General features: G+C 40.9%; 2 protein-coding genes across 3 annotated transcripts; one reads left to right on the top strand and one right to left on the bottom strand.

Annotated features, from left to right (window-relative positions):
* The first annotated feature begins 32891 nt into the window (after positions 1 to 32891).
* On the top strand, positions 32892 to 45638 carry PDIA3 (protein disulfide isomerase family A member 3). The gene is made up of 13 exons (XM_072148398.1): positions 32892 to 33187; positions 34719 to 34797; positions 35210 to 35327; positions 40094 to 40201; positions 40298 to 40427; positions 41211 to 41330; positions 41961 to 42086; positions 42233 to 42415; positions 42545 to 42653; positions 43908 to 44036; positions 44636 to 44715; positions 44932 to 44989; positions 45187 to 45638. Exons 1-13 carry the CDS (start codon positions 33042 to 33044, stop codon positions 45295 to 45297), a joined length of 1497 nt encoding a protein of 498 aa, XP_072004499.1. The 5' UTR covers positions 32892 to 33041; the 3' UTR covers positions 45298 to 45638.
* A 123-nt stretch (positions 45639 to 45761) lies between these two features.
* Positions 45762 to 119292, bottom strand: ELL3 (elongation factor for RNA polymerase II 3). Of its 2 annotated transcripts, XM_072148396.1 has the most exons (12): positions 119091 to 119292; positions 102315 to 102368; positions 77985 to 78112; positions 75587 to 75750; positions 65562 to 65821; positions 62226 to 62350; positions 60868 to 60982; positions 59309 to 59741; positions 55110 to 55167; positions 50729 to 50900; positions 49577 to 49621; positions 45762 to 46841 (listed from the first exon to the last, which is right to left on the bottom strand). In XM_072148396.1, exons 1-12 carry the CDS (start codon positions 119226 to 119228, stop codon positions 46734 to 46736), a joined length of 1800 nt encoding a protein of 599 aa, XP_072004497.1. In that variant the 5' UTR covers positions 119229 to 119292; the 3' UTR covers positions 45762 to 46733. The 2 variants fall into 2 exon arrangements, with proteins under 2 accessions (XP_072004497.1, XP_072004498.1); XM_072148397.1 differs by lacking the exons at positions 77985 to 78112; positions 102315 to 102368; positions 119091 to 119292 and adding an exon at positions 76887 to 77001.
* Between the last annotated feature and the right edge of the window lie 2604 nt (positions 119293 to 121896).

A 121896-nucleotide genomic window follows, 5' to 3' on the forward strand; every position in this document is an offset into this window, starting at 1 on the left:
AAGTTTACCCCATTGCATGCACAAGCTCTGGTCCTGATTAGGAGCATTTCTAAATTGCTGACCTTTGAAATGCTCCTATTCAGGCTGGTGGAGGCAGACCACTTTAAAGATCTGATGGTGGCTGTCCACAGTCTGAAGTTCCCAGCAATCACTACTTTTCCCATCCAGTAGTCCCTGCCCTGCACCAACAGGCCGTGTAACATCTATTTTACTCCATGTTTAGGGGACAACAACCAAATGAACAATGTAACAATCCACAATATATTCAAACCTAAAAATTATTTATTCAGTATAAATTAATCACACCAATTAAAAAAGATGCTGTCCCCAAAAGTGGAACACAAGAATACCTAGAAGTCACAAATTGCTTGCGTATACAGTAAGATACCTATTAGCATGAAAGCCATATGATAATGTATATAAAATTAAAACCATGCTGTACAGCAGAATTTCTATAGATCTAACGGTCACAATACTTCATTATAAAGCTATTCAAAACACTCATCCACGTTCGTAAGACTTCTGGTGCCTGAAATGACAGCGGTACCGTCACAGGTTTCGTCTGGGGGTGTGGACAAGATCAAATGTGCACTAAGCATTTTTATTCCTATTGCGCACCTCACAATTGACATATGAAGTAAGAATGGGAAGGGACCTTACATCTCCTTAAAGTGGTATTTTCACGAAGACCAGATTCTTAAATATACTCAGTATAATAAAATAACACACTCTAATTCACTAGTAACAAAAATACGGCATTCCTGTTGTATACAATTTGGGTTGCCCTCGGATGCGACAGGACGGGTCGGGCAGGACATATTAGAATAGATTCTGTCTCACGCTGCAGTGTCTTTGCATTTCCCCTACCTCCTTGCATTCCAACACGAGCTCACACAGACTCTCACACTTCCTGCCACCAAACAGCAGTGTAAGGAGAGTAAATGTACAGGCAAGATAAGATCTTTATATCAGGGGAAAGGAGGTACAGCAGAGCTCACTGTGTGTTATATAGCTGAGTTAGCAGAGCTGACAGTGTTTGTTATGGCTCAGATGTAGCAGGGCTGGAGAGTGTCATTTTGTGTTCTATGCATCTTATGGATCTCATAATCTTCATGTTCAGAAGCTAAATAAAAATGTAGATAAAACTGGACCCTGATAATGTAACCAGATTGTCAGCACACAGGGATTATAATGTATCTGCTTAGAGAGTCCCTACCCAGCCTCTGAAACTTGAGTTACAATGGCAAAATTGGGGGTAAAAATTATGTTTATTGTGTAACTTTCTTTCATGGGTAAATCCCTTTAACTCCCCAGTGGGTTTATGCAGTAGTGGCTGGTCCGGAGACAGGAGGTGTTCTGGCTCACATTCTGCCACCACCCAGTATTGCCGGACATCACTCCTTGACTTCTACTCTGCTTCTTCCTCTCTTGCTTCCTCATCCAGTCAGCACAGTGCCCACAGTACCACTTTAAAAAAAGCCAAACAGCAGGTCATGCTAAAGCTCATCTGTCTTGGTGAAAGACCACAAACCGTCTAGGAGCCGTGGACTGGTATCCTGGAGCAGACAGATGAGCGTTTGCTGCCACTGGGCCTCATGCTCGGCAAGATGGTGTGCAACAACAGCAGTAGCTTTAGGGTGCTGTCACAGTGCGTTCTTGGACCGTTTATAAATGCACTGAAAACGTATGCTTGCATGTGACAGCACCTTTAGGTTGAGCCAAGTTGAAGCTTGTCCAGTGTATTGCGCATGTGCGGAACTTGGTGGTGCAAAGGTATGTGGCCAAATATACAGATTTGCCATCGCTGGTGCTTGAGGTGCTTGCCATGTGTTTGCATATTCGCCATTCACATCACGCTGCTGCTCACCTATCTACACTGCGGAGAGACTTTGGCCTGCCCAGCCACCGCCTATGTTATATACCAACTAGGTGGACTTCCACCTTAAATATGCTGGAAAGGGTTTGTCTGCAGCACCAGGTAATTGTGGAATTCCAGCTCCAGAACACCCAGGTGAGTCGATCAGCACTTTACCACCGAAGACTGGGCCTCCATGAGGGACATTTGTTAAATGCTGCACTGCTTCCAATAAGCCATCAATATCTCCAGTGGTGATGAAGCCATAGTCAGCTCTACCACCCCATGGTATCCCATTAGCCACCGTGACATTTTCTTATTATATTTCAATATTTCTCAATTTTTTTGTTATTTTAAGTACTTTCCCCAGCCTATTGTAGACAGGGCAATAGTCTAGTTTTTTCCCACTTTTTTCAGCCCTTAGTAGCCCAATTTTACAGTCATTTTTGGTGTTAAAATCCAGGTCCCTATTGACTTCAACAGGGTTTGTATTCAGGTTCTGGACCCCAAACCAAATTTATTTGGGAAATTCGGACAAACCCAGTGAATTTTGACCAACCAGCTCAATATAATACTTCAACCAATGTTAAAGAGAACCTACCATCACGAATCTACCTATAAAGGTAGATCGGGTGGTAGGTGGATGTAAGGGACGTGAGGATAGCTCTTTTTAGAGCTAATCCTCACGTCCCCGCTAACTTTAGGTACACTTTATTAACCTAATATGTAAATTCCGTTATGCGGCTACTGGGGCGTGGAGTAGCCGGCACGAGGCTACACAGCGCGGCTACTCCACGCCCCAGTAGCCACATTACTCCTCCTACCCTGTTGTGTGCGGCGCGCAGCTCCTCGTAGCTGCGCGCCCTCGTCCGACAAGCCGGCTATTGCGCATGCGCAGTAGCTCCGGCCTCGGAGCTGGGACTGCTCAGCCGTCGGCCTGCGTTCTGCGCATGCGCAAAACGCCATCATGACGGACGAGGGCGCGCAGCTACGAGGAGCTGCGCTGCACGCAACCGGGTAGGGGGAGTAATGTGGCTACTGGGGCGTGGAGTAGCCGCGCTGTGTAGCCTCGTGCCGGCTACTCCACGCCCCAGTAGCCGCATAACGAAATTTACATTTTAGGTTAATAAAGTGTACCTAAAGAGCTATCCTCACGACCTACAATCCCATGTTCTATTTCATAATGATCCTTTTTAACAAATACCGATCTGCATGGATCTTAGACTATGCTGGAGAACAAAGTCTGCAATTAAACAGCATATAGAGTGTGTGTGCGACCTCTAGTGGTAAAATTTATACATTCATATGCTTTGACACAATAGAAAAAAATAAATAAAAACACTTTGACAAATAAAACTGTTAGGAGTCTGCTGCATCTGTATTCCAGGCAGGAGCAACCAATTAAAGGGAACCTACCACCACGAATCTACCTATAAAGGTAGATCGGGTGGTAGGTGGATGTAAAGGACATGAGGATAGCTCTTTAGGTACACTTTATTAACCTAATATGTAAATTTCGTTATGCGGCTACTGGGGCGTGGAGTAGCCGGCACAAGGCTACACAGCGCGGCTACTCCACGGCCCAATAGCCACATTACTCCTCCTACCCTGTTGCGTGCGCATGCGCAGAACGCAGGCCGACGGCTGAGCAGTCCCAGCTCTGAGGCCGGAGCTACTGCGCATGCGCAATAGCCGGCTTGTCGGACGAGGGTCCGCAACAGGGTAGGAGGAGTAATGTGGCTACTGGGGCGTGGAGTAGCCGCGCTGTGTAGCCTCGTGCCGGCTACTCCACGCCCCAGTAGCCGCATAACGAAATTTACATATTAGGTTAATAAAGTGTACCTAAAGAGCTATCCTCACGTCCCTTACATCCACCTACCACCCGATCTACCTTTTTAGGTAGATTTGTGGTGGTAGGTTCCCTTTAATTGGTTGCTCCTGCCTGGAATACAGATGCAGCAGACTCCTAACAGTTTTATTTGTCAAAGTGTTTTTATTTATTTTTTTCTATTGTGTCAAAGCAAATGATTTAATATCATGTATAAATTTTACCACTAGAGGTCGCACACACTCTATATGCTGTTTAATTGCAGACTTTGTTCTCCAGCATAGTCTAAGATCCATGCAGATCGGTATTTGTTAAAAAGGATCATTATGAAATAGAACATGGGATTGTAGGTGACTACATTTTCTGTATTGTTTTACTAATGTTCTATGCTACCCCTGGCCTGGCTACGACATATTTCCCAAACTAAATATAAAGTTCTAGTTCCATTGATCTAATGTGTATTTAGACCCTCTAATCTTGAGTAAAGCCATATTTATCATATTGAAGGGGTTGTCCAGCGGTATAAAATAATTTCTGCTTTCTTTCAAAAACTGCTCTTTTCATGACGATGGTTGGCTCAACAAAGAACCATGCATTTCTATACAGCAGAACTGCGATACCACCACAAACCATGGTCAGATGTGGCGCTGTTTTTGAAAAAATTCTGTCATATTTTTCAACCTCATATCTTGCTTGGTTTTATATGACATATTTGTATGTGCAGCTAACAGCTTATTCATTTCTGTGGCTGCATTAAGGCAATCCTAAACCTTGAGCTGCATTTTTTTTTTTTTTTTTTTATCTTTAACCAACATTCCATCAGTTTATCTGAGCAGCAGTGTTCCCAAAGAAACAGTACAGCACTGTAATGAGTCCATTGTACTTCACTCATTTGGAAATAAATGTGTGAAAATGTATTTTCTCAAAATAACATAAAACAGCCAGTCTTTGGGAAGAAATACACATATCTTGGTCATATATTGGGGGGGGAGGGGGGCGGCGCCTTAATATCTTATTTTGATTAAATTGAATCCATAAGGTTTACTCATGCTGTAAATGCTCTTCATATTTCTTGGTGACCAATAGGGGGCAGTGTTGCTCGACATAGTAATAATTTGGCTGGTAGCAAAGCAAGTATTCTCAGCGTTTGTCATAAAGAATGCAATAGTATATGTTTTCATTCATAAATTAAATTTTTCATCTTGTATTCCTTTGCTATATCTTTTGAATACAGGCTGTCCCTGGGTTACATACAAGATAGGGTCTGTAGGTTTGTTCTTAAGTTGAATTTTTATGTAAGTCGGAACTGTATATTTTATCATTGTAATCCCAGCCAGAACTTTTTTAGTCTCTGTGACAATTGGATTTTAAAAATGTTGGATTGTCATAAGAATCAGGATTAAGACTAAAGCTTCATTACAGACACCTGTGATAATTGTTACAGCTGATCATTGTAGCCTAGGACTAAAGTACAATAACTTACCAATATCCAGAGGTCCGTTTGTAACTAGGGGTCGTATGTAAGTCAAGTGTTCTTAAGTAGGGGACCGCCTATATAAGTATTTTATTCCTCCTCCAGGTGGACTTGATGTGCCCGATGGAAATTTATTTGTTCAGCAATGTATACAACACTTTATAAATGTGATAACAAAAATTAGAAGGTTGCGGTGCCTGAAATTTGTCGTGCTAGGTAGAATTTCCATATTTTAAGATATACCATATATAGTAGATCAGCAGAAGTCTGATACTCTGCATAACTACTAATACAGTAGCTGCTCTATGTGTACTGGCTTTTCCTGACTTACAGTTCTGATACCCTTTATGTGATTTGGACCTGAGCTGCAGTTACTCATTATGGCCATTATACAGTGCATGGCCCTCTACCTTGCTGCTTACAGTACTGTAAATTGCATAGTTACAGTGCCAAATCTGCTGTTCTCACCAGATTTGGTGTCAACATCTATATCTTGGCAATCTTAATAAAAAAAAATAGGAGAAAAAAAAAATTACTATGGGTCTGCTGGATTACTAGGTTAGAGGACACTTCATTACATGTGTAACATTGCTATCTGCTTTGCCTTTACCAATAATTTCAACTACATGTTCTGCTAAACACACTTGCAGAACACTTAGGCCCCTTCCACACTAGAATTTTTCACGCGCGAGTTCTGCGCGTGCTTTTGATGCGCAGAACTTGCATTGCACTCTGTCCCATTGTTTCCAATGGGCTTGTCCTAATTTGGTTTTTTTTTTCACATCCGTGCATGCGTTTGTTTTGACGTGCGTCAAAATTGCAGCATGCTCTACTTTTGCTTTTCACACGCGTTTTTCACGCCCCATTCAAGTCTATGGAGACGCATCAAAAACGCATTACACTCGCGAGCATTGCAAGTGCAATGCGTTTTAAACTGATGGGTTGCTAGGTGATGTGAAACAAAGTCATGACGTACCAATTTAAAAAGGATGTGATTTAAAAACCGCAAAAACGCTAATGACTCCAAATAAGTACCAAAAACGTAGCCAAAAATGTCAGTTTTTCACGCATTGCACCCTGACGTGAACTGCAACGCTAGTGTGGAAGGGGCCTTATAGAGGGTATGGGCTGCTACTCCCTGCTCACTCTGGAGGGAGGAGGGGGAGGTTATGTGACTGTGGACTGGATTATTTGGCTAGGCTCACTATAGAGGGCTGGATCTTCTGGCTCCCTCTTCAATGCTTGGTAGGGAGTCTAATTTCAAGTAGTAAACAATCTCCATATACTTTTAAACATTATAAAAGGGTTGGGGGTTCACCACAAAGAGGGCGGGTTTAAGAGAGTGATCACCTCACTGACAGGATGAGAGTGAAAGGTCTTTAAATGAAATCTACCATCAAAATCAATGATAAACCAGGGGTACTTGCTCATAAATCCATGCACTGTGATTGTGGTAATCCTCTTATACTTGTTATCCATGGCCTCCTTCCTACTAAAATCAGATTTAAACATTATGCTAATTAGCCAAAAAGGCTACTGGAGTGATAACTGGAGCCCCTCCTTTCGCAGATTTACAGGATGTTACACTGTTCCCGCCTCCCCCTCTGCTTTGCTTGGCACGCCCTCTGCCTGGTGTAATCTTGCTGCAGCACAGGAAGCTTCAGCACACAGTGGGAGAGGGAAGTGCTCCTGGCATACTGTAACAACCCGTGAAGCTACAGCCTGAAGGGGCTCTGGGAATAACCTTTTAGCATAATTGTAAAAGCTGCTTTTAAAAGAAAGGAGGCCACAGATAACAAATATAACGATATTACCATAGTCACAGTGTCTGGATCTATGAGTAAGTGCCCCAGGTTTATCATGATGGATTCTGAAACTAACTAGTTAGAAACTAATTATCATCCCCCGAAAAATCTCCAGATCACTTTGGGTCTGCTCATCTCTAACTTAAAGGGGTATTCTCGTCTGGGCAATCACATTCAGTTTCACTAATCTGCCATATATAAACATTTCTTCAATTGGATGTTATTAAAAAAATGTTCCTGTGTGAAGATAATTTCTCATAAATGTAGTGATTTGGTCCCTTAGAAACCAGACAGCTTCCTCGGATACGACCACGTCACACTCTGGCAGCAGTGGCCAGACTTGCGCTATAGAGTCCTGCCTGACCTCCTGGATTCAGCAATCATTACCACAGGACGGCTGTGCGACATGCAGTTACTCCCGGACATTTCATATACAAAACCTTTTTGTTTATTTGTGCAATCTCTCAGGCAGAGGTGGCCGTATCCGAGGAAGCTATCTCGTTTCTAAGGGACAAAATCACTACATTTATGAGAAATTATCTTCACACAGGAACATTTTTTTTAATAACATCCAATTGAAGAAATGTTTATATATGGCATATTTATCAAACTGAATGTGAATGCCCAGACGAGAATACCCCTTTAACGCTGCCATGGCTAGTTGTTAGGGGTGTGTGACTTGCTGGATTGGCTGCTCGGCAGCCAATACTGTAATATGTCCGGGTTTAAAGATATGTGCCTGAAAGCTGAACCTACGCTTCATGTCTGCGCATCTCTAGTCATAGCCCTATATAGTGACACGTTCCTGATTTGGAAACAAGAGTGCTGTGTATTAATCCTCAAACTGGCTGTGTCTTAAAGGGGTTTACGTAGACGCAAAAAATTGGACTTCCCTTATGTAACCATGAGGCGGTCTGGTCGTTTTGGATCCCAGTAGTAATGTTATAGGTCAATTTCAGGGACATGGCCTATAATACAATTGTCAGTGACATTACTATTAATATATTAAAACTATAATACTGTAATCTATAGTATTATTCTTCCTTCCTAGTTTTGAAGAGCATTTACAACTACACCAAAAATGTCACCTTCTTGGTTTCTCTGTGAATAGCTGATCAATGGTACTGCCATGTGTTGTGCCTCTAATAATCTGTTATTCATGTCCTACTCTGAGCATATGTTATCTGTTATATATGTTATTCCGATTTTTTTTAAAGCCGAAACCCCCCTTATAGGGAGAGCACTATGTTAAACATTTTTTATAATAACCTCCAATATCCTTGTATCCCACAACTTGTTGCTTACTAAATTTCACCTCTGCTCAGGGTCCAATCCACTTGTACAGCAAATTCTGCCAATAATTTTGTCAAAGGAAATCTGCAGTTTATGTGAAACTTTTACATATTTCCCATTGGCTTTGTCATGCAATTCTGTAGTGTAGTCACAATGCTGATACCTGGATAGAACATGAATCATAAAATGTGACTACATTTTGTTAAATGAGTTACTTACATCTGACATTTTCACTAACATTAGTAAGAGAAAGCCTCTTACCTTGTGCTTAAATCCCAGCCTGTAACTATCTCAGATTGTAGTCATCATGTGTATAGAGTTACAAGGTGACAGCTGTTCAGATCTGGAAAACAAACTCTGATTATCCTCTTCTGATGCTGCCTCTATCTTTGTCCTTCTTCTTTCATACCCTTTTTGTCCTAAATTCTGCAGTTAATGGGGGAGATTTATCATTGGGCAGGATTTTGAGCAGTTGTCTATGTGTTAGACTGGCAGATTTCCAGCAGTTGGATTTATAGTCCGGTGTATGGGCAGTGTTAAATCCCTTCTGTGTGTTCTCTATACGAATAGACTGCACCAGTTGCACGTATATGTAACATCTGCTCAATTTCTGTCTTTTTGCAATGTTTTTGCACAGGAAATTCTCAGATACCTCAAACATAAAATTGAGCAAAAACTTCCCGCTGTAGTATCAATGGGCCCACATACACCACCTTCTATGTGGTGCAGTTTTGCGATTAAATTTGTGTTCTTTTGGAAATTCTCGGTTGATAAATGTGATGTATTTCTTCCACCATTGTGTGACTTTAGAGCATTTTTCTCGCTAAAAAAACCCACAAAAATGTTAGCGCAAAAAAATTGTGACAATTATACGCCAAGAAGCTGCATAGGACTCATAATAAATATACTCCATTGTGTGTATGTGTGGATTTTTCTCGGTGCTGATAAACCCCTTTTATATCTATTGGATATGGGGCTTAAAATATATAACCAATTTCTGTAAGATACCCGCATAAATGTGCCATACATCTGTAAAACTTCTTCCTCATTTGCCAGAAATGTGATGTCTTCTTTGAAAAATATATACATTTGTATGCAACTCACTGATCATAGTTATAAGGAATAATGAGATTAACTGTTTCTGAAAATATCTTGTGTGTAAACATGAATATAGACCATTAACTTTTAATAGTTTATATATTGTGTATAGGGCTCTTTGGGAAGAAGATTTCTGGGGAAAGAAAACTGAGATGTAGCCCGATTCTTTATTGTAACTATTAGTCTCTCTTTAATGAGAGGAAGCTAACAGGTGATCCAGCATTTGGTTGATACCTCTATTATATATATGGACAGTCATATAATATTTCAAAAATTTTACTATATGCACATCAATCTTTATAAAAGAAAAATTGCTCAGCCTAAGGGTGCGTTCACACATTGCCCTTTGGTTGCGTTTTCATTGCGTTTTAAAACGCATTACAGCAGCTGAGGAGAGGTGATTTGCTTAATTACATACATTACTGTTAACATTTGTGTTTACAAAATGCATTTTGTTAACACATGTGTTAATACATTAACAGATGTGTTTTGTTAACACATACGTTAACATCGCATTAACAAATGTAAATAGTAATGTAATTAGGCAATGCACCTCTCCTCAGTTGTTGTAATGCATTTTAAATGCAATGAAAACCAAAACACACAGTGTGACTGCGCATTAAGAGTTTTTACTGGTTCTTGCACCACCTCTCAGAATGGGGTTCGGGTCTACATACCTGGTGACCCCAGTCCTGTAGGTCGATCCGTTACGTTGCTTAGCCATATGCTATCACCATAAAATAAGAAAATACCTTATGTATCATGTATGAGTATGACGTTTTACTTATTTTTATTTATTTTTTTTTTAGATATGTGCACTAAGGCGGTACAATAAAGTTACACAATACATACTATGAAAACATATCTGCAGGTGCACACCTCCCATCTGTCCAATGCTGGTTATAATTAGGAGTTGTACCTGTTCCGCACATGCCCAGGGTTTAAAAGTCTTTGCCAGTGAATGAAAATTCTCAAATTTCAATCCCCTAGTGATGTTTACATAATAAAGATCACTTTTAACCCCTTACTTTACAATTTTACTCAGTTTTATTGTTGTTTAAGCTCCTTTCACTCAGGGATGGTTAGTGTAATAATCCAGAGTGTGGGTGGGAACTCTCTAAGCAGAAACTTTATCATCCATCTAGTTCTGTGAGCGGAAATTGTGGTTCGATTATCAAGGTACAAGGTTTATATATAATTCATATATAGTGTTTATATACACAATATACATTTCTGAACATTATACTAGTATCTGACACATAGAGAGATGAGATAGATCAGAGATGAGATCCATAAGATGCATATTCCACACAATGACAGACAGCTCTGCTACATCTCTGCTCTATCACACTATCGCCTCCATTATCTGCCTGTAGTATGTAGCTCTCCTCTTACTGCTGCTGTTGTTTGCTGTCAGGAAGTGAGTGTGTATCAGTGTGTGAACTCGTTCTGGAATGCATGGGGAAGAGGTTTCTATACGGAGCAGAGAAGAGCTGGCTGAATGAGTGAATGAGATCATGTGTGTTATTTTGTTTTCCTGAGTATATTTAAGAATCTTGTCTTCATGGAAATACCCCTTTAATTTATATAAACTGTAACCCAGCAGAGCTTTGTTTGTTTAAGGACCCATCTAATAGAGAACACCTTATCCTGGCATAGTGGTCTCAAATTTTCATCAAGCGATACACTAAGAACCACATATTTTACACTTATATGTAAAATATTCATAGTTTTAATATATGCAAGTATCTTGGTGCTCTGCAGGGTTTTTGCATTCTTCTACACTCAAGTACACTTCATTCTGATAATAACAAATACAAAGCATAGAAAAATTAAAAAAAGCAATAAAAATAATACAGACCCCAGAGCAGGCAGTAAATATAGCAGCCAAACCATTAACTTCTCTCTAACTGCCCACTAGCTTTAGACATCTGTGAGCGCACGTCCAGAGTAAAGACTTCGCAGCAGTTTTCTACTGCTCCCGCTTCTCCCTTGTCGACTCCTCACAGCATCGGCACTGCTGTCAGCTCTATTGACTTTGGTTGTCACGTGACAAGCCAGGTCTAAAGGGGTTAATCAGAGCTGCTGGGTCTAATCAGACACAGTTCAGTTCTGATCAAAATCAGCAGTCACAAGAGGTCATTTGCCCCTGTCACTGAGGCTCTTCTAGATGCCCCAGTTACAGGGGAAAACTTATAAAAAAGAAAAAAGTGAAAATGGCCCCCAGGTGATCTTTTATGACCTCATGGGGGGGGGACATATAAAGTAAAAACACACATACACACATAAAGTACAAACAAAAATACTTTCGCATTTCCCTAAATAATTAAAAAAAATCCCCCGCTAAACTATAGACTATAGATATTATACATCTAAATAACTACACTTTCACTGCACTGTAAGAGCTTGACATTTTTTTAACAGCACAGATGATGAACAATAAATATATGAATGTTACAGAGCTGTACTTGAGGAGCTGCCAAATATACACCCCGTTCTTTGTGTTCCACAGCTATTGGATGCAGCTTCACAGTATAGACACCTGTTTCCATCCCTTGTGCCCCGTTTTAAATGGATTTTCTAGCATTTTTCCCTAAAAGCAATTATAATGTTACATTGTAGGGCAGTGATGGCTAACCTATGGCACTAGTGCCAGAGGTGGCACTCAGAGCCCTTTCTGTGGGCACTCAGGCCATCACCAGAGATGACTCCAGGTATATTCCTGCAGTCCCAGACAGCCCAGGACTTGCTGTGCACAGAGCTATTTTAAAGTGACCGCTCTACCTGGGACTATTTTCTGCTTTATTGGTGTCCTCAGGGGGCTGGTATCAATGAAAACTGTGACAGAGCAGGGAGTATAAATCACAAATTACATTTCTGTGTTGGCACTTTGCGATAAATAAGCGGGTCTATGTTGTAGTTTGGGCACTCTGTCATTAAAAGGTTTGCCATCACTGTTGTTGGGTGTCAAAGGGGGCCTGGCAGCTTGGACTAGATGGAGGATGTGCTGCACTAATCGGTGCAATGTGTAATCCTCCACAGACCTCTTTTTCTGGCAAAAACATCTGTTAGGGTGGTCAAAAAGACAACCTTACCGGTGTGCTTTAAAACATTACATTACCAGCATGTGATGTTTCCCTCTGGAGATAAATGCATTTAAATTATTACTAAGGCTGAAATATTATTTACTATTGCCTGGCAGGATGCAATTAGGCATCAAACTTGCAAAAAAGTGCATTTCTGCCTGGCTCCACCTCCACCACAAGCAGGTTACATCTGAGGATTTCCACTTAAAAAAGAGGTCTAAAGTTGTCCCTCAAATGCTTGCCTAAAGTATGACTTCCAACCCAGTGACTCCTTACAGCTCATTTGAATACAATGGGAGATGTATCATACGTGTATCATGTATCAAATTTTCCTTTTATTCTTGATCTAAGTATGAATTCCAGGAATGAACAATATTTATTTGCCAAGGACTATACTATAATCCTGCTCAACTTTAAGGGGATGCACAAGCAACCACAGTACAACCTAGATATCATAAAAGCCACAGTATAGTAATAGATACCACCCCAGCAATACTACATTCAAAACCGACAATAATAGTGCAGACCCCCAGAGCATAAAACTAATAATACTAGAGACTCCCAGTGCAGACAAAAGGGCTTATTTACTAAGGGTCCGTGGCCGCACTTTCGCCGGACTTTCTGACTTTTTGGGGTTTTTGCATGGCTGTGAAAGGTATTTAACAGGGTATTGTGTCACACACGATCGTATTTTTAGCGCAGCTGCACTGGCTTTCATGTGACAGAAATGTGGGGGGTAGGCAGACCTGAGCGGGGAAGCAACACATGCAGGATATCGGGCGCACAATCTTAGTGTATCGCGGCAGAGTGCATTATACACGGACAATGCACTTTCAGTAAACTCCTCCGGACCGGTAAGTAAATGTGCCCCAAAGAGTCTTTCCTGGCTCTTCTTCTCCTCCCCCACTGCAGCGTCTTCTCTCCTCTTTGTGTTGCTCTGCTCTGTGTCCTGTGCTAGTTATATGCTGCGGCATTAGCATCTGGAGCAGAACTGCGCCAAGAGCAGTACAGTACAGCTACTGGGGCCACTCTGCCATGGGTCCTGACCTTGACACATACAACCAGTGTCAGAAGTTAGCACACAGAGCGGATTGGCAGGAGAAGACCCTGGAGCAGTAAAGACTTCTCAGCTGCACTCACCGCTACCCGACCTCCTGCACCAATGATCGCTTCCATTAGTTATGTTACATCAGTTATGGAAGTGCTCATTGGAGTCTATCTTTCAGCAGGCTGTGGACTGCAATTCATGGCTTGAGATGTGGCCTGTCAGAGCGGCCTATGCACCCCTGATCCCCCTTTTAGTTAAGATGAATGTGGCTGCACATTATGTACATGCTCATGAGTGAAGCTCCTCTGCTACAAATTAGAGGAATAAGGCACTGGGAAGGAATATCACTATTTATCTCAGCACTGCTAGAGTGACCAGGAAAACAGGACCATGGAGTCCAAGTTTGGGAAATTAAGGATTCAGAGTCGGAAGTTTGGCTTACCACAGACCTGATGGCAATCAAAGAGTTAAATTTTGCTCGCGTGTGACCAGCTCACTCATTCTTGTGTGGCACCTAGGTAATCAGACACATTTTTGTATGCCATCAGTTTAAACAGATCATATGATTTTTTACTATTAATGACTGATTTTAGTGTCATGATTTTTCATAGTGCTATTTCTCATTATTACACAAAATTTATGAACATTTGTGGTTTGATTTCTGTGGATCTCTGATTTTGTTTGTGGAATGGATCGGTTGATACCAACATCTAGTGAGAATTTCAGGTTAACCCCTTAAGGACGGAGGGTTTTTCGGCTCATTTCTCGCTCTCCAACTTCAAAAATCCATAACTTTTTCATTTTTACGTGTACAGACCTGTGTGAGGGCTTATTTTGTGCGTAACAAATTTTGCTTTCCCGTAATGTTATTTATTTTAACATGCCATGTACTGCGAAGCTAAAAAAAAATTCCAAATGTGGAAAAATTGAAAAAAAAACGCACGTGCGTTACGTTCTTGTGGGCTCAGTTTTTACGACTTTCACTCTTCGTTCCAAATAACACGCCTACTTTATTCTTTGGTTCAGTGCGATCGCGGTGATACCAAATTTATATAGGTTTTATTGTGTTTTAATACATTTTCAAAAATTAAACGAATGTGTACAAAAAAGAAAAAAAAATTTTTGCCATCTTCTGACGCTAATAACTTTTTCATACTTTGGTGCATGGAAATGTGTGAGGGGTCTTTTTTTGCGAAATGAGGCGACCTTTTCATTGCTACCATTTTGAGGTCTGTGCGACATTTTGATCATTTTTTATTTCATTTTTTATGTTATGTAAAAAGGTGTAAAAGTCGCATTTCGGACATTTGGGCGCCATTTCCCGCTTCGGAGGTCACCGCCGGCCGTAGCGGTTTTTATATTTTGAGAGATCGGGCATTTTGGGACGCGGCAATACCTAATATGTTTGTGATTTTTACTGTTTATTATGTTTTATATCAGTTCTAGGGAAAGGGGGGTGATTTGAATTTTTAATATTTTATTAATTTTTTTTTTTTTAACTTTTTTTTCTTCACAATTTTTTAGACCATCTAGGGTACATTAACCCTAGATGGTCAGATCGCTGCCTCCGGCTCGTAACGAATCTGCAGATGCCAGATAGTCTCGGGTCAAACAAAGACCGAGGCTACCATGGCAACCGATCGCCACCCCCCGATGACATTCGGGGGTGCGGCGATCGCAATGCGGCAATGACATGGTTAATAGCCGCGATCAGTGCAAGCACCGACCGCGGTTATTAGCGGTGGGGGTTTTCTGCAATATGCAAAAAACCCCACCTTTGTATGAAGAGGACTCAGCCCGTGAGCCCTCTTCATACATCCCTTATACCTCTGTGCCGTAGAGCTACGGCGCAGAGCGTTAAGGGGTTAATACTATAGCACCTTTAGAAATATATTTACTTCGCAATTTGGTGATGTGTCTAGTACTTATTTCTTTACACTATGCACCTAGCAGTTGTAGACTGTGTACACACAAAAACCTGTTTTGGATTTTACTGAGGAGGATGTGCCCCAGGGAGTATATCCTTTTCTAATATATAACTCCTTGGATCAACACAGATATTTATTATGACAATAAACCAAAGAAATTCAGCATAAATGTGTAAAAATCTTAATTGTCTCCCATGAGCTTACATAACCAGTTCCTGATCGCCCGCCGTGTCCCGGTGCATGGAGAGGACTCACGGGCTGAGCCCTCTCCATAGCCGATAAGTCTTTGCTGCACATTGCAGCAAAGACTTGCGGGTGTTTTCCCTCCGATGGCCGTCGGCTCGGGGAGCAGCGATCCGTCACCATGACAGCCTCGGGTCTTCCAAAGACCCGAGGCTGTCTCGTTTTAACCCTTTCATTACAATGTGCATCAGCATTTGGGCGGCATTTCCCGTCTCGGAGGTCACCGTCAGCAATGACCGTTTTTATATTTTGATAGATCGGGCATTTTGGGGAGCGGTGATACTTAATGTGTTTGGGATTTTTATGGTTTATTATGTTTTATATCAGTTGTAGGGAAAGGGGTGTGATTTGAATTTTTAAGATTTTATTAATTTTTCACATTTTTTAAACTTTTTTTTTTTTTTCTTCACTATTTGTTAGACCTTCTAGGGTACATTAACCCTAGATGGTCAGATCGTTCCTACCATGTACTGCAATGCAACTGTATTGGAGTATATGACTTTCGAGGGAGTGATGATCTGAAGTAATATGGTGGCACCCATGCACCGCCACACTTTAATTTCCGCCAGCTACTTTGCTGGCGGCAGAGAAGAGTTTAGCACCCGGGATCGGTGCAAACACCAACCGCGGGTGATAGCGATGGGTCTTCGCTGCAATATGCAGCAAAGCCCATCTCAGTATAAAGAGGGCTAAGCCCGTGAGCCCTCATAATACACCCTTCATAGCGTGAAGGGGTTAAATGTACAGAGACATAGTGGCAGGCAGGCTTCTTGGGACATTCCTATGTCTATTCTCGGAGCTCCGTTGCCCATCAGATTCATTAAAGTGGTTTTGGTCCTTTAATACATGTTCTTATGGTCTTTCTGTCTGGGTTTTTTTTTTAAGTCCCAAAAAATCTCAAAATGCAGAAGTCTTAAGTCGTGAATCTGGCTTTGCCCAGTGTTGTACTAGCAGCAGTGCTATGTATGAAGTGGCATAAATAGCCCTGTGAGACTTTGTAGCAGTCCCAAAAATCTTCAATGCCCCAAGCATCTCCTCATATTGTGCCCCCCAGCTGCTTCCCCTCTTATTGTGTCCCCACAGTAAAATATTTAACACATATACTCAGATACACAGATATTACATAACAAAAGGGTGTGGTTAAGCACCAAACCAAGCAAAAGTAATCAGGCCCTCATACGGACCTCATAAAGTCTGTTTTGGACAGGTTGGGAAAATACATGGATAGTAGTGGCCTGCAGGCGCTCATTTTGCAGGCCTCTAGCATTGCTCCTCCTGTTCCACCTTGTTGGGTTGTTGTTTTCCTATGGTCCCCTCCACATGTCTGGTGTATTGGTCTGTCTCCTGATATCTGCTACATTATATGGACACTGTGCTGGAAGACCAGGGGTAGCAGCCATAGCAGCTGCCACGGGCCCGCAGTGTCAGAGGGTCCAGCCACCCGACCTGTCACACTAAAGAATGGAGGGGGTGGATATTTATGTACATACAACATTGCACATCTTCCACAGTACACACCTGAGCTGGTTGCACAGATGAGAAATGACGGGGGAGTGGATGGCAGGACTAAGAATCTCTAGGGATGTAGCTTTCTGATGTCTACAGCCACTGGTCTGCATTAAATCATATATGTGGAATCTGACACCCCCTGGGATAAGATGACTGCCTGATAGTGAATATATACATGTATGTGTGTGTATTTGATGTATGTATGTGTGTGTATATGCCTGATGTCAATTTTACAACATGAATAGCCCTTTTAGGACTGCCAAGGCAATTACACCTTATTTACAAAACTGTCCTAAGACAGAAAAAGCCTTATTGGTCAGGCCTAAAACTTAACTTTTATTTATAATATAAAGTAAAACGTGACCTGAAATTAATCACTCAACTTTTTTAAAAAAAAAATTGCATGTTGAGACTGCTATAATTCACATATTATATATGATTTGGAGGTGAGTGTCTACTCAATATGTTAGACTTGAATAGTGGATCTCTGCAGTGATTTCACTGATTAACAGCCTCAAATATGTCACTTAAAAAACAAACACAAGCCCCCTCTCGTGTTTGTTTTTTAAGTGACATGTTTAGGGTGAAAATTTGGGTCAAAACCTATTCTATGATGTTCCCTAACAGAGAGCAGAAGTGCAAAATGCACACACTCAGCCTTACATATTAAATGTGTATATATGGTGTGTTTGTACTGTATATACTGTATGTCTAAGTTTATGATCTTAAGTATATGTGTACAATGTGTATGTATCATAGAGTACCTGTGTATATAAATGTATGGATGTGTACATACAGTGTGTATATACTGAATGTATAAATGTATATACAGTATGAGTGGACAAATGTGTGCCTACGCGTCTATAATGTAAGTATTTGTGTATAAATGAGACTCTCCTAGTTATATCCTGGATGGATGCATTACCTGAGCAACTTCTGTGGGCTCTAGACACTGCCTCAAGTTACCTCTAGGGGTGAGAGCAATATTAAAATGCAAAAATGACCAAAACAAACCAAAAAGAATGAGAGCAGAGACATAGTATGTGGTCACCACCTACAGAACCACTCATTTATACGGTTTGTCTTGCTAATTGCTCATCATTTCTACCTGTAGTGTGTTCCATTTGTACAGCAAGAGAATTAGGTTCAGTGTTTATTCATAGCTGGACAGGTTAATTTAACACAATTGTGATGGATTGGGAGTTACATTGTGTTGTTTAAGTGTTCCCTATATTTTATGAGCTGTGTGAATGGCTAAAATTCTTCAATGACTCTGCCAAAATCATTCTGAAAAGTGACACTATAAGACTTATTTGTCTCTTTTTGATGGTTGATGATAGCACAGAATAATTCCTCCTCCTCCGAGATCTGAGTGAACATGACATCTGTCAACTACATTATTAATCTTCATCTAAAATGCTCTCAATTTCATTACATAAGAATTGTTGAGACATCAGAACTTATTATCAAGAGACAGTAGCCAAGTACCATCATTGAATTCTAACAATATATATAGTGTGCATTACAGTCTATTTATAGGTCTTTCAGTGTAACACATGTGGTGCATATAATTTGAGGTCCTCCGGGAAACGAAATAGTTCTGAAATTATTGTTCCAGGTCGCTGTTGGCAGTGATTGTATTGTGTAGAAAAGTAATGTATCTATATATAATCTTTCTATAATCTACATCTATTTTTTCAAATAAGAAGGGTTAGAAACCATTAAAGACTGTCTAACTTTCGTCTTTCCTGTAAGTGGGGACGTGCACCATACTGATTGGTAGCATCTATTATTACTAGACATAGGGAGCCCTGGCACAGTACCCAGTGCTGACAGGTAGAACGTACAATGAGTAAACAACCTTCTCCAACATCCCCTGGAGAAATCTACTTCTTGGACATGATCCACTGTATGTTATAATCTTGATCGGGAACTCAATATTTATTGTGGCATAGCCTGTAATTATTTTGTCTAATTGCCAGAGAGATTTTGTGCCTTGACAGTTAAAGAATACCATATGCCATCTTTACACGTCTCAAAGCCAGTCCCTGTAGCACAGATTTCCCTATGGAAAAATAAATACAAAGTATAGAAATCAACACTTACAGTACACAGTATATAGAAGTAAACTATTTAATAAATTCTGCATTTTCTCTCCACAAATAAAGGAACAGCCAAAGCAAAAAAAAAGTTCCTATCTTCTCCATTATTGTATTCCATATATCAATGTTTTTTGTCTATTGTTATATGTTCTGTTTTATATGTCATAATGGAAGGATTGTGTCAATTGAAATTTATGTGTTATCCATAAGAGACTTAAAAGACATCTATCACCAAATCAAGGATTGTAAACCAAACATACAGACATACTGGTATGCGCCCCCTCTGGCATAGATCCAGGCACCGTGGTAATCTTCTTAAATTTGTTACCCATGGCTTCCTTCCTTCTAAAATCAACTTTTAAAATTATGAGGAGCCTGAAAGTCTACTATAGCGTTTTCCAGAGCCCTATGTGCTGCAGATTCACAGTCTGTTACAATGTGCAAGGAGTGCTCCCCGCTCACATTATGTTATGAAATTTCCTGTGCTGCAGTGAGATAACATCATGCAGGGGGGGGGGAGTGCTGAGGGAGCAGAGGGGCAATGTGAGACAGCCTGCGAAGGAAGGAGACCGTGGATAAGAAATAAAAGAATATTACATAGTCGCGGTGCCTGGATCTAGGAGTAAGTGTCCCCGGTTTATCCATTTTTTATTTTCATGTTAGACTTCCTTTAACACACTGGGGGGGATTTACTAATTCTGGTGCAAGCACGGCTGTCGGTATCAGAGATCAGTCTCCAGAAAGCACAGCCCGATGTTTTAAAGTGGCGCACGGCTGTAAGTAAATAATGTGTAGACGGTAATAATCAGCTGTGCGCCATAAAAATGTTGACATCAATGAGATGTGCACCAAAAGCTTACATGGACTGTGTCTTAATTTTGGTCTCTGACCATTTTTTTCCTGGTCTATTGTGCGCCAAAAATTGTGCCTAAAAACGCGGACAAAATACACATAAATGTGACGGATAATGTGGAAAAGTTAGGCCGCGTCCACCTGCGCCAAAAAAAGACAGAGGGATAGTCGGAAACATCTGTTCTATCTGGCGCAAACTCATTATAAATGATCCGCAACAAGTCTGCGCCCCCCAAAAAACAAAGATCCCAGCCTTTTTTTAGACACAGATACAATAATACATGTCCCCACTGAATCGCACTGAATCACCCATAATAGCAACCACTGCTTATTTTTGCACAGTATGTATGGCTGCTTCAGCAACTAGTGCTTATTCATGCATAAATACTTCTAGTTGCTCTATAGAGACGTATGCACATGATGGTGCTTTTAAAAGTTTTTAACATGTTTTGGCAAATATTCTTATACAAATTACAAATAAAGATGTATGAACTTTTATTCATTCTCGCATTGTGTCAGTCACATTGTTTGGTCGAATATGACACTGAATCTACCCTTCATACTTCTCCCATTAAAACGGCTGTTTTACAGTAATTTGCAGAGACTTCCATATACAAAAACATTTGTGATTTTTTTTATTGTGCCCCAGTGATGCTTTATGGTAGAAGGGATCTTCAGTGATACTGTAGGAATCCTGTGTACTGAGTGTTGCACAACCCCATATAGGATAGAGGTCACATATTACAAAGAAAAGGAAAATTGTACAATCCTTACCTTTTCACATAAAGTAAAGTATGACAATATTACTTTTTGGTTTTCTAGTGCTGGTTTCTACATGCCACAGGCATGGGAGGACTCGTGACATTCAACCAATAAAACACACACTTGTCTTGTCTGACTAGTCATCCACTTAGTGTTCTTTGGCTCTGATCGCACAGACATGATTTTATATTGAGTAATTACTTTATTATATAAGGTAATTAAACTCATCTTCACAGCAAAAAGCACAAAAGCGCATTTCATTGAGACCTCACATAACAGAGAAAATATTGGGAAAAGCCATCTATATAAATGTATCCAAGAATACTCAGAGACAGAGAGAGCTCTATTCCATTATAAGTTTAATGTAAACTCTATTTATTAGAGATCATATAAAAACATGCTTCACAAGACTAACCATATAGAAGAGGAGAACAATATTAAAAAAGCAAAACGCACATCGGGGTGATATATGTCAGGATTCGGGGGTTGTGGACCCACTAGACCACCGCGGACTATGACATAAACCGACACCTGGGACCCGAATCTAAGTGGTACCCGGTTTTCACCAGAGCCCGCCGCAAAGCAGGTTGGACTTGTTGCAGTGGGACAAAGCTTTCTCTAGGGCACAAGGCACGAACATGCGGTAGGGTGTGCAGGGAGAGGCTATAAAGGATTCTGGGATCGTCCTGCACCAATCAACGGTGCGCTGGCCCTTTAAATCATATGAAGCCGGTGCATGCATGTCCTAGGGGAGCAGCAACGTGGACCGGTAAGAGATGCTGTGGGACCACTGGAGCATGGAGAGGGGCACGGGTGAGCCCGCGACCTGAGACAAGATATACATATTACTGTTTATTCTTGGGCTTTTCTTAATATCCTGTTTTGAGTTTCTGCTATATTAATGTGGGAAAAGGTGCAATAATTACAGATAAGAAGATTACCAGTGTCATAGTGTATGGATCTATGAGTAAGTGTACCTGGTTTATCATGCTTGATTTTGATGGTAGATTTCCTTTATTTGTTATAATAAAGTCAATAAAACCATTTTTTTTTTATTATTCTAATGAGTCAAGGCCTCTCCGTGCTCTGTCTTCACAGAATATTACACTGTCTGCCTCTGCCTGATGCAATCTTATTGCAGCAGAGAAAGTTTCAGCACACAGTGGGAGGAGGGAGTTTAAAAAGTTGATATTAGAAGAAAGGAGGCCATAGATAACAAATATAAGAAGATTACCACAGTCACGGTGCCTGGATCTAGGAGTATGTGGCCCTGGTTTATTATGATCGATTTTGATGGTAGATTTGCTTTAATACAAATGGTGCACACTTCCCACTAAAAGCAAGTCCTGATTGTATCCCTTCTCTTTGATCCCTGTGGTTCTGGTCCGTCTATAAAACATATTGTGTCCTTGTTCTTCTAACATATCGTTAATCCTGTAAAGCATGTTTTTATGCCATTTCTAATAAATAAAGATTAAAGGGGTATTCCAGGAATAAGCATCATTTATATTTAAATGGGTCCTAAAAATATAAGCTAATATTTAATTGGTTGTTGTTTAAAATGTTGCTCCCATTAGCAGAAAAAATGTTGTGGACATACACTGTAATGGAGTGTAGTGGCGGCTGGCCACATCACATGTCCTGCACCTGTGATCACCACTATGTTTGGCTGAAGTGGGTAGGTTGCAGTGCATCCAATATGGCTAGTGTTGTGGTGAGACATCATCTCAGTGTGGTGATGTGCAGTGATGGTAGTCACACATCATTACTATGGTAAGAGAGCAGGACAGTCTGTTACATCATCACTGGGAGCAGAGGTGGGAGGAGTTACTGAGAACTAAAGGATCATGGAACTTATAGTTATAGATGGCGGCCATCTTGGAGATAACTCCGCCTACTTTAGAAATCCCATAAAATCTGGTGAATCATAAAAGAAACTTTTTAAGCTCTGTTTTGGGATTAATGACATTGAGTTCTGTTGTATCCATTTACTTACATTATTATGGGGTTTTGTATCAGCCGTTCATACTCCTTTAAAAGAAATTCACCATTGGGAAGACAAGATTTAAATTAACTAAACTTACTGGTCATCCTGTTGTCGTGGACTCTGGAACATATCTTGATTAGTCCTGAAACACCTTTATTATGCTAAAAAATGATTTTAAAATATGGTAATTAGCGACAGGCATTCCTGTGTACGTCACACGGGCAGCCCACCACTCTTTCAGTTCCTAATTATGTACACCTACTGCGTGCTACCCTATCCACCCACTCCCATCCCCCTGCCCCGAGAGCTGGTGATGTCACCTGGCTCTTGGGAAGTCTCGCCAATACGCGGTCCTCATCCCTGTTAAGCAGTCAGCTCACGGAATGGGAATGGGGATGATAGCGCACGCTGTAGGCGTGCACAATTAGAAAATGCAAGAGCAGTGGGCCGCCTGTGTGACGTCCACAGGTGCAACGGGTGCTAATTAGCATATTTTAAAATGTCAATTTTTTAATAGCGTAATAAAGGTGTTTAAGGACTAATCAACATATCTTCCCGAAGTTCATGACAACAGGGTGATTTAGTTTAAATCTTGTCTACCCAAGTGGTAGATTTCCTTCAAGTTAAATTTATAGTGGTATAACGCTCTTTTTGCGTTCTTTTATTGGTTTAGCTACCCAATAAGTATATAGGTTTTTGGTGAACTTTTTGTTATTTGGTCATAACCATATAAATGTGCATAGGTATCTGTCCCTTTAGTGGGCAAACCCTTCTGTTTTGAAATCCTAGGGCTCACAAAAATAAAAATGAGGAAATTGAAGGGACACAAAAGGTGTTTGTTTTGTACAAGGTTCTAATAAAACAGACATTAGGAAATATGATGTTTTAGAGATGAAAATTGGAGATTCCCATGATGAATGGCGCCTATGATGTTAATGTGTCATTAAGACAAAAAATTAAAGAAGAAAAAGAGAGAAAGAAATAGGAAAGAAAGGTCTGAAAAGTTTATAAATTGTTGTACACAAGGCTGAATTTATGGGGTGGTTTAGTATCTCAAAGTATCTTGCTAAGATTTCTACTTCATGGAAGCTTGTTGTTCATTGTTTGTGCTTCCTGGAGCATGGTGACTACTTATAAAAGATGTAGTGATTGGCAATAGTACGGCACAGTGTCATTTAGGGCGAGTCGAAAAGGGGAACCACCAACCATCACACTTATAGATTAGCGCATCAAAAAGCTTTAAATAAACGAAAAACCATAGAAATAACAGGGAAATATATAACAGTCTTACCCCCTCAGTCTTCAAAATGTCTCTGTTAGTAAAAGTCCTGTTTGGAAGCTCGTGCGGGCGCATGCATATAAGATATACCCTAGAAATAACCAGCGCTCTCTCCTAAACCCCAATAAGAATACAAGGGCAGTCCCAAGGTTTATTATTTCCCTAGGGTTTTGCTCTAGTACTCCCTAATGGATGTAGATAAGCCGTTACCCCGGGAGTTGTCTCAGGATATGATGGTTGGTGGTTCTCTTTTATACACATATGTTCAGTGGTTCCTTTGAGAACATTTTTTAGACTTTGTATAGTAAAAGTTACGGTAAGATTTATTCACAAATTGCTTGGTCTACTGTGTAGGAGCAGGGGGCGCCAGATTCATGAAGAATGGGCACCACAAATTATGAATCTGGTTACATAATGCGTTTTGCACTGTTTTTAGTAAATTTAGGCCATTGTATACTCACCCTTTCCGGCGCTGCTGTTCTCCTACAACGCTGAATGTCAATACTGGGCCTGTTGTTGTTTATTGAGGTCGGTGGTGCCCAGTACTGGTGCGTGCCTGCTACAGCATTAGTTTCAGGATGTAACAGGCAGGCACAGAAAGAAGCCCAGCATTGACCATCCTCGACAACCCCTTTAACATTAAGTCATATGGTATCTCTTGGAGCAACTTCTTATTGAGCTGCACATGTAAAAGGAAAATAATTTCGATGTCACTAAGATGAGACTTATTAAAATGAGAATTAACAACACAAAATTAAAAATGAGTAATCCATACTATGATAATATAACTGAAAAAAGTACAGTCTGCAAACTATAAGGAATCATATTTATGATTGTTTGATACAATAAAGTTTGTATCATCCTATTCAATGTCCAAATGGTAGGGACTTTGCCACTGTTTGCCAGTGTAAAAGAAATGTTATTGTTAAAGATATATTTACAGCCTCTTCTACCGATGACTGATTAGTCTTCAGGAAACTAAAAATACTTACAAATAGAGATAAAGGCACCAACTTCATAACAGCATGTGAGATATATCACACTGTAATATTTAACTGTGAAACTGCATTCACAAGTGTGATCAGGGGTCAGGAGGAAGATGCTTTTCCTCCATAACACCATAACCACAACTGTATCTCAAGTATCCTCTGATAAGGTCATAAACGGTCCGTGAATTACAGACCTGCAGTGGCCCGAACTGCAGTCAAACTGTAAACATGATAATATGCCCCCATCACAGTTTACTTTAGTGGAAAAGAAGGGACCCCTTATATCACTGTGATGCTGGGAGTCCCATCCTCGGCACTGTGAGCTTCTGTAAAATTTGGCCAGGACAAGATTCACGGACCAATCACGGTCATCTGAAAGAGTCTGAGAAAGACGGTCAGGTTTTCAGACAGCTAATCGGTAAAGTTTCCAAGTGATATCGATTGCATATCTGAAGGACAGGTGACCTGTTTGGTCCATATGAATATTTTTAAAAAAACCATGAAAAAATGTTACATGTAGGATAGCTCTACAAAAAAAGGATTCTCATTGGTGGCAAATAAATGAGCTCATCACTAGCCGGTGCTGCAGTGTGTGTTGTAGTCTGTACGCTTCTAGAATGGCTCCAATGTGTTTTCTGGTAATAGGTGTAAGAATAAACACTTTAATAACTGCTGAGTGCCTCCTTTTTTTGTCACCACTGGTGATAAATATCTGAGTCACACTTTCTTGCACAATTATAGTGTAGAAACTTATCCATGGACTGTTTTTATTTATTTTTTTAAATCCCTAACATGGCAGGTTTTCTATTGCAGACTGGATACAATTTGTCTCAAAAAGTAAAATAAAATTGTACAAAATCCCAAGCATACGCTCTTGTCTGACCTGGCATTGGTGCTGAGAGATGCAGCTGACACTTGATGGGTAAGGCAACTACCTGACACCCACATACCTCCCAACCGTCCCGTTTTGGGCGGGACAGTCCCGTTTTTTAACCCTTGTCCCGCCTGCACGGACCGTTAAGTGAAAGTCCCGGTTTTTTTGCGGTTTCACGGATTTTTCCGTTTTGTCCCGCCCCCCCCCCGAGTCCCGCCCCCGAGTCCCGCCCCCGTCCTGCTCAGGATACAGAGAAGCCAGGGGGCGGGGTACAGCGTCCTCCTCCTCTCCAGCTCCCGGGCTGTCTGCTGCAGAGCCGGCACCTCCCCCATCCCCTCCCCTGGGAGGCAGAGCCCTCCCTGTCCTCAGGCTGCCACTTGCAGGCACATGGATGGATGGATGGATGGAGCAGTGCAGAGTGTCATGTTCTCTGCACTGCCCCTGCACAGCAGCCCCAGGGGATCATCCTCCGTGCAGGCAGGAACTCTCCAGCACTGCTACATCAATGGCTCCCTGCCCCCACCTCCTCCTGCTCCTCACTGAAGTTCGTCTGATGAAGCAGAGCCGAGTGTGTGCAGCTGCTGCAGTGTGATAACAGGTACTCTACAGTGACTGCAGGCAGCAGCTAAAGGGTTAAACACTTTCCTCCATAGACCCCCTGCCCCCATCCCTAACCCCCCCAGTGCCCTTCTATTCTGCTTTTATTGTACCATATACTTAATCCCTTAACCCCTTAAGGACGCAGGGTTTTTCTCTCATTTCTCGCTCTCCAACTTCAAAAATCCATAACTTTTTCATTTTTCCGTGTACAGAGCTGTGTGAGGGCTTATTTTGTGCGTAACAAATTTTACTTTCCCGTAATGTTATTTATTTTAACATGCCGTGTACTGCGAAGCTGCAAAAAATTCCAAATGTGGAAAAAATTTTTTAAAAAACCGCACATGTCACGTTCTTGTGGGCTCAGTTTTTTCGACTTTGACTGTGCACTCAAAATAACACCTCAGCTTTATTCTTTGGTTTGGTGCGATCGCGGTGATACCGGATTTATAGGTTTTATTGTGTTTTAATACATTTTCAAAAATTAAACGCATGTGTGCAAAAAAAAAAAAAAAAAAAAATTTTTGCCATCTTCTGACGCTAATAACTTTTTCATATTTCGGTGCACGGAGCTGGGGGTGGGGTCATTTTTGGCGAAATGAGCCGACGTTTTCATTGCTACCATTTTGAGGTCTGTGCGACATTTTGATCATTTTTAATTTCATTTTTTATGTGATGTAAAAAGGTGTAAAAGTCGCATTTCGGACATTTGGGCGCCATTTCCCGCCTCGGAGGTCACCGCCGCCCGTAACCGTTTTTATATTTTGATAGATCGGGCATTTTGGGACGCGGCGATACCTAATATGTCTGTGATCTTTACTGTTTATTATGTTTTATATCCGTTCTAGGGAAAGGGAGGTGATTAGAATTTTTAATATTTTATAAATTTTTTTTATTTTTAAAACCTGTTTTTTCTTTTTTTTCCACTATTTCTTAGACCATCTACGGTACATTAACCCTAGATGGTCAGATCGCTCCTACCATATACTGCAATACTTCTGGCTCATTGTAACGAACCTGCAGAAGCCATGTAGCCTCGTGTCAAAAGAAGACCCGAGGCTACCACGGCAAACGATCGCCGCCCCCGATGACGTTCGGGGGCACAGCGATCGTAAAAAAGACTTTGCCGGCGACAATGACCGACTGCGGTTATTAGCGGTGGGGGTTTTCTGCAACATGCAAAACCCCCCACCTTGTATGAAGAAGACTCAGCCCGTGAGCCCTCTTCATACACTCCTTATACTCTCTGCGTCGTAGAGCTACGGCGCAGAGCGTTAAGGGGTTAAGGGGGTTTTCCCACAAATACAAGTTAGGCCCTATCCATAGGACAGGGCTTAACCTGCTGATGTGTGGGGGTTTCAGTGATGTGACCCCCATAGATCATGAAAACAAGGGGTCTGTTGGGGTCCACATAAGGTCCATGTCATCGCTCTATGACGGTAATGGAGCAGAATGGTCATACACGGCCGCCTGCTCCATTACTCTGACGGAACAATTTTTGCGTTTCCATATTTCACTCCCCACTTTCAAAAATCAATAACTTTTTTATTTTTCCACGTACAGAGCTGTGTGCGGCCTGTTTCTGCGTAACAAATTATACTTCCTAGTGACAGTATTAAATATTCCAGGCCCTGTACTGGGAAGCGGGAAGGAAAATATCAAATGTGTTTTTTATGGCTTTCACTGCGCGCTCAATAGGACTCCTCCCCTATTACGTTTGACTTTTTTTGACTTTAGCAGTGCATTTAATACGATCATTCCAGCATTGCTAGAATCGAAGCTGCAGCTTATGCAGATAGAACCGACTATGATTAAATGGCTGATGAGTTATCTGCGCTGCAGACCACAGAGGGTTAGGTTGGGTGACACATGGTCTGATGAGGTGGTGTGCAGTACGGGGGCCCCCCAGGGTACTGTGTTAGCTCCCTTCTTGTTTATTCTATACACCTCTGATTTTAGGAAAAATGATCCGGCCTGTTTTCTACAGAAATACTCGGATGATTCGGTACTGGTGGGCTGTATCACAGAGGGGGATGATAGTGAATATCGAGAGTCAGTGAATACTTTTACTGAATGGTGCAGCTTAAATGGTCTCGTATTAAATGTAAATAAGACGAAAGAATTGGTTATAGATTTTTCAAGGAAAAGGGGCGTTATGCCCAAACCGCTCATTATAGCAGGGACAGAAGTGGAGCAGGTTGGTAGCTATAAATATTTGGGCGTAATCATTGATAATAAATTAAGTTGGCATGAGCATATTGATAAGGTCTCTAGACGTGCTAATAGTAATCTATTCTTTTTACGTAGACTAAGAGCATTTGACATCCAGAGGACTATGTTGGTCAGTTTTTATAATACGGTTATGGTGAGCGCATTTGCATTTGCCCTAGTGGCTTGGGGCAACTGCATTTCTAGTAGGGACTGTCAAAAGATGAATAAAATAATTAAGAAAGCCTCCTCGATAGTGGGTTTACAATTTGATCGATGGGAAAAACTCGTACAGTGCGGGATATTAAGGAAATTGGAAAAAATTAGAAATAATAGAGACCATCCAATGCATGGTGTGCTGCAGGCACAGGTCAGTGGTTTTAGCTCCCGTTTTATTCTCTTGCGCTGCAGGTCGGAGAGATTTAAAAAGTCGTTTATACCGGCCGCTCTCGAGCTATCAAATACCGCAATTAGGGGTAACATAGGAATGCTTTAGAAATTAAGATTATTGGAAATATGGGTTCCATTTTATTACTTTTATAATCTATTTAACTAATTATTTACCTTGTGTATTGGTGTTTTTACTCTGTCTTATTGTATATGTGTTCTTTTTATGTGAGTTTTTTTATATATGTGCTGTCTGTCAATTTTATGTATTGCTGAGGTGACACTTTAAATGCCCTTCTGGGATAATAAAGTATTATTATTATTATTATTACTGCGCTCCATAGGACCCCTCCCCTTTACTGCGCTCCATAGGACCCCTCCCCTTTACTGCGCTCCATAGGACCCCTCCCCTTTACTGCGCTCCATAGGACCCCTCCCCTTTACTGCGCTCCATAGGACCCCTCCCCTTTACTGCGACAACGAGCATGTCCCCCCCCTAGACAACGAGGATTTCCCCCCCTAGACAACGAGCATTTCCCCCTGCTAGACAACGAGCATGTCTCCCCCTGACCCCTAGACAACGAGCATGTCCCCCCCCAAGACAACGAGCATGCCCCCCCCTAGACAACGAGCATGTCCCCCCCCCCAGACAACGAGCATTCCCCCCCCTAGACAACGAGCATGTCTCCCCCCGACTCCTAGACAACGAGCATGTCCCCCCCCTAGACAACTAGCATTTCCCCCCCCCCTAGACAACGAGCATGTCTACCCCTGACCCCTAGACAACGAGCATGTCCTCCCCTGTGGCTGCGTGCCCTTTTTTGTGTGTTTGTGTTATTTTTGTCTTCCAGGACCGTGCCTGCTGTGGACTGCTTCGGATTCGAAGGATTACGTCTATGACCGACATTTCTAACAAATAAAATGGTCAACGAGGGTGTGTCTGCGTCTTTTGTTCAATAAAATTTTCTGAAAACGGTGTGATTATTTATTTTTTTGCGACACTCTTCATAGTTTGCCGTAGTAGTGGTGCCGGCTAGGTGACGGTGCTCATTACTAAGGGCTGGCCTTAGTGTTTGCCTTAATTTTTTTGGCAAATTTACACTAACGCCCATACCATTACCCCGGTACCCACCGCCACCAGGGGTGCCGGGAAGAGCCGGGTACAAACCAGTACCTGACCGTCTATAGATGGTCAGGTGTTGGGGCGGCTGCAGGCTGTTATTGTTGCGCTGGGATAGCCCCCTAACAGTGGCCTATCCCAGCTCAGTAATAGCAGGCTGCTGCTGCTTTTTTGTATCTGGCTGATTTGAACAATAGGGGGCACCCCATGCCGTTTTCCCCCCCCATTTTTTTGTAAAAATGGGGGAAACAGCCTGGGAGCCCCCTTTAAAGGGGGGACCCCACGCATATTTTTGTCAAAAATTTGAAGAAAAAACGGCATGGGGTGCCCCTATTTTTCAAATCAGCCTGATACAAAAAAGCAGCAGCAGCCTGCTATTACTGAGCTGGGATAGGCCACTGTTAGGGGGCTATTCCAGCGCAACAATAACAGCCTGCAGCCGCCCCACTACCTGACCATCTATAGACGGTCAGGTACTGGTTTGTACCCGGCTCTTCCCGGCACCCCTGGTGGCGGTGGGTACCGGGGTAATGGTATGGGCGTTAGTGTGAATTTGCCAAAAAAATTAAGGCAAACACTAAGGCCAGCCCTTAGTAATGAGCACCGTCATCTAGCCGGCACCACTACTACGGCAAACTATGAAGAGTGTCGCAAAAAAATAAATAATCACACCGTTTTCAGAAAATTTTATTGAACAAAAAACGCAGACACACCCTCGTTGACCATTTTATTTGTTAGAACTGTCGGTCATCGATGTAATCCTTCGAATCGGAAGCAGTCCACAGCAGGCACGGTCCTGGAAGACAAAAATAACACAAACACACAAAAAAGGGCACGCAGCCACAGGGGGGGACAGGCTCGTTGTCTAGGGGGGGGGGACATGCTCGTTGTCTAGGGGGGGACATGGTCGTTGTCTAGGTGGGGGTACATTCTCGTTGTCTAGGTGGGGGTACATGCTCGTTGTCTAGGGGGGGGTACATGCTCGTTGTCTAGGGGGGGGTACATGCTCGTTGTCTAGGGGGGGGCATGCTCGTTGTCTAGGGGACATGCTCGTTGTCTAGGGGGGGCATGCTTGTTGTCTAGGGGGGGCATGCTCGTTGTCTGGGGGGGACATGCTCGTTGTCTAGGGGGGGGCATGCTCGTTGTCTGGGGGCGGACATGCCCGTTGTCTGGGGGGGACATGCTCGTTGTCTGGGGGGGACATGCTCGTTGTCTAGGGGGGGGCATGCTCGTTGTCTGGGGGCGGACATGCCCGTTGTCTGGGGGGGACATGCTCGTTGTCTAGGGGGGGACATGCTCGTTGTCTAGGGGAGGACATGCTCGTTGTCTGGGGGGGGCATGCTCGTTGTCTAGGGGAGGACATGCTCGTTGTCTAGGAGGGCATGCTCGTTGTCTAGGGGGAGTGGAATATGCCCCCCAATTATATACATAAATATACATTGGTGCCAGTGGATGCGTTGAAGGTATGAGCAGTGGCGTGGCCAGGGGGTGTGGTTAGGGGGCGTGGCTAGGGTGTGGCTTCTGTGGGTAAAAAAATCGCCGCGGCGCGCTTCGCGCGCCGCCATTTTGTCCCTCTTTCTCCTCCACAAAAGTTGGGAGGTATGCACCCAGCATCCTGTACAATATACCTGCTTGGAACATATGGCTGCTTCCACACCCTGACCTGCCACTATTTTGTCTCGTGTCTCGTGCCTGAATAAATGAACGAGAGCTGTGAAAACCTGTGTACAGAAATGCATGATTGGATAGGACTAGGGCTGCGTTCACATGTGGTGTTATAACATGCGTTTTCAAATGCTGAGAAGAAAAGATTTGTCTAATTACATCTCTGTGAACATTGCGTTTATAAAACACGGAAGCGCCTTTATTCTTTGGGATACCAAGAAGTTTTTAATGTATTCTCAATAAAGAAAGTTTTTAACAATTATTTTTCTTATGGGCTGCTGGATCAACCATTTGTGCATTGAACCTTTGCATACTGTATGTCACCCACGGGCGGGCTCCGTGCTGATGCCCATAGGATCTGCTCAATCTTTGGCATCTCTGTGCGCCTCATACACAGGGCTTTGAAATCTGCAGCCGTGTGCATGAGCATATGTATTATATACACCGTATTTCCTTGTCCTGCGCAGGTATTCTTACAAGCTTCCGTATTCCTATGCAGAGATCGGACTCATATAGACGCGTGTTCTAAATAGATGGAGACCTCGGCCTTATAAATACAAGGTTTTTATTATTATGTGAAATGTAACAATGACAACTGAGCCCACATCGCCTGGACTCCCCCTTTAAGCACACTTGTACATCGCTCCCCAGTGTCTACTATGAGCTATGACTTCTCTGAATCCGGCCGTGATTTTGGCCTAGCTCTCCATGTAGTTCAGGGGTCGCCCCCTTTTGATAACCTCTGACATGTGATCTTCAAGCGTCACACCCCTATTGGCTGACAAACTTTCCCGCCCCTGCACGGCCACACCCTCTAGTTCGTTGGCTTCGTAACGACTACGCCCAACTGCGTTCTGAGGCCTCTGCCCACGCCTCTGCCTCGTGACGTCATCGCACCGCAGCCAATAAGCGGCTGCCACACTCCGGCTCCTGGACCAGCCGCGGCTACTTCCGGCAGGTTTTCTCTCTTTTTCTCCCCGGCTTCCCCCGTAATCCAGTCCTGGCCGCGCTGCTGAGAGCTCCGCACCCGTTCCACACCGACTCCCAGCGACATGGCGCGCAGCCTCCTCCTCAGCGCCCTCTTCCTTGTGGCCGCCAGCACCGCATGGGCCTCGGATGTCATAGACTTGACAGACGACGACTTTGATGGCACCATCTCCCAGTATGAGATGATCCTGGTGGAGTTCTTTGCTCCATGGTAAGTGCACCACTGCCGCCCCGTGCTGACAGGGGCGGTACCGCTGTGCCCCATAGCTTGTGCCCCATAGCCTGTGCCCCATGTAATATCATGTATTCAGGGGGCTCTGAGCTTTCTAACCCTGCTGCCAGTATTGAGATGAATAATTTCTGAGTGGGCTGATAGCAGAGAATAATAACATCCTCCTATACATCAGACGCTCCAACCCTTATATAGCTGTGTATAGCTCAGATAGCCTGTGCACCTCCTCTGTCTGGTCGGTTATAATGTTGTGTAGTGTCCTGTCTGCAGAGTAGTATAGAGGTGCTGCCCTTCCCTATAGCTATAGTGTTCTCCTGTGGTTATAGGATGCCCTCTGCTGCCATGCTCTGTGTAACCCTTTCTGCAGGAGGGGTGTAGCTGTCACTTTCTATTTGTCAGGATGATCATGGGCTTCTTGTAGCCACTTTCAGTTTGCTCCTTTCGCTATTAGTTGCAGCGAGCTTTGTCAGTGATGTGCGGCTCCCCCCTGGGCTGCTGGGACTTGTAGTCCTGGGGCTGCTCCCTCCCTCCTGTCACTTTGAGGACTACAGCTCCCATCCTGCCTAGCTCTGCTGCTGGACAGGGGCGTGTCCTTGCTGTGGTGGCTTCTGCTGGTTGGCTGTCAGGAACTTGGTGGCTGCTTCTGATTGGTTTGGTGCATGGAGCAGCACGTCATGTAAGCAGAGTCTACACGGATATCCTCCTGTATCCTTGCCTAATCAGATTCACTTACTGTGAGCACCTCAAGGCAAATGTGACATCACCGTGTGCAATAACTTGGTGCATTTTATCCCATATTTTTTTTGTTTGGTACATTCAAGGAATCATAAGTTCGGGCAATAAAGGGGTCGTCCTGTGATGGACCTCTCCACAGGACTGAGGATAAATGTCTGTCCACTATATATCTGGAGACATGCGGGTCCTGTGCTAATTCTGCACCATTCCTAGAAGCCTTATAGAAGGGAATGAAGTGCAGTAGAGTTTGTGATGAATTGGGTGTGGAGCACTTTAAGGGGCTTTTTCTCCCATGTTCACCTATTGCTGGAACCCTGTGGGCTGACGCTTAATGATTAGTAATGTGCCCCCTTCCCTTTAGCTTTGTGTAATACATACTGCAGCCTATTTCAGTCACTTGTGACTCTTCCGCCACATGTCCGAGCATTAGCTATAGCCTGCACCACTTCCTACTACAGTATATAGTGCAATTCTACACCAGGTCTGGCATAGAATAGCGGGGGTGCCTGCTATACTCTAGCATAAAGTGCTAAGATAGATGCCCCCATGATAAGTGGATGGCACAAGTGATGAGTGACGGCTCATGAGATGACCAGCGTTTATATCCTTGCTGATCTGCACAAAAAAATCAAGTTCTAAACTCAGAATCTGAAGATTCTATAAATATTAACTTCCCATATTGGCCAAAGGAACTTTCAAGTCCCAAGAAGGTCTGTGTTTGGTTACACCTTGGTCCAATAAGTATCTGCTGACTTGTAGTTGTGTCACTTCCCAGGTGTGGACACTGTAAGAAGCTTGCACCGGAATATGAGGAGGCTGCCACCAAATTGAAAGGAACCGTCTCTCTGGCTAAGGTACGATATTCTTTGTTCCTGGTCAATGACCTGGTTAGTAAATAACTGATACAAGCTGCAGAGTGGTTGCCTGTACGGGGGGGCTGGAGTCCTCCATAATGAAAGGTGTTCTTGCACAGTTGTCTCATTTTGTTTTTTCTGGGTTTTGGAGGACTCCGTTTAAAAAAAAAAAATTATATATATATATTTATTCTCACGGGTTATAGGAATAAAACATGTATTTAATTCTTAAACGTTGGACTTGTGTCTTTTTCCAGCCTTGTATACTATGACCTACCTTTGTCCATATACCGTAATGAGATGGCTTTTTAAAAGGAGTCAATCATGGTCACATGGCCTTTTGAAGGTTGTCTTTTCTACCTCATATTTGCTGAGCTGATGACCAGATTTTAACTTGATATATTTTTGTTAGGTTGACTGTACAGCAAACTCTAACACTTGCAACAAATACGGAGTCAGTGGTTACCCTACTCTCAAGATCTTCAGAAACGGAGAAGAGTCTGGTGCTTATGACGGCCCTAGGAATGCTGGTAAGAGGCTCTAGTGGATGGTAAAAGGAGGGACTCTATAAAGTGAAGGGATGTGGGCATTTTTAACATGGTTGTTCATATTGTGAATCCTACAATTGCTGCATGTTATCGTGCAGTTCTGTTTTGTAGAAAAGTGCCATCCCCACTTAAAATTTTCTAATGAATGCAGGCTGTAATATATGGGGGTATCACAGCTAAACTGACAGCTGATGAGGGATCAGGCTTGTGGGATTTCAGCAGGACCAATTTATTCTAGCAGTTTGGCTGCTCCAGATCAACAGGATTCCTCTACATAGATCTAGTTGGCACAGTTCCAGCCATGTTGTAATGGTTTTTAGAACTAAAAAAATTAACTTTAACCCCTTCCCGATGCGCGCCGTACTAGTGCGTGTCTGGTCCTGGTGCATGGAGAGGGCTTGTGGGCCGAGCCCTCTCCATAGACGGTAAGTCTTTGTTGCATATTGCAGCAAAGGCTTACCGGTAACACCCGCGATCGGTGCTAGCACCGATCGTGGGTGTTTTCACCTCGATCGCTGCCGCCATCTTGCCGCGGATCATCGCTCCCCGATGACCTCACAGGGAGCGGCGATACGTCGCCATGATAGCCTCGGTTGTTCCGAATACCCGAGGCTACTTCGTTTTAACCCATTCATTACAATGTGATAATTGCCTTTGGAATTTTTTTTCCCGCTTCCCAGTACACGCCACAGAATATTAAATACACTATGAAGTGCAATTTGTTATGCAGAAAATAAGCCGTCACACAGCTCTTTATGTGGAAAAATAAAAGTTATAGATTTTTGAAGTTGGTGAGTGAAAAATGAAGTGAAAAAACTAAAAAAGGCCAAGTCGTTAAGGGTTTAAGGTTCATTCAGATGGCTATGGTCAGTCTGTGAATGCCAGATCTTCTGGTGACCTGTTTTCATGGACCAACAATATGAGAGGATAGAACAGTTTCCCTTACCTCTCATTTGAGAAATGGCAAGAGGGGAGAGGGGGGAGGGGGGGGGCGCTCTATAGGGTACCATCAGAATAAAAGGAAAGCGGTTAGATAATCCCATTAGTCTCACTCATCATTTTCACCCTTGAGTGTTCAACTGACTATAACCCAAAGCTTACTATGATTGTTGTGTCCTGATATGGTCACATGTCTTTGTAATTAACCCCTTCCTGACGGTGGACGTAATGGTGTCGAGCCAACGTCCCACTTCTGGCACCGGGTCCCAGACCAAGATGGTGCCAGAAGCTGCGGGTGTCTACTGTATATTACAGCACACACCCACCTGTAACACCCACAACTGGAGGCTCCTCTGATCATGGGTTTTAACCCCTTATACACTGCGGTCAAACATGACTTGGTGTGTAAATGGCTTCTGATGTTTTTTCCTCAATAAAATTGTAAAAACATAGAAAACTATATAAATTAGTTATCACTGTAAACGTAGTGATTCATAGAATAAATATTGACATATTAGAATTGTACAGTGAGTAGCTCAAAAAAATGCACAATCTGAAACCTGAATTGACTTTCTTTTTCCTCTATACATTCGAGTAAATAAAATGTCATCAATAAATTAGACTCGCAAAAATGAAGTATTTGTAAAGTGCATCTAATCTCACAAAAATAAGCCATTATTGCCAAAATAGACTGTGACATTGCACATCTGCCTGAATGGTGCACCATGCCTTCAATGCCCTGGCATGTGCCCATACAGCAGTTTACCACCACATTTGGGGTATTGGCGTACTCGCGAGAAATGGGTATCAAACTTTTGTGGCGCCAAAATTAAAATGACAAAAAACATACTTTGATGTAAAGTGAAACCATTAAAGGGTTAACAAACTTCATAAAAGTTGTTTTCCATACATTGAAGAATGTAGTTTTTAAAATGGGGTAACTTGTAGGGTTTTACGATAGGGCCTCTCAAAGTGACTTGAAAGCTGAACAGATCCCTCGAAAGTATGATTGGAAAAAGTAAAAAATCGTGAATTTCCAAATTTTTGCATATGTCAAAGTGTTCCAAAGTTATAACCACTTTAAAAAGGACCTGCCACCTGTGAAAACGGCACCAAGAACTGCTTACTGAGGAAGAAGCTCCTAGTGCTACAATAGATGTAGCCGTATCGCAAACCTCCGATAATGCTAGCAGATACTGCCACGCTGTACAATAGAAAATTCCGGATAGTGCTGTAAGTCGTCAGGTGTATCCATGAGGGTGCTGTCAGAGGCGCAGCTTCACCCCCGGACCGCCCCTCACACTCCGTAGGCCGGCGGTGACTGCAGAGCGTCATGCGGCAGTAACCGCCCCTAAACCCGCCCCCTCATGAATACACCAAATGCTTACAGCACGCGGCCCAGCGTTTCTTAGGTACAGTGCGGCAGTGTTTGGTAGTGTTATCAGAGGTTTCCGATAATGCTAGCAGTGTAACACTGCTACACTGGTTGTAGCACTAGGAGCTGCTTACTTTAACCCCTTAGCGCTCTGCGCCGTAGCTGTACTGCGCTGAGTCCCGCGAATAGCGCTCAGCGCAGTACAGCTACTGCGCAGAGACTATGCCGATTCGGCTCTGCACAGGAGCCAAACCGGCATCTGGGGTCGCGGGATTACAGCGGTAATCTACCGCTGACATCCCCGGCTAACACCCGCGGTCGGAGTGGGCTCCGATCGCGGGTGTTTAACCCATTAAATGCCGCGGTCAACGCGTCCGCGGCATTTACCATGCCTTCCGGGGGTCTTTACCCCACGATCGGCGCCCCCAAAAACGGCTCGGGGGCGCCGATCGTGGGCTAAATCCGATCGGGACCCCAGAGAAGCCTGAAGGCAGTGCCTTTAAGATGGCATCTGTGACGTCATCTTAAAGGCAAGTGTCAGCCTATGCATCTGCATAGGCTGACACTGCTAATACCTTGCAATACATGAGTATTGCAGAGTATTATCATGAACAAGCAATCAGATGATTGCTTGTTCATGTCCCATGGTGGATCAAGTAAAAAATGTAAAAACAAAATGTTTTTCAATAAAAAATAACTTTATAAATCGCTAAAATTGCCCATAAGCCCCAAAACATATAAAGAGACATATAACGCTCAAAAAAGTCTAAATCATAACACAAACCCCACATATATAGTATCACCGCGTCCGTAACAATCCATAGAATAAAACAAAATAACTATTGAACCCATATTATGAACGTCGTAAAAAAAACTTTAAAAACCCGTCAAAAATTACGATTTTTACCTATTATATCCCACTAAAAATGCACTAAAAAGTGATCAACAAAACATATGTACTCCAGAATGATACTGTTGCAAAGTACAACATGTCCTGCAAAAAACAAGCCATCAACCAGCTCTGTAGCCAAAAACGTAACAATGTTATGCCACTTGGAAGACGGCGATGCAAAAATGATAGATTTTTTTCCCCACATTAGGGTTTTATTTGGCAAATTTAGTAAAACATAAAAAAAATATTCATGTCTGGTATCCCCGTAATCTGATCGACCCATAGAATAAAGATAACAGGATTGTTAGTCTATACGGGGAACACGAAAAAAAGTAAAAAATCCAGTACAGAATTGGTGCTTTTCTACTCGTGACCTCCAAAAAAGATCCTAAATTTTCAACAATAGGTGATACCAACCCCAAAATGGTAACACTGGAAAAAGCATCTCATCCTGCAAAAAAAATGCCGTCACATGGCCCAAATAACGGAAAAGCAAAAATTTTATAGCCTTCAAAAGGGGGCAACGAGAACTAAAATCCTGGCAGCTGCAGGGCGCTCCTTCCCTTCTGCGCCTCCATAACACAAGTAATGTCCACATGTGGGGGGTCGCTGCACTCGGGGGGGAAATTGTAGAACAAATTTTATGGTGGGTTTTCTCTTATCTTATGGAAATGTGTAAATTTTAGTGCTAAATGAACGTATAACCGACAAAATTTGACCATTCTAAATTTCACCGCCATTTTGATTCAATTACTATGAAGATCTCAAGGGGTTAACAATCTTTGTAAATGCTGTTTCTGATAGCTTGAGGGGTACAGATTTGAAAATGGGTTGGTTATATAGGGGGGTTTAATGCTAAATATGTAAAATTTCATTCAAAACAGTATTTATCCCCAAAATAGTCAATTCTGAAAATACAGAAACTCGATTCGATTTGTAAGCCGCGTGACGTCAAAATAAATTATCCAGACATTTCAAAAATTATGAAAAAGTAAAGTAGACAAATGGGAAATGTTATTTAGGTGGTAAATCTATCTGCTTGAAAACGCGGTGATTTCGAATTATAAAAATGGCAAATTTTTCTAAAAACTCATCTTTTTTTTTTTTTTTTCTTTGTAAATAAACGCAAAACTTAAGTACATCATGTGGGGAAAAAACAATCTCAGAATCGCTTTGATAAGTAACAGTGTTCAAAAGTTATAACCATATAAAGAGACGCAGGTCAGAATCCAAAAAATGGGAGTGAGCCTTAAGCTGTAAAATGGCTGCGTCCTTAAGGGGTTAAGCAGCTCCTAGTGCCGTTTTTACCAGTGACAGGTCCTCTAACCCCTCAAATTAAAAAAATAAATAAATTAAAAAAATTTGGGCTGTGTCAGGAAGGTGCAAAAATGTCACATTTGGGTTTGTAGACTAGATGTTAGAATCTAGGGGTAGGCGCAGCTTTAGCTGGCAGCACTTGAATGCTGCATGTAAGTAAATTATACTGTGTTTATGTTGTAATGTAAACATTTTTTAGAAAACCTGTTGTGTTCTATTTTCAAGATGGTATTGTCAGCACCCTGAAGAAACAGGCCGGCCCTGCATCTGTTGATCTGAAGTCTGTAGAAGAATTTGACAAATTTATCAGTGACACTGATGCATCCGTTGTGGGTGAGGAATCCTGAGTCCACGTTACACTGCGATAGTTCAGTAGAATTGGGTGAATGTGAAGTAAACGTGTTTCCTTTCCCCCCCCCCCTCATGTAGGCTTTTTCCGTAGTCTATACGACACTGCTCATTCTGAATATCTGAAAGTTGCCAACACGCTAAGGGAGAAATACCGCTTTGCTCACACAGATGAAAATGAGTTGGTGGACAAATATGACTCCAATGGAGAGTGAGTACATCATATCCTGTAGATGGAGACTTGTAGTGGAAAATCATGGGAGTTTTATTTTGTCAGGCGAGACAAGTTAATATAGCATTCACTATACAGGGAAATGTGTCCAAAAAGGTGGTCTGCCTGACAGGAGAATGGCACGGCCTATATAGTTTGTAGGGTTTATTTCTTATACCTCCCCCATCCTACTGCTTGGCTTATTATAAAAGATGTTACAATTAACTTGCATAAAATATTGTGTAAGGCACTGAATACATAAAAGGCTTACAGAAGCATTGTTACTCCTACTTAAGGAGGCCTGTTTAGGCTGAATGACATTTCCTAAACTTTGGACATCAAATCTGTGTCCCGTCATAACACAAGGACCAATCTTAACTCTCAAATAACTGTTACAGATGGCCCCCCCTACTTAAGACGACTTAGACGGGCCCCTCTGCCCACTGTGACCTCTGGTGAAGCTCTGGATGCTTTATTATAGTCCCAGGCTGCAATGTTCAGCTGTAAGGTGTCTGCAATGAAGTTTTATTAATCCTGGTTCCCATGACGGCACAACATTTTGAAAATCCATTTGTCACAGGGACACCTTGCTTTTTTTTGAGTTCCAATTATACAATCTACTTATTTTGATTAGCGTACAGACCTAAAGAACCTATCCTGTACATAACCAGGGGACTGCCTGTATTTGGTATGCTAATCTTTCTTACAGGACCATAGTAGTAGTATGCTCTTCAGCTATGTATTCCTCTAGGCACGGTTTACAACCTTCTGTTTATGTTAAAGGGGTGTCGTCTTATTCCGTCCACCACGTCTTGCAAACAAGTTTGAAGACAGTTCTGTGTCTTTCCCTGCCGATGAGAAGATCACCACTCACAAGATCAAGAAGTTCATCCAGGATAACATGTGAGTAGTTGTGAGATGCCAGTCTCTGAATATTGATTTGAGCAGCCACTAAGTGGATGAAGTGAGTCTTAATATTTGCCTCATTTGCGCTTGAGACGTCTGTTTTTACTGTCTTGTGAATATCGCGCCACTCTCATGGCTATTGTCCAAAATAGCACTCCAAGCCATTCACCTCTTATACTGCCTACCATGTTCTGTATTGCCATTGATTCTGCGATGTCACATCTCAACCCTCTGTCTGAAAGCTAAGATTCCATAAGCAAATAAGCCTTCTCTGAACATGATGAATTGGGATGGCTTAACACGTGTATATGGAGGTCTTTTAATTACTACCTGTTACAATCAGTGGTGTTGCAGTTTTATGTATTGCAAGATGAGACCTTAATCTTGGTCAAATGCAAGAGCTTCAACTAATCAAAAACTTGGAGAAACCTTCACTGTCACATATGGCACACAGCTCTGATATCTGTGTTTACAGCTTCTTTGAATTGATTAATTTTATATAGGAATGTTTGTATTGCAGATATTCTACTGCACTTTACAGTGCAAGGATGTTGCAGAGTTAAAACTGATATTTAATATAGACCTTGCAAAAAATATTTTCTAATTTCTGTTTCTATTGCGTCTTAGATTTGGCATCTGCCCTCACATGACTGAAGACAATAGAGAATTAATCCAAGGAAAGGATCTGCTTGTGGCCTATTATGATGTGGACTATGAGAAGAATCCCAAGGGCTCCAACTACTGGAGAAACAGGTGAACTACACTGTTTTGTCAATTGTAGTAACATCAGAAGTCTGCTTTAGAGCAAGATTTTTCGGTATTTAAGCTGCTGAAGTACCGAACATTTAGGGACATGTATTAGAATATAACTTTTGTGACACACAATTTGTCCATTTCAGAGTAATGATGGTAGCAAAGAAGTTCCTCGATGCTGGTCACAAACTCAATTTTGCTGTTGCCAACCGTAAGTCCTTTGCACATGAAGTGACTGAGTTTGGCTTGGATGGCAGCGCTGGAGACATTCCTGTTGTTGGAATTAAATCCGCCAAAGGAGAGAAATACGTCATGCAGGAGGAGTTCACGTAAGTATATGTTCTATTATACCTATAAAGTTACCTGCATAGCATACCTGTACTGATGGGTTAGGCTGCCTATATCTGTGGAGGATCTAAAGTAACAAGGAATCCTTTGTTTCTCATTCTGTTCTTCAGTCGTGATGGAAAGGCACTGGAGCGATTCCTCCAAGACTACTTTGATGGTAAACTGAAGAAATACCTGAAATCTGAGCCTGTTCCTCAAAACAATGATGGCCCAGTAAAGGTAAAAACATCCATACTATTCCTGAGGAGTCAAGTACAGTTGTAGTTTTATAGCTTTAGTTCCCAGCATGTCCTCTGAAATCTAAAGTATCTCTATCTGTATCTAATGTTTTGGGGGAATGGATCAACAGTCTTTTAACACTAAAGTCAAAAACGTTTGTGTACACCTATAGAGTACTGAGGAAAGATGGGGTAAATAGATCTACCAGTGATGGGGACCTACAATAATAGTATAGCTATTTTCATAGATTTTGTGGGTAAAGATGGCACAGTCTGTGTTTAGTACAAATACTTAGGGTGCCAAAAACTAGTTAAAGTTGGTTTAGGGTCCCAAATCAACCTTTTGGAATTGATGCTGGGCCGTATCTGCATGTGCCATACGTACACTGCGCGAGCTCCATAATACTCTGGCTTTTCTTGCCGAAACATAGGATGGAAAAATATTGGGTCCGAGTGTTTCCTCTCGGGGGAGGCTTTCCACTCGGGTAAGGCAGGATAGATCACAAAACAGAGAAGAAAACAAAGCGCAAAGAGACTCAAGTGGTTTTTGTTACATGGGGTGTAAAATAAATGATGGCGACTCACACTCAGATCTTTCTGCTACCAGGTGAATCGGCGAGCGAGGTTGCTCTTGGGTGTTTATGGGCATCTGAAGACACTGCTGGCCACGAGATTCTATTTTGGTCCGTTCTCCCAGGCAGATGGACCAACAAGGTAGATGCAATGCACATGGAGTAGAACATCTTGTCGGTATAGGCGCTGCAACTTCCACAAGAAAAAAAGTGCTTGAGCTGTGAGCTTCTCCTTCTTGACCCCACAGCAGCAGGAAGAGTAGACAAGCGTGTCTGATGTGCTTCACATCAGCACATCACACTCTTGTCTACTCTTCCTGCTGCTGTGGGGTCAAGAAGGAAGGCGAAGCTCACAGCTCAAGCACTTTTTTGCTTGTGGCTAATGGACGTCGCAGCGCCTATACCGACTAGATCTTCTACTCCATGTGCATTGCAACTTGCCGAAACGTGCAGAGGGCAAGGTGGATAAGTATGGTTTAGTGTCCCAGATCACCCAGACAGGTTCCCTTTAAGGAGATGAAATAAGTATTTAAAACTAGGAGTAGATTGCGTCCCTCCACCTTCTTAAATTCCATTTAAAAATATTTATCCAATGCAACATGCGTAATGTGCTTGTTAAAAAAAAAAAAATTCTTCTGCAAAATAAACCTTATGAAATGTTTGGTTTTGGGTTCCTCACTTAGGTGGTTGTGGCTGAAAACTTTGATGAAATTGTAAATGATGAGAGCAAGGATGTTCTGATTGAGTTCTACGCTCCATGGTGCGGACACTGCAAGAACCTGGAACCCAAATACAAAGAACTTGGAGAGAAGGTATGACTGACCGCTATCACTTGGCAATAAACCTAATATGTTGAGGTTCTTATCGAGGGAGTTGCATTAAAATTTAAGTTAAAAAAATAGTATGTGCAGGTCTGAAGTTCTGTGTTCTACTCAATTGGTAGCTGCTTATGGGCTTGGGATAGGATGTGGATTCCTAAAAATTTCTAGATTAACTCTTAATTCAGGACCTACAAGCCATCTGCAGATACCAGCAGGAGGGATTAATTGAAAGTAGTGGGGATCCACTGTCTAGTTTACACTGATCCTTCTGCCCAGCATCGGATCTGAACTTGCATGCCTTATATTGTAACTGAGTTTTTACAGTGTATAGAAAATGGTTTTTCAGCAGCAGATTACAGAACCAATGGCCTACTTTTGTTGAAATGGGATTGTAGCATTCATTTCCCCAGCAGATTCCCTAATCTATGAAGATATTCTTGGATGGACTACTGCATCATGGGACCTGTTAGTAAAAGGGATTGCAAGAGAATTTTTAAAATTGGGATTACTGTATGGACTGCTCTTGGCCTCCTGGCTCTCTAGACTGCCTGTCTACCTTTAGGCTGTAATGCTGTATTTCTATCTTACAGTTGGGCAATGATCCAAACATCGTTATTGCCAAGATGGACGCCACTGCAAATGATGTGCCTTCCCATTATGAAGTCAGGGGGTGAGTAGAATGCGTCTTATGAGGGTGTGGGTTTTTTTCTTATGATTTTAAGCATCAATATAACCATCAAAAGTAAAACTTATTAATTGCACAATACTGAAATACATGATCCATCTGCTATACTGCTTACCACAGTGTATTTCGGCATATATTCTGCAGGGTTTGTTTTTATTTATTGGTTTTTTTTCTTCTGAAAGAGATTTATGTATTTTTCAGGTTCCCCACCATTTACTTTGCACCAGCTGGAAGTAAGCAGAGTCCAAAGAGATATGAGGTGAGTTGAGTTAAGGTTTAACAATCAAAGTAGACTGTCGTGTGTCCTGCCTAAAGACATGGCATCGCTATTATGCCTCTTGCTTTTGTATAGGTGCGCATGCCTGGATTGTATTTCTTAGTACTGGTAGAAGTTCATTTTGCTTCCAGAAAGAGGTTTGTAGAGTAATTAATGACTTCTGCTTCTTCTGCTTGTAGGGTGGCAGAGAGGTTAGTGACTTCCTCGGTTACTTGAAGAAGGAGGCTACAAACCCTCCAGTTGTCAAAGATGATGAAAAACCCAAAAAGAAGAAGAAAGAAGAATTGTAAGATCTTGCAAGAGCAGCACTTCTACAAGTTGGGGCGTCATCCTGACATTATGTGGGATTTAATGGGAACACAACATTGTGGACACTGAAGCAACTCTTTACTGAAGGGAGTATGACCATTGGATAGAGATTATTTCTTAGATGCACTGCTGGAAAGATCCAAGGACCTATGAATATCTGTGGCTTGTCTGGGGGGGCACCACTTTTCCATCTAGGTTGGGAGGGGCAGGGTTGGGTGGGGGCTCTGAAATCTGATGGTATTTGTTTTTGTTACGTTTTTATTTTTATTTTTTTGTACATTTGAACCAGATATGACAATAAACCCCCCTCCCCCCACCTTAACCATTGTTTGACTCCTTTTTCCTGCTGTAAAGAACTGTCTTCAAACAGGCCTGTAGTCCATTGTTTGCAGTCCCTCTGCTCTAGGTGTGAGGACTGCTAAATATTAATCACACTGAACAAAAGTAAATAAACAGACTTAATTTAATGTAAAATGTCATGACATACTGCAACAATGTAACACAAAGAACATAATATCAAGAGTTGAATTGTAGATCCCAGGTCAGTGTAAAGATCATCCATGTCTTGTTACAAGTGACGTTCAGGGTCAGATTGTTTCCTCAAGCGCCATCATTGTGTTGGCTACGTTATAAGCCGTGTCAAACTCTCTACTGATCCACTCTGCAATTCTATGTTTCACATTCACATGGAGTGAGTTGGTTGGGGAGGAAAAACCTCTTGTGTGCAACAGCCTAAGACATTACGCACAAAAATATGCAGATTCTCTGCTGTATTTTAGTTGCTGCAAATGACCTGCACGGTCCTTCTCATTCACCTGAGTCCCTGATCTGTGGGAAAAACAAAGCAATTCTCATCCACCACCCACCCCTGGCTCACTTTTTTCTTGGATCTCCCAAAGGAGAATTTGTACCTCTAATGAAATATCCTGAACACAAATGTGCTTAAACCTGTATTCTACCTCTTCCATAATGCACCTGCACTTGGTAGAAGTATCACATGTAAGTGCTGATAATGTACTGCCCTGTTCCTCTTTAATATCCACACATAGTAGTTGAATCTTGCTGGATAGGGCTCCTTATATACTGCTCAGAAGATCATTACATTGCACAGGATTATGGGATTTCTGCATCTTTCTTCCTGCTTGATCTTTGAGGGTCAGGTGGCCACCATACAATCTATTACCTAGTCATGCTCCCTTAAGGCAGTGGCTGATGCTTTGATGCATCAAGGCATTTTTACGTTCTATCATAGTTTGCTGGCACTTTTTTTTTTTTTTTTTTTTTTTTTTCCTTTTTTCTGTTTCGTTCATTTTCAGTTGCTTGATTTGCTGAGAAGTCTTTCCATCAAGGCTCATAGTCGTTGTACTGTGCTGATGGTCTTCTGGTACCAGTGAGATGTCTCCTTGACAGAATCTGGCTAAGTTGGGGTATTCTTCTCATACTCCAGTATCAGATGCTTAATGTGTGAGAGTTTGTGGTGCAGGTATTCACACCGTGTCTTCTCTTCCCTGTAGCCAGGATATGTCTGCATGGAGAAACGGGGCAGATTTTAGTCTTCAAACTCATAAAATTGGGGGGGAATAAGTGAACTTTTAGCATGTCGTCAATGTGTATGTAAAACATGACACATACTGCAAATTGTCATGTAGTGAGTATGGATTACACAGGGACTTCTCTACTACTGAGAGTGGTGAAGATCCTCCGCAGCAGGAAATTAAGATGCTGTAATTCATTAAATGCATGTGGAACTTCAGACTTCTAAAAATGTTGTAATTCAACAACCGATTTTCCACTCAACCCTGACTGCATTAAGCCTAAAGGCATGTTCATATTGAGTTCTACCAGCACAATCTCCCATGGACTATGGAGTAGAAACAAGACTGGAACTGTCTCTCCTTAAGCATAATGGGGCAGACTTATTGTATGATGGAAGCCCCAACAGATGCATCAAGAGGCTTGGCCCTCCTGGGTTCATTTGGGCTGCTAGCTGGCGTAGTTTTGCACATAAATCATACATCCGTTCAAGGTGAACACTACAAAGACCATGCATGGAACGCCTTTCTCCATCCCACTCCACTGCCCACTGGTGGAAAGGGTGTAGTAATCGTCAGGCGCTTCTATGCCAGTGTTTTTTTTTTTTTTTTTTTTTTTTTTGCGTAGAAGCCCTGATAAATCTTAAGGTTTCTGTGGCTGGAAGAAGCACTTATTGGTTCCCCTGAGCAACTAGAACAATTTTTCTCTTGGACTCTTCTGATCTCCCCCAATGCGTGTGAAACTACTACTCTATAGTAACTATGGGAAGAAATAAATATAAGTTTGAAGTGTTTCCTGCATTTTTGTACAGAGCATCAAAGTTGTACTAGAGAAAGAGGAGCTCTGCAATTTCCAACACTCCCATAGTATTGGATGGAGTGGCAGGATAAATGCTTAGTGGTAATATTTATTATCCATTGCCTCCTTCCTTTTAAATCAACTTTTAAAATGTTATGCTTAATCACATTCTTATGCGATTACAGAGTTTTTGTACATGGCCAGATGAATATGTAGCAGAGCTGTTTGTTTTGAATGTAGTAGAATTGTGTATGTGAGGAAGTTTGAATGCACAAATACAGCACTCCCCATCTGTTCTAATGAATGAGCTCCTGCACACAGCACAGTATATATACAGTGCAATCTCTTTGCACAGGAACGTGGTCTGCAGGTACGTGGCAGTTTCCATAGAGTATAATTGGGGGAAAAAAAAGTGAATTTGTTTTAGGTTTCTGTGTGTGTGTGTGTGTGTGTGTGTGTGTGTGTATATACTGCTCAAAAAAGGAAACACTCAACACATCGTAGATCTGAATAAATGAAATATTCTCAATGAACACTTCGTTTTCAATAAAGTTGAATTTGCTGACAACAAAATCACTAAAAAAAAAAAAAATTGTAAATGGAAATATTAAGCTATGGACTGGCCCACTCATCCCCCAGACCTGAATCTGACTGGGCACATCTGGGACATCATGTCTGGCTCCATCCACCAAAGTCACGTTGAACCACAGACTATCCAGTAGTTGGCGGATGCTTTAGTCCAGGTCTGGAATGAGATCCCTGAGGAGACCATCCGCAACCTCATCAGGAGCATGCCAAGGCGTTGTAGGGAGGTCATACTGAGCCTCGTTTTTGACTTGTTTTACGGACATAAGAACAAACTTGGATCAGCCTGTAGTGTATTTTTCCACTTTAATTTTGTGGGTGACTACAAATCCAGACCTTAATTGGTTAATAAATTTGATTTCCATTAATATTCTTTATTTTCTATTTTGGGCGGGGAAGTTGGAAAGGAAGGCTTTTTTTTTTTTTTACATTTACAAATTAACTCAAAATGACAATTATAAATTCCTTAGAGTGTGACGTTTTGTGTCAATATATAATATGCAGTCTCGGCAACTATGGCGATGTTTTTTTTTTTATAGTGTAGCAGGGGATTTTTTAAAAATTTTATTTGGAAATATTCATGTTTATTTTATAATAATAATGTGTGTGTGTGTTTTTTATTTTATATGTCCCCCAGGACATAAAAGACCCCTGGGGAACATTTTTTTACTGTTTTAATTTTTTGCCTTATAAGATTTCCCATTAGGGCCTGCACCACCTGCTGTCAAAAGACAGTGGGCGTTCAGGATGGAGTTAAAGGTGTCATATTTAGCATGAGACAAGTAGCGGCATATAGGAACCAGCTCAGATTTTTAGAACAGAAACGTTGCTTTTGGCAATGCCTTCCCTTAAGCACTAGCTAATGAGATAGACGGCTTAGAACAGTGATGGCGAACCTATGGCACGGGTGCCAGAGGTGGCACTCAGAGCCCTTTCTGTGGGCACTCAGGCCATCACTGCAGGACGGAGTTCACCAAACAGGACCAAATCCACCAAATCTTCCTGCAGTTCCAGGCAACTTAAGAGATGCTGCTCTCAGTGCTATTTTAAAGTGACACGTCATTGGCTGTTTGGAACTGCAGGAAAAATGGGAAGGTGTGGACCCACCATTCTTCCTGTACTAAAATACCCTGGAGAGAAGCTATCTGCCCTCTTTCTTTCAACTGTATTGGTAGCCTTAGGCTGCGGATACAATTGAAAGATGTGGAAGAACAGGTAACAATAAGTTACTGCTTAAAATGCCACATTGGCACTTCACGGTAAATAAGTGGATTTTGGTTGTAGTTTGGGCACTCTGTCTCCAAAAGGTTCGCCATCACTGGCTTAGAAAGTTAGTATACTCACCTTCTTGAACTTCTTGTATTCCGACAGAATCTTATTTTCAACCATCTGAAATAAAACACTAATTTTAGGGCAATATTCTGTGAACTGAACAGTATACATATATGCAGCGTATGTACGCAACTGTAATGTTAAAGGAAACCTATCAGTTGATTTGATGCATTGTGAACCAAACATACCTTGAGAATGCTGTAGCTACACTGATGCAGAAACATAATGTGTTTAATCCCTGAACTGAGTGGTTTTGCTGAAAAAACAATTATTAAATTATGATAATGAGGCGCTGTGGCTGGCTCGGCGCTCTCCTCACCCTTATTATGCACTGCTCCAGAGAATGCTGTATTCACTGTGTTGTCCCCGACAGGCAGAAGTAATAAATCTCTGCACCATTCCCCAGCTGCTGTGTATGAGTCATCCAGCTAAGGTTGATTAGCCCTATCTGGACAGTTCAGGAAGCTTTCCCAAGGTCCTGAATTTTATAATTGTTTTTTGAGCAAAACCACTGGGATCAGGGATTAAACAAGATATGTTTCTGCATCAGTGTAGCTACAGCATTCTCAAGGTATGTTTGCTTCATATGTTTACTTCTAGTGGACAGAAATCTGACCATGGTCAAACAGGTGCACATCTCGTTATAAACACAAAGCTCTGATTAGGGTGATGCCACACATGGCGTTGTGAACCCGTTTTTGGTCCGTTTTTAAGCAGTCCGTTCAAAAACGCATGCGTTTTTGACCAGTTTTATTAAGATAATTGGTAAAATCTGTCAAAAACGGATGCATTTTCAAAAACATGTGTTTTTTTTTAACAGACTTCCATAGAATGACAAACAGCAGAGATCTAGAAAACTGTTAGGAATTGATACAGAAAGTATATTGGAAAATTGTATAACTTTTTATCATAAAACAGTAACTATAATTTGCTGAAATGGGAACACCCCTTTAATTCCAGACTCTCTACATATGTATAGAATAAACATGAGATGGGTAACAGACTGCACCAGACCCTGTCTACAAGGGTTTTCAGCAATATGCAGCGATTCATATATATATACAATGTTATTTAAACAATATAATCAGTTGCATTAATTTCTCTGCTATCTGTGGGGGAAGCCTGAAGACACCAACGTATTTGGGGAATATATGACACCCCTACCTTGTGCTCTACTGTTCCCTGCTGATATTTCTTCATTTTGGAGCCAAGATGCATAAACCGCTCCAGCACTTTGGCAATCTTGGCGTGTAGCTCTAGATATTCTGAGTAATCAGAGGCAAAGTCATTTTCATACAATTTCCGCTGTTCTTGGGATGTAATTGTGGTGTATTTACTGCAAGTAACAAAAGAGAGGAAAAACAGTCTATTAAATATAGGACAGATTCATCCTTCTGTTTCATTATGATGAATTTATTGTGTTTAATGAACAATCCCTCATGATTTTCTATACCTGACACCGATAAAAGGACCTAGGGTATGCGTTACCCTAACCAACCACTAGGTGGCAGCATTGTCCTGAATTGCTGAACCCAGTGCTGCAGTATTCACAGGGGGAGGTCCTGTCCATCATCACTGTAACTGTGTGTAGGAAGCAATATCCAATTATATGGCATAACATATATACTAAAAAAAAAAAAATTCTGAAATTTCTCGCCTGCAGCTGTATTTATTTTATTATCTGATTTGGCACACAACGTAGGATAAACAGGGTGGCTTAGCCTGCTATGAAACGGGACTAACACATGTCACAACTGATACAAGAATGCAAAGAATACACACATTTAGTCCTAGAATACAAATGATTATTGCTGTGCCAGTAATGCCTCAATTCACACAAGTTCGGACAATAGAATTCCCATCATTAGACTCCTAGTAGCAATGTTTGTTATTCATGGCAAAAAATCAATTGTGACTCAATAATTCTGGTATAAAACACGTATCTGTATAATGCTACAGCTACTGTATAAGATCACCCCACCTGAATCCCACACACGTTCCAATGTGTTACCCAATCAAATTGCATGTCACAAAAGGCATATACATGAAAATACAAGTAATTACCCCAATGACATCTAGTTTAGAATATTCCTCTATCCCAGTGGTGGCGAACCTATGGCACGGGTGCCAGAGGTAGCACTCCGAGCCCTCTCTGTGGGCACCCAGGGCATCACTTAGCACAAAGGCCATCATTCAGGACTCAAGACCTCCTCCTGCAGTCAAGAACAGCCCAGGACGTACCACATTCAGCGCTATTGTAAAGTGACTGGAAGTGCAGGAGGAGCATGGAGGTTTGGACAGATGTGGATTATCATTGTAGTCCATTTTCCAGACCTGTGATTCATCCTGTTAAGGGAACCCTAGAGGGAAACTACAATAATAATCCAAATTATTCCTTCTTTCTACTGTATTTGTGTCCTCAGGACACTTATACATTTGAAACCTGTAAGTTACTTTAATTTGGCACTTTGTGAAAAATATGTGACTTCTGCTTGTAGTATTGGCACTCAGTCCCTAAAAGGTTCGCCATCACTGCCGACATCACATCCTTTTACCTAAACTTCCTGGCCTTATCAATTGTAGAGTACGAGCTCACACATGTGTCCTCATTTAGACTTCTCCTCCTATTCTGACTTGTGTAGTACAAGATAATTATTTGCCAAATATCATTTGGCAATAACTCGTTGGGCGATGAATAATGCTTTACGTGTCAATAGTTGGGGTGAGAATTGCTGTCTATGAAGGGTTTTGCTCTATGGATTAAAGGACATCTACCACCAGGATGAAGGATTGCACACTGTCAGCACACTGACATACTGGTGTGCGCCCCCTCTGGCAGGATCTGATCTTCTTTTAGCTTATTATGCCTTTGTTTTTAAGAAAAAAAAGGCTTTACAATTATGCAATTTAGTCTGAGGGGCACCAGGCTTATTAACACTTTGGGATCTGGAGCCCCTTGGGCTCATTTGCATAATTTTAAAGCCATTTTTTTTTGTACAATCCAGGACATATGAAACTAAAAGAAGAGCAGATCCTGCCAGAAGGGGTACACACCAGTATGTAAGTGTGCTTGGTGTACAATCCTTACACCTGGTGGTAGATGTCCTTTAAGACTCAATTGGGTCCTGGGTTAGTTGACAAATGTGGGCCTACTTTTCTTCAATTGTTTGACTTTTACTGTTTTCTTACTGTACCTGCACAAAGCTTCTTGGGAAAGGAGTGGTCTCTTTACAGTCTACTATTACCTACTAGTTTTAGGACCTGTGAAGGACCCTTTTGTATACATGTGTGTCTAGTGCTGGCATGTCAGGCTCCAGGGGTAGTGGACCCACTTGGCACCTGGGACCGGAATCTAAGTGGCACCCTGTTTTCAGCAGAGCCCGACCGCAAAGCGGGTTGGACTTGCTGCTGGGTGGTACCACCAGGTTGTTCCACAGGTGCGATTTTGTCTGCAGTGGCTGGCAGCCAAGGCGAGATACAGTGACATTGAGCAGAATTGTAGTCGGGGACAGGCAGGAGGTCAGGACGGGCAGCACGGGATCAGAGTTGGGGACGTAGCAATAGGTCAAGGCAGGCAGCGGAGGAGTGGAGTCAGGAACGGAACCGGGGTCACAACAGTAAATCACAATAACAGCACTGGGCATGAGACAAAGCTTTCTCTAAGGCACAAGGCGAGAAGATCCAGCAGGGGACACAGGGACGGTGTGGAATTTAAACAGAAAGGGGCGGACGGCCAGCTCCAATTATGGGCACGCTGGCCCTTTAAATCTCAGGAATCTGCGCTGCCGGAGTCGGCCCTGGATCAAAGCAAGGTGAGTGAATCAGCAGGGGTCTGGGACAGCTGAGAGAGGCACGGGTGCGCATGTGACCCGGGACGTGGGTCGCAGGAGCACCCGTGACATGGCACACATGTATGAAGATTTCAGGGCTGGGGGCTCTTCTACTTATTCCCTATACAGGGTAGTATCAAACAGGGAAGGTGGTTTGGGTGGGAATGTAGTGGATTATAATATAGGCAATGTGGTGGGTACCCCGGGGCCCATGACCTCCCAAACCACCCACCAATTCTCTCAATGCACATGTAGACAAGACACCTTTGAAGAACCTCCTAAGGTGTTAAAACCATAGATTGAAATCAGACAGAAGGGTCGCATCATTCATTCCCCAAGAAGCTTGATTCTAGTACCAAATGTAGGAAGCAATTGGGGTAGACTTGTAAGGGTAATAATATTCATACAGCCCAGGTCCCTGGCAGCCTTATTCCACCCCTGGGACACGGTCCACATAGAAGCATTTACTTCTTCAGAGTGAAACCTGAGGTGAGTTTATAACACTATAACCACCATATTAAAAGCATAATCTATATGTAAGAACTAATATACTGCTGAACCTGTACTGATCCCTATGGATGTCTATGACTGTGCCCCATCTGTAAAGCTCTTCAGCAAAGAAGGAGTTAAGCCTCTGTCTTTTGTGCCAGGATACCTGTCTTCTTATACATTGTGTACTTAACCTTGGATATTACTCCTGTGAGGGGGTCTCTTAGCGGGAGTAATGAAGACAGTCAGCAAGGGACATGGAGGCTTTAACCTGCATATGGTATTATGTCCTTATTCTGTGGATAAGGTGCAGTAAATACTGTCTGATCTGTGTCTTATATGATGGAGTAAGCAATACAGACAAGCCCCGACTTACAGACGACCCCTAGTTAAAGACAGACCCCTCTGCCCACTGTGACCTCTGGTGACTTCTCTCGATGTTACTATAGTCCCAGCCTGCAATGATCAGCTGTAAGGTGTCTGTAATGAAGCTTTATTGATAATCCTTGGTCCAATTACAACAAAAACTTTTTAAACTTCAATTGTCACTGGGGCAAAAAATGTTTTTCTCTACAACTACAATTCTAAAATATACAGTTTTGACTTACATACAAATTCAACTTAAGAACAAACCTATGGAACCTATCTTGTATGTAACCCGGGGACTGCCTGTATATAAAAAAAACTACAGTAGTCATTTTAATTGTTTCAGTTAGTATCGAGTGGATATGTCTCTATAGTGTTTTATGGTCAGTGCCACATGTTTAGAAAGTATCAGAATGTGATACATGTTGAGTACTTCCAATAAGAGACTGATACAGAACAAAGACAAACACTCTCCATGATGTGCGAGGGCCAAAGACACAATGTAATGATAATGAATCTGCAGGTACATATCACCTTGTACCAGTTTCCAGGCTTGTGGCAATTAATAGGATAATACTGACAGATGAAATTATTACTTGTGTGTGTGTCCCTGTTCTTCTGCGATAGACGTGTACTCAGACATGTAGCCTATAACTACTAGTGATGTATCTATAGGATAGATGATGATTGGTGGGGGGTCACAACCAGCACTTCTGCCATTCAGCTTATAACAGGCAGATCATGCAGCACTCTGTGTAGGATCTATCTACCTATATATATCCCACATATATCTATACTGATATAGCTTCAGTATGTGTAGTATTATACATTCTCTCCAACAAATTTGATGATTAGCCTACCTGAAATAGTCGGCAACTTCTTCAGAGGATGACACCGATTCTGAATGTTCTTCTTTTTCTAGGGGTGAAAAAAATAAGGTCACTGACTGATATCATAGAGAATGCATGAATCATTATCATATTCAAGCTGTCCGGCTTATTCATGAGTGGGAGGCACAGCCACACCCCCAGTGCATGACTGACAGCCTGTATAATGGTGTGAGGCTGTATAATGATGTGCTTCCTGGTGCTGGCGCCCCCTGCAGCCTGTGTGTATGAGATACTCCTATACACATGACTGACAGCCTGTATAACGGTGAAATGGCTCCTCCATGTGCTTCCTGGTGCTGGCGCCCCCTGCAGAATGTGTGTATAAGAGAGATACAACAGCTCCAGGCAGCCATGTTATAGCAGAACATGTCAGGTACTTGTGTAGCTGATGTCTGTGTCTCTCCCATGTCAGCAGATAAAACACAGACACTAGCAATGCTTTACTATATATTGCACACAGACATGAGCAGGGGGAGGAGAAGGAAGGGTGAACAGGGGTGACATCACTGCCTCTGACCATGTGACCAGCATCATTTACATAATAAAGGAAAGAAGATTTTGCAATGATTAATGTATGAATTGACTAGATAAAGGTTGTGATGGGATCCTTGTGAGCTGCTCCAACAGGTAGTAGTGAGAGGACTAGTGACACAGACCTGATGACAGGTGTCCTTTAACCCCTTATCACCGACACTAGTTTTCAGCTCAATGACCAGACTCGATTTTTCAAATCTGACATGTATCACGATAATTGGTTATAACTTCGGGACGCTTTAACATATCGAGGTGATTTTGAGAATGTTTTCTCGTGACACATTGTACTTCATGTTAATTCTAAATTTAAGTGATAAGTTGTGCATTTCGTTCTGAAAAAAAGTGAAAATTTGGCAAAAGTTTCTAAAAATTCTTCATTTTCCAAGTTTGAAATGTTCTGCTTTCCAGACAGGAAATAAAACTACCCAAAAAGCTTGATAATTAACATTTACGGAATGTCTTCTTTATGTTGGGATGATATTTTATGCATCCTGTAATTTTTCTATGATGTTATGTGGCGCAGAACTTTAGGTGCGATTTTTCTCATTTTCATGAAAATTGCTAAAACCCACATTTTGAGGGACAACTCAGCTTTCAAGTGACTTTGTAAGGCCTATATGATAATAAAACCCCATAAATTACCCCACTATAGAAACTTCACCCCTCAATGTATGTAAAACAACTTCTATTGAGTCTATTAACCCTTTAAGTGTTTTTACATGGGTTAAAACAATATGGACCTGGGATTTAGAAACTTTTGAATTTTTTTGGAAAATACATTCATTTAGGCCAAAACTGACAGTTTCATAATAAATAAAATGATGAAATGCTCTGCAACGTCTAATGCCCAATTTCTCCCGAGTGTACTGATACCCCATACTTGGTGGTAAACTGCTGTATGAGCGCACGGCCGAGCATAGGATCAAAGCAGCGCCATTCACAGCAGATTTGTATTGTAACATTGTAAAAGCTATAAATTTAAATTTTTTTTGGTAATGTGAACATATGAGGGCTTATTATTTGCGTGGTGAGATACAATGTATAGATAATTCATTTTGGGGGTCTATAGCTTATTCATGAGATTTTATTAACTATTTCAAGGGTGACACAAACAAAATCATCAATTTTTATTTTAGCACTTTTTTTCCCCGCTCACCGTAACGTAAAAATAATATTTTATCTTTAGTCTCTGGTTCACTACGATTACGGCGATACCTCATTTATATTGTTTTTCTTATCTTTGCTCAATTTTACTGAGTAAAACCAATATTGGAGAAAATCGCATTGTTTTTACTATTGACAACTTTTTAGGGCCATAACTTTTGTATTTTTCTGTTGTCAGTTCTGGTTGAGGGCTTATTTTTTGCGAAAAGAGTTGTTCTATTCAGTCGTATCATATTATGGAATGTAGCTTTTTTTTATCACTTTTTAGAACATTTTTTGTGATGGTGTTTGATGAAAAATTGTATAAAACGGGAAGTTTTTCGTAGATTTTTTTTTCGTCGTTCACCGAGCGAGTTCAATATTGATTTAGATTTATTGTACAGATTAATACGGACGCGGTGATACCAAATATGTAAATTTTTTGTGTGTTTTTGTGTTTTATATACTGTATTTACATTATATGTGTAACTGGGGAGATTATGGAACTTTATTTTATTTATTTATTAAATTATTATTATAAAATGATTTACTCTTTTTTTTTACTTTCATACATTTTCCACCTTTTGGCTTGAACAAGCATTCATCCGATCGCAGTGTATAGTGTAAGTAACTGACCGCGCTGCACATGCTCAGTTACTTACAGCCGGGTCCTGCCAGGAAGGCAGAACCCGGCGAGAAGAGGAGCCGACAGCCTCTTGTCACTCGCCGGACCCCGGGGCAGCGGCAGGAGGGATCGAAACCCCGGGTAAGTTTTTCCGATCCCGGGTGTTAGTGCCGGGTCTGAGCTGTGATATCACAGCCCGACACCGGCACTATACTGACCCGATGTCCCGAAATCTTCTTCTGACGCGGCACCGTAGAAAGGCGTCGCGTCAGAAGAAGTACCCTTAATGACCGACGTAGATTCCCGATAGGGCGGTCATTAAGGGGTTAAAGGACAGTGAGCTATATTTACTCGACTTCTAGCTCTGTTATTTGTTATCCATGGCCTCCTTCCTTTTAAAACCAACGGTTATAATTATGCTAATGAGTCAGAAGTCGGATGTTACCAGAGCCCCTCAGTGCTGTAGCTTCACAGGCTGTCAAATTGTGCAAGGAGCACTTCCCCCTCTCACTTTGTGCTGGAACTTCCTCTGCTGCAGTGAGATTACATCAGGAAGAGGAGAGGGGGAAAGGGAGGTGGAAGAGGAAAAAGGGGGAGGCAGTGTAACAGCCTGTGAACTTACAGCACAAAGGGCCTCTGGTAACACCCCCAGAGCCCTTTGGCTCATTACCATAATTTATAAAGTTTAGAAGGAAGGAGGCCATATGTTCCCTCATCTCTAATGTCTGATTGCTCTTGGATTAGCTATGCCGAAGCTCTTTAGACACCGTGAGGCAACTGCACATTTTTATAATGGAATCATATTTGTTTTGGAACAGGTGTACAGGCCAGGTTCAAGAACTTTACATGCAATCACAATAGCCGAGCTCACCACAAGATACAATAGACGACTGACATGGACGCCTCTCACCAAGCACTGCCGCCTCCATTACTACAATGTAACCACACAGGCTGGACTGCATACATATAACGCTGCAGCGTGTTTGCCTAAGGCAAGTGAATAGTTGCTATTTATCCATCCTTCTCAACTATTACATTTTTCTGATGCATTGCCCTTTGATAGTGACATGGTTTTGTCTCTTAGTAAACAAGGAGAACACAGGAGACAGATGTCAGCTACTGCAGAGGTTCAGGTGCAGGTCTATATATATTATATACTTAGGGGACCTAAGAGCATATGGTAACGCCGGGATTTTGTGACAATGTAATCATTTTGCTGTGAGAATTTACAGGAAGACTTCTTGTATTGTCCTGACGTTTGGTATTCATCCCTAACCAGAAATGAGTCAGACATAACTCGATCAATCTGAATGACTCACCTGAAAGCAGACACAGATTAGCCGACGTGTGTCATACAGAAATCCTAGGTTCACATTGTAAACTTCTTCATCTTTATACACTGCTTTCATTATTCACAGTATAATGTGACGAGGGTATGACATAGGTGAATGCAGGCTGGCATTTGGGCCTTCATGATAATGGCACAATGTCATGTGGGATCTGGTAATGGCACGTTGCCATTTTAGAGTTTTTGTGAATCATGGAATTGACCTTAGAGAATAAGTCACGTAGTAATGTAGGGTCTAGGAATAATGGGACACTTGCATTTGTGCTTCAGTATAAATGCACCCTGGCATTTAGAATAATGGCACCCTGGGATCTTGGGTCCCATGGTAATAGCACACATCAGCTTTACAGGTTTTGGAGTAATAAGGTTATATATGGGCCTATGAATTATAGTGGACTGCCCTTTGGATGCTGGCACTTAGGCTTCAAATTGATATTTGAAGTCTCACTTTTATTTTATCATGCCGTTTGTGGTCACCTTCTTGGTCCACGCCTGAGGAATCCTCAAGTCAATGCTTACCTTCAGGAGACGTGAGGCACCTCTCCAACATGAGGGCTTCTTCTTCCCAGTCATCTTCCTCCTCTTCCTCTTCGCTTGATACATGATCTCTCTTCTCACTTTTGTGCCAGTCAGATGTATCGTCAAGCTGCGATTCAGGACTCGCCTTCTGTCTAAATCTAACTTTGCCACTTTCTGACCCATCAGAGGGCTTTGTCCTTTTGTGTGTTTCTCTGTGGTGACTTTTTTCAACAGTCCGATGTGTTTTTTGTTTTTTGTGAGAAACACTGTAATTTTCGGGAGCTTGTCCTGCACTTTTGCCCGTCTCAGAAGCGGGATGGTGTCTTGTTTTTGACGAGTCAGAGTGTCGTTCCTTTAAATGACTGTCCTGTTGTGAAGACTTGATTCTTTTATAGGTCTTGTTCTCTGGGATATCCGCTTGTGCCGGACGTTTCTGAAAGCCAGAACATAACGACATGTGAAACTGACTTAACAGTGAGTATAAGAACCTATTAATGTTATAACCTCCTGGACACTTAAGGTCCTGGCACTTCCACTGATTCCAAAAATAGCTGCTTCCAAATGAACAAACCATCTCACCCACACTGTAGCTATTCATTAAAATGGAAACTACAGAAAACAGTAAACTTAATGAGCTCAGATGTTTTATCTGTATCAGTAGGGGTCAAAGCTATTTGAATCCCATCAGTCAATATATTATAACAGATCCAATCAATTTGCTATTAACATCTGTTGTGGAAAACCTTTATAGGACCTGTCAGCGTTCCTGACATTAATGTTTCCACAAAAGATAACAATTCTTTAGCATTTTTTCTTATAACTTTGAGTTGTGCAAGTCCTCTGCTATTTATTGAAATGTATGAACTGATTGACAGCAGGGAGTTACCAGTTTAGGGTGTGCTGGAACAATCTGTGCAGGGACACACCCTTTAAGGAAGGGTAACACCCAGATGCCAATTTATGAATATCTAGTAGGTATCTGCTCCATAATCACTATTACATGACAAATATAAGTAATAACTTATATTTTAGATGCTGAAGTACAGATGTGGACAATCTGCAGCAGAAACTCCCAAAAACTGGTGTTTTTTGAACGTCTTAATCTGCACTGAAATGTAAAGGCTGCTTTCCGAAGATGAAACATGCAAAAATAATTGGCATCCTGCAGGTTGGAATCCAATCCAGTTGTGGGAGCTAACACCTTTGCAAAAAAGAAATGTAGGTGCACACAATTATGGGTGAAAAGTGTGGTGCCTATCACAGATTGCTTTGTTCAAGGTTACCAAGAAAGTATGCAGATCAGAGCACCCATTATCAGCCTGAGGGATGCGCATAGGAAAGGACATATCTTTGTTTTATCCCTAGTAGGTATCAAAAAGAGGTCCACCTGTAATAATAAATCCAACATAAATGGACAAAAGTAAAAGGGGTGAACAACGGAATCCCCAGAGTATGAGCCGGAGCTTAGTGGAATAAAACAATTACATAAGTATCAATTATTTGGAATATAAAAAGTTACGATCTTTAGGGATCACTCAGCATTGGAAACTATAACTTACAGCTTCGGGCGGCCTATGCCGGCCACTGGGATGAGTAGATGACAGGCCGTGGTGTGTTCTGTCTCTCTCTGCAGATGGCTGGTAATTCTGTGATGAAGAAACGCTTTGATGTTTCCTACAATATTGTGAAATGAGATAAGTTCATGAGAAGAAGCCTATAAGACTTGGGTGGATCTGATTAAATAATTGCAGTAAAGATAAATGTAACTTATAAGGTATATGTGTGATGCATAATAAGCAGGATACAAGGAAGGGTTGAGAAACATTTTGCTTTCACATTAACCTTCCTGTGATTGATAGAGCTGTTTATTAGGGGTGTAACTAAAGTGGTAGCAGCCACTATGGGACCCTTAATATCAGGGGGCCCCATCATCTCACCTGACACTAAAGAATAGAGCATGTGTAAATGGAAATTTTTAAGCGGGAAGAGGGCCCCATTCCTAAGTTTGCTATGGGGCCCTAACTCTCCTAGTTACACCCCTGGTGTTAATGGCAGGTTACCAGTTGCAATTTACTAATATAATTCTAGATTAATATCTGAATTAGTTAAGTGAGCAGAACCTTGATACACTGCTATATAACACATAGTTCCAGTACTGTTCATTTCTTGATGAGCCCTTGTGATCCAGAATGCATTAAATATGTTGAGATAATGATAAAGTTACATGCAATCAATCCGTGAATATTATGCAAGCATTCCTAAACAAAGGAATGATATAGATTGGAATCAATACACATAGGGTCATTCTTTGACTACACTAACTTACACATATCAGCCTAATTTTAGGCTTGTGCTTCTCTAGTTTGTGGCATTGTTTGGAGGGGGCATTATGGATAGGTTGCCAAAACTGCCCTCAGTTTTAATTGTGGGTGATGTTTATCCACTTCCATAGGGTGCCTTGACTACTTTGAATAGTCATAAAATAATATTTTAGTGGATATCAATGGTAGATATCCTACATCTCTCCTCTATGAATAAAATCACCCCTGACATCACCCAATCTGAGAAATGCTTTCAAGGGAGTAGATACTGCTCTTTGATACAGGTACTTTTAGTCGTTAATCCAAGAGGGACTTGGAGCACTCTGCACTGGTGTGTGAGATCAATGCACTGGATACAACAAAGCCCCTCCCCCCTGAGTAACTGCTGGAGTAATGAAATAGAAGCCTCCTACAGCAGTGACTCATAGCTTAAGGGAGAGTCTCTTATATATTCAATAAAGCTGTATAAATGAGGGCTCTGAATTCAGCTAGTCTTGATAAATCAATGCCTTTTCCAAATGCTTGCTGGTCAAAACTACTGACAGATTTGCTTCAACATTCATTACAGTATTAAATAATAATTCAGCATCTCTTACCTTGCAAAATGACTTGCCATGTGCTGCCTTTCTTCTGGGGTGTATCCCATCCAGTCCTTCTGCACCTGGTTGTGGAGATCCTCTCGTAGGCAGTATTTGCCATCCTTAGGACTTAAGCATCCTACCTGGGATTTAGAAAATTGCACCAATATTAAATGTCAAACCAAACAGCTCTAGAATTACAATTCATGTATAGAAAGTCTGTTCCAGGAGGGTTATGTCAAACAATCGGGTTCAAATGGCAGACTCTGATAACAGAGATTATAATACATTCAACCATGTTATTTATATATCAGGTCAGAAAAGTCTGAAACGTTATACCCCAGTCCCCATTCTAGTGCTCTTTTTATCGAGGCCTCGGATGAATAGAAGGTCACTGAGCTTATATCAAGCGACTCAATTAAACCTCTCTATAAAATAGAATGATTTCAGAAGATATCTCCCCATAATACAAATTAAGAGACATAAGCAAGTTAATCCTTAAATTGGAGGGTGTTTCTATCCAAAACCTGATTTTCAGAATGGCAAGATATCTCAAGCTAGCATTTGGCATTTCCCCAACAACTATATTCTCATGTAAATTATGTGTTCAAGCAAATACTGTAGTTTAGCCAAACTAATGGGCCTATTAATACAAATTCATAGACAACCTGTGGTTCATGTGAAATTGAGCTTACGCATCCAATTGTCCCTATGATCACAGGAGGTGTTACATCCCCGGAGAAACGATCTGTACAGCAGCCAGGCTCATTACTAATGTGACAAATAAACTTGTAACAACATATGTAAAGGGCGGAGGCCGAAAGGAATACTGCATGAATGAAAGTTACACTGTAACCTATGTAAGGAGTATTTTGTATATAAATTGGTAGATTATAAAGAAAAAGAAGGGATTCTTCCATTTCACCAAATTTTGAGCAAATGGGTTATATCAGATAGTTGGAAACAGCCTTACAAACATATCTCTAATTAATAAATTTCACCAACCCGATGGTTTTGACGTATGACTTAGGCTGGGTTCACATCACATTATTTTCCATCCATTGTAAGGGCACGTCAGGTGAATTCGGGTGTATCCTTACTACATATAGCACCGACGTATCCCACTCTATGCCTATACATGGGCACTAGCCGGCGATGTGCTGCTAATGTACACAGCACGCCTTTAGGAGGGATGCAATATGCTGCATCCGCTACCCATAGGCTTCTCTTGTCTCTGCTGAGCGCATTTATTACTCAGCAGGAGGGAGCAGTGTGGAAAAACGTAGCTTGCTACGTCTTTCCTCCTGCCTATTTCTGGCGGATCCTACTGCCACTATATGTCAATGTATATCCATCAGGAGCTTTCCTGATGTATATTCTGAGCAGTGGTGCATTATAATATAGGAGTTTTGGGCAGTAGTTTGGGGCCTAAGCCTTTTAGGGGGCCCATGGCCACTCAAACCACCCCCCAAATTTAATACTGCAAAGGAGCTTCACCCATGAAATCCTCATAATCTGTTCCTGCTCTCAATACACATGTACACAAGAGCCATTTTAGTGCCTTTGAAGGTCCTCCAAAGGCCTGAAACCACAGCTTGTTTCTAGTACTATATGTAGGAAGTGAATTCTAGACTTGTAGGGGCTATATTTATACATCCCTGACACTGAACGTATACATAAAATGTGATGTGAACCACCACCAGATGTTGTATATAATTTAGTGACACACAAACGGACAACTTTGTCCCATTAAAATTCATCTGGGTGAACCCCATCTGCTAATGCTGCAACCCAGGGGCCGAAAAATAGCCAAATGTTTAGCCATGGTCCAGCCACGGTTCCTCTTACTAGAGAGGGATTGTTTCAAAAGAGGCAACCCATTTCATAATGTGTCTGGTTCTGGCAAACAGCAGATTTGCCTAGTTTATAGCGTATGGGGTGTGATTTATTCTGGTTCATGGAGGGGGTTTCTCAGCAAAGGATGCCTTTCTATGATGTCTGAACTCCACAACGAAATTTTCAATCGACAATGCACGGCTACAAGATTGTATTTTTGGGTGCATTCAGAATGGAGTAAAACAAAGGGGTACACCATTATCTGTATAATTTGACAACCATATTAAACCCATAATTCCAAGCAACACATTAATCACTAGCCAGATATGCACTTCCAGGTCCTATTCTGCCAGACATTACACCCAAAAAATACTAATATGTGCGAAATATAACTTAACTATATAACTATAACATATAACTTGCCGACAATCTGAACAGTCAGTTTGCCCCGCCCTTAAAATAAATCTGCATTTGCCAGGCAAGTGAATCTGAATACATCTCTTGTTATTAAGCAAATTCTACTGTAAAACCACGTGCACATGAACCTGGGCCGCATTCAAATGTAAAAATGATGTTCAACCCAGAAACACAGGCAGGAATAGGACCTGCTCTAGAATTTGCAGCTCAGGTAGTCAGCTCAAACACAGGTTGCAGTAACTGTCTGTCAATGGAGTTTGTGCTGCACGAGTGATAGAGTCCATGCGATTGCATCATTCAGAAAGTCTGGTGGCTGAGAAGGTGCACCCTTGAGAAAACTGAAAGGCATGGATTCACAGGGCGTCACCATAAGATCATATGATCTAACTGAAGAGAAGAAACTCATACATTTTCAAAAATAACTTATTAAGGTAAAACCGGCTGAATGACATACATCGGAAGTATAGGAACATAATCAAAAATATGACTAAATTTACTGGAATGTTTTTTTTAAGATAGATGTTAGAGCTGTAAATCTATGGGCAGTGCAAATACAATAAGCTCATATTTTAGGTCTGTAATACCATATTCTATGGTACAGTGTTCTATGGTGATCTATTCTCAGCATAATACTCCCCAGAACTGATCATTTGTTTCTATTACTGTATACTACAGACCCTAAAATGGATTTTTTTAGGAGCACACACACAATGGGGCACATGTAACATAATTTTTGCCACTTTTTCTGTTTAGTGTCACTTTTGCAACTTTTTGTGGTGTGCGATTTTTTTTAGTCCAAAAAAGTAGCTTTCAAAAATATTAGGCGCAAAAATGGGACAATTTCAGAAGTCGCACAAGTTGAACAAACATCTGGGCTACAAACATCAAAACGGCAACTGCATTAACTCATGGAGGCAGCCAACATTGGTACGTTGCTTGATTCTGCACCTAAAAAGTCTTAAACTGTAAAAAGTTGCTCAGGAAGTTGCACAAAAAAAAAGAAAAAGGAAGCAATAGGAGTGACACATGTCCCTCCATTCAGTCAATTTGAATTTATAATTCTTTGTTGCCCCAAAAAACGAAACAAGTATAAAGTCATACCTCATCCAGTGCAGATAGTAGCTCTGTGTGATCCCTGGGAAACATGTTGGATTTTTCTAAGCGCTGTATGAGCTCATGTTTCCGGCATGGCTTTAAGGCTAGTAGATGAATGAGCCACTCTTGCAGTGGTCTTCGCTCTCCGCTCACTCGGTTGCACTTCTTGGCTGCTGGTGTTAGGAATACTGGAGGACGATGACTGGGAGAAGAGCTCTCTGTTTCAGTCTCCATATTATTTTTACTGGAGATTTTGACACATTTACCTAAAAAACAGACAGTATTGTGTTATCTGCTTCTACAATATCTCATTTAAGCATATGATTAAAGGAAGGATGAAAGGAAGAACGCATATGTATATCTCCGAAATCACCTTAATAAAATATGTCTATAGGAATTACTGTACTTCTCTAAAGCTTCTTGGATTATATTACACTTTTTCCATGGTCCATCACTGAGTATCACATAATGAGGACATTTAAAAGAGAACTCAAAAATAGCCTTAAGTTTTTACCTTCTGTAAAGGTTTTCAAATGATATACAGGCAGTCCCCCCGGTTATATACAGGATAGGTTCTGTAGGTTTGTTCTTAAGTTGAATTTGTATGTAAGTCAGAACTGTATATAATTGTAACCCCAGCCAAAATGTTTTTGGGCTATGTGGCAATTGGATTTTAAAACTTTTGGGATGTCATAGGAACCAGGATTAACAAAAAATCTTAGTTGCAGACACCTTTGATAACTCTTACAGCTGATCATTGTAGCCTGGGACCAAAGTACAGTAAATTACAAACATCCAGAGGTCCGTTTGTAACTAGGGGTCGTCTGTAAGTCGGGTGTTCTTAAGTCGGGGGACTGCCTGTATTTGCATTTATTATTTTTGGGACTGATAAGACTAATATTAATTATGTCACCAATTAATGATATATACAGTAGTAAGTGGTGAATCTTTGATTCTAGGTCAATAAGGTTTTTCGGTTTTATTAATATCATGTTAGAAATGGCATCACTGATTATTATGGCAAGGCAATAAATGTCTTGTGTCACCCTTTCCACAACAAATGAAAGGGAGGTCTGCATTGCATGATTTCACATGTTTTAAACCCTCCACAAATACTCTCACTCTTTTTACTTTTACCAGCTTGTACATGTTCTACCTCAACCAAGCACTTGTTTTCCCTGATCTATTCCGAGTCTGTTTTATTCTAAATTCATAGGAGCTACTCAGACCAGCCAAACCCGTTCTTCATTGTGACTTTCCTCTCCACTTCTTTCATACCAATAATGACTTATTCTGTGTCAATTTTTATATTATCTCTCTGTTAATCTTCATAACTATTTAGCTTTCATTTCTAATATCTATTGACCTATCTACATGCAACCCAAAATAAGATGGCGGCTGATTAATGGTTCAAGCAGGAGAATTTTTTATTAAATTATTTTCTATAGTTCCTTTTATAAAAACCATTCTACAATCTCTTTTACCTCTTGTGTCACCCCCTCATCCTTATAGACTGTAAGCTCTTGTGTCACCCCCTCATCCTTATAGACTGTAAGCTCTTGTGTCACCCCTCATCCTCATAGACTGTAAGCTCTTGTGTCACTCCCTCATCCTCATAGACTGTAAGCTCTTGGTCACCCCCTCATCCTCATAGACTGTAAGCTCTTGTGTCACCCCCTCATCCTTATAGACTGTAAGCTCTTGGTCACCCCCTCATCCTCATAGACTGTAAGCTCTTGTGTCACCCCCTCATCCTCATCGACTGTAACCTCTTGTGTCCCCTCCTCATCCTCATAGACTGTAAGCTCTTGTGCCACCCCCTCATCCTCATAGACTGTAAGCTCTTGTGCCACCCCCTCATCCTCATAGACTGTAAGCTCTTGTGTCACCCCCTCATCCTCATAGACTGTAAGTTCTTGTGTCACCCACTCATCCTCATAGACTGTAAGTTCTTGTGTCACCCCCTCATCCTCATAGACTGTAAGCTCTTGTGTCACCCCCTCATCCTCATAGACTGTAAGCTCTTGTGTCACCCCCTCACCTCATAGACTGTAAGCTCTTGTCACTCCCCTCATCCTCATAGACTGTAAGCTCTTGTGTCCCCTCCTCATCCTCATAGACTGTAAGCTCTTGTGTCACCCCTCATCCTCATAGACTGTAAGCTCTTGTGTCACCCCATCATCCTCATAGACTGTAAGCTCTTGTGTCACCCCCTCATCCTCATAGACTGTAAGCTCTTGTGTCACCCCATCATCCTCATAGACTGTAAGCTCTTGTGCCACCCCCTCATCCTCATAGACTGTAAGCTCTTGTGTCACCCCCTCATCCTCATAGACTGTAAGTTCTTGTGTCACCCACTCATCCTCATAGACTGTAAGTTCTTGTGTCACCCCCTCACCTCATAGACTGTAAGCTCTTGTCACCCCTTCACCCTCATAGACTGTAAGCTCTTGTGAGCAGGGCCTTCACACCTATTGTTCCATATGACTGTTTGTACTCTGTAATGTAATATTATACTTGTATATGTCCCCTATGATTTGTAAAGCGCAACGGAATTTGATGGCGCTATATAAATAAAGATTATTATTATTATTAATGTTATGGGTACAAGCCTTGAAAATCCAATATAGAATTATCTATGAATACATCTATGTATCTTATCTATGCAACATTATGCTCCAATCCTCCATATGTGAACATACGTTTAGTCTTAGGATGCCCAGTATTCGGGTTACAGGCTTGTTTTTTGTAAAGCCTTCATAGCAAATAGTGAATATGTTACTTCTGATTAATGAAACATCTGCTCTAGTATTAAAGCACTGACACTGATCACCCTTCTTGAAGATATATTTTTCTAGGTGTACTTTAACTTCAAAGGCAGAAACGTTTGCTTTCATAGCGATTTGATTCATACATATCAGGTTGCTAGGCTATTCATGCAGGAAAAGAATATAGATAAAGACAAACAGACTAATTGGGCCCTGAAAAGAGTAATTAGTGAGCAAGTGGAGGTGGGAGTAGACGGAGCTAGCTAGAGGCTTGTTAGTTAATTCTCAGAAAGCAGGTGCTCTCAGCTAAACCCCCAATGCCACTCTGAAACGCCCCTCTGAGGATGGCAGAGACAGAGAGACGGTTAACCCTAACTTACACCATACGCTATGTGAAGACTGCCTGCTGATAAATACTACTCCAACACAATAAAAGTAAGATAATACCAAGAACAGCTCTGGGTCAATTTGTTATGTAAACCTATGTATGGGAGATAAGTGAATCTATTATTTAGATTCAGTGATTTTTTTGGAATCTGGCAATTTTTCACAAATACCGTATCTATGATTTTCTTCATACGATAATAACGAAAGTCTAATGGTTCCATTAAAATGTTCATTGATTTATACTTCTCTTGTGTGATCTTTCTACAAACTCTAAATTCATTTAAATCATGAGTCTATATTAACGTCATGTTACTTGTATATAATGTTATCTGACTGTATAAAGTATTAAAAAAATTATTGATTTCAATGGACTTTTGATTCTTTCCATTTCTCCAACTTGCAACATCTGTTCTCACCCAAATCTAATTTTACAAAAAAAAAGGGGAGGTTCCAGTGAAATTAAACTAGCTATGAATTTTAAAAAAAAAATATTCGTAGAAGTAAAATTAAATTATGTTAAATATTTCTCATGACATTTCCCTCTTTTGTATTTTAGACGAAGTCTTTCTTCCCATTCCCACACTAGAGAAGTTCCCTCATGTTTTACATTTGTGCTATAAAGTAGTTTACTGCTTGTCGGATCTGGGTTATCCACACTGTTTGCCATCACATGACTCATGAAGCACTTATCTAAAATTCTAAATGGAATGGGAAATATATTTCCTTTGCAATAACAATTTCTGATATATTTTTCTTAAAATGTTGTGTTTTACCATTCCTTCACATTTATTAAAAAATTACTACTTTGTGTTGAGTTAGGATTGTGTCTCTACGCATCCTCAAACTTTCCAATGAGTCCTGTCAGTATCCAGATCTATAAAGACAAGAGAACTGGTAAAACCTGGTTGTGATTTTATTTCTAAATTGGAATGAGAGAGGAACCGCACAATGCAGATTTATAATAAATGATGCCCCACAATTGTTTCCTGATGAGGTCCAGACACAATGGGGGGATTTACTAATTCTGGCGCAAACTCGACTGTCAGCATCGGAGATCAGTCTCCAAAAAACAAAGCCCAGTGTATTAAAATGGCACACGGCTGTAAGTAATTAATAGGTAGACGGAACTAATCAGTCGTGCGCCATAAAAATGGCGACATCAATGAGACCATATTTTTCCTGGTCTATTGTGCACCTAAAAATGCCAACAAAATACACATAAATGTGACGGATAATGTGGAAAAGTTAGACCACACCCACTTGTGCCAAATAGTCGGAAACATCTGTTCTTTATGGCGCAAACTTATTATAAATGATCCGCAACACTTTTGCGCCTAAAAATCATGAGTTCTCGACAATTTTTTGGCGCAGATACGATAATACATGTCCCCCAATGGGGTGTTGCATATGTGTCAAAAAACAATCTTCTCAAAAAAATCTGCAAACAACATTTATAATATAGCATGAGAATACATGCTGGACATTCACATGTTGTGTTACATGTTTGGTCTAGCTTTTTTCATGTGTTATGTTGTATATGCACAGAATTGTTGGGCTGTTGCTGCAGTAAGCACATGGTTTTCTCCAAACCCGAAACTGGATTGCAAGAGAAATTTCTGCAACAAATGTACTTTTTAATATGCAAATAAAAACTAGGACTAAGAGTTTGCGTTGCTCTGATATTGCTAATAATTAGCAATGCAAGATTATCCTACAAAACGGAAATAGGTCGCCTATACTTAGCTACCTCTCGCTTATCTTCTAAGTGTAGTATTAGTACTGCTGAACCAATCCTATAGGTAGGACATATTCTACAGCTAGACCAATGGTTTGCCTCATCTTTGAAATTCATTCTTTTTTGTGTTTGAATTTCCAAGTCTAGAAGGGCCTTGGTATATGGGCAAGAGGCTATACAGATGACTTTTCACATGAAATGTGGGAGAAATGCGTCACTCAGCCTTCATTACAGTCATCTATCACTTGCTAAATAGCCTCCAACTAAGCTCCTAGAACAAGGTTCTAGGAAATCCTTCATATGAGAAGTTAAATCCTACATGTGTCTATATTCATCACAGCTTGTACTTAATCCACTGGAGCTATCTGTATTAATTTTTAGCTTAACTGAATGACACTAAATCCTTCATAGAAGGTGAAGGCTGTGCTAATATTGTCACCAAGACTGTACGGAAAACATATGCCTTGATTTCCCACTCATAAATGAATCATCAGCTGAAGGCCTGAGTACACAGATGAGTAGACAGCCGTATACCATATGAACTACAATGGCCTTGCCCCTATAGCAAACATGACTTTATCACAACATATCTGCCCTGGAATATTACACATGGGATTGTCTGTCAGCCCCACCAGAAAAATACTACATGAATATAGAGGCAATAGGATCTTCAAGACAAAAAAACATAAAGTCAATATAAAGGAACACTGTGTAATAACTACAAGGAAACATGACGTTTCAAAGAACACTTCCTCTAAGAATGGGTACTAATCAGACTCCAGGGTAAATATATGCAAATACGTTTTTCTGTGAAGTGGTAAAATATCTAACTTCCCATTCGATGTCCTAATTATAAAATAGAAACAATGCAGAAAAAATGCATCTATTCTTTAGCTCCACAAAGAAGAATTGGCAAAATCAATGTTGTTTGTATATAGATGAGCTTCCTATCACAGGGAATAGTATTCATTTAGGAGTAGATCTACAGGGTACAGTCAATGTCTCCCTATTATAGGAGCTATTCATAAGTGCAAAAAGTTATGAGAACCTACATTGTTCTAGAAAAGGAAGGATTACAAGGAAGGATCAATACAAGGAAGGATTAAACTTCACCCTAGGGATTGGAGATAGACACACAAACACATATCTCCTTTCTTGACCCTATCCGGGACAGCCAGATTACTAGGATGAGAGTCAGATTTATAACTATGATAACACATCTTCTCACAAATATTCCAATTCACCACTCATTTAAGTCATTTTTGTCTATTACATTTTATTACGTACAGTATACATAAAATAATAGTAAACGGTTTTATTTATTTAGAAATCCTATTTTATACATACATTAGTGATCTCCCATTCCATAGAAAGGACAGGGTCATTGGTTAGGATTCCTGATACAAAAGTCTTAAAGTGAAGCCAGAATTATCTCTAAAACGACAGCCTCCTTCGAGGCTGTAATATCACTTTTAGTTTTCTTTTTTACCTACAGCAAAAAAAAGTTATATGCAAAAAGCTAAAGGGTCAAGTCACGCGAAGCTAACCTGGGCCCTGTAGCATCTGCTTGCTTCTAGTGTCATTTAAAAGATGAGAATATCTGGTTAAAAAAATAAAGCACCACAGATCTCTGTGTATGGCCGAAGATACTAAGAGTTAAAAGCAAAGTTGGTAATGTAAGAGGCAGCAACAGATCTAATTCTATGTATTTAACCGTCAGTATACCACTTCTTTGTTTAAACCAGAGATTGTTGTGTATAAAATATCACCAGAAGCATAGTTCTAGGTGCTATATTTCTCCTCCAGCCTCCCAACCTGAATAATTTTAGGCAAGGTATGACTCTTTTCAAGCAACCTTTTACTCCTTTCTGCTCATTTGCATATGCTGTTGGGGATAGGGTTTTTTTGTTCAGGAGATTAACAGGCAATTTTTTGCATAAAACAAGAAAAGCTAAAAAGAAAATTGCATACCATATCTCAGGGTGCTTTTCACATAGTGGTGAAAGTGATGGTGACAGGTGCAGGTTAGAAAATATGTATTTGTGTTTGTGTGTGGGGGTGGAGAGGTTGTCCCTGCTGGGATATCCAGGGATCACAACGTTGTTCCCTTAATGCCCAATGTGAATGGAGTAACAGCGCAAATACATTACCACCATTCACTTCTAAGGGATATTAACATTTCGCCAGTCCAATAGAGATGGATGTAGTTAGGGTCATTCATCTGCACAACTACAACATTTATATGCAGCTCGCTAAAACCTCATTTGTGTCATATCTCATGGATGGGGAATAAGTTCCATTTGAGAGAGAGGTTGTCCCCTACTTAAGAACACCCAACTTACAGATGCCCCTAGTAACAAACGGACCTCTGGATATTGGTAATTTACTGTACATCACAGGGCCGCATCTGCCATGAGGCGAGATGAAAATCTCGCCTCAGGCGGCAGAATGCAGGTCCCTGTAAAGGGCGGCGAAATTTGCCGCTCTAAAGTGGGCGATTCGGGCGTCCATTAACGCCCGAATCGCCCACCAGCTATAATAAATCGCGCCTGTCTCTTTAAGACACAGGCGCGATTTATATGCGGAGCGACGCAGCGCCTTTCCGGCAGCTGCGTCGCTCCGTTCTAAGCAGTGACACAGGCGTCATGACGTCACGCGCCTGTGTCACTGAGCAGAGCCGCGGCTCACAGGAGAGCCGCATGAACACCGGAGCCGCGCCGAGGAAGCAGCTGCCTGCAGGTGAGTATGATTTTATTATTTTTCATGTACTTTCATTAAATGTTAGGAAGTTTTCATGTTATACAGGGAGGGAGGGAGGAGGGGGTACTATATAGGGCTTGAAAACGTTTGATACTGGGGGGTGGGGCGCTATAGATATCATATGGGGCCATCATTATTTTATACTGGGGGGGGGCTATATATATTATTTGGGGCCATAATTATTTTATGCTAGGCGGGGGGGATGCTATATGTATTATTTGGGGCCATAATTATTTTATACTAGGGGGGGTGCCATATATATTATTTGGGGCCATAATTATTTTATACTGGGGGGATGCTATATATTATATATCACTACATCACTAAGCTGGGGGGCTGTATATGGGATACAGTATATTAATGAGCTGGGGGGCTGTATATGGGATACAGTATATTACTAAGCTGGGGGGCTGTATATGGGATACAGTATATTACTAAGCTGGGGTGATGTATATGGGATACAGTATATTACTAAGCTGGGGGGCTGTATATGGGATACAGTATATTACTAAGCTGGGGGGCTGTATATGGGATACAGTATATTACTAAGCTGGGGGGCTGTATATGGGATACAGTTTATTACTAAGCTGGGGGGATGTATATGGGATACAGTATATTACTAGGCTGGGGGGCTGTATATGGGATACAGTATATTACTAAGCTGGGAGGGCTGTATATGGGATACAGTATATTACTAAGCTGGGGGCTTTATATGGGATACAGCATATCACTAAGCTGGGGGGATGTATATGGGATACAGTATATTACTAAGCTGGGGGGCTGTATATGGGGTACAGTATATTACTAAGCTGGGGGCTGTATATGGGGTACAGTATATTACTAAGCTGGGGGGATGTATATGGGATACAGTATATTACTAAGCTGGGGGGATGTATATGGGATACAGAATATTACTAAGCTGGGAGGGCTGTATATGGGATACAGTATATTACTAAGCTGGGGGCTTTATATGGGATACAGCATATCACTAAGCTGGGGGGCTGTATATGGGATACAGTATATTACTAAGCTGGGGGGCTGTATATGGGGTACAGTATATTACTAAGCTGGGGGGCTGTATATGGGGTACAGTATATTACTAAGCTGGGGGGATGTATATGGGATACAGTATATTACTAAGCTGGGGGGATGTATATGGGATACAGAATATTACTAAGCTGGGAGGGCTGTATATGGGATACAGTATATTACTAAGCTGGGGGGCTGTATATGGGATACAGTATATTACTAAGCTGGGGGGATGTATATGGGATACAGTATATTACTAGGCTGGGGGGCTGTATATGGGATACAGTATATTACTAAGCTGGGGGGATGTATATGGGATACAGAATATTACTAAGCTGGGAGGGGGCTGTATATGTGGGGCAAGATTTTATTTAAGATGTAGGGGATCTGTATATAATTTAATTGGGTGGTGAATAACGAGGCCTTTAAATATATAAGAGCAGGGCTATATAAAAATAAATGTATTATATATATATATATTCATTAGGGGGTGCTATATATTTATTAGTTATAGGATACAGATTACTTTGCATCATGTAAACCAAATGTTGGGGGGGTCTGTAATAATAAATTGGGGGTGTTGTATATTGATTGGTGCTTAGCATGCTATAATTCCAGTAGACTAATATATATATATATAATGAAGGGATGTGTTATATGTGGGGAGAGTGCAGTCAGTTGTGTTGTGAGGGGTATATATTATTTAGGAGCACAGTGTTGTTTTCCAGGAGACTTTATACTGTAAGTGACTGTGGTATTTTTAGGGACGCCGGGTGGAGATGCTGCACGGAGCTGAAAATATCCGGCCGTGAACTCAGCCGCGATACGTCATGGATTGGAGAACCCGGAATAAAGTTCTACAGATGGAAGAGATTGTCATCTATAAGGTACTAGATGTCACTAATGCCTCTCAGATCCTGTAGTCAGTCACACAGTGTCAGGGAGCTGTCTGTAGGATTGTTAATTGTTAGTAAAGTTTAAGGATTTACTTAACAGGGAGCGGGGGGGGGGGGCAGCATTTTAATATTCGCCTCAGGCAGCAAATATGCTAGAATCGGCCCTGGTACATCAGTCCTAGACCACAGTGATCCCCTGTAACAGTTATCACAGGTGTCTGTAATGAAGCTTTAGTGTTAATCCTGGTTCTTATGACAACCTAACATTTTTAAAATACAATTGTCACAGAGACCAAAAAAATTTTTGACTTGGGTTACAATTATGAAATATACAGTTCTGACTTACATACAAATTCAACTTAAAAACAATCCTACAGAACCTATCCTGTATGTAATCCGGGGTCTGTTTGTAATATTAAAGTCAGCTTCACTGTACTTATTGGCATCTATACATACTTCGATGAGATGCTCCAGGCTTGATCTCAATGGCCGTCCTGCTCCATGTTTCCTTCTCGACCTGAGACATGCGGTCACGTGTTAGCTGGTAGGATTCATCAGTGGCACATACGGTGATCTTATCTTGTATGGTGCCAATGCAAGTCAGCTGTTTCTCACCATTCCTAGGGCAGACATAAAAGAACTATTAAACATCCCTAAAGTATTGATATCTATATATTTCAATGTATTTCAAAATTATAAATCTTCGAAAAAAGATCCGGTGGGTATCATTTAAAGAAAAGCAAAGTGCTGTCAAATGTTATTTTATATTTGCATATAGGAAATTGCCCATTCTGTAAACTCCTCTGCGGCTATATTGGCACCATTCAAAGGTGTTGAGCCAAGGGCCAGTAATACATGAGTAAAATGTTAATGATTTATCAAAAACAGGACAACTACAATAAGGTGACAGTAGAGATTTGAGCATATAGATATAATTCTTTGCTCCCGGGCCCCAGGGCAGATTCTGTAACTCTACCCCTTCCTACTGTGTGCCATTTATAATACTGAGGCTCTGATTCCCTGAGGCACTAGGGCCCTGGAGACGCTGCTACCTCTATACCCCTTATAGCTATACGCCAGAAATGCGTCCTGCATAGTTGGCAGAGCAGCATTGATTTGTTCAAAGTTCCTGTAATATACCATAGATACAGTATAACTACGGCACATACTGTAGAATTGCTGCCTAAGCAATGTACTACTGCTATAGATTACAAAACTGGAATAAAGGGCTCAGCTGTTGTTGAACTGTTTTCCCTTTGTATTGTGTCCCGTCTTCAGATGTTATAGTCACTATACTGACAAGGTTATTTCATGTAACTCCTCTATGAATTACATTGTATATAAACTGAAGACAGCTTAGATCTGGAGAGCAAAGTCCTCAGTTGCAATGTAATGATATTCTGGTTTTAAAAAACGCAACTCCTATAAAATGTATGTGGGAGATAGCAAAGTATAAAATGTACACGGGTGGGGACTTATGTTTATCAGAGTGGGAAACAACCTGGGACAGATGCCAGCAGTAGTGACAGTATTGACTCAATAAAAAGCTTTCTAAATAGCTGTTTTATGTAATTTCATAATCCACTGCCCAGGGTCTGTCCAGCCAAACATCTGTATACATTGACACTTCCCCTGTTTTCTCTATAGGGACACTGTGCCCTACAATGTCCTGAAGAATATCCTCCACGGAAGAGGACATGACAGTATGGACACACATCTTCATAGTCACTCATTGTGTAATTGCTGCGGCTCTTACATGTGCATTTTTCATATGCTGCAATAGCGCAGTAGTGCCACTGCAAAGTGTATGGAGCTGTCTGCTTTTCACTTCGTAAACTCTTCTGATCCCACCTGATCTGTGCAGGGACCATCCATCTGTAATTAATTACAAACTCTAAGGAGAGACAATTACAAGTTATACTAGAACAACCACTTTTAGTTAACTATACGCTGATGTTGTGAAAAAGTGCCTTCAATTCAGTTGTTTGTATTGAAACAGGTCTATCGAAACGGGTAGTGAAACGGGTCTGTCCTAAGAATATGCCTGTTAGACAGTGACAGAGTTAGGGTCTAATAGGTTGCCTGTCAGTTACTACTGACAGGTACAATAAAATGTACTGCAAAAGTAGTGGAGTTTACTATACAAGCAATCAAGTTTCACTGTGGGTCTAATGAAAAGTGTACTGTTTAAAAAAAATGTAAGTAAAAATAAAGACTAATAAAAACTAAAAGGTTAAATGGTATGCAGTATGAATAAATATAATAAAAGAGAATCGAAAAGCCAGATAGAATCCAAAATGGTAAGAATAAAAACTACAAATCATCCCTTAAAAATATACCCTCTCCTTTGGCATCAAATGAAATTATTGTGTGCTGAATTGTAACAGCGAAAACGTAAAATTTTACAAGAATTAGAAACTGGGTTTTTTTTTAATACAGTGCCTTGCAAAATTATTTGGCCCTCTTGAACTTTTCTACCTTTTGCCACATTTCAGGCTTCAAACATAAAGATATAAAATTGTCATTTTTTTGGTGGCCAGTCAACAACAAGTGGGACACAATTGTGTACAACGGAATTTATGGGATATTTTAAACTTTTGTAAAAAGTTATAAACTGAAAAGTGTAGCGTGGAATATTCACTGGGGCAAGTACTAGCCTGGCCAGGCACTGGGAGCTAAGGCTACTCCACGCCCCGGTGGCCTCTGCAGTTAATTTACATGTTACTAAAATAAAGTTTTTAACACGTTAGATTAGGTTCCAGGATTATTAAACAACAGATTAGAGCAGAGGCAGATAGTTTAATCTGTTCAATATCTCTAACAAATCATACTAAAAAAAAAAAATAGTTCTCACCATGAGGTGCCCTGTCTAATGCACTCGAAGCTTGACTGAGGTTTATCTTTAATCTCTCTAGAGAGGTAGAAGGCAAAGACCCGAACTCTGTCATCTGAACCAGAGATAGGGGAGGGAATCTTGATGTACTGTTGGTTATAAAAAAAAATCTTGTTAAATTGCAGAAGCTTTAAGTCACCTTATATTTGTTCCAGAAACAGTCTGTTTTAAAGGTGCTTACTTTATTTTAGTTTATGCAAAATTTGATCAAATATTTCTAGAGATTAACACAAGGATAACAGGACAAAATTACTTCTTTTTTTACCCATTCCGGCGCCAGCCTTCTCCACATACTGGCCCACATTTATAAAGAGTAGTGCACACTGTAATATGTGCAGAGTGTGCCGAATTATTGAATACTCTTCATGAATCTGCTCGGGAAGGGTGCACCCACTTTATTTTTGGTGCACCTTTAACAAACAGGGCGCGACACAATTCGAGTTGCAGTAATAAATGTGGTGCACGGTCTGAATCGGCACCGAAACAACAAATTTGCAGAATTTTGTGTTGCGGCGGATACAGTGCAGCTGCGACACAAAACTGGCGCAAACACTTCATAAATATATGTCAAACAGTTTCCATGTTCTTTTCATTGCAATTTTTTCGACAGAAAACTGGCGCAAACACTTTAATAAATGTGGGCCAGTGTTTTTCATCAGGCACAGTCTACATCTGACCCTAAAATGCTGCAGTTTGTGGATTATGGGGTTGTTCACATTAAATTTTGATCAGGTTGATCCGTTTAATGTATTTGGTAAAAATATATGAGTTAATTAAAAAAAAACATACATGTCTTATACATGTGTAGTCTATCACAGATTTGTGTCCAACAAAAAAAATAAGAATGATAAAAGGTCATGGACCAACCATAAAGTATATACACTGGGCCATCAAATGAAACAATATACAGGCAGCCCCCGACTTCCAGACAACCCATAGTTAAAAGTGCATCATTTTGCTTACTGTGGCCTCATTTACTGAACTTTAGTTTCCAGATGCAACAATGAACTGTAAGGGTTATCAAAGGTGTCAGCAATGAAGATTTATTGTTAAATCCTTGTTCCCATGACAACTCAAAATTTTCAATTCCAATTGATAAAAGGAGTCTCTGGAGTTACACTTACAAAATATACCAGTACGACTCAATTCAACTCAAGAACAAACCTACAGAACCTCACAAAAATCGAGGGACTGTCTTTATACAACACATACTGTATGCCATACAAATCCAAAATAAAGGCCTGACTACATTCCCCACCCCTTTAAGTCTTGGAAGTCCAGCTAGAAGGCCACAGGGATGCTATTTACAGTATATAGATGTAGTAACAGGACAGCAGTTTTATGTAGGAGGTGGACCAAGAAGCATCTAAAGATAATTGCTTTCAACCGGCAGCATGGTGGCTCAGTGGTTAGCATGACAGCCCTGCCGTGCCGGGGTCCTGGGTTTAAGTCCCATCCAGGTCAACATCTGCAAAGAGTTTGTATATTCTCCCTGTGTTTGTGTGGGTTTCCTCCGGGTCCTCTGGTATCCTCCCACACTCCAAAACATACTGGTAGGTTGATTAGATTATGAGCCCCATTGGGGACAGGGACTGATCTGGCAGCTCTGTACAGCGCTGCGTAATCTGTGTGCACTATATAAATAAAGGAATTATTATTATTAATGGTTCTCAAGTCTGTGTCGTTCACAGCATGGAGGCAACGGTGCGAGTTGTGTTTGTGTGCACTACAGAACGCATTTGTATGGGTTCATGTACCCAACTTACACCATGCTGTACATTTAGACAGAGTAAAAAAATAAGGATGTCTAAACGAGACCTTGAGACAATAACACCAATAAGAAAGGGCACCTTCTCGGCAAATAGATTAGCATTGTCAATTTAAAAAAGGGTGGCAGATTTGATGTTGACTTTTATAAATGGTCACTGAGATAACCAAGAAATATAAAATATAAAATATAAATATATGTAATAGTAATAACCATATGATCCATAATTTTAATGTTCAGAAATTATTTGCTAAGCCCTTTGGTGGGAATTCAGGGTGGGATTGGAAAGAGTCTTTGCTTAAATGAACCTGCTGTGCAACTGTTGAGAACGTCTATGATGCTCCTTTGGGGGCATATCCAGATGCTGCTCTGGACAACCCAACAATTAGGCAACAAAATCACTGGGGCCCTCAATCTGTAAACAGATGGGCACAAGGGAAATCACAATTAGAATGGTAAGAGCCTTGGGAGAGACAGACGTGGATGAGAACATCACTGGTTGCAGGCTGAAGTACCTGACAATGTGCTAATGTACAGGTAATAAAACATCTTGAATAGGAGCCATTTTAACAAAATGGCCGTCTCAAGGAAATGATTTTATTCTGCTATGCAAAAGTCTTATTGGGAACTTTCACATTTACAGGCTGCCATAAAATGCATTCACCCATTTTATATGGATAACAGCAAGCTGACTAATATCATAAATGCAAGTGCAGCAAAATCTTTTACAAGCCTGTCCTTGTATCCACTATAACTGACATATAAACATTTAAAGCAAATCTACCATCCAAATCCATCATGATAAACCAGGAACACTTACTCATAGATCCAGGCACTCTGACTATGGTAATCTTCTTATATTTGTTATCCATGGCCTCCTTACTTCTAAAATCAACTTTTACAATTATGCTAAGTAGGAAGTGCTCACTGCACAAGTGCTCAGGGAGCAGGGGGAGGAGCTCTTCAGGCTCCTAACAATAATTTAGTAAGGCCACCTTCACAGCCAAACGTTTTGGTCATACTGTGGTGAGACACTGGTGCTAGCCATAAGTGAGGACCAAGTGCCATAGTCTTCTATTGCGGTGATGATATGGCCGCAATTTGCGCAGCCAGATCAGGGTCACACTTAAAGCTGTGTGAATGGGGCCCAAGTGTCCCTGGTGCATCATGCTTGATTTTGATGGTAGTGTTCCTTTATTCTCCAGATATGCTGCTTCTATTGCTGGCCTTGGATGATACTCTCTACAAGACCTCCTTTTGGTGGCAAACATTAATCACCAAAAAACGGGGCATGTAACCCATGAACTCCTTGAGTATTTCAAGTCTTCACATTTCATAATCAATTTCTATTTTACCATAATTTCCTAATTCCATTTTACATTTTTTGTATTTTTTTAATTTTGCCATGTTTGAGTACATATTATTTATGCATTGATCTGTATTGTTTTATTTATTTTTAAAGAAAAAATTACCCCTGATTATGAGGAAGAATGCCCCTCACTGTGCCCTAAATGAAAAAGAAGGTCCTGCCAACACAGTTGAGAGTATACAGTACCATCAAGTCAGTCTGTGGCTGGACTTATTGGGGAACATGTATCATAAGTCCGTCTTTGTCGGTCTGCTTTTTGGGACTTTTCTCGGCTTTTCTGTTGGTCAGATATATCCAAGTTGTTTTTTAGTATTTGATACATGTGGTGTCTCGTCTTTAGTGAATATGTCTCCAAATGTCAGCATCAGTTCCCAGCTGATTTCTCCGCCTGGTCAGGGGCAGCTGTAGATTTGCGCCAATTTTTTTTTAATTTGCAACTTTCACATCGGGATTCATGTGATAACTCAGGGAACACTGTAGAAAACTAGACAATGGCAAACTTTGAAAGGAGACTGTTTTAGGCGCAAAAAAAGGTCGCAAATGAGCAACTGTGCCATGAAAAATCACAAAAAATTTAATTAAAAAAGGGCAAGCCAAAAGTTTGATACTTATGCCCCATAGAGAGCACCAAATACAGTGGGGTGACCTTATAATGTTTCCTACATTATAGAGCAGACTCCTAGTAATACCACTTTGTACCTTATTGTGGCAGCACCATGATTATATTTAAAGGGGTTGTCCATTAATAAAAAAGTTTACCAGGGTAAGAACAACCATTATAGTTACTCTGGTACACACATTGCAGTTACTCTGGTAAACTTTCTTTTCTGTCTGTGAAGGCACAGGTTTACCAGGGTAAGTACAATATGGGTAACCCTATTAGGGCAATAATTACTTGGTAAACATTCATAATAATGGCCTACCCAATTAATTATATCTACATCTTAATGCCAGAAATATAACCAAATTCAAAGGGGACAGGGTACTGTGTATTTGCTCTTGGTGGTTGCCCTCTGCAGGTTACCCTGTTACAGGACATCTACCACCAGGATAAAGAATTGTAAACCAAGCACACTGACATACTGGTGTCTGCTCCCTCTGGCAGGATCTGCTCTACTATTAGCTTATTATGCACTGGTTTTTCCAAAAAAGGCTTTTACAATTATGCAAATAAGCCTGAAGGGCTCCATGCTCCATAGGCATTAATGAAGCCTGGAGGCCTCAGGCTCTTTTTCTCTATACATTTGCCTGGTAATTTTTTTAGCATGTACTATAATTTACAATTTTAAGCTGAATATTTTACATTATCAGTATTGCAGATCAACAATGATGTAATATTTTCAGAGAAATAAATTGAGGCACTCAGAAGATTATTGAGGCATGTTTACACAACTAAAAGCACATTAAGTGTCAATTCAGGCAAGTTATTTTCATGGTTTTGTGCCCAATGGTAAATATAGGAGGGTATGTGAGAAGTGGACACAGCAGGAGATACATTTACAAATGCTTCACTGGTCATTTATGGTTCGGCTAATGGGATCGGAGACCCTCATGTTTACTTTTCTGTCAACAATTCCAGAGTGTAAAAGCTCATGACCATATTCCTGTACAAGAAAAAAAAGACTGATAAAGTGCTACTTTTAGCCATCAATGGGGCACATTTACTAAGGGTCCGCATTTTCGTCGGGTTTCACGTTTTTTTCAGATTTGCCCTGAATTGCCCGGGATTTTGCCGCACGCGATCGGATTGTGGTGCATCGGCGCTGACTTGCATACGACACAAATCGGGGCGTAGACGTCGGACAACCCGTTTGATTCGAACAAACCGCAGAATTTAAAAACCAAATTGTGTCACAAGATCAGCACAGCGGGAATAAGAAGGTGAACTCCGGCGGACCTCAGCTGGGGAAGCGACACAAATAGGAAATTGGACGCACGATCTTAGTGAATCGTGGCAGCTCCAAATCCTCGTCGGACATTCCGGATCGGCGGCGTCAACGGGACGGGTAAGTAAATGTGCCCCAATGTGTTTGGTATGGCAGCTAAGACTAAAACATATTCACATCAGAAAAACAATTAAAAGATTGCATAAGTATGGTACCAAAGTGGGTTATAAGAGTAAACCCCAGACTACACATAGGTTTATTTGGGGATTGTCAGCTTTGATTCTATCAGAACACTGTGGGTCAGATTTTTTAGTTGGATGTGGGGTTTTGATTATATGTTAGTGACTTTTTGGGGCCATTGGGCATTGCGACTTGTTCAAGCACTGCACTGAAGTTCCCTGTGTAGAAGTCATTCTGGTTTGCTCCAATCTTTCTTTGTATCTCTCCTGCTTTCAGATGTTCGGGACTGATTTAACACTGATTTGCAACTAAAGTGTGAAATATTTGCACAAAAAGTCCCGACTATACGACTATACGTAGGAAAGACAATGCACATACAATTGCAAATGCAAATAAAAAAAACCTGCATTCGACAAAGAGCTGAGACCACAAAAGACAAATGAGGTGCAAAAAATCAAGCACTAGAGGGGCAAAAACCGCACAGGGAAGGTAAAAAGAAAGATAAATGACCCACTGTGTGTTTATACTGTATCTGTTTTATGTGACTGTCACACAAAAATGACATCCAGTTATGGAGAGACACAAAGGATGACATGATAGAAGCTCTTAATATGTATTGGAAAGGCAGGAAGCACTCTAGGCTTTCGATTGTGCCTCAAGGTATACTTGTCTATTGTTTACCCTGATTTTGGATTGCAAACACTTGAATGTTTGAATGGCATTCGCTTGTCATTCAATGGGAATGGGAATTTAAAAACAAAAAGTAATTACCTTACCTGCCCTGGCTATACCAGAAGTAACCGCTATGGAAGTGAACATCAACATCACTTTTGATCATCATAGTTTTCCCTCCTGGGACCCCAACATTACCTTTGGTTCAATAAGATGTGTCAACAAGTGCAGCATTTCTGCTTGCCATGGGTATTCCAGTATAAGGGGTAAACACTTGTAAAGCCTGTTGGAAATGAGGAAGTTTGGTCCAAGAAACTTTCGATGTGCACCTTTGGGATTTCTCACACCAAAGCTTGAATCCGAGCTCTGTTCAGTGAATCGAGGCTCTGTCCATGAAATCCTGCAAGTGCACATAGTGAGTTTCTCAGACAAAACCCCCTAATGGACAAAAGGCTTTAATTGGACAAAATACTCTTATGCTTTTTTAAACCCTTAAGGACGCAGCCATTTTATAGCTTAAGGCTCAGCCCAATTTTTTGGGTTCTGACATGCGTAGCTTTATATGGTTATAACTTTTGAACACTGTTACTTATCAAAGCGATTATGAGATTGTTTTTCCCCACATGTTGTACTTCATTTTAGTGGTAAATGTTCTAATGGCTTCAGTTCTTTCATTTTGTTAAAGTTATGCAATATAGGCTTTACATTTACGGTACCAGGGCAGATTCGTAAATTGAAATATAAAAAAGGCTACTCTCTTTAGGAAGTGGAAATGGTCCACACATTGTTGAACAGATGTATTAAAGTGAAAGACGGAAAATGGAAAGAACCCTTAGCATGGTTGTACACTGGCTCAGGGCAGGCATACATTTCATTCATTGGGGGGAGTTCATTGTCTTTTTTGCTGTTTTGCAACTTTTCATTGCACCAAATGAACATAGGACAGTGCAAAGTCACTTTAAAATGCGCCTAATTCATTATTTGCATAGACAGGGTTTACAAAACTGAACTGAATTCACGATTTGCGATTTTGTGCAAATTTTCATTTAGGCGCAAGTTTTGGTGCAAAATGACTTCAGTCACCCTATGGCGTAGAAATAGGAGAAAAAACACTACCAAATTTATCAAGGGACATGTGTAACAATTTTTGCAACAAATGCAAAAAATAACAATATTATGAGACAAACCAAAAAAAAAAACACCAAATACAACAACATACATAGACTCACTTGATAATGGAATTGAACATAGACAACCAAATTGTAATGGTTGTCTACAATGGTTTAGCATTGATTTGCATCTACCGTCAGACTATTTTACATGGATGTGCTTTATGCACTCTGGGATTGAATCACATTTGCTTTAAAACCATCATCTCTGCGGACAAAACAAATGAGTAGTAGTGGTGCTTGCAGATAGGAGACGGTTAATCCCCGAGCCAAAGCATACAACATGCCGTGTGTCCCAGCATCCCTGTTTTCAGGCCTGTACAAGTCTCCAGCTCGGGGCTCTTACACCGTCCTAAGCTTTATCACAAGCAGTCAAGCTGCAACCTGCACTCCTGGAATATGGGAGTAGAGGGTGAGTCTTGAATTGCAGGTCTGAGTACAAGTGTTTGAGTAATTGTCTCTCTGCCGTCAAACTTGTGCTTGACACAGAATACACTCAGCTTCTTAAGTGGCTTTGCTGCTAACTGGCTGAGTCTGCTCATCTGATGTGACAGAGCCCGCTGGCAGCTTACACACACGCCTTACAGAGTCTCATAGCCACCACCACTTTCCAAAGATGTCTGCTCACCTTACCAACCAAGCTTCATATCATGGACGCATCTTTAGTGCTCATCTCTCATCTGACATCTCCTTAATGAATTGGTAAACTTTCAGTATAGCGTTTCACCGGAGAAGCAACCGTTGCCTTAAAGTAGCCCTTACTTACTAAGCCCTTCTAAGCAGATTGAGATGCCAACTGCACATCATCTTCTAATAGCCAGAGTCGCACGTTCTTCTTTCTTGCCCAAGCAAATACCCATTAATCTGCAAAAGCTTAAAAAACAACATCATTTTCTGAATTCCCAGGATGTTATTCAGTGTGCTCCAAGATTATATAATAGGTATAATTGTAGGACTTTCCTCGTAGCAGTGAATACAAAATTGGGAATATAAATGAGATGATTTTATGGACATGGATAATTCTGGAAAACCATTTCATTCAAGTGGATTGATCATTAAAAGTAAAATGTATTATGGAAGCTATTGACAGCTAGGAATGTGAGTGTATGTCTGTCTGGTAAATTTTGGGCTCAAATAAGAAATTATCTCATCACAGACAACCTATAGTCATAAAATCATATATTCATAAGATATTTGTATTGAGTTTTTTGCATATGTATTCAGCATTTATTGGGCAGGTATATATATATATATATATATATATATATATATATATATATATATATATACACCGTAACCCCTATTTTATATATATATATATATATATATATATATATATATATATATATATATATACAGTGTGTGTACATACATATATATATCAGAATGTTGCCTGGCTTATCTGGTACAGCTAAGACTCAGATGTCAATAAACAAACCCTAGAACGAGTAACTGGTGCTAGATTTTCTGTGGGTTTTTTTTCCGTCTCCGGGTTTTAATATTGAAGGGGTTTTCACTTTCAACAAATAATTTATTTGTGTAATAAAAATGTGTACAATTTCTAGATCTCTGCTTGCTGCCATTACAATGGAACCCTCATTTACTTCCAGTGGACAGAAATCTGTCCATGGTGATGTGATAAATGTCATGGAGTTATCCAAACTATCAGAATCATATTACTTTCTGTGGAGCTGTTCAGGTAAGTGTCCAGCATCTTCTCAGCCTGCTTCTTGGGCAGTGAGCTTTGCCGGTCTCAGACACCTTCCACTCAGGGGTGTAGCTAAGGAGGGGGCACAAGTAGCAGTCACTATTATGTAATGAAGCCTGAGGGCGCCCAAAGGCTGCTCCACCTTCTTAGAAGATACCATTACTATAGATCGCGGCCCAGAAACTTCAAGTTACATTTTATAGAAATTAAGCTGGGACTTGGAACCACAACTGGATGATTACATGGGAACCAGGCAAGCATTTTACTATGGATTGTCCATTTATTTTATTGTGATCCAGAGGTCACTTTCATGCATGTATTTTACAACAGATTTGTCTACCCTCTGCCAGTACACCTCCCCCTGCAAGACCTGCGCGTGATACCAGAAATCCGAGAGGAAGACCCGTTCATTGTACTTGTCCACTGGATCGTCTTAGCCCTGGCCGCAGTGGAGGAAGACCTGCACGCTGTGCTCCCGGCTCCCCCGGCGCTGCATCTGGTCATAAGCAGAGGAGCGCTGCACGGAGGAGAACTCCACTTGTTAATTTAGCTGTGGCCTACCCACTTAACCATAACAAGTTTCAGTATTATTTGTTACCATCCCGAGCACTATTCCAAGGGGTTAAGGAACCTAAAGTGGGTTCATCTTTCAAATCACCGCAGTCATTCTATGACCAGGAAGTAAACTGCAGAATGAAGATAAAGACTGGATTTAAAGCGCTACCAGAAAAAAAAACAAGTATCTACAGATACAGCTATTTTACTCTCATATGGCCGCTGAGTTCTTCAGATGAACTCATGTTATGATCTCTCACTTCTCAAATTGCAAGCGGACATACACATGCTGACAAGAATGTGTAAAATACCTTCATAAAGGGGTAACGGAGTAGGAAATGTAGTTTATAGCTATAGTAAATCAATGAACATAAACACTTACATTATGACCAATTTTATACAATGCTGGATAGTTTGAGTTTTTGAATATACTTAAAAATTTCAGGAGATGTTTATCAGGACTTTTTGGCATTCAAGCCCTGAAATAATCCCAGTTACAAGCGAATCGCCAGTACAGGCAGTCCCCGGGTTACATACAAGATAGGGTCCATAGATTTGTTCTTAAGTTGAATTTGTATGTAAGTCGAAGCTGTATATTTTAGAATTGTAGATCCAGACAAAAAAATGTTTTTGCCACAGTGGCAGTCGGAGTTTCAAAATCTTTTGCTGTAATTGGACCAAGGATTATCAATAAAGCTTCATTACAGACTCCTTACAGCTGATCATTGCAGCCTGGGACTAAAGTAAAGCATTCAGAGAGCTTCACTAGAGGTCACAGTGGGCAGAGGGTCTGTCTGTAAAGTAGGGGTCGTCTGTAAGTCGGGTGTCCTTAAGTAGGCGACCTCCTGTAAATGCAATTATTTTCCGCGGCCGATGACAGAGTGGGCAGGCACTATAGCATTAGCTATAGCCTGCGAACATTCAGGATTGAAAGTTTGCAGGCTATAGCGGAATTCGACGGCGGACAGGGCCTGGCGTAGAATTCTCTGGAGCCTCCTGATGTATTCGGCAGTGCCGACACTGTATTGCCATATAATAAATGTCTCCCTATGTCCATATAGATTTACAAATATAAAGTAGCTTTTTTAGATATTTTTAAAAATTGCAATTGCATTTATGCATTAGATGAATAAAATATGGCATAATAATATTTTGTGAAACCTGTGATCTGGTATTGACAAATATTGGTGGATACAGTATAAGGGTCCAAATAGCAATAAATAGATTATAACCCACTGATCTGGGGAATGCTAAACCTTGACCTGATTTTCACCTTCCTATCTCATGCCTTTCTGCACATAACATAAAAAAGGGTAACAAAGTCATGATGAAACTCTACCCAACCCCCAAGTTAATACTATATACCAATGTATATAGATAGTGGGAAATATTGATGAAGATGTCCCTATATATCACTTGTTTGGAACATGTCAGTTGGTGTACACCCCTAAGAAGAGGTTACACCATTTTATACGGGTGCCATAGCTGCTGCTCTTGGTATTTACAACCTTGAACACTGTTAAACACTCTGGTGCCTATAAAGTCCAGGTTCTCTTATAGGGTCAGGGTCTTCAAAACACAGCTGTGGAATACATAATCTACAGAGCATTTGCTGGAAACCTTGTATTATTTTTGAAAGCTCAAACAACCTGGAACTCAGATATACACTTTAAACAATTGCAACAGCTACATTTCCCTGTGAAAACACATTAAAGTGCCAAGAGTGGCAGAAAATCTAATGTTAGTCTTGTGTACACACTATTCCAAGTGTTGAAATGCTTTCCCTCTTGCACTCATGTAAATACATTAAAGTCGCTGAGGTGAGTCGCTGCCAAAGTACCACAATGACTGATACATTCAGGATCCAGTCTCGGCGGAGGCACAGTACACACTGATGAAGGGCATGAGTAATTAAGCATGTAAGGTAAGTGCCCTCACTGCAGACACTTGGTCCTGACATCCGGGTCAGCGCGGACTGTACTCAGCACTGATGGTTATTGAGACAGAACAGGAAAGAGCTGATGCAGAGGTAAATCTCATCCAAGCATTAAATCTGCCCAAGTTTATGTTTACAATGTCAAAGATTTTATAAAGTGTCCTTTAAATTTTGAATTTCTCTTAGAAGCAAGTCCTATTATTGTATACCATTGTAAGGCTAGGTTCCCACCTCTTTTTTCTAATCCGTTGTAAGGATACGCCAAGAGTATGCCTGATGTTACAACGGAGGGCATATAGACGTATCCCACTATATGCTCATCCCGTGGGATATGTCCTCCTATTCCTCCCCCTGAAAGCAGGAGGGGGAGTGAGCATTGGAAGCAGCTGGAAGATCGATGTTCAGGGTCTTTCCCCTGATGTGGGGAATATGTGTATATGGACAGTGACCTCCCTCCTGGTGGGTGAAGTATACACTCAATACAGGCTTCTCATTGACTCCAATGGCCTCTGCTGAGCAGGGGGCAGCATGATGGAAAAACGAGGCTTCCTGCATCTTTCCATCCTGTGTTTTGCACAGTATACGATGTATAGGGAGGAGCTAGATGCAAAAAAAGGTGCCCCCTTCTCCATGTATATGTCTAACTATACATTCAGAGTGTACATGGGGAGCTTTCCTGGTGTATAAATAAAACAAGGAGTAAATGTAGTATAACAAATGCGATATCTGCGTGTTCAAAAATCTACAAGAATTACATCACCCCTGCCTTACTTCAGATCACTAGTGACTGTCTCTCTGTTGTCTCTCTGTTGTCTCTAACATCACGTCCTATCTCTTCTTGAAACTTAAAGGGATATTCGCGTCTGGGCATTCACATCCAGATTCATTAATCTGCCATATATAAACATTTCTTAAATTAGATGTCATTAAAATAATATACCTGGGTAAAGATAATTTCTCATATATGTAGTGATATGGTCCCTTGGACTGTGTCCTTGGCTACGGCCACCTCTGCTGGAGGGATTGCACAAAGAAGCAAAAGGTTTTAGTACATGAAATGTCCAGGAGTTACTGTATACACTACAGCCGTCCTGTGGTAATGATTGCTGAATCCTGGTGGTCCGGCAGGACTCTATAGCGCATGTCTGGCCTCCGCTACCAAAATGTGAAGTGGTCTTATCCAAGGAAGCTATCTCGTTTCTAAGGGACAACATCACTACATTTATGAGAAATTATCTTCACACAGGAACATTTTTTTAAAATAACATCCAATTGAAGAAATGTTTACATATGGCAAATGAATTAAATTAAATTTAAATGCCCAGATGGGAACACCCCTTTGATCTTTATAAGACTGAACTTTTTTTCTCTCCACCATCTACTAACCGACCCAACCCAGACCTCTCCATCACTGTGGGATCACTATAACACATAGTCAGCAGGCCCTCTGTCTTGATATTGTGCTGGACACCTTTCTTTTGCTTTGCATATTCATCTCCTGCTCGGTCTTGCTGCATGCATCACATAAACATCTCTAAAATCTGTCCTTTTCTTACCACTGAAACCTCTAAAATGCTAATTGTCACTCTGACTATAATATCGCCCTCATCCATTGGTGTAACTTAGAGTTGTTCGGCCCCAGTGCAAAATCTGTGCCAGTTCCCCAATCATAATCTATTTTTTATAGTACTAGTCTTCTCATATGGGAAAGTGACATAATTTGGCCCCCTTTGGCCTTTTGAGCTCTGTTTCGACCACTCCCTCCCTGAAGTAACACCCCTGCCCTCATCGGCAAAGCTCTGCAATGCTGCACCACCATACCCCTCCTCTCTCATCTCAGTCTATTGCTCTACACTTGCTCTTCTATCTTCAATTGATCTTAGATTATTCTCTACCTTAAACAATATCTAATGTCTTACTAAGAAGTTTCTCAGGACTTCATTTATTATAACTGTATACGCTGTTACTGTGGCAATATAGTTATACAAATTATGCTAATCAGTCTAGGGTGCTCAGGCTATGTCACCGGACCGCCTCAGAGGGACTTGTCTTATAATTTATTCACTCTCCCCATTCCAATACAATTATATACAAATATATTAAAACACAAGGTGTTTGTGGCACTCAAGTGATGTAGCCGGAGACTAATTATCATAATTTTTATAACTCTATATTGCTGCAATCAAGGTGCATTGAGTTATAATAAAAGAAGTCCAAAGTAGGTCATGTCTACCATAAGTAATGGTAGATATCCTATTATACGAAACTCTCACTCACATCTTCAGGACTTCTCCTCTTCTGTACCAATTCTCTGGAATGCCCTACCCTCGATAATGAGATTAATACCGAACCTCCAAAGTTTTAAACATTCTCTTAAAACCCAAGCTACGCTAACACATTGCCTAACTAATATCTCGTTATTAACCCTTCCTATGTCCTCCTCCCATCTGTTATCCAGAAAACCCCCGATACCAAGCAACAGGCTTCTCTGCAGTTCTACTGACCTTGGACTTCATTTATTATTTGTATTTATTGGCTGGTGATGGCTGGTTCGAGCAGCAGCATATTTATACATAAAAATACATTTACAATTCATTTAAAAAATTGCTGTTTGGTGTTCTTTGAGCTATGCAGCGCTTGTTTCTCCTCTTTCCTCTCTAGCACACACATTATCATAACATAGAAGTCCATTTTAATGCCATTTCATGACTTACTATACATGTAAAAATCCCTTTATCAATTCTTTTTACTTGTAAGAAAAAAATTGTGTCGTGTCCATTTTTTTCATGACCAATGTGGCATCTAATTTTATGTATCCTCGTATGTAATAGGCTATGAGAGATCAATGTAAAACAGTTCTAACTAGGATATGTTTAACAAATCGGCGGCATTTGATAAAATAACAATAAAATAAATAATGAAAAACAGCCATGGGCACTGATACTTTAAATGATAATGCATTGCCGAATTTTTCTATGCATCTCTCCTTACCCATTGATGATTATCTCTTACACCTAAAACTAAAATGCCGCACCCACACGTGTCTCAGCTGTATGATAAGTATAGAATAAGCCTCCCGAGACAGTGTGTACAACACTTTTACTTTAGTTTTACAGCTGTGGCACACACATAACCTTCCCCAATGTCTAAAACCTGGACAAAGCAGTATTGTGCAAGTGCAGGACTTGATCCTATATATTCCAGGGCTCATAATATGGAAATGCTGCTTTTAAGTGTTTTGGTTTTTTTTATACAACACATAATTGTGTTCTGCCACCTCTCCTGACATGTCTATTTTAGTAAATACTTGTATTCTTAATAAAATAACATTGGGACTTATAGTGATGTAAGGAGTCCCTTCTTCCCAGCTGTAATCATGATCACAGTCCGCTGCTGCTGTTTTAGAGGGAAGAAGGGACACCTTACATAATATTTCACTAGTCCTGTCCCCAGCATTTTGGTTGGTCTGTGAAATCTAACCAGTGAATGGACTTTATTTCACAGACAGTGCAACTGTTTATATGTTAAAGTGTAATGGGGACGCCCATCTGTCTATTTATTTATCCATTTTCAGGAGAAGTAATGGCAGATGAGTGCAGAGTTCTAAGAAGAGATTCTCTAATTTTTAGTAGACTACAAGTATTTACACAGACAGATGTTTTAGAACAAGTTACTTTTGGGTATAATAATATTGTTACCCATGTTTACAAATGAGGAAAGAATGCCAGGAAGCATGCCTTGTAGCTCTATCCTATGTAGACCTCTAGAAAGTAATGAATTCATGACTATGATAATGATCTCCGGAGGAAGTGCACTTAAGGATAAACAAGATGTGAACTGATAGGGCACATAGCCTGGCAGGTATTTACTGATACATACTCATAAATCTGAAAATAATTATGGCCATAAAACATTATTTAATAAACTCCACTAATAATTCTAGGTGTCACTATTCAAGCTTACTAAACTGCTAGACAACTTAATAGTCTAATATCAAGCAATGCAATAATGCTGCACCCTGCAGACAAAGGTAGAGTGTTCATACTGAATATTGATAGCTCATTAAAGGGATGCGCCATATTTCTCAGTAAGAATGATCTAATCTTCTGTACAGCAATGCACGAGAATATTTGCAATCAATTTCTTGGAATATTTAGATTATAGATTATTATTTTATAGATTATTATCTTATGTTTTTTATTTTTGGCGCAGTTGTGGTGCAAAAGTTGTTTTGTGACTTTTAATTGTGCCAAATTAACATAGGATAGTCGCCTTGACATAGACCCTGCTTGCAGCAAATTCATTATTTGCATAGAATAGTCTTCACAATAGGACAGAATTTATACTTTCTGTTTTGGCGTAAATTGTTCCTACCCTGGTCTATGTTCTGCGACTTTTGATTTTTTTGGTGACTTTCTCTGCAATTGTTGCAAACAATCCACCTGGCATAAGAATATGCAAGCAGACTTATCAAGGGTCAGAGCCACTTTAATGAACCTGATGGCGGCAGAGCTCCAAAGACAGACATAGAACTGTCGCAAGGAGCCGTCTAATTATAAATGACCCCCAGTGTGTTTGGTTCAATGTTGTGTATATCCTTATTTAACTATGAAACCTTCCCTGTGGGCATCCATACTGGAGAGACACACTTCCTTCCTGTATAGACAGTGCACTTTATGGCTGCTGAAATAAATGGCAGCTAACAGAGCCATGTCATAGACTATTACAGTTTTCAGGAAGTGATGGAGTACAGCCCCTCCCCAGAGAGCAGGGGATGCCAGGGGAGCCGCATACACAGCCTTATCTACTGTATTTGTATAGCTTGTAGTGTTGCTATCCTGCTTTATCTAGGACTCCAGCAGTACAAGAGAGCTGTCATCTCACCCACCCTCTAATGATAATGTGATGATTCTGCTCATCCTGTGCCTGGCAAGTTACAGAGAGCAGGAAATATCAGTTTCTTATTATGACATTCATAGTATGAAATCTGGAATATGCGAAAGGTAAAAAGTACCTATTGTTCGTATTAAGTTTTTATGTTGCATTTTTTGGTGATTGTTGTTTTCTAGGTCATCGTCAATATTTAATATGAATCTTAATATCCTATAGTCTGACGCTCCTGTTCTGTACGATGAACACTAGATTTTTCGATTTTCAGAAGTCACATCATCTTCATCATAGGCTGGATTACTATAAAGGATAACCCCTTTATAATATTATCTACTGTAAAGGTCACAATTCAACTACTCCTACCACAGTGATCTCTGCACAGGTCACTGATTATGTCCAAATGGTTTCCCACAAACTAAAGGTACAAAATCCGATTGAGTCCGCCAAAATCCCGGCAGAATTCGGCGCACATCGGAAATCGTCGGGATACCCACCGGAATCGCGCGATTCTGACCCTTAGTAAATGAGCTCCACAGTGCGCTGACAATGTGCTTATTTTATCAGTTTACAGGGTTTATCAACACTTTTATTTAGCTTCTGAACATTCTACTAGTATCTTACACATAAAAAGACAGATCTTCAGAGATGAGAGATGAGATCCATGAGATGGATATAACACACAATGACACTCTCCAGCTCTGATACATCTCTACTACATCTAAGGTATAAAAAACACAGTCCCCTGCTATAAAGATCTTATTTTGCCTATGGTTGTAGATTTAGTATCCTCACGCTGCTTGCCGTCAGGAAGTGTATTTGTGTGAATGCAGGGGGAGGGGCTGGAGTGCAGAGACTGCAGCAAGCAGAAAGGAGAAGATCTTCATGAGAAGAATCTCACATGCCCAACACTAAGCCAGAAAATTTATGATCGGATCTCAAGACAACCAAAATTGTGTACACCAGGACTGATAGATACAGGTTGGAATTGTATCTGTGAAATGCTGTATTTTTGTTAATAACAGTGAATTAGAGAATGAGTAATTTTGTTATTGTCACAGGGGGTACTGGCAAAGTTTGTAGGGACAACTGTCACAGAGGGTACTAGGGAGTACCAGGAGGAAGAGACTGTGGACCCTCTGGACCACCGCAGGAGGTGATGGTACTAGCCGACACCCGGGACTGGAGTCTAAGTGGCACCTGGTCTTCACCGGGGATGGTCTTGCTGTGGCGGGTTGCCACCAGGTTGTTCCACGGGTGCGACAAGCCCACGGTGGCAGCCAGTGTAACAGGGAGCAGGAGGCGATGAAGACCACAGTCCGAGCCTGAGGGTGACAGCAGGAGTAGGGTTTGGAAGCAGGAGCTGGCACACAACACAGGCAGACAGGAATGGACTGGCCCTCTGAGGAGAGCTGGTGGCTTGGAGGCGTCTGGGAACACCAGTTCAGGAACAGCTTAGGGAAGCTTGGTATGGAAACCGCAGAAGTTCCTTTAGGCACAGAAGATAGGGCTTTCACTTATAGGAAACAATGCTGAAGATCCAGTGAGGCAGGAAGGAAGGTACAGCTTAGGGAAGCTTGGTATGGAAACCGCAGAAGTTCCTTTAGGCACAGAAGATAGGGCTTTCACTTATAGGAAACAATGCTGAAGATCCAGTGAGGCAGAAAGGAAGGTACTGGATTATAAGGGCAAGACGGTCTAGCCAGCGCCAAGCAGGAGGACGCTGACCCTTTAAGGCTAGGAGAGCCGGCACACACGCGCCCTAGTGAGCGGGGACACAGCGGCCTAGTGACAGGTTCCTATAAAGCTAACTGACACCCTTCTTTTAGCGAAAAATTGTTTCACTTACATCCACATAAATCACCTTTTATCTTATATTCCCTGCCGTCAGACGGGGCGTTTCCTACTCGGCCGTCCCCTCCCATCCTCCCCATGCCTTATGCCTTCTTACTGGTCACAGCTCATGTCATGTGACCAGAGTGACATCATCTCAGGTACTTTAAACTCTTAATAATAGCAAACTGTACCCCATGCTTGTATCTGACCACATGAAGTCACAGCAGCCTCCATGGACTTCTACTCCTCTCCTTCCTCCATGGAGGCTGCTGTGATCTCATATAATCACATACATGGTGTTCAGTTTGCTATTCTTAAATGGCTGAAGGACCTTCGATAATGTGACTGGTCACATGTCATGAATGTAACATAAGGGAACGTGTAAAAAAAATTGACACAATATTTCCCATCTGTACATAGAACTTTGTATTTCTGTAGTTGAGTATTAGCAGACAGTCTCTAGGTACAAGAAGGCAGAGAAGGGATTTGAAGAGACACAGAACTGTCATTCAGAATAATGGGGCATGGTTCACTGGTATCTTTGACTCTTCTCCTCTTTCAGGCTGCCAGAGATGAGTCAGAAAAGCTCACTTGCATATCAGAAAAACGTCTAATTTTAGGTGATATAGGGAGGACTTGTAACACTTGTGGGGAATTGCTCTGGTAGTTGACAGGTAGCAGTGCAGGAAGCAGTGACACACGCAGGTTTAAAAGTCCAACTTAAGTGTTTATTCACACTTGCAAAACAGAACACAAATTCAGCCTTGGCTTAGGCACATGCAAAAACATTATAAAAGTAATTCCTGCCCGGCTAGGCGCTGTCTAATACATTTTGAGGACCCTAGCTATCCGGGTACCAGGCTGCCTGGCACACGCTCTTGGCCAGCAGCAAGACAGGAGACCCTCAGTTACCTTTGCTGTGAGAATGCAATCTCGCTTTCAGCTCTCCAGGTAGGGCCTCTCCTACTGCTTCTGGCCTGCAGCCTAAATCAGGCCCTAACGAGGCCTGTGACCCGCACCTGTGGGCAATTCACAAACCCAGGACCGAAGCCCGGGTGGAGTAGGAGTCCCACTACCAGCCTACCCCTACTCCATAATAAGCAGGCCCAGTACGGACATTACAAATGTGTCTGTGTTAGCTAGGCCAACATAGACCAAACAGACTATTCCTGCTTATCATGTCTGCATTAACCCTTGGGTTACTGCAGACAAACCCAGGGCTTTTACCACCAGCATTTCATCTGCCTGTAAGACAGATAGCGGTTTTCCCACACAACACCTCTTACTTTCTCACACACTTTATTAGCAGTCGGGGGGGGGGGGGGGGCATAATCTGGTGACAGGTCCTCTTTAAAAATCTTGTCTTTGTGGGAATATCCCTTTAAGTAACATCTAAGGCTTACCATCAATACTTTGTCAAACTTGGTGCAAATTATAGCAACACAGACTCTAAACAGCCAAATGGATTTACTCTTTTGATAAATCTACTGCAAAGACTGGTACAAGCTTTCTTTTTTGTAAGAATTTGGCCTGAAGTCCATGGGACCAGGGGTGGACTGGCCATTAAGCCCACCGGGAGAAATCCCAGTGGGCAGACTAGTTTGGGGCCGGTGTGGGGCCGGTCTCGGACTGGTGGGGCCGGTCTCGGACTGGTGGGGCCGGTTTAAAAATTTTAAAAACATGTACGCACCTTTCTGACGCTCCCCTGAAGCTCCGCTGATGCAGTCTGGCAGGCGGTGACAGCTCCGGCAAGCGGCTGAGGTCATAGTCTGTGAACCGCCGGCGTGCTCGGAGCTGTCACCGCCGGTCGCACTGCATCAGTAGAGCTTCAGGGGATCATTGGAAAGGTGAGTACATGTTTTTTTATGTTTATGTGCTTGGCAGGGGACTGGCTAGTTGTACAGAAGGGGGCTTACTGTATACAGGGGGGCTGGCAGGTTTTATACAGGAGACTAACTGGCGGTAGTAGTAATAGTAATAGTAGTTATATTCCTGTACATAGGGGGCAGTATAATCGTAGTTATATTCTTGTACATAGTGAGAAGTATTATAGTAGTTGTTTTCTTGTACATAGGGGGCAGTATTAAAGTAGTTATATTCTTTTACATAGGGGGTAGTATTATAGTAGTTATATTCGTGTACATAGGGGGCAGTATTATAGTAAATATATTCTTGTACATAGGGGCAGTATTATGGTAAATATATTCTTGTACATAGGGGCAGTATTATAGTAGTTATATTCTTGTACATAGGGGGCAGTGTTATAGTAGTTATATTGTTGTACATAGGGGGCAGTGTTATAGTAGTTATATTCTTTTACATAGGGGGCAGTATTATACTAGTTATATTCTTGTACATAGGGAGCAGTATTAAAGTAGTTATTATATTTATTATAGCATTTATAGTTTTGTGTATATATATATATATATATGTCAGTATTAGGTTGTGTTCTTTTAAAAAATAACCGTTATTCATGTACAAGGGAGGCAGTATGAGTCTCTTTGGCTGCGCTATACATGTTGATTTAGACCATCTATAAACAGTTTGTGTGGAGTAACTCCACCCACATCACAAGGCCATGCCTTCTTGTTTTGACCCTGCCCACAGAATGGGGCCACTTTTACATTTTTTTCCAGGGCCACTTTAAACTGGGCCCCTGGTGCAGGTAGACCGCCATCTATGTCTCTCTAGCTCCCTAGAAACATTTGTGCTTTACAAGTCTATTTTTTGAGGGAGATGGAAATGTAACATGCCCAATACATAACAAAAAGAGTTGGTTTAGTGACGTAATTCCAATATATATTGCCATTTTATTGTCACTGAGGCACATGACTTGTTGAAAGCCACAGCCCAGGTAAAACATGTTCTTCACAATTTAGCACAAAATTAGTAACATTTTGACAGTCTTTGCCATGGGCGATTATATTGATGTGATTTATTTCTTATTTTTTGCGGGTTGTTGTACAGCATCCGATGTCAAGGCTACACGTTGCAGTTCACTACATCAGAGGAAGCTTAATATAGACATTTAGCCTGGAAGCAACATTGGGATATTCGAAATCTGCTGATTGCAAAATTGTGGGTGCAGCTTTGGTGTATAATACAAGCTGTAACCAAGGAACAGGACATGACCAATAACATTGTCAAAATGAATAAACTTTTTTAAACTCTAAAATGGGCTTCCAAATTAAACACCCACTTAAATATTTTAGCAACAGCGAACTACATATGATCTTCATGAAAATGATAAGTCTTTTAGGTATCACAAATAGATGCCAGTTCATGAGTAGAAGTCAATGCTCCAATAGTGTCCAGAAGCCCCCGAAAAAAGAGTTACAGAAGAGTCAGCATGGACAATTTCTGTGGTTATTGGTTTAAAGGGGGTATCATTTTTCTATTGAAAGGTTGAATAGAGGAAGCCTGTATGGGCAACCCAGTTTTACTAGTGATTTGTGGTCATCTAAGTTGCTGTTGCTCCCACCATAACTACACTTCCTGGTAGTAGGGCCTCCTTCTACCCCAGCATCATCTTGCTCACCAGGCTCTGCCAACATCATGGGCTTCTGCTTTTCAGGCCCATCTTTAAGCTCTTCACCCGTGTAAAACCTTTCTCTAGCTGATGAACAACCAGCTTCATGCTCCTCAGAGTGCTGAAAGTCCATTAACTAGCCATCAATGGTGATGGAAGGGTTGTGTCACATGACTCTCCTTCACATGACATCTGTACTCTACATGCAAAGAGCAGCCTCTGCAGAACTGTCTGAACATTGCTCCCTATAATAATTTGTAGCAACCCCATGTTAGCCCCCCACAAAAAATGCTGTACAGTTTCTGTGCAAATTCCCTCTTCCAGTCTGGGTTTGACATCACAGGTCTCCTGCTTGCAATGTTCTGGCAATTACAATAACCAGTGATGATCTGACACTGGTTGGAGAGAACACCTTCCTTACTACCTGTGGCCATATAATGTGGGGTCGTGACACCACAGCAAGAGCAAAATCAAGCTACTTCTTACATCACATAACCATGGACTACACTGAAGAAAACTGCAATCAGGAAAACTGAACCTATAGTAGTAAGCTGCTTGTAGTAGGGGGTATAAATAGTGTGCGTCTATGTTTCCCTAGATAACCCCTTTAATAGCCGGGAGACCTTTGAATCCTGCCGGAATAACCAGGATCTTTGAATCCTGTGTTATGCACTTCAGATTAGTGTCATGTCTATTGTACTTATAATATTGCAATATAACAGTGCCAGCAATTGATAGGGATGTACCACATTGTTCAATTTTTGGGAAATTAAGCTGGCAACTAATGGAGTTCCAGCTTACCATGAAATTTTGCAATTAATTTACTTTAAAAAAAAATATTACCCACATTATTTCTTTCCTGAAAATTCCTGGTAGTTAAGATCAGACTGCAGTAGCAGAACCTGTGGATCTACAATAATCTATGTTCATCTCAACTACTAGCATTGGGCCATAATGTTGACCCTATAATGTTGCCTACATGTGTTCTTTAACTCAAAAAATTCAGGCATTATAAAGTTTTGACAGTACCAGGGCTGGTCCAATGTGATATCTATTAACTAAATCCACACTGTTTGCACAACTGTATCACTATGATAATAGCAGATGGAGGCAATGATCCATGTAATGTCTTCGTTCTACACTTCCCTTTCTTGATTTGTTATGAACAAATGCATTTTTCAAGTTTTTAAGTTGAAGTGTTAACGTTGCTTTTTAAACCGGATGAATGCAGTGTTCTGCAGATAATTTGTTTGCAAAAATATTAAAAGTATTACTTTGAAATAGTAAAATGAAATACAATGAAGCCCCATCTCACTCACCTAATAAAATCAATGCAAATATAAAAATATAGTTATTGTAAGAGCTCTACACAATACAGGAGGTCTAATGGCCCTAATGTTGAGGCTAAAAAAGGATGAATCAAAATATGATTTAACATTGAACTTTGTGAACGAGGCAGGAGCAAAATGAATAAATCTTAATAATAATAATTCCTTTATTTATATAGTGCACACAGATTCCGCAGCGGTGCACAGAGCTTCCCAAATCAGTTGGATAGCTTGGTGCTTGTACTATGTGGAAACATGATTGGGCATGTAAGCAATCCAACATGTCTGATCACTGGCAAATTTCATGTATCATTTTAAGAGCCACTGATGTTGGGAACATAGTGTTGATCTAGTATCTAAAGACAACAAAGAGCAATGCAGATGGAAGGTGAAAATATAAAGGAATGCAGTTCCTTGTAAGGAAAATAGATATGTCTGTACAGTAAGTAGATATAAGCAGGTATACCTTGATGCCTTTATAATTGTACTTTTATTTGTGTGTAATATATAATGCTGAGTGTATATGTTTGTGTGTATGTATGTCCGCAAAAAGGAATCTGCACTATCATGTTTACAATCACCAAACTTTGCTCTCTGTGTGACCCAGGGAACATCTTAGACTCGATTTTGAGACAAAATTTTTACCCTGCGCTTTCCAAAATCCACTTAATGACCACCATATACAGGAGCCATTGTCTGCTGCTGCTGAGGCAGTTAGAAGCTGAGCCGTGATTGGTTGCTATTTTGCCACAGGTCCACAATATGAGCTCTGGGCTTTGATTGAGACAGTCAGAGAAAGATAGACACAGATAGAGACAGTCAGAGATACTCAGAGTCACAGAGACAGTCATAGATACATATAAAATATTTCTTGTTAATTCTATTTTGTTAGCTAAGAGCAATGCCGGGAGCTACAGCTAGTAGTATTTTAAACATAAAACCTGTCCAACCGGAAAATATAGACTGTTACCACTTAAATACACCACTTTAAAGTTACCTAACAAATGTAGGTGTCAAATAGCCCAATAATACATTAACCCTACTTAAAAGAGAGTATAACTGTATATCAGGGAGGCAGACCTTGCATTTGTTGTTCAGCACTTTAAGGAGGGGGCACTCTTCAGAGTAACTCCCTTATGATAGCTAACAGTAATTAAAGGGCTCCAGATGATGAGATAAACATTAGGTACTTCAGTGGAACCTGACACCAAGACAGAAATGCTGTATGATCTTTGCAATTGGACCTCCAATACATAAAGAAGAGTAGAGTATGTGTTACCATGTTGCTATAAGATGTTACTATAAGATGCATTGGGTTTTAAAGTATTATAGTCCAAGTTATATAGCTACAATTCTCTGTCATTAAGGAGCACTTCCAAAAGTGATTTTTAAGAATACACAAAGGAAGTATAATTGTTCTTATTAGCATACCTAAGTTAATCATTGTATTTTGAGAAAGGTTACTCACCCCCTGGTTTTCCTGGAATGTGATCACAGGCTGTGGCAATGAGGCTCCTGAACCCTTCATAAAAGAGAAGACATAAGTCACTGAATGAGGCTGTCAGCGTACAAGTAATAAAAGTCACATAGTAGAATTCATTTAATTTGTAATGGCAGTGGTAAGGCAGCATTGTTACTCAGTTAGGAAGTGTAAACTTTATTTGGGTCAGTAATGTAGGTTTCCAGATTTTGAATGATTGACATTTACGAGCAAGTTGGCATAAATCCACATCCGAACAAAGTAACATTTTTGGTTTAACAATTCTAGGCTATATGTCAAGTCGTTTAAACTACTACTTTATGTCTACAGAAGCTTTGCAGATGGACGTTTTCTCAATGGTTATTAAACAGTATACATTTATTAAAAATGGATTCTATTTATCACAGCTCGGTTTGCAATTCAAGAATTGCATGATTTCTGCACCAAACATGCAACATACAGACATGCAACTTTTGGGCGCAAAAATAAACACACCTAACCTGTCAGAGGCGTGATAAATCAACTTCTTAGTTCTTACAAAGTCTTGAAAATGAGTAAACATCAAACATCTACATCAGGTTGTTTTTAAATATGTCTAAAACTACGGTAAGTAGCCCCATGAATCATTAGCTTGTTGAACCCCTTTTTATGAGCAATTACTTGAAGTCATCATTTTCTATTTTCATCAGTCCATCATATCGATCTGGAGAAATTTAGGCACAAAAGGTCAAGCTGGATGGTGACACATTGAAATGGAGCATATGAATATGAAAAGTGAATATGAAGAGGATATGAATCTTGTGTTATTAGAGTCACAGACATATGCTAAGTGAGCTCAATAAAAACTTTTTTTAGAACTGTACTTTTATATGTTTATTTCAATATTCAAAATTCAGAGGCTTCAAAATCGATAGACATTAAAAATCTTTATGCCACTTTTATCAAAGGGATGTATTGAGCCCCTGAAGACCTCTTCAGGCATTCCTGTTCATTTAGGATGATATTCTATCATTCATATAGAGCTAAAATATTAATACTAATACTTTATAGTTAGCAAGGTACATGTAAAAGTAACATCAAACACAATAGAATATAAGGCTAGATGCACAATAAATTACACCAGCTCCTTAAGACAGTTCTATATTTGCCTTTGGAGTTCCGCTGCAGTTAGATTAATTAAAGTGGCTTTGGCCAGTCGAAAAGTAAAAAAAAAAAAAACAACAAAAGTTGCAAAATAGACCAGGGGGTGACTGGCGGAAATTTGCACCAAAAGTTGCACCAAATTGCAAATCATGAAATCAGTCGTATTTTGAAAACTAGTCTATGCGAATAATGAATTTAGCGCAAGCAGGGTCTATGTCAAAGTGACAATAGAAAGTAGCAAAACAGCATTTGGACCACAACTGCTCCAAAACAGCACCAAACATAGACAAAACCCCCAATGATAAATCCCCCTCCCCCCCCCAGTATTTTTAATGGATCAGTGCCTATTACCGTGAAAAAGGCTTCTGACAAGATCATGCTTTTTTTAACAAATTAGTCGCACAGTCAGTTAAAATAAGAACCATGGGCCCTGTTGAACATGAAGGCCATGCTTAAAACTGTGAGTAATAGGAAGTTTTGCTTAGACAAAGTGCAGAATAAGAAAAGGAGATGAAAGGGGAGTATGGAAAAATTGTAGAAAGATTTTTGGGTTAAAATAAAAAGTTTAATCTGAATTCTAAAGTAAATGGGTAGTGCAGCGACACAGGGCAGAAGTATTGGTCTAGTTAAACTAATGCCTCGGCATCCAGAGTATTAATTGTATTAACTAAATTATACAGGCAGTCCTCCGGTTATGGAGGTTCTTTATGGTAGGTTCTTTACGTTTGTTCTTATGGTGAATTTGTATGTAAGTTGGAACTGGTATATTCTGTAGAGCAACTCCAGACAAAGTATTTTTTCTGTCTCTGTGACAGTAGGGGACAATTATTTTCATAACTTTGGGCTGTCATGAGAACAAGGATTAGCAATAAAACATCATAGTAGATACCTTTGATAACTCTTATGTTGATCTTTGCAGCCTGAGGCTAAAGTTCACCAGAGGTCACAGTGGGCAAAGAAGTCATCTTTAAGTTGGGTGTTCTTTAGTCAGGGACTACCTGTATTAGCTCTCATCCCTACAGAGTACGGCTACATGAACATGACTCTGTGTTTCAAATGGGCTACAAATAGAGGGACGTTTCAGCCGTTTGGAGATGGTTACCCCCCATCTCACCCCTTAAATCTCCATAAGAGCTGAGTGCCCGCACCTCAAATAAGGCCAGAAGTAAGACTTGCTCTATAATTTGCAGCATGGCCGTCCGGCTCGGTTACAGTGCAGTGAGATACGGTGTACTCACCGAACGGCCGCCATTTGTGGCTTAAGAAACAGGGATACTGTAAAGCTGTGGAGGTGAATCAGAATGTCTCTGTGCATAAATTAGGCTGAAAGAAAAATGTATAATTATCTAGAAATGGTCATAATATTACAGGCTGGCACAACAAGACACTAGAAGTATAGCAGTACAGCTCTTGAGCAATCCTCAGCCTCTACCATTGACTGACAGCTAGAAAGATACAATTTGTACATAAAGGTGATTCAGTCTGGCAGCCATGCCAGCGACACTATGTAATTATAAGTTCTTACTCTGCATGATTTTTAATTACAACTGATTTGATGTTTTCTTGTAGCTAAATATAAGTATGTGTCTAAGAGCACATTTAGCCTCGCTACAGGTGAATCACACAGTAATGGCTTCTTCTTAGTAAAGGTATAATACCTGCTACAGAGAATCGCCAGACCATTGGACATAGTAACACAGTTATATATAGAATATATATCTATAGTATAGAAGAACTATAGACAGTGCAATTACAATCTGACTTTGCTTTTTGAGTTGTGTATATATGTTGCCCATCCATATACATCCACAATATACAGGTCTTCCCAGAGGATAACAAAGCAAAGGTTGGTGGCAGCAGTACTAATGCTAGGAATTCTCCTTTGATAAAAGGATTATGTGCAATGTCATGGTGTCAATACTATTCACTTGAACTACAGTGGATAGTGTAGCACTGGCAATAAGATACCTACATTCCATCACTGTGTGGGGCCCCCGATCTCCAGGTCCTAAGGTGGGAAGGGCCCTCCACATTGGAAACCTCACTGGTTATTAGGTAAGACACAACCATACAACAATTATTGTATATACTGTTTTACCCTACTGAAATAAAAAGCCATAAAGGACCGATTTCACTTGATAAGAGACGTCAATGGACTGTAAAACAGCATTACAAATAGCCTTTCCTGACATGTCAAAATAAGAACTACACAAGCAATTTTATTATCACAGCTGGGTGCTGTGTGGTTCCTATTATCAAGTAGCTTGTATTATTTTTTTCCTTACGTCATAAGGTTGATTCATACAAACAGCTGCTGGGAACATGTTGAATTGTAAGAGAGGAGTAAATAGAGGTTACTGCAGCCTTTATAATCGCATTAGTGTCCGTACAGTCCTATATTGTATGGTAAAATGCAAACGTTTATATTACATCTTGTAAGTAAGAGTTTTCTGGATTTAAACTCGGTTGGTTAACCTGTGAGATTGAGTAGAGTTCACATCAGAGTCAGTGGGGATCACATTCAAATAGGAAAAAAATACTACTTGACCATGGCACCAGGTTAGAATGGGGTATGTAGGGTCCAGTACTGGATCAGAGTCTGAGCCCACCGGAGAATCTTCTGGTACTCCGGTGGGCCTGTCTGACTTTTCCCCTAGAAGTGATCTGCCCATAGAAGAATTACTCCCCCACTTCTCAACTGACCATGTACAGCTTCCTGTAAAAGCAACATGTTTAACACCACTAAACCACTATACCCCTTTATTTTTACATGAGATGATTCAAGTTTAGTGGTTGCAGGGGTAGTGTTACTTCAGGGACCCATATCTTTGGTTCTATAGTACCTAGAAACATGCATTTTGTGTCATGTTAAAGATGAGAAGATTAACTACAGAACTAGACATACAGGCAGTTAAAATATTGGTGGTAACTGGATGTATATGTGCAGCTTGCATTTCTAACTGTAGCTGCCTATATTTCCAGTCTTGTAGCTCACACAATCACAAGATTTTATACATGAGATCCTTATCTTTAATATGACACAAAAAGATGTTTCTAGGTACTATAGAACTAAAGATATGGGCTTCTGAAATGAACCTACCCCTGCAACCACTAAACTTAACTCATGTGAAGAGTCATATTTGCCTGAATTTGGAGGAGATTTTTTATAGGTAAACAGGTAAAATTTCACATCAAAAGGAATTCTAGAAAGACCAGTCCATATCCTACCTGAGAAGGCTAGTGGTTTAGTTTGGTAAAGCCTGGTGACAGGTTCCCTATAACAAGGAATGGTGTAGCAGCTAGATTCATGTCTATGTTTTATTGATCACCTAAGCACCCAGGAGTTCCTGTTCTGTTTTGGATACAGATTTCTCCTGGGTCCCAATACAAATCGTTAACAATAAACATTTTTATTTTTCATACATTTTCAAACAGGGAATTAACAAAAACTTAGTTGCTCAAGTAAGAACTGATAAAACATTGAGGGCATGTGTCCTTTATTGTTTGGATGTCATACCGCTGTCATTTTGGGCCAATATTCCGTTATAATATCAGCTCCAACCGTGCAGTTATATATATTAAATACCATGTTGAACCCAGCAAATTCCCATGAAGAAATAAGTTGCTGACTATCATGTTGTAAGAGAACTGATAATATCATAATAAATATAAGAACAGATTTCTATGAGCCAGACTCTTTACAGGGGTAAATAACCTTCAGAATATCTTATCAGATCTCTCTAGGGCTATGTGTCTGGATACAGAAGAGCAAGTGTCTGCCTAGTTGTAATATTGTTCCTTCTTGATGCTGTTTTCAGACATATGATATAATGAATGCTCTCACTGACTAATCAGGTAACTAAGAAAATCACAAATTCACTAATACTTGATTAATGTTAATGTAATACAATGTAAAACACATTGGAGGAGATAGAGGTAACACTGTTCTAGTTACCCATGGAAACCAATCAGTTCTCAGCTTTAATTTTGTAAACAGTAGTGGGAAAGTGAAAGCTAATCAGTGTTTGGTCGCCATGTGCAACTAGAACAATTTTGCTCTCAGACACTTTTGATAATTCCCCCTAATTGGGGGGATTTATCAGGGCTTGTACGCCAGTTTTCTGGGCATGAGACCGCAGCATCCTGATGTAACTGGTGCAGCGGAGGGCAGGGCTTTCATCACATAATGCGCTGGCTTATGATAAATGTCCCCCATTGGGGCAGTGCAAAGTTAGATGGACAATCTTAGGCCAGATTCATGCCGTTTTTTATCTGATACACTAAGCATACCCATAGACTTATACTAGCAGATGGAGGCATCATTTTTGCCGCAATCTGCACAGTAAACATTTTTTACTGTGCAAAACACAGGAAGGAAAAACGCAGCAAGCTACATCTCTCCATCCTGCTCCCGCCTGCTGGACTACTATTGAAGCCCCTGCTGCTGCAGATGTTCACCCCTTCTCTCGCATTCTGAGGGGATGGGAGGAACAGGAAGACTTATCCCACTATAAGATATACACAGAAAAAAACGTGCACTCAGTAAGTACATGCATCAGGGTGCACCAGATTCATGTAGACCGTGGGGCACATTTACTAAGGGCTTTACGCCAATTTTCTGGTGAACTTTGCACATTTTTTCTAGTAGAAACTGCTTGCACATGTACAACGGCAGTTCAATAAGTACCCCTGTTTTTGACGACAGAGGGCGTTCCTGAGGGAAGTTGGTGTTGTCATTGTGGTCTGCCATCTTTTTAACGACGGCAAAAAAAATGGCAGACTGATGGATTTGGTTAGTTTGGATTTGGCAGCCATTTGAGTAAGGCCCCTTCCACACTTGCGTTTTTCACGCGCGTTTTCTGCGCGTGCTTTTGACGTGCAGAACTTGCATTGCACTCTGACCCATTGTAACCAATGGGTCTTTTCAGACTTGCACGCACACACGGGCGTTTTTTTAACGCGCATTTAAATCTCGACATGCTCTACTTTTGCAAGTCACGGGCGTGAAAAACGCACCATACAAGTCTATGGAGACGCATCAAAAACGCATTGCACTTGCAAGTGTCTCAGAGTGCAATGCGTTTTTCACGCATCAATTGCCATAGAAAAGATAGAGCTCAGTCCTGAGTCCATTTCACGCGCATTTTCTGCGCGTGAAAAACGCATTGAAATTGCATTGAAAACGCGCATGAAAAACTGAGACACTGAAAAAACTCTGACTGAAAACTGATCAAACCCTGACGTGATCTGCAACGCAAGTGTGGTAGGGGCCTAAGACGTGTTTCGTGATTTCGCTAAGATGGAAAAACAGCATTATAGTTCAGTAATTCGCTTTTTGTTTTTGGATGGGAAAAAATGCGAGGAGATAAAATCAAAGTTGGATTCTGTTTATGGGGACACTTCGGTATCTATGGTTCAAAGAATTTAAATGTGGGCGAACATCCGTTTTTGATGAGGAGTGACCAGAATGTCAGGCATACGTGGTTACCGAGGAAATCATTCAAAAAGTCCACAACATGATACTCGCTTATCGACGAACGAAGTAGAAGTGCGCTAAGTGGCAGAGGCCGTAGATGGCAATTAATATTTTACATGATAAGTTGGCAATGAAAAAGTTGTTGGCCTGATGGGTGCCACAATTGCTCACAGTGGACAACAAGCGGATGTGGCTGTTAACTTCGAAGCAGTGTTTGGAGCAATTTAAGCGAGATCCGAAGGAGTTTTTGCACTGAGTTGTCACCATTACACAGCAGAAACTAAGCAACAATTAAAACAATGGATTTCTCCCAGTGAATCTGCTCCAAAGAAGGCGAAGACGGTTCCACTGGCCGGAAAGGTCACGGCAATGATTTTTTGGGATGCGAACGGCGTCATCCTAAGAAAATGGAAGAACGATCACTGGACAATACTACAGTAAGTCATTGGACCACTTCGACAAAAAATTGAAGGAGACGCGGCCGCATTTGGCGAAAAAGAAGGTGGTGTTTCACCACGATAATGCACCAGCACATTCATCCGGAGTTGTCGCCATCAAACTGCATGAATTTCGTTATGAATTGCTGCCGCACCCCCAATTTCTCTCGATCTGGCTCCCTGCAGCTTTTTCTTGTTCCCTAACATAAAGAAATTGCTTGCGGGGAAAAAAATTTAGCTCAAACTAGGAAGTCATTGCCGAGACAGAGGCGTATCTTGGAGATCCTATTTTTTGGAGGGGTTAAAAAAATGGCAGGAACGTTGAGAGAGGTGTATTTTTCTAAAAGGGGACTACGTTGGAAAAAATGGTATCTTCATTTCTTACATTGGTACGTATTTGAGAAGTGTCTGCACCACAAATGTGTTGCATGCAACCGATTTGTTGGGCAGCTGTATTAGGAATCATGCAACACAAATTAGGGGGCGTTTCAGTGCTCAGTTGGACAGTGCCCCAGATTTAACATACAAGTCTGATAGAAGTGTGTTGCACTCCCTATGTTAAAGATAGACCAGAAAAAAAGTGGGGCACACTGTCGGGTCAGTTCGGGGAGCACCAAATTCAGGAAGAACGGGCGCCAGAAATCATGATTATGGCACATCCTGCATTATACACAGACAAAAGCCACACTTAGTGCAGTTTGAACCATTCTTAGTAAATATGCCCCCATGTCTTCATGAACGGGTGCACTCTGCACGATAGTGGCCCTGTATCTTAAAGGGTTGTCCAGCCTTTAAAAAATAATATCTATCTATCTCTTTCTATATACAGGCAGTCCCCGGGTTACGCACAAGATAGGGTCTGTAAGTTTGTTCTTAAGTTGAATTTGTATGTAAGTCGGAACTGTATACTTTATAATTGTAAACCCAGCCAAAATTTTTTGGGTCTCTGTGACAATTGAATTTTAAAAATGTTGGACTGCCATAAGAATCAGGATTAACAATAAAGCTTCCTTTCAGACATCATTTATAACTGTTACACCTGTTTATTTTAGCCTAGGACTAAAGTATAGTAAATTACCAAATTCCAGGGGTTCGTTTGTAACTAGGGGCCGTCTGTAAGTCGGGTGTTCTTAAGTAGGGTACCGCCTGTACAATGGAAAATTTTAGCCATAGAGAAAATTATTTTGTTGAACAGAATTATTTTGGCCAACTAATGACAGTCTGTCACCTTCTACAAAGATGTTGACAATATCACGCTATACAGACGCTAAATACGTCCCCCATTCACTTCTATGGCCTCACGGTGCCATACGGGAGCGGTACGGTGGCACGGGCGGCACCATACTGTTTTGTAGCCCGTAGAAATATAGGACATGTCCTATCTCTCTGCGGAATATCTCTCTGCGGCCGTGCGCCATATATTCCTATGGTGAGGGACGGGGTGAGCAGTGCTTATCCCCTGCTCCTCTCCCGACGCCAATGTATGCCCGCTGTACTATGGTATGGCGGGCATACATCGTGTACATGTAGCTTAAATTGTGTAATATTTTACATCTATGAAGCAATCTTTACCCGATGATCAATTGTTACTCACCCTACATATATCTTATGTGTGTTGCCTCACTTACTGTTCTATTTCCAATTACAAGTTCTGTTTTAAGTTGAACAATGTACCGTATATTCCGGCGTATAAGACGACTTTTGAAGACAGAAAAATCTTCTGTCTTCTCTGGGGTCGTCTTATACGCCGGTAATCGCGACCGCCCACCGTGTATTCACGGCAGCGGTCGGGTCGCGCTGCATGGAGAGGGCTCACGGGCTAAGCCCTCTCCATAGCCGGTAAGTCTTTGCTGCATATTGCAGCAAAGGCTTACCGGTAACACCCGCGATTGGTGCTAGCGAGGCTATTTCGTTTTAACCCCTTCATTACAATGTGCTGATAGCACATTGTAATGAATGAGGAAAATCCCCATATACTGCCATACTGTAGTATGGCAGTATATGGTAGGATCGATCAGACAACCTAGGGTTAAAGAACCCTAGGGAGTCTGAAAAATAGTATAAATAAAAAAAAAAAAGTTAAAAAAAAAAAATTATAATAGAAAAACCTAAAATTTCAAATCACCCCCCTTTCCCTAGAACTGACATAAATATAAATAAACAGTAAAAATCATAAACACATCAGGTATTGACGCGTCCGAAAATGCCCGATCTATCAAAATATGATAACGTTTTTTCAATGCGTTTAACCCCGTAACGGGAAATAGCGCCCAAAGTCGAAAATGGCACTTTTTTGTCATTTTGAAAAATATAAAAAAATCTATAAAAAGTGATCAAAAGGTCGTACAGTCCTAAAAATGATATCATTGAAAATATTATCAAATTTCGCAAACAATGACACCACCCACAGCTCCGTACACCAAAGTATAAAAAAGTTATTAGCGCCAGAATGTGGCAAAATCAAAAAAATCATTTTTGTACAGGAGGTTTTCATTTTTGTAAATGTATGAAAACATTATAAAACCTATACAAATTTGGTATCCCCTTAATCGTACCGACCCAAAGAATAAAGTAGACATGTCATTTGGGGCGCTTAGTGAGTACATGGCATGGAATATTTAATAAAATAAAAATTTAAGGTACAGTATGGTAACATTTACAGTAAAATGGACGATGGTAATGTTGTTGTTGTATGCCTTATGTTTATGAGCGACAGTTTTCCTGCTATATACCTGCATGTCATAAGAATTTAAATTAAAAAAAGGACCATGTTAAATTCAAATCTGTTTTTTTTTTAATTTTTACCGGTGTTTTGTATGCGTTGGAAAAGGGGTAGTCTTATACGGCGAATATATCTTAAACTCTATATTTTAACAGGAAAGTAGGGGGGTCGTCTTATACACCAGGTCGTCTTATACGCCGGAATATACGGTAGATCAGGTGCTGTCCCTTGGGTCAATTATCTAAAATCATTTCCTATCAATCTCCCTTGTGTATTTGTTTTAACCAGCTTTTGTGGTTTCAGTCATAATCTTGGTAACTTTTTTGGTTTCTTCTGCGTTTCTTAAGGCAGCATGTAACTAATGTCTTACTCACCTGCTACTACTAGTAGTCAGTTCCAATTGATCAAAATCATTGACTACTTTCTTGGCACACAGGTGAATCAGGTGTCCTTTCCACAGCATGGCTAGGAAACTATGGGCATCTGCTAACCACATAAAATTGGCACCACATTTTGAGTGCATGTAACAACATACAGGACATACAAGGTTGGCTATTGCAAGGTCACCACGTACTGAGATATTGGCTGGGACATGTGAACATGTGCCCATCTACAAGTTTTCATTAGCAGCAGTAGAATTGAGCACAGAAATAACAGAATAAAAAAATATTTAATCTATTTTTTTAAAGAAGCAATCAACTTCTTAAAATTATCCAGTTATAGTAATAGGAGACTGATCAAAATTCTTATATTTTCTTTAAGTCATCCATAACAGTATTCTCACATCTACAGATCATACTGTTCATACACTTTAACAAGGGCCAGACTGTGAATAGAACACTTGTCCTACCAAGATATTTGTCTAGAGTATTCCTGAATAGTTCACATGTGGTCCTAATATAAGCCAAAATGCTGTAATTTCTTGGAATAATATTTAGTGTGGGGAGAGGATTGTCCAAAGTGTGAAATCTTTCAAATCTTCACAAGATACCTTAAGTGATACGATTTATGCAAAAAAGCACTTTTAACTACTTTCCATTGATTTCATATCTTTGTTCCCCCAGATTTGACCAAACACCCTCTGTTCAGTGTGTAAATATAGAAATATAATTATTCAAATAATATTTGCTAAATTATCAAGAATAAACATTTAAATTTGACATTTACAACGGCTTCACTGGTCATATCTCCTCCTTATCACTGTACTTTCCTTTTAATGGTAGCCAAGCATAAGCAAGATATTGGGCTGGAAGACATGTATGACTGTTCCTGAAAAGAACAGTCCATTGTTCCAAACTCTTGCAAACTGAAAAGTTTGTTTCGCTGCTATGAACCAATATTTCTAATAATGCAGCCTATTGGTATTACTTATGTTATAGCACCATGGCACTGTATACATGACATATAAGTAACGAGAGGTTTAAATACTGTGAACATATTAACAAATAATGAAAGCAAGAAACTACAACAAACATGGGCTTACTGACAAATAGGTTGGCACAGAGGGAGAAGAGACCCCTCCAACTCTTACAACTGAATTTCAATGGAAATCTACAAAAATAAAAACTGGATGTTGCTGAATCCTTATTGTTTAGGCTACTTTCACATTGTGTAGTAAGGATTGAATGATTTCCTGGATTTATCCTTATAAAAAAAGGCTAGGATGTATCCCACTGTATGCTCATAGAGTAGGAGACGTCCTCTTGTTCCTCCCCTAGCCCATGAAAGGGGAAGTGGGATTGAATATCAGCAGTAGCCAGTGATTGGTTGCTGCTGATGTTCAGGGTTATTCCCCAGTATTATTGACAGGACAAGCAGCTATTAGACCATTGAAAAGAAATTTAGCTCCCTTCCAGGGGTTCCATATTGCAACATGATTATAATCCACCTTTCCCAAGTTCCTGAATTACATTGCAGCATAATGATCTGCAGGTTACTGGGAAAGCTGGATTACGTCATAGGCTCTTGGAAGCCTTGGGGGGGGGGGCGGGATGGGGCAGCCTTATGCATGCTGGAGGAGTGCATAATTAGGGTAAGAACCTCAGTATCATAATTTTATGATTGTTTTTTTAGCAAAAGCACTCGGTTCAGGGACTTAACAAGATATATTTCTGCATCAGTGTTCTCAAAGTATGTTTGGCTCACAATACATAAAAACAAATGGAAGATTTCCTTTAAAAGATATCTACTATCGTTCCTCAGGATCTCCTAAAAAGGACATCTACCACCAGGATCAAGGATTGCAAACCAAGCACACTTGCCTGCTGGTGTGTGCCCCCCCTGGCAGGATATGCACTTCTTTAAACATCCTATGCACTGGTTTTTAATTATGCAACTGAGCCTGAGACTCATTTGCATAATTTTGTAAGTCTTTTTATGTAGAAACCAGGGCATAAGAAGCTAATAGAATAGCATATATTGGCAGAGGGGGCACACATCAGTATGTCAGTGTGCTTGGTTTACAATCCTTGCTCCTGGTAGTAGATGTCCTTTAATAGGACACGTCTGCCACCAGTAAAACTGATGGTAGATGTCCTCTAATGCAGTGGTCCCTAACCTTTTTTTGGCCAGGGACCAGCTGTAAACAACCGGTGGGTGGGGTATGCAGTCTGCTGTCATAGTTTCATAGTCAAAAATGTATGTTTGCATGCCCCTCCATAACTCCCTGTGTGCATAGCTTATATTAATAATAATAATAACAATTCTTTATTTATATAGCGCACACAGAGCTTGTCAAACCGGTCCCTGTCCCTAATGGGGCTCACAATCTAAACAATCAACCAGTATGTTTTATAGCGTGGGAGGAAACCGGAGGACCTGGAGGAAACCCAGGCAAACACAGAGAGAACATACAAACTCTTTGCAGATGTTGACCCTGGGACTTGAACCCAGGTCCCCAGCGCTGCAAGGCATTGTCCCATTTCCAGAAGAAGTGCCCCCCACTTTATATTGTCCCATTTCCTGCAGCATGCCCCCCTCCCATGTCACCTTTCCCAGCCAAACTTCTTCAAGAAAAAATACTCATCTTCCTCATACCTCTGTAGCAGTCTTCTCTTCCTTCTCTTCCCTTCCGCATTAGTACATGGCTCTATTGTCAGGAGACACGATGTGATGACATCATCACACTCCAGCAATAGAGCAGCACATTAACGTGGAAATGAAGTAAGGGAAGAGAAGACTGCTGCAGGGGAACGGGGAAGGTGAGTATTGTTTTTTTTTTTTTTCGTTTTTACAGAGAACGGCCAGGGCCCGGAAACCAGGTGTTCCACGGCCCGCTGTTGGGCCGCGAACCGGTGGTTGGGGAACACATAAAAGCATTATGGCATAACCAGAATATTTAAAATCTTGTTCTAATTTCACATATGCACAATAGAGTTTTGGGCTCCCCTCAGCTTTTTTTCTGATGCTGGTTGACAGGTTTCTCCTTTTATCTATGCATATGGAGAAAGCTGTCAACCAGCATCGGGCAGGTGAAGGATTCAGCAGTTCATGAACACACAGGAATTCAACTTCATTGCACACTTCAATACAAATATATGGAGAGAAGAGTATCTGGACCGCACATCCACACATTAAACAAAGCTCCAGTGCTACTTTGTGACTCACATGAACAAATCGAAGGCCAATTTCAACACTTCATGTGGACCTATACTGCCAGGCTAAACTTCCACGGCTCTGGACCCTTGGTCCCCACAAGAACCGCACTACAGAAACGATGGATATCATGCCAGACCTCACCATATGAACAGGCCTTCAAAGCTTACAATTCCATATGGTCTTAAAAAACAAAGCAGGCAAACGTATGGTTGCATGTAAAACATATGTATTGTGATTAGTTTGTGTGAACGCACCCTGAGGCTTTCCGACACATGCGTTCTGACACGTGTCTAAAACGCCTGCGTTTTTTATGTTACTACGCGTTTTCCAACATTGCCGAAGACTAAGTTGCTGTGTCCCACTGTTGCCAATTCCAGCAATGAAGAAAAACACTTTCAAAGCTGGAAAATCCATAGTAATACAAAACACACTTGTTTTAGAGGCATGCGTCAGAGCACATGCGTCAGGACACCACATGTGAACGCACCCCCAGAGTATATGAAAAGCCAGTTTATGCAGTCTCCGTCTCCTGCCAGTTAAAAACACTTGGGCTAAATAGAGTGGAGTACTGGTACCAGGAAAATTATCGGACAGAATTCTAACTATACAAACACTTGGAGACAAAAAGATCTGCACCGCACATCCACACATTATACAATGATCCACAACCACTTCTCCATGACCTTGTTCTAGTGTTTCCCTATCTTTTTCTTTACAAATGTTGACTTATCTACAATGTACCCTGTGGTTGGTGTTATTTTAACGCTGCACATAACATTTCTATTACATTTTATTAGAATACTTTCTAATACATTTCTTTTGAAAATACACAGAAACCTTAGGCTACAGCTAGAGGATTCTGTATCCTCCAGACATGATGTAAGCTGTGCTCCGTACAGTCCAGACACAGCTTCTCTGATCTGGTGAACATTCAGCTAATTACTTGATAATGTGTAAATGAGAAAGTGTTAAATTCAGCCACAGTTCTGAAGCAAAATTGGACATTTTTTTTAAGGATTTGTGGCTTTGTTCTGCATTTTTGCTGTAAAATTTAGTACTTCATTAACTATATAAAAATGTTGGAAGGTACCATATGTAATTTGTATATTTATGTGCTCTGCTTCCTCCAATGCTTTGTGGTACAAGAGGTTTGGATTTTAGCTTCTGTACCTGAAAAGACCTATTACATATTATGATACTGAAAGTTGCCATTTTAATCTTATTTCAGAAACTGGAACTTTGTACAGTAGTACTAAACATCTGCAGCTCATGCACAGGTGCAAAGGAAAGACTAAAACTCTCTTTCTGCACTTCTAGTTTCCCAACACTTTTTTGGTGCATAATTAGAAGTCAAAAAGCAAGTCTACAACTTCCAAACCCCTTGATGAATTTGTTTTGAAATTTCTGATGCTAATTTGTCCTTTTATACAGCGCCAAATACATTAAAGCCATGCACCAAAATAAAACAACACAGTGCAAAACACAGGCGCCACGAAATCAACACCTAGCGCCAAATACCGTATATGCCGGCGTATAAGACGACTGGGCGTATAAGATGACCCCCAACTTCTGCCCTAAAAATATAGAATTTGGTATATACTCACTGTATAAAACTACCCCTCTCCCAAATGAAAAAAAGTCTGCTTAAAACTTTGCAAAACAAACAAGAGAGCAAGTGCCTGGTGATCATAACTGTAAGCTGCGATATTAATGAAGATCCGACATGCTTCTGTAAGTGCCGCCTGTGACCCCCAGCTCTGTGACGCCGACCGCTGTGACAGGGCGGCTGCTTTAGCATACAGCGCGCCGCCCCGTCAGCGCGTACTAAGCCTCTGCTAACACATGCGTGGCGGTCCCAGGAAGCGGCTCTCTGCGCGCTGACGGGGAAAAAAAACACCTCACACAGTGCGGCCCCCGTATATCCGGCGTATAAGACGACCCCCCACTGTAGCCATTATTTTAAGGGGTTAAAAAGTAGTCTTATACGCCAGTATATACAGTACATTAAGGCCATGTACCACAATATAACAACACAGGTATAACAAGTGCAAAACACAGGCGCCATAAAAACAACACCTAGCGCCAAAACTAATAAATGCCCCCCATAGTGTTCACCAACAACCTATAGATACTGAGCATATACATAGCCTAATGCATTATAAGCATAGGTCATGTTTAATACATTGCTGTAATTCATGCATATAAAGCATCTGTATTTAATATTCGTTCATGCATATGGAAATCGAGGGTGGTGAATGATACACTACAGATCGTATAATAAAGCAGTGATAGTTTGTAATTATATGGTGGGTCTGCTGGCATACTAACTACACCTAATCACAAATATAGAAATGCCAGAAAGATTGTTCAATTGCATTGCAAATTGCCATAGTTGTCTCACTGATATTCCTCATAAGATGTGAAGTGACACATAAAGACATGTTGTGCTGACTGCTGGTAAACCAGAAACGCACCATTCAGGTGACTGGAAGGCATAGAAGACATACAATGAAATGAAAAGAGTCAGGAAAGACAGTGGTGATAAAAATCTGATTTTATGTGGCATTAACCAGTTATATTCCCAGGGAAGTTTGTGGTTATAAGCAGAAATAGCCCAACAATGTGAATAAGAGCATAAAGTTTGAATAGAACAGATCAAACCTATCACTGATTCAATGAGTATAAGGAAAGACATACGGTAACTGTCTAATCAGATACTACGATGACATTTCCATTTTTATTCCAGAGTTTATCACAACCTGACCAAAGATTGGCACATAAAACCAGCTAAATAACCCAGGACAGACAGGGCACTATTCAGGGCAATACACAATGCCACACCTGGGATCACCTTACGCGTATGATATGTGTGAAAGCTGCAAGGTACACCTCAATGGTAGGGAGCACATAACATATGCCAACAGGTGGTAGAGTGTAAATATCAAAGATAACATATCAAGGGCATAAGAGCCCTTTACTAGGACACAGCAGATGGGATTGTATTTTACCCATATGTCAGTGGAAAAGAGCACAAGAATTGGGAATTATATGTGAAAAGAACAAAAACACAGGAGGCTAGCAAGTTAATAGTTAAAAAAAAGGCTAAAGACGTATTCACATGAGGCAATCAATAGGCCAATGTAAAGAATCATATGAAAAAGCAGGAGATAAAATGTGAATGGAGACCGGATAAAATCTATGTATATGTATGAGATATGGTTATTATGGCATGACAGATGTGTAGAAAAACCTAAAGTATAACAAGGGTCTGCAACATGCGGTGGATTGTAGAACTAGAACTCCCAACATTCTATGACTCGCAGCTTCTTTAATGCCATGCTGGGAGTTGTAGTTTTACAACAGCTGGAGCTATGTAAGAAGTGGCTTACCTGTGCCTTCTGGAAGTCCCGCAGACAGCGAAGGGCAGAGTCTGTCAGCTTCAGGTGGAAGAGGCTAAGCCGGGGGCTTTTCCTGGGCTCAGTCCTGTAAGACAGGGTCCCACTCAGCTCTTCCCCAGGCCGAGACATGGCAAGCACTGACAGCCAGCTGCAGAAGCAGGGGAACTGGAGATAGCAGCCCAGGGGAGGCGTGAGGAGGGCGGGAGGAGGGAGGCAGAGATAACACACAATGAGGAGGGGACAGAGAACTGGCAATACAACCACACCGTTACTACATACAGTATATGAGTGACTACATGTAATTCTCTAGTTGTCACTATGTATTATGTGACTTGCACATTTCTTTCTAGTCCTCTTAGTCTCTTAACCACAAGTGCTTCAGTTCTCAATGCTGAGAAACCTAGATACCATGTCTGATGAAGAGAGCTGAGTAGTTTGCATCTTTTTTATTTAGCCAATAAAAGAACTGAGGACTCTCAACTTTCATATTTTTACCTACTGGTTAACATAGAAGAGTAACATGGAAAACTTCTTTATATCAGGGGCCCTTGGGACCCACAAAACAGGACCTCCAGGTATGCAGAGCAGATGGGTATGTTTATATGGTCAAATCCAGAGCATATAAAAAAGCCTGCTCCTCTGTTGAGCTGATAAAGGTGCCCCTGTGTGGAAGAAATCAGGTCCGGGTCAGTGCATAAATCCTGACAAAAAAAAGAAATGAAAAACCACTTTATTTCATTGCAAATTTACAAGCGCCTCCATAGGTTTCTTATATGTTTAAACCATATGCTATGAATAAGAACTTGCTAGATTGCATCCTATGGAGAGTTTTTTATAGTGATTTTTTATCTAGTTTCTTAGGCTAGATGCTAAATAACATTTTTCGTTTACATTTACACAGATTATAGGGGAATGAACCATCAATGGTGGAAATGTGGTGCTGAAGTACACACACGGTGGGGGACATTCTTTATGGGCTTTGCTCCACAAGTATTGGCGCCACAATTTTGCTCCTTTTCCGATACTCACAACTATTTTTGGTCGCTCAATTTGAGTCTAGCTTGGTAATCCCGACACTTTTCTTTGGCCTCTAGGTTCCTGACACTTTTGGAGAAATTTTTGGCGCACGAATCAATGACCTAAAAGCTGGTCTACCAAGTTCTATTTCACTTTCATGAATGTGGAGACTGTTCTAATCCTTTTCGGTCGTGAACCAGTTCATTAACCCCTTACATCCATGTGTAAATTATAGCAAAATTTGTGCACCAAAAACACAGATCCTGTGCCAATATTAAAATATACCCACCATTGACTGGGACACTGACTGGATTACAGAGGGTGCACAGAATAGGGGGTAACTTGCTGGTGAGACTCTTATTGATTACAAGAACAAAGGTATTTTTTCCCTATGTGAATGGAGCAGCAGGTTTTCCATGCACATTATCCCCCAAGCCAAGCGCTGGACTTCAGTTGTCTGCAGATTCACTTCCAGGAAATCTACCATTTGTTTTTATGCATTGGGAAGTAAACATACCATGAGAATGCTGTAGATACACTGATGCAGAAACATATCTTGTTTAATTCCTGGTTTTGCTCAAAAAACAATTATAAAATTCAGGACCTTTGCAAAGCTGGGTACCCTATAAAAAAGAGCTGCCTAAACTATCCAGACAGGACTAATCAACCTGAGCTATATGACTCATACACAGAAACTGGATGATGGTGCAGTGATTGATTTCTTCTGCCTATCAGGGACAACTCAGTGATGATGTATTCTTGGCTTATGCTGGGCGGGGAGCAGTACATAATTAGGGTTAGCAGAAGTGTCGGGGCACCCACAGGAGTGACAGAGCCTCATTATCGTGATTTTATAATTGTTTTATCAGCAAAACCACTCAGTTCAGGGATTCAAAAGTTTCTACATCAATGTAGCTAACAGCATTCTCAATGTTAGATTTCCTTTAAACAGAGTAATGGCATTACTTATGAGTAGATACAGTCCTAATTCTCAACCATATTTAGCAGTATCCTCTGATATCTTTCCTTACAGATGGACAGAATAGTCAGGCACGTTTTGTATTTCAGGTATTTCCACCTCTTCAGAATGGCCTGCAGCATATGGGCAGCATTACCTTTCTGTATATAATAGGCTGCGTAAATAGGTCATATTTCAAAACAATACACCGGAGTTATGCAACTTCTCTACACCTTCATGTCTTCTATCCCTTGGACTATGTGCATATATACTATCGATCAGTGTTGTGCAGCACATAATAGAAAATGATGTTTATTAGTATGATTTCTTTGGAATTGTAGTATTCTCATTAAATAGGTTTAATAGCGAAATCTTCAGCAATACAAAACTAATTTTAACCGTGCAATGAAGAAATAAAATGAATGCCATTATTATGCCATTATTCCAGCTGGTTGATTTAACACCAGCTAGAACAATGGCATAATAATAAGGGCATCATGATTTTTTGTCAGGGAATAGTGTAAAGGGAGTGTACTGCTTATAAGCTATAATCAGACGATTTGTATTATTTTATACAATGCTCATCATATACACATGAGGCTCATTCACATGAACGTGTTTGGTCTGTGAAACACGGACCTTATAGTGGCCGTATTTCATGCACCGAACATTGAGTCCAAGTATCATAGTTATTTATCATGCAAACTGTTCCTGCATCCCCTTGGGCCTGCAGCATCATACTGAAAACATGATTATAACACGGCACAGTGGTCCCAAAGGATTGCAGGAACTCATTGCATCATATATAGCAATGATGATTGG

The sequence above is a fragment of the Engystomops pustulosus genome, chromosome 4 (genome assembly GCF_040894005.1).
Source record: "Engystomops pustulosus chromosome 4, aEngPut4.maternal, whole genome shotgun sequence".
Lineage (NCBI taxonomy): Eukaryota > Metazoa > Chordata > Amphibia > Anura > Leptodactylidae > Engystomops > Engystomops pustulosus.

Excerpts from the sequence above, each read along its gene's own strand:
- PDIA3 (XM_072148398.1), top strand. The coding sequence starts at position 33,042 with ATGGCGCGCAGCCTCCTCCTCAGCGCCCTCTTCCTTGTGGCCGCCAGC. Across the intron at positions 40,428-41,210 it reads AAATATGACTCCAATGGAGA|GGGTGTCGTCTTATTCCGTC; the intron begins GTGAGTACATCA and ends TTTATGTTAAAG. Across the intron at positions 42,654-43,907 it reads ACAATGATGGCCCAGTAAAG|GTGGTTGTGGCTGAAAACTT; the intron begins GTAAAAACATCC and ends TTCCTCACTTAG.
- ELL3 (XM_072148396.1), bottom strand. The coding sequence starts at position 119,228 with ATGTCTCGGCCTGGGGAAGAGCTGAGTGGGACCCTGTCTTACAGGACT. Across the intron at positions 49,622-50,728 it reads AGGGAACAGTAGAGCACAAG|ATGGTTGAAAATAAGATTCT; the intron begins GTAGGGGTGTCA and ends GTTTTATTTCAG. Across the intron at positions 46,842-49,576 it reads AATACAAGAAGTTCAAGAAG|ACATATCCTGGCTACAGGGA; the intron begins GTGAGTATACTA and ends TTCTCCATGCAG.